Genomic DNA, 133,745 nt, shown 5'->3' with positions numbered 1-133,745 from the left:
TGTCCGCGGATAATACACTGTCTGGCCCTGCCAGCCGCGCCATGACCAGAACAGAAAGCATTGCCTCCTTCGTTATCTGGGACATTCCCAGTATTCCATACTGAGAGAAGAAAAGCCCTCCGCAGCCGCCCTCAGTGCGCTGCGGCGGATTTCGCTTCCTCCTCCCTGAAACGGGGGTTGCTTCCGAATCTCTTCTTCTGTACCTGGATCTCAACACGTCTAGTCACGGAAACCCCACATGGCGATTGCTTTCCACAGGGGAGCGGCGTCAATACAGCGCTGCAGAAGGCCCCGAGCAAAACGTGACGGTCATTTCGATCTTGAAATCTCCGAAATGAGCCCGAGAATGCTTTGATGGTATCGCTTTGCAAGCCAAAGGTCCTCTTCGTGTACCGTCTCACGTCGTAGGTATAATGCGGAGAGGCTTCCTCCAGTTGATCATAATATGTTGTGTAGAACCAAGACATCTCAAGCCCTTTCTGTTTTTTGCCCAAGTATCAGCACCACACCGAAAGTAGATCCCGTAGTCCGCGAAAATCAATCAGGTTCGATGGAAGCTTCCCTTCTTGAATTGTCCAACCTTGGGATCTCTATATTGTCTTCCCAAGGACTAGATCCAGGGACGGCTGTGCCAGCATAAATGTGCGCCCGCCCACCTCAGCGGTAGTTGGAGTTATCCGAGGCGCTCCTGGATGGGATCGAGGCAACCCAGCCTCGCAATTGGAACCAGCGGTGCCCACAATGGCCAGAACGGCTTGTTTGCAAACAATATCCATGTTGGCGATCGATGCGTTTAGTTCGCCAATGTCGTCTTATATGATGCGTCAGGAATCCAACCCCCGATACCGCAGGCCAAAACGTTTTGCCACGTCAACTGCATCCATTACAGGCCTTGGATACGGGTTGAGCCCTTTATACCAATACCTTGGACTGGTTCTTGCTCGTCGAAAGGCGCAAAATGATGCTTTTGTCGTAGTAAGAACTCACCAGGGCATCGAACATCCGGCAGTAATGACGCTGCCGTAGCTTTCAAAGAATTCAATATTCCTCCAGACGTAAGAGAGGGCACAAGAGCGATCATAGAGAGATCCAACAACCACTTCGAGGATTTCCACATCAATCAGACGGAGCTTAAAGGACGATGTCGCGTCATCCAAGATATCTGGCGGCAGCGTACCCTCACACTGTCCTCCAAGCTCGGAGTGGCACATCTCCAGCCTACCCTCGAACAAGTCAGGCCGTGCTCCTTTGTCGGAAACCAGTCGCCCACCTTTAGATTTCAACTCTTTGGGGAGATGCTCGTCAAGGCACGTCAGCTCCAGCAGCTGTTCAAAGTCGTAACACATCTCATAAACGCGGAACCTCCCATGGTAGCGATCAAAAATATTGGCTCGCGCAGGAAGGCAGCACCGGCTTTGTCCCTTCCGTCGAGCTTGTACATATGCCGCAGGGGGAAAGTCTCGATTCCCCACTCCGACGTTGTCCCTTTCAAGATATGCGGCCACTCGATGCTGGAACAGTTGTCACGGAATGACGTTGTATCGAAATTGAACTCATCATCCGAAGATTCTACGTGCGGATTGCTGGAAGTAGGTGACACAGCTTTGCGTCGCCTGGTGATTTTCCTCGACTGGTGTCGCGCGATTTTGTTCGTCGCTGTGGACAACAAAACAGGCGCGGGAAGCGATATGATGGAGCGGTGTTGTTCCCTGAAGAATAAAATAGTTGGGAACTTTGGGGCGGGAGGCAGAAACATATCCCGAGCTGTATATTGAATAGGAGGTTCGGATATGCAAGCGAAGGCAACCGTATCTTTTGTCACCTCTTCCTCACAACTTCAATCGAAGGTCTCATCTCGGGTCGCAGTCGTTGTGGGAGTTCTGGGTGCTTTGAAAGTCCTTCATGGTGTACGAGAGAAATGGTAAATCGGGCATTTTACAACCTCCACATGACATTTACTGTTGGGTTTGCAGGTGAATGGCTGCTATCCATGATCAGCAGAGTTCGAAGCCTGAGTTCTTTTGATATCGGATTGCAAGCCGTTCGCCATGAACGCCGGTGCTATGCGATGCGGCCTTGAATTTCCTGACTTTCCTCTGACTTGTAGAAACGTACAGACTCCGGCAGCCCCGAGGTTTTTCCCACCCAAGAAGACATGTCAACCAGCATCTCATCTTTCCACGGCCTGGGTTTGCCGCTCACCTCCGTCTGATACTGGCTGCGTATGTGGCACCAGCCAGCACCTAACCGGTCTCAGGTTCCTCTTCCTTAGCCAGACCGTGTTCTTTAAGAAGGGTCATGATTTCGTCACCGGACCAGAGATGGTGGTATATCTTGCCATCTTTGGTCTTTCCCACGGTAGCAAACTCGACTGCACAAGCACAGGTCAGCAGTTCTTCTTTTGTTTAGAAGAGGAAGTGGCACCAAAAACTCACTTTTCTCACTGCTCAATTTCGTCGAGTCCATCGTCTTGCTCAACACCTTCACCGCCATGCCACATGCCTCCTTCAAGTCGCACTCCTCCTTGTAATCTTGCTTCAACAGACTCTGCGCACTGGCATTGTTTGCACCCACACTCGTAGCCTTCCATCCACCATAGTTGCCTGAAGGATTGCTTTGGTAGAGCTGAAACTGCCGTTGAGGATCCCAGCCGGCGTAGATGAATGAAACACCAAAAGGTCGTAGACCGCCATGTTGTGTGTATCCCTGTTTCAAGTCGCACAGGCGACGCACCAGTTGTTCGCATGGGATGTCTTCGTTATAGGTGAGTAGGTACCGCTGAGCGGCTTGTCGAGCGAAGTTGATGAGGATGTTGGCGTCAGCAGTCATTCCTGCTACGGCACAGATCATATTGCTACACGAGAAAAACAAGATCAGCATGCGGCTGCGCCTTCCAGAACTCGGTGTCCTAGGTCAAGAGACATACTCGTTCAAGATATACAGCTTCTCCGCCGAAGTGTCTTGCTCCAGCAGTTTGCTTGTGACTTTCCGCTCTGCGGCCAGGACTATGCCATCTTGTGCTAATATACCCAAAGCTGTGCCGGCATGCGAGATGGCTTCGAGAGCGTATTCGACCTGGTATAATCGGCCTTCGGGGGAGAAGATGGTCGTCTGGGAAATGAGTTAGCAGCTGCATCGATCGAACAACGGGTTGTGTGTCCTCAACGCATGAAAACTTACCCTCGAATCATATCGGCGAGACATTTTGAGTGACTCGTTGCGAGCGAAATCTGGAAAGATAGCAAATGCGAGCTCAAACTGAGTAGATGCAGAGGTCGGTAGAGAGAAATAGTTCAGAGGATTGAAGCAGCGAGCAGGCACGGCTCTCACGCGTCGCCCGCCTTTCAGCCAATCACATCCCTGCAATTTTTCTCCAAAAACTGGCGGCCAGAGATGTGTAAATCTGCTCGGAGCTCACGTGCGACTCGTCCTCCCCGTCACCTTTCGCACTGAATACCGCACTTATCTCGCCTCGTGCTCACCCCTTATCCTGCACTACTTTACTCGTATAGCGCCGACGAGCATCGAAAATCAGCGGCGTCCTAATGAGTCCCTCTGTTACGCCCTTTCGACTTTTAACTACCCCGTATTTTCTACCGGTCAAGGTATCCCCTGCGCAGCCAACTTTGCTGAGTAATTTCCAAGTATCCCCGAATATAACTATTCATGGCGTCTTGGGCAGTACTGTACTCTGTTGATAGGGTCAAAAGCTGTGATTTCTATAGGGATTGACATATTAGAGCCTATAGCACTGCTTGTTTGTACACAGATAGACGTTACAGCCAACTCAGAACGTGTTAACCTACCTAGGGCCCCGGTTGTGCCGTGTAAGCCCTCCAGAACCTAGGTTAACTCAAGATGCCCGTGAAAAAGCCGTTCTGGGTTCATAATTGCAAATATTAAAATAGCTACCAAGGACAGCGAACAAGGCAAAATATAGATGCCAAGAAATTGGTCAGCAAACGTTGGTGGTGCAGGGGAGAGACGAAAACCTCGTTGAAATCGGTTTGGCATAGAAGAAGTTCACTGTTCAACAATGACTACTTTTGCTGTAAAATAGATTTCTTAAATGCCCAATCGGCACCAGTAAGCGCCAAGACCCCTCTTTTCCTTGTATTGGTGAAAAAGGTCGAACCTTTTTGAATTGGCTGACGCATTTATGCCCCAAGTAGTGCTCACACCGCATACAGTCTGATACATCTGAGACAATGATTCTTGACTTGTTGCGTATTCAACCCAGATTCTGGACCGCCTTCCAATTTGCTCCGCCACTGCAACATTCTACATGTCCGGAATTAACACCATTCGGCTCTCCACCCGTCCATCGTGCAGATCTTCCACAAGACGCGGGAATTCGCTCAACGGCGCTGTTTTTATTTGAGGTTTAACCACGCCTTCTGCAATCAGCTTCAACCCTTTCTTGACGTCGCCTGCACTTCCGCCGAAGCTGTACAGAATGTTGAGCTGCTTCTGAAGGCTAGTGGCGTTATCAAGGCTTAGGCGCATTGCCTGGATTCCCACTACAACAATCGTGCCTCCACGTCGTACTGGATCAACGTCAGGATATGCTTGTTGCCTTCACGTGTAATTCCTCTAGGAAGATGGATTGTAACTCACCAATGCTCTGGGACGTGATGAACAACTCTTCATTGCCAACAAAATCCACCACCGTATCAATGAGGATGTTCTTGGAGGCAATCAACTCCGAAAGCGTTGCCATGCTAGTAAAGGTATTCTCGCGTTGTACGCCGAAGATGATTGCTCGTTCCAATACCTCCTGCCTCTTGTCCAGGACGTAAACATTTGCCCCGAGCCAAAGCGACAGCTGAAGGGCATTAAATCCCAGCCCACCAATTCCCAAAATTAAAACAGTCTCGCCTTTCTTCAACTTTGCCCTGTTGACGATTGCATTGAACGGGGTCATCAACGCATCTGTGGAAGAAGTGGCCAGAGTAGCCGCCACCCCTGTAAATCATGGTTGGTAACCTTGTTGGGTTGAAAGTTCGAATTAAATGGGATCGAGTGCCTCTCACCTTGCGGGATAGGAACGGCAGCGTGGGCTTTGATTGCAACGTAAGCCGCAAATGACCCATCGTCCTTTAGCCCATACTGTTGGCCACGAGTACATAGTTGTGCAAGATCACGGGAGCAATCCGCACAGTCCGGGGCCGCACAACCGGGAACAGACAGAACCGCGACCATGTCTCCCTGAGGAAGCCTCACAGTTACAAACAGAACCCTAATCAACGCTCAAGATGCTCACTTACAATTTTCAGATCGGAGGTAACTTTTTCGCCAATCTGGACGATCTCGCCAGCGCCCTCGTGGCCCTGTTCGGGTACATGGATCAGCCGGCTAGGACCTTTATCTTGACTTATACACCAACATCCTTACCAGTGTATAACGATCGGGGAATCCTGGCCGTTTCAGAGTAGAAGCCAGCAGAGTGTAGTCGCTGTGACAAACTAAAAAGAAATGTCAACACCCTCTCCAGAAACCTGCACTCCTCAGAACTCGGTTGAGTCGGGGCAATTTACTTCCTGCAGCGTGGACCTTGATCAAAAACCCATCCTCCGGAGCGGATGGCACAGGTACTTGGGCTTTGACCTTGCGCCAAAAGTAGTCGTTAGCAGGCTTGTTATACTCTAGAAAAACATGGTCAAATACTCCCGCATTCATACAGGCTTGGTTTCTCCTGCCACCTTCTGCCATACAAACATCGTTTTTGGAATTTCAGCCATATTGTAAAGGTCCAGAAATCGCTAAATTTTCAGTGGTAGAAGTAAAGGGGTATGTGTTCAGGCGTATTGAGGGTTTGGATAGAATTCACTGGTAATGGGTTGATTCAAGTTAGCGAGGCGCCTGGTGCTGAATGAGCAATTCCATAGAGTGAATGTGCAATATATGGGGCAAGAATATTCGCCTTCCCAAAGTGTGCAGTTTTGGTAAGCAGCATCATAGTGGGCCGGGCACCTCAGGACCAATCCTCCTCACTCGAGTCAGTATTTCTGCGAAACTGAAGCATCTCCGTGGTATGCTCTCGTTCAAGGATTTTCATGCAACTGGACCAGCGCTAGAAAACCGCCGAGTGGGCCCGTAAAATAAAACTCAACGTATGTTCTATCTCCGAATAAGATGTCATCCGAAACTAAACTACAAGTAGTCACAGTAGCAGAAAAAGGTAAAGGGTATTTTAGCTCCAAAAACTGGGAGTCTATATACCTCGGATCTAATATCTATTTCCTGTCTCCATAGACCTTGACATGAGCCGGGTCGGGCCGGGTATTGAGTCTTGACCCGGCCCAGCTCAACGGGTTTAAGCCGGCCCATGTCATCAGCCTAGTTATGAAGAATTGTGTTGATCGACCATCGTGATTTTCTGAATGCATTGCTGTTTAAAACCACAGTTAGGGTAGCCCCGGAGAATCTTTATGCAATCGATATGTCTGCCCGCACTAAACCCGGATGTGAATCGGAATAAGTCGTGGCCAGAATCGTACTTGTCCTCCTTGAGCGAAATGGGTAAAGGATAGCTAGACTGATACAAGTGAACGAACTTGTTCAGTCCACCGTCGGAGAACTCGTACGGAGGTTATCGAGCAAGGCGAGCTCCCTTTTGACTCTAACTTCCATTTTCTTGCTGTCCTTCAACGTGCCCACATAGCGATGTAAGAACCGGATCGAACACTGTTAGTTATTCACGAGGACGGAGTGAGGGTGTGGAACTCGAAGCACGTCCCGTACACGACGAGCTAGTGGGGAATTCGATAGTGGTGTTGACAGGTGTAGAGACTCCAGGTGGACCACTCTCTCATAGTTGAAGTTCTGATGCTGCCAACTAAATGGGGGTGATCAGACCAAGCGGCTTGAAGAACTTATCTCGCATTGATCTAAGAGTCTATGTTATTGACTGGAACAGTGTTGCTGTTGAAGACGAGAGGCGTAAATCCAGGAAAGGCTACCCCGTTCTGTATCTTTTCCTGTTATGCCTCAAGCGGGATCACTGGGATCTCAGCTTGTCGGACTTCTCTAAAGAAAAGAGTGGTAGAAACGTTTCACCGAGATTCACAGTAGTGAAGGGTGCGAACCCAATGCACCTACCAAGAGGAACCAGCGGACGAACGCCTCGAACGTCGCCTTTTGGAGTTCCCCATTTTCGGCTTCGAGAAGGTCAGGTCGCTCCTCGGGTGCAGTCTCTTCTTCGGCTTCTGGTCCGACAGCCAGATCAAAAGGGGCGTCGTTCACCACCATCTCGACTGCAGCAGCCATCTGATTCTCCCTGGATTGCTTCGTCCCGGCTTACAGTGAGTTGAATATTGTTGTACAAAATGTTGAGTTGTGGACCTGTCTGGTTGATTGTGTCCCGTCCCCCCGGCTATTCAGAGAGACTCTGCCTGTTTATATATACATTGGCCTGTAACCACAAGAACATTCCTGAAACCTCCTATTCCGTCGCCATCCTGTCACAGAACTGCAGGAACAACGAGGTTGAGGCAGTTTGCGCAGTTGGTGAAGCGTCCAGCGTCTCAGGTGGTTTACCACAGTGGCTATCTTGCAACCCAGTCAACAAATATCTTCACTTGCTTCAGAATCCTGTACGCTGCAATTTGTCTCATTTGAGTGTTTTTAAATAAAGCCATGTGAGAAATCGCTCTCAAGGATTTGTGTCGGTCCATTCAATGCATCTGTCTACTGAATTCCTCCAACCTAGGTCCATTATTTATTGGGAGGGAATGCCCTGATGTCAACCTAAGAAGTGGTAGGCACATTTTACATGGGTTTCTCTTCTCTCTTCTTCCAGTTCTTTCATAATAATCATATGGATTATTTAATCTGACCACACTAGTTTCTGAAGCGGTGGCGAGCTAGATTTCGACAAAGCCGCCTTATGAGCTGCAAAGGGTTTGACTGCTGTCTCCTGTTGTAACAAGGCAAAGTGGCTATGCTGTAATGGGCTGTGCTGGGCTGGTAGGGCGGTAGCAGGGAGGAAAAGTTGTCTAGTCACATGTCAAACCAAAATGGGCTGGCAGAAAGGGGGTGCGGATCAGTTTACAGTGCTGGAGTGTGCATTCTTTACGTTTGAGAGTATCACGAATTCCACGGTTTTTGGTGTCGTCTACCTAATTCCTGAGTGTTTTATCAGTTCTGTCCTGTTCGTCGATGCTGCCGCTGTGCTAGGTGTTCGTAGCTCTAGCCGCTGCCCCTCTAGGTGGTGTTGATGGTGGTGGTGTTGTCTTGTCAGTATCAACCAGAAACGCTTTCTCGATTCCCGATCTGCTGGACAGGCCTCTGTGCGTTGTGCACGTGCACGCCGAACCCTGAAGTGCTCTGTTACACTGTAAGGATCACAACGCACCTGCTTCGCACAATGAGTTTACGAGGAAACATTAATGAGCGGTTTGAATGCTGTTCATACGGGAGACAAACATAGAGACTGGCTAATGGTGGTCCTCGTGGAAGTCCTGTCTTGTTTGACACTGGTTGATATATATATGTGATCATATCGTGCACCACGCGGAATCGGCAGATATGATGGCACCACTAATTTCTGAACTCAAGTCAGAAGCGAGGAAGACTATGATATTTGCTATGCTCTCAGGAGTGGCTCGGTTACGCCCTGGAATAACGCTGAGGTCGTGGGCTCCCTTTAACACGGCCAGAGATGCCTGATCCACTTTGGACATGTCAATAGAGTCGGTAATCGCCGTCATAACGCCTGTCCTAAGAATCAGAATAGAATTTGCTATCACTTTTGAAGAATTCTCGAACGACTCTTGCATGAAATGGGATCGAGACAAAAGGTTTCTGTACTCACCTCCAGGGCAAACAGCGTTGCAGCGGATGTGGTCGTTGCGAAATCTGAAAGCAACTTGTTTAGTGGCACCGACCTGTCACAACGGCGATCAATACTGTATACATCCGGAAGATGAGGTTCCGCAAAGCGAAAAGATTGTCAATAGGAATAACATACCAACCCGTGCTTTGCTGCCGTATACGCCACACCAGTAACCGCTCCACTCAGCCCAGCTTTACTGGAAACGTTGACAATGCTGCCGCCACCACTCTCTTTCATGATGGGTACAATCGCCCTCATCAGCTTCACTGGAGCAGTGAGATTGATGGCAATGTTATGATCCCACGCGGTGTCCTCCAGTGTATCGACACTGTTATAGCTGTCCATAATCCCAGCGATGTTCAGTAGCCCATCGATTCGTTTGCCAAATGCCTGAACACATTTCTCGGCAACCTTCGCAGGTGTGTTGGGCTCGGTGAGGTCGCATTGAAAGAAACTGAAGTTCTCAAGCGAGGATAGTGTCTCAGGCTCGGGCGAAATATCACAACCAAAGACTTTTGCCCTACTGTCGAGGAGGATTTTTGCAGTTGATAGACCGATACCTGACGAAGCACCCGTAACAACGAAGATCTAAACGTCTAGATAAGTCAACGCACCAAAGATGCGACGGAAAACGCAACGCTTCGGGCCTTTGGTGGAGTTGTACTACCTTGTTCGCTAACCCTTCCATTGTCCCTTGATCTGTCCTTCGAAATTAGCTAGAGTGAGGGCAATCAACAGATGCGGTCATATCAAAGACGTTGAAGTTTTTATGTGTCCTGGAGCGAAATGGTCATGAAGAACTAATATTAGGATAGAGTTGAGGAACACGGAACATGACCTATCCCTCGCATACTGGGTACGGACAGCATTACGAGGCTTCTTGTAGGGAAAATGACCAATTGCAAAAAGAACTTCTCCTGTGCCGTGTAGTACGATTTACGATGTGCACATGAATTTGAATTATGCTGTTGGAGCTTCCTAGTGTTCGCTATTCTAATGAAGCCGACTCGAGTTCCCCCATTCCGAGTACTTTAGCTTACAACGTGTGTATACTTGACTCTCGAGACTAAGGGTTGAATATTTGACACGACTGTTCGAGTCAGTTTGGGGCCAACACAGCTTACTCGATAAGATGCGTCAGAGCTACATATACTCGTCAGCGATGCTAGTCATCTCAAAGAGCCAACCGGCACCTCAGTGTCTCGGCGCCAAGGTAGCGCTAACTCCGCCCACATTTACCCTTTTCTGAGTTTATACCTGTCTCGAAAGGGTTAATTTGAACACTCAAGTCCATACCGAATCTTCGGGACCCCGAGATACCACCATCCAATATGAGGCGCCGTATCAGAAATGAAGCCTTCCCAAAGGATCTTGAAGACCATCAAGTAAGCATCCTACATCCGCGTATCAACGTCGACAGAAAAAGAAAAAGGAGGGTGAACCTAGGACTGTTTGATCAACATGTTGGAATCCAAATTCTGGTTGCCAGATCGTTCCTATATCCATGGAAAATGGATAGAATCATCTAAGAGAGAAACCTTGACGCTTTACTCTGCCCACGATGACTCTGTTGTTCTCGAAGGTTGGCCCACACGGATCAGATTTCGTTTTCCAAGCGATGGTGATTGATAGCTATACCCAGGTCTTCAATGTGCAAACGCTGCAGACGTGGATGTAGCAGTTGACTCGGCTGAAAAAGCCCTTCCGGTATGGAAGGCTATGAACACGGTAGGAGGACGCTCCCCCCGCCGATGGTGCTGTCAGAAACTAAGCAGGTCAATAGAATCAGAAAAGAGCGGCATTTCTTCGATTTGCCGACCTGGTGGTCGAAAGCGCAGGGAGATGTGGATATCTAGAAGCTATCGTTGTGGGCAAGCCAGCACATTTCGCTGCTCGTGAAGCCTACATGGTAGCAGAGTGGTTCAGATGTGGGAAATTCCTTCCTTTCAATGGTTTCATCCGCATAACCGTCGTTCTAACCATCACGACCTTAGTTTATGCTGGGTTTATCGACAAGTTCGGTGGTGAATGCCACCCCGCCGATGATGAAGGTTATCTGCGAGTAAGATCAAAGTCTATTCACTATGGACTGAAGACGCGCAACTAAGCATAGAGCCTCTAGCTGGTACGTCGAGAGCCTTACGGAATCTGTGCGTCGATCAATCCATTCAATGCTCCACTTTCCACGTTTGCCTTTAAGGTCGCTCCTGCTCTCGCCGCAGGAAACGTGATGATTGCCAAAGTCAGCGAGTATAACCCACTGAGCACATTGATAATGGGTGAATTGGCTACCAAGGCAGGATTCCCTCCAGGGGTCCTGAATATGATAGTAGGTACAGCTGAGGCAGGGATTGCTTTGAGCCATCATATGAGGATCCGGAACATCAGTTTCACCGGAAGTGTGGCGGTCGGAAAGCAAGTGCAGCTGGCGGCAGCGAATTCTAACTTGAAGACAGTAACTCTAGAGCTCGGAGGGAAGTCACCATTCTTGGTTTTTGAAGACGCTGATCTCGAGAAAGCGATTGCGAGCTCGGCCTCAAACATTCTGACGCTGAATGGACAAGGTTGCATTCTCGGCACGAGAGTCTACGTCCATGAATCTTTGGCAGAGGATTTTGTTGCAGGCATGAAAGCTAAGATGGATAAATATTGTGAGACCCTCGGAAACAACCCACTTGACACAACCACAACTTCTATGCCACTGGCACACCAAGCGCAGCTGCAACGAGTCCTTGGTTTCCTTGAGACTGGGAAGAAGGAGGCGAGTTGCGTACGAGGTGGGGCCCGCTTCAGCACCAAGGGTTGTTATGTAGAACCCACGATCTTCTTCAAGCCTCCACCAGATGCAGAGATTGTGCGAAAAGAGATATTTGGCCCGGTGTTGTGCATCCTCACCTTTTCTACCGAAGAGGAGGCCATTGCTGCAGCTAATGATACCGAATTTGGCTTGGGTGCATACATCTTCACCAAAAGCATAGACCGCGCATTGCGTGTCTCTGCTCAGCTGGAGGCAGGAACAGTCTGCATCAACAACACTGCTGTTGTTCATCCAAGTGTCCCATTTGGCGGATACAAAAGTAAGCGTTAACGCCTTGAGAAATTTGGTCTTTATTTTCCCTCTTTCCGTTGCTAACTCGTGTCGACAGGCAGCGGAGTCGGCCGTGAGAATGGCATATCTGCACTCCATCACTTCACACAGGAGAAATCTGTTATCATCAAATATGACTAGTTCAGGAGCACCTAAAACAACCAAGGGAGCCAACTCGCTAGGGCGGATAGAAGCTAACCCGTGTTCGATGGCCACATTTCAGATTGGCGACGATACAACTGAATCCTTGAGTAGCTGCCAACAACTATGCTCTTAAGGTGCTAGTGTCTATCAAATTGAAGTATGGTGAACTGATTAACTATTTTGTATTGTTGTCGAAGGCTTTTCACTATTGTTACGGAACAATGCCGGGAAGTTTTCTTTAGTCGAGCAAAAGCGTGTCCTATTCAACCAAGGCCAACAGGCACCTTTCTGTAGGAAGAGATATTTCATCTGAGCTTCAAGGAGAAACCAACTGCAGCAATAACATGTCGAGGATCCCAAAAAAAAACACGAATCATGAGCCCAATGGCTGAGATTTACACCTCGGCCGGTACAAGACTGAAGTCGTCTTCGCGCACGAGGCGCAAGACGAATAAATTCCGAGTGTACAGTAAATAGCCCTAACTCCTAATCACCCAGAGAGAGATCCATATCGCACCGGATCGGGAACCCTGCTCATAAGTGGAGAGCCACAAAGTCATGAATGTTAAAGCATTACCTTTTTCGAACCCTCATTGAGGGTCCGCGGAGTGTTCATTGAACCTCTATCGTCTTCTGCATAGAAGGCAATTTGATATCTAATTGTGTGCTACCTACTTTCCCCGATGCGCCGATCTATATAGAGTAAAGTAGGCTCGATTGCAACTTTCTGAACCATCCAAAGGCATCAAGGGGATTGCCCCGGCAGAACCAATTACACGTCAATAAGACCTGAAATGGTGTCTCTGCTACGGAGTGAAATGAGATGTCAGCCGGAACATCAACATGCCGAGTCTAACAGTGTTCTAGACGCAAAAGCGCTTTGTCGTTAACGCGAGTCAGTGTATACTTGCGTCTCGGCCACATCGGAAATAAGTATTAGCTCCTGCATTAACAAGCACAATTACGTTATAATGGCCTTTGCGTCTACTGGCTAAGATGATATTTATGGAACGATTTACAATGGCTGGAAACCGAGATTCCCAGAAGTCTCCGGAGAACGGTCCGTTAAAACTACCTTGCCCAGAGGCCTTCCCAAAGGCATTCGGACTGTCACGTGTGCGATCTCATAAGAGCGATTATACTCTCGGAGGAAGGGGTGATGCTCATCGACTACGCTGATCGGCACCACAAGTCCAACTGACTACCTACGTTCTTTGACCGACGATCTTTCATTTGGTCATTGTTCCTTCCTATTTGTACTCACCTACGACCGAGACATGGGTGAATCGAAAGACGCAATACCTTCGAGCAATGCAGAGAAAATCGGACCAATATGCTCAACCGAAGCCTTTCTCGTGGACTGGGAGGGGGATGACGATGCAACGAACCCGCTCAACTGGTCACGAAAAGCTAAGGCCATCAGCACAATTTTGGTTTCTTGTCTCAGCTTGCTCACGTATGTTGAGACGGTCTTTTCTATCCCTCCTTCTCGCGGCCTGGGTGCTGACGGATGTCTAACCCAAAAGGCCGCTCGCATCATCCATGTTGGCTCCAGGTGTACAGCAACTCGTGGCCGATTTCGATATCCATTCGGAGTTCTTGATCACTCTTGTCATCTCAATCTACCTCATCGGATATGCTGTGGGTCCTCTCGTCTGCGCCCCAATGTCTGAACTCTACGGTCGCCAAGTCGTTTACCACATTACGAACGTGCTCTTCACGATTTTCACTATTGTGTGTGCATTAGCACCCAACCTAAACATTCTGATCGGTTTTCGTTTCCTGGCAGGCGCGGCGGGAAGCGCACCGTTGGTTTTAGGTAGCGGAGTTATTACAGACATCTACCCGAGGGAAAGGAGAGGATCGAAATTGTCCACTTTCGCCATGGGTCCATTGTTGGGCCCAGTGATTGGTAGGTCCCAGCAACGCCGAGGCTGCACGATGAACAAGGCTAACTATCGCAGGTCCCATCGCAGGCGCATTTCTGTGTCAGAAAATGAGATGGCGCTGGGTTTTCTGGGTCCTTACCATTGCCGTACGCTATTGTGCTGAATCTGTACAGCGCCGATTTTATGCTGATCTGTATCAGGCCGGTGTCATGACCATGTTGTGTTTCGCCTTCCTCAAAGAGACGTACGCGCCCGTACTGCTCGAACGCAAAGCGGCTAGACTTAGGAAAACTACTGGGGATAGTCGATATGTTCCAATAGCGGGCCTTAAGGGCAATTCTCGACAAGCTCTCTGGTCCGCGCTGATCCGGCCCACGAAGATGTTTTTTCTATCTCCCATCGTACCTCTCTTTTGCGTAGGAAAAAAAATCTAGATCCTGGTGTACTTTCTGGGCTGAGCTGACAAGTTTAGATATATATCGGTATCGTCTACGGCTACATGTATATCCTTTTCACCACATTCACCGAGGTGTATGAATACGTGTACAACTTCAGCGCTGGCATCGCTGGCCTTTCGTTCATAGGCATTGGCCTCGGAATGTTCGGTGGTCTCTGGGTATTCAGCGCGACCAGCGACAGACTTATCAGGAGAGAGATGGGCAAAGGTAACGTTCCTCAGCCTGAATTACGGTTACAGGGTATGCTTCCGTCCGCCGTTTGCATTCCAATAGGGCTCTTTTGGTATGGTTGGAGCGCAGAAAAAAGAATTCATTGGATTATGCCGATCCTTGGGACGGTGTGGATCGGGTATGGGAACATTGGAATTTTCGTAAGTGAAGAAAAGAACCCTCGGCTTGGTCACCCTGGGCAAGGAAATGCTGATAGAAGAGTCCAGATCGCTGCTCAGGCCTACCTCATCGATTGCTACCCTCGATACGCTGCCTCGGTCACTGGAGTGATCACTGTGGTGAGGTCGGCTCTAGGCGCGTTCTTACCACTAGCAGGTCGACCGCTTTATGCACAGTTGGGCCTTGGATGGGGAAACTCGGTGCTTGGGTTTATCGCGTTGGCCATGGTTCCATTACCACTCGCACTTGTCCATATCGGTGAGCGACTGCGAACCAGTCCCAGATTTCAAATCAGCCTTTGAGTCACGGAGAAATCGTCTAGAATGCTTACACCATCTAAGCGTTTAAGCCCCTCGAGACCACAAGTGGAGAATTTTTACGTCTCCAATGAATCTTCGGCCAACAGTCTGGCTTGTGAAGCCGTGGTATCGCTTCGTAGAGATTCGCAATAATTGATAGATGGGCGAATGTCATTACCACTTGGGGTAGACTTCTTCAATCTTCAGTCCTCTGTCAAGTCAACGCTCATCGGGGCATCTACGTGAATAACTGTAAACCCTGTCGTGGATGTGTTCTCAGATTGCGCTGCGGCGCTTTCAGGGGGTTGACCAGACTGGTAGGCGGTCTCGAGTGTTATGTTCTCCTCAACCAACATAAACATTTCCGCCACCGCAGACGTGGGACTAATTAGCAGACCTCCACCGCTGTGAGGTATTGTCATCTTCTTCTGCTGATAGGATTAATGTGAAGTTTCGCCTATACCTGTTTCTCCCCAGGAACATTGCCTCCTTCTGAGCTTCATTAATGAGGATCTCTGGCTGAATGGCACTGTGGCTTCACAATAATCTACTGCGCAATGATCGCGGGCAAGATGAGACCATATCTCAAATTAATTTCTTCGGCTGATTCTGGCAACTATTCGATGTTGTAAGGGGCATCCTCATCATTTCTGATGTAATCGACAGGAATGTTACCCGTCTCCATGTTCTCCCACTCATTGACAGTCCAGCCGTTTCCCATGAACTGGAACACATTCCCGGGATCTTTGTACACGACATCATAGTGTTCGAGCCTCGGACGCTTCAGGAATTTCATCAGACTCTGCATACTGCCAGACCAAATATACACTCTTCCATCCCGCTTGTTATCCTGGCGTGGTCGTTAGTGTGATCGTCTCTCGAGCAATCCCTGTAGTGAAACATACCTTGTACCAGCTCTTGCAGTCCTCGGCCCAGACGGAGTGTTTCCTGTGCCACGCATCCATGTATTCATTGAGCTGGAAGGTCAAATCCTCTCGGGGTTGGACGAACTTGATGCCGTCTTCTTGGATCTTCTTCACCATCTGAATGATATACTCCACTTGAACCTCATGAGTAGGAAGCGAGCATCCTTGACCCCAGTTACCGCGCGGACCGTTGACGATGAAGTAGTTCGGGAAATGTGGGACGGATATCGAGCCATAGACATTGGGTTCATAGTCTTGCATGACCCGTCCCCCCAGGCCAACAACGTTGAACCATGGGAGGAACTGGACTTCGAATCCAGTAGCGCAGATCAAAATATCCACGTTGTGCGTCGCTCCGTCGGCAGTCACAATTCCCTCCGGAATGACTTTGACAATGGGGCTGTACACCGGCGAAACGTTCTTCTGTAAGAGGGCTTGTAGGTATCCCTCTCCGGGTGTGATCCTACGACAGCCAGGGCTCCACTGCGGAATGATCCTTCGTTTCAACTCCTCGTTGTCGCCGAGAAGATGCTCCATATACATCTTCATGCCTGCTTTGGCCTGTAGGTTTTGTTCACTGCCGCGAAAGAACAAGCGAAAACCAGCGGCCATGTGGCGTTCAATCTTGCGTCTGTACTGGAGGAGATACTCGGGATCATCTCGAAATTTCTCCTTTTCCTTCTCGGTGTAACGGTGCGCTGAAGGACCACCGGGCTCCATGGCTTCAGGATCCGCCTCCTTGTTGGAGAGAGTGATCCCCGTCGGTGCAACGTAGTATTGGTTCCGAATAAACACGGTCACATGCTCAGCGCCGGGTTGGACTTCGGGCAAGATTTGGATCGAGCTTGATCCGGTGCCAATCAGAGCGACTCTTTTGCCCTTCCAATCTATGTTTGGATCCCAGTCGGCGGAGTGAGACAGCGTCCCCTTGAAGTCGTGTAGGCCGTCGATATCGGGCCATTTCCACCTGTTGACGACGCCAGCACCGTTCACCAGAACGTTGCAGCTGTCGGTGAACAAAGTGCCATCGGCTTTCTGCAGATTGACAAGCCATTTGCCTTGCTCCTCGCTCCAAGTGACCTGCTTGACTTCGGTGTTGAACACTACGTAACTTTCAACATCGTACTTCTTGGCGAAGCGGACGAAATAGTCTTGGATCTCGCTGGCATAGCTGTAGAACCCACTCCATTCTGTGTTGGGTTCGAAAGGATAGGTATAGTTGTGTGCCGGCACATCGCACGCGCAGCCGGGATATCGATTCTCATACCACGTGCCTCCGATGACGCTGTTTTTCTCGTAGCAGATGAGTTCGTAGTTCTTCAAAAACTTCCGGGCTTTGTGAGCGAACAACAAGCCAGAGGCACCCGCACCAATGTGAATGATCTTTACTGGTTCAGGAGCCCCGTGGGGATGGTCTGGGACCTGCTCGGCTGTGTATTTGGGTGCAGTCAGGAGAGGCATATTGGAAGCGATGAATAGTTGTTGAAACGATGGGAGATGTTGCGATGTATTCAGCGCGTTCTTGCGAACTTTATGTATTTTCACCTTGTTCGCTAGAATAGAGCCTTGTATTTCTAGACTGCCGACGCAATGTTTCTCTAATGCAATATTCTAGAGTGCATTATTTTCCATTGCATCCTTTTCCTGTAATGTACCGTTTTCCGGTGCATTCTTCTCCGGTGCACAATGCTATTGCAGTCAACACAAGCACGAAAGGCACATTTCTAGACCTGTGGGGCTGCCCATAGTGGAGTGCACTATTCCGAAAGGCCATAAGTATACGAAAAATACGAAAATACGAAAAATACGAAAATGGTGGAGATTCTCCCTCTCCAGATTTATGGGGCTCCAAGTCCCGTTCGTCACATGTTCCCAAACTAAGCATCAGTTTCGGCCCCGAGTCCTCGCCGAGCTAGACCAAGATTCCAGGCCATCTTCTTATTAACCTCTCCAGCGCCGTAAGCATGGCGAGTCAGTTGAGTGTCGGCAAACTGCCCGTGTGATCAGAGGGCCATTTGACAAAGTTTCGAAAGATCATCTAACTGTCCTCGTATGTCAAAGCACGCCATGGTACGCTCTCCGGTCCGTGCACAGTGGCTGGCAATGAAGTACCAAAAGCTGACGAGGCCGTGCCACCATGCTCCCGTGGGTCTCGTGCAAGGAAGGGAACCACAACCTCCGCGGACATTATTATCGTGTGCTATGTACTTGGTACTTACGCTCATGCTAGTTTTCTCTGCCAAGGTTCCTTGGGAAGAAAGCTGAGCAGTTTGCAAGTGAACCGCATGTTTCAACGAAGAAATTTTGGTGACCCTTCTCTGCTCTATAGATAGAGCCCGCAAAATACGGCGTACTAGTGACGCGTTCACATGCCCGACAAGCCATTCGTCAGCCACGGTGTCCAGCTCACAGATCAACGAGTCGTATGGTTGGAACGATTCACAACCCCGAGCAGCAGTTAAGGGTCCTATCGATAATCCAACAATATATTCGACCTAGCAAGCTCCCACGCCAGCATCGAACAGTGAGCGGTCGTAAGAATGACCTCTTTACAAAATGTTGCCTTCGTTCTCGTTCCCGGGGGGTTTTCGGGGCCCGAATGCTATGGAAGGGTGGTGGACATATTGCAAGCAACTGGAGGGGAGGTCCACGCTTTGCGTAACCCTTCTGTGCCTGTCGAGAAGACAGGTTCATCTAAGCTGCACACTATGCATGACGATGCACAGCAGGTAGCCAGAACAATCGAGGCGGCGACCGGTCGCGGCAAAGATGTCGTGGTGGTGATGCATTCATATGGCGGATTCCCTGGGACTGAAGCAGTCAAAGGTCAGGACAAGACAAGCAGGGCGGCACAAGGTCTAGAAGGAGGAGTGGTCGCATTGGTCTACATTGCCAGCGTGATCCCGAGTAAGGGAATGAGTATGCACAGCTTCACGATGGCGGAAAGGCTGCCGACGATTCTGGGCAATTTAGTCAGATCCAACCTAGCTGTTGGCTATGTCTCCAACGCGTTCTTGTCAGGCTTGACAACGACGGCACTATACCTCACCGGACAGGCAAGTGATGAATCCTCCCCTCATACTCTTAGAACCATATTCTTATGTTGACAGGGTGGCTGGATCGCTCCAGCTGCAGCTGGTTCGCCGACCAAAATCTTCTCTGACCTCCCGGCGGACGAAGCATCGAAGTATTTCGACACGTTGCGGCCACAGGCTGCCGTAACATTTGCGGGACGAGTCACTTTTCCTGCATGGAAGACTGTCCCGGTGACCTATATATGTGCTGCAAAGGACGAAATCATTCCACCACATGCGCAACGGACAATGGTGGATCGTTTACGGAGACAGGGAATTCGGATAAATGAGGTTGAGCTTCAAACAGGACATTTACCGACCCTGAGCATGCCGGAAGCTGTTGCAAAGGCTATTGTCGATGCGGCAGGGGAAGCAAACAGCTCCTAGATTTGTGATGGTACTAGAATCTATAGTCATGACCAGCAACAAGACCGCTCGAGAAAGCCAGCCCGTACTGGACCTGGACACGGCGCTATCGAACTAGCTCAAATGGATTAAAAATCGACCGTAGAGAGCCGAAGTCCACGAAAGTGGGTTCGTCAGAAGGGCCAACTTGCGATCGAGGCGTTCTGGAACGCGAATGGTGAGAGATTAGTCTTCCCACTGTCTCGGTGGTAAGATCTCCAACAGGTGGCTAGATTCAGGAGAACTTTTCAGTTCACCGAGGGATCTGTATTTGAACGGCTAGAAACGCCCTCAGGAGGAGCGCAGATAGACAGGAGTAGACATGCAATTCACGGCAAGTCGCTAGTTCAACAAGGTTCGGATGAAAAGGCAATTGAATGCCATTGCGCACTTGATTACACTCAACCTATTTGGGAAGCACAACGGGCGCATTGTTGTCCTCCTGCCATTCTGCCTCGGAGTATTCACACATTAGCAGAACTAAGCACGCCGGGATCTAGGACGAGCAATACCAAAAAGGAACCGGCGACTTCTCTCAGGCATTTTGCCTGATTCCCCAATTTGAATTTGTCGACTAGGAGAGCGCTATCATGGCTGCAGGGTCGGCAAGCGACCGATTGTTGTGGAACGTAGGACTCCATGTAAGTGCATCTATTGCCTAGATTCCTGCGTATTGCTTGTCTTACTTCTCTCGCACTTGTGCGAGTTCCTTCTCCTCCATATACCCTTTTGCCTACCGAGTACACTCAGGAGCATTCCTCTAAAGTCCAAGAGGTGGCCGGTAGAGTAGAGAGATGGCTGGTAAAGGCGGTTGGTAATCTCTTGTCATTACTGGTAGCGTTCGCCCTATGGAACTTTCCTACCCTAGTTGCGGCACCTCCATGGATGCAGTTTGGGATTCTTTCCTGCTTCGACCAACGCCGTCGACCCTCTCCGGACGAAAATTACACTGATCGCAAGCTCATATCTGGAGAGAGGACGGCCGGTAGGCCTCCTCAACAGTAAGCGGCAAGTGACTCCAAATATGCCTTTTCCCACTGAGGATACGTTTCGAAAAACAGGGCTTTCAGCCTCCACCTCCTCATATTGCGAACAGCTTCGCCGAACGTTTCCCGTTTCCTATTATCTGCCACGTTTGGAGGCTGAAAGTCAAGTTCCAAACAGGTTCCAATAGCGAAAGCTACCTCATGCAATCGCTGCGGGTGCATTTGCCAAAACGCAATGAATTCGTCACGGAGCCGTGGCCTGGATAGTGATAAGTGAGCTCGAAGCGTTACAGCTGGCTGCGGCCACCAATACATACCATGCTATGAAATCTATGATGATAGGGTGTGGGACGCCCTTCTGCATCGCCGTTGGGCGGTACCAAACAGGGAGCTTCTGGAGTGCCTCCGCCGTTTGCAGCACGTGCCACTGGAGTGCAAGGTGCATCATGTAGAAGACGCCGGCGGATGTTACATCACGTCGACATCGAAGCCAAGTCCTCATGATCCGTTTCAAGCCAGTTGCCAGGAGATTTGACAAATGCTCTGAAACAGCGTTTCGAGGTACAGAGCTGGCGTTGAAAAGATCCTCTTTTACCCCCATCAACATGTTGTACAGTGGCGCATCTTGTGGCAATGGAGGGTTTGGTGAGCAGGATTGAATCGTTTGAGCCCTTTTGTCTTGCTTGCAGTTTGAATGCGACACACCAGCGTCGGATGCGATTGGTGCTCTGCCCAGCATGTGGACTTCCTCGTGGATATTGTCAAACGAGTATGGCAAGGCCGTTTCGGGCACGAACCGATCAGTTTCATAGATACCAGGCTGGGTCGCAACCGCAAGTTCCGATGATTCATTGTCATTGGCGAAAGGAACACATTCCTGAGATTGTACGCCACTTGGGACACTTCCGCTCGGATTTCCGGCCGGATAATTTTGCAATTGAGAAGAATAGTCTCCGAACAGGATATCTGCGGGTAGATCCCAAGTGGATGGTCCGAAGCCACGTACGTCTTCCGTGGCTGAGGCTCGCATGCTGTAAGGATTCATATATGGGGCTGAAGCAAAACCGAGGTTGTGTAAATCCTGTGTAGATCCAGCGGAACGCGAAGCCACCTGTGTGGTAACTTTGGCTGAGTTGGAGCTGGGCGAATCACCGACCAGGTCCACTGAGACGCAGAACTCATCATCGATGGCTTGCTCGTTTCGGATATCATCGTGATGGGTGTCATTGGTAGCGCATGAATCGGGTTTTGCTGGAATGATGGTACTCTTCGTCGGACTGAGCGACGAGGGAGAGGCTCGAACCCATCGAATTGAGCCTTCTCGGCTGTTGTCGCAGCTGTTGCGGGCCAGAACAAGCGACTCTACACTGGAGGCGAAGGAGCGAAGTGATTCGAGCTGGCACTGTAAGTAATGGTGTGGACGGAGAGGGATTCGATTCTCAACAAACCTCGCGGCGCAGTGCTTCATTTTCTTGCAAAAGGATTTGGACCTGTTTTGAGGTGTGTGTTGTCTTTAGAAACTCGACTTCCGCCCGCAACTCCTCTAGTTGTAATTTTTGACGCTTACGATGGGCTTGTTGTGCGACACGGTCCGTCGCTCGTTTCTTATCTCTTCTGTTGTCCGGGATGCTTGTCCCTGATTCATTGCCCGCCGTCTTGGGCATGGCGAGAACTAAATGTTGGGTGTCTTGTTGTCTTCTGGCTGTGCAGTTTCTGCCTCTCCAGGAACATTGGCAGGAGTCGCGCGCAGATCTGGACTTGTTACAGGAGCAGATTGTCGTCCGCTGGCAGCGGTGGCGGCGGCAGCGAAGGGGTGAGGTGGTCGAGGAAACCCCAGAAATTGGCGTTGCGGGCGCGTATCAGCTGTGGTGGTATCGATGGGGAGTACAAAACTTAACTGACAATGAAGTAAGGCGCAGCTTGGCCGACCATAGCCGTGGGCGGGGTCACCATCCAACCACAGACATTCTCACAATCTCGCCTGCATAATTGCATATGTGCTTGGCACACGGGAAGTGTCGAGGCTCCCTTGGCCCAAACGCCCATACTGGGTATGCCGAGGCCCAGGACGGGCCGTCAAACTCGTGAATGTCGACGCCACACACTTGAGCCCCTTGAAAGTTCACCACGGCGCCGAAACGACTACTGATTAGCATTGGCGGTGGTGGGAACAAATGAAGTATTGATACGAATTACTGCGATTAGGGAAACTGAACTAAGCATCTCAATGAAAGATACAGCCTTTTGGTATGTCGAGTTCGAGGCTCTTGATCACCACGGTCTGTCTCGGTAAAAGTAGTCTTGTATATCTTCCGTTCGAGAACGTGGGTTGGCCAGGCACACCCGGTTTGTGTCGATGCTAAGGATACGAGCTTCGCATGACTGTCCTGAAAATGTGGCAATCTAAAGCCCCGGCATTGAGATCTCCATACAGCCCTCCATCGTCTCAAGCATGGACAGGAGGCAACGTCCTCCAGTGCTTTGCTGATAAACTGAGGATTTTGTCCGCTCACTCCATGTTCGCACCATCCTTGGTGCTCTCATTTGGGCCTCGTTCTTTCACGGCACTGACGACCTCTATCGTCATTTGCTTCCTCGTTGATTTGAGAAAGCATGCAAGCACGATTGAGACGACTCCGAATGGAAGGTTCGCCCACCATACATAGCGGAAGCTGTCCGCATATGCCTGATGGATGGCTCGGGTTGCCGCACTGATAGTCGCCAACGTAACGCCCGGAACCTGCAAAATGACTGATTCTTCTCCAGTCAGCATCGCTTTTAGTAGGGGCACGACACTGGTAGGCGGCAATTGCGCCTCCAACACGGCCTTCGTGAACATTGGGACAAGACGTTCTTTAACCTTGGACTGAAGCACTTGTGCAAACATGACGAGACCAACTGCCCCACCAAGTGATCGGATCGAGGTGGCCAAGGCGACCGCGTGGCCGATGTATCTGTTGGGTGCAGCCAAGGTCACAATCAAGACGACACAAGTGCCCAAAGCTCCTACTCCCATGGCAATCGCTACTTCTGGGACAAAGAAAGCCGCTTGATTCATGCCTGGCTGAATTACCGACAGCAGTGCTTGAGCGGCGACCATGACGGACATTGAAAAAATAGTGAGCCATTTTGCTTCCCTTGTCTTGTACAGATAGTACCCTCCCGCACAAGCCGCGGTCATGGCGCCGGCAGAGAAGGGCAATTGGTACAGAGTTGCTGTCCAAATAGTTTGCACAAAGCCTTCATTGATGAGCAGCTGAAGGAAAAAGGTATTGGCAGTGAACATTGAGGCGCCCTCAATGAAGTGCATAGTAAGTGCCAGCGCATAGTTGCGGTGCTGGAAGAGCTCTCGACGGAACAGGCCCAAGCTCTCGGGGACGAATTTCCATTCCCACACCGCAAAAGCGGCCAGAAGGAAGAGGCCAACAATGAGAAGGACCAGAACTTTAGCAGAATTCCAAGGGGCGGTGTTGCCACCCATTGCGAGACCCAGAAGCGTCATGACAAGACCAGATGCACCGAGGACTAAACCGGGCCAATCGATGTGTTTGATTTTCTGCAGGGTTGTGTAGCCTTCCGGATTAGGTCGCTCGCCTGGATGGTAGAAGAAAAAGACCAACACCAGACTGAGAAACCAAAGCCCAGCGTTCATGTATAAGGCAGGTCTCCAACCTTCATGAATTCCGCCAACATTTTCTTTCTGCATAGCTGCACTCCCCACGCCACCAGCGCTGGAGATTATGCCGCTCATGGCGCCGGCAATAGCAATTATGGGTCCACGATTGACTTTGGGTACCATTTCGGCAAGCATGGGGACGGCCAAATAACTGAGCCCCAAAGCCACACCACTGATTGCATTGCCTCCGATAGCCATTGCCGTGCTCGTAGCTCTGGAAGCAACGAGGCAGCCTGCAATGCCTATGCTATTCGCAGCAATCATGAAGTATCGTCGACCGAGAAGATCGGAGAAGTTTCCGACGAAGAGAGTAAGCACACAAGCGGCCACCGAGGCTGACGTGACGACCCAAGTCGCAAGACCTGCTTGGTCAGGCCAAAGTCTTTGGAGGTCTATGACTGAGAATGCTGGAACAATTTGTGCCCATGCCCCGGCCGTGTAGGTGAAATAGAGAGCAGCCAAGTTGGCATATACTGTGAAGGTCCATTTGAATTTGGGCTGTGGCTCTGCGTCTGCCTCGTCGACATGACGGTATTCAACTTCCTCGAGTTTGATAATTTCGTTCTTTTCAACCCCTGGTTGGATTTCGATGCTGTCCCTGGTAACGTCTGCACTCATGGTGTGAGCTGAGCTGTAGGGTATCGTTGTGAGCGTACGCTCTCAAAAGGTATATCGTGGTGTGACTGAAGAGTTTTAAACTCCACTCGAGCATGATAAATGAAGCACAAATACAATGTGTCTTTGGAGACATCTTATGGGTCACCATGTCTTGTGCACGCAGTGTCGAGATTTTACACCAGCTGTCGGATAGTGGCTAGCCAAAGTTCAAGCATTTGAGTAGCCTTCTCCAGGCTTCCTCCACGCCAATTAACGTGCCCCTTCCCCGTAACTTTTCAGAAACAGACCCACCAGTCCCCATGGGGTCCAGACGCTCCCACTTTGTTGACTCGCATAGCTGACAGCCTGCATGCTCCGCAATATGCCCATCTACGCTAGCTAGGAACTAGATCGTGTGCCGAGTGGGCACGGACACGCACGGGTCCTTTGGGAGGCGAGCATTTTGGTCTCCAGGGGACAATTCCTACAAGTACAAGTAGTGCACTGAAGCGGCTAGTTGCCGCCCCCGCCCCCGCCTGGTTGCCGTGCTCGCCTAGTTGCCGCCCCCACCTATGCATGGATGCGTTATTTCTGTATCGCTGACTCGAGGTATTTAGTCAACAGTTCTAGAACTAAAAGACACGCAAACACTCACACGTCTTGAAGTGGTCTAAGCCTTCTTTGAGCCTTCATTGCAATCCGTGAATCTACGTCCTCGCCATCGGTTTGAACTATCCCAGATGCAACCACTGCGTGGCCTGGCTTTTGCGACACTCCAGGTCTTCCAACCCCCTTTGTGAAGATGTTGTGCATGGCACGAAACTGGGTCGAGTTCTGGTTTACAATGATTTGGCCTTGACCAGACTTGCCTATCGTTCGGGCCCGAATGTCACTCTAGGCCTCAATGGTTTAATTTTCGCGTGCAAGTCGGTCAACAAGCAAGAACACTAATCAGTCTTACACTCGATGGTCCAAAACCATGCGTCGATACGGCTCAGTATCGAATACTTACTCGCCCAATTTTGGCGGGCGTCACAGCCGGGGATTGTACAAAAGCCTCTAAATCCACGCGTCGACGGAGCTGTGCTATAGCACCTCATTCGTATAACGATGTCTGCAACCTCGCTGGAAAAGTTCCTCATCGTGCCCGGGCTCATTCAAGTAATCGTAAAGACTCTTTTCGCGTTTATCACGAGCCCTTTTCGAGGATCAAATGGAGCACCCACCGTCCTCGAACATGTTTGGAACACCGCATTGCGTACCTTGTTCAACACCCTGACTGTGTCTCAGTTACAGTAAGCCTCGAAAAACTCCCCAAGCCAGTCCAAAGCAACTGTTTATTCTTGGTAGATTGATTCTTCCTACATTCTCCAAAACATATCACGCGTGGAGCAAAGCACACAATGTACCAGTTGACATTGTACCCATTCCGAACACCAACATCACAGGCTTCTGGATTGGCAGCAAAGAGTCGGCCAGATATGTCACCATTTACTTCCACGGTGGTGGCTTCGTGATCGATGGTGGTCGTCCACATTTGGATTTACTACTTCGGATGAATACTTGGTCTGATGGCAACCACGCGGCGTTTTGTCCTTGTTACACCTTGGCTCCTGAGGGTCTGTACCCTCTACAGATTGCAGAGTGTGTCGAGGCGTTGCGGTATGTCTTGTCTATGCCTGGACGTCGGCCTTCAAATGTGTTACTTGGCGGTGACTCGGCTGGTGGCAATCTAGTCCTCGCAGTGCTCAGCCACGTATCAAGACATCCCCATCCGAACCAAAACGTGGTCAAACCTCTGCATGTCGAGGAGCCTTTGCATGGGGCGTTCGTGATTGCACCGTGGGTGTCAAGTGACGCGACCAGGTTTCAGTCCATGACGGCGTTTGCGAATCGAGATATCGTGAACCCGAAGTGCGCGAATCTTTGGATGGAGACCTACACCGGTCGCGGTCAGGGCATCGTCGTCAAGGACGATGAATACATCGCTCCAGAGCTGGCCACGGCTGATTGGTGGAAGGACACGAAAGTATCAAATATGCTCGTCCTCGCAGGAGAACATGAGTTTCTGAGAGACGCCATCCTTGCTTGGGCAAAGAAGTTCCAGGCAGGACCTGGCGCAACCGTATTCAAGATCGCCATCGGGAAACGAGAGGTGCATATCGCGCCGTTAACAGCGAAACCGGAAGATGTACTAGATAAATTGGGAGGTGACTGTCAGGAAGCTGTGCTGCGCGATTGGGCAAAAGCGAATCTGAAACCAAAATAAGGTTGCCAGGACTGTAGTCAAAAAGACAAAGACTATATTCAGAAGCTTAGCAGCCTTGACAGCCACTAAGTACAATTCATTCCTTACCAAAGAGACTACATTAATACTAGTTTATATGTAGAGATGACGGATAAAATTGAATCGCCCTCGTCGTCGATAGTCACCTTTCGGTCGTCGATAACGCCGACTCCTACACGGAGAAGCGAGAATAGATAGATTAGGGGGACAGAATAGTAAATATTTAGCTATAGGGTCTCTATTAAGCGGAACGTACAATCCTCTCGTATTGTACGGGGCGATGGCAGGGATTGGTATACACGTGCCGAGAACGCACAGAGGCCGATCCAACAGGGCGGTATTCGAGATAGAGTTTTTAGCCGTGGCGTAGAATAACAATCACATCACTAATATCGTAACAAGACAAGGTGGCTGTGCTGGGCTGGCATGGGGAGTAGCGGGGAGGCGATTTGGCTGGTCACCTGTCAGGACAAAAAGGACTGGCATTCTGGCTGTGGCTGGGAGGGTGGAAGGCAGCGAGAAGTAGCTGAGCATTCAACAACAAGGATAGAGAGCATAACAGACAGTCACGGACAAGGTATGCTAGTAGGCAATCGTTGCCGGCGTGGTTGACAGTTCACAGTGCTGGCCGTGTGCCGTTCTTTACAGTTTGATGAGAGTATTCCACGGTTGTTTGATACCGTCTACCTATTCCTGAGCATCCTCTGTGTCCTTTTCAACTCCTCAACGCCGCCGCCGTGCTAGCCGCTCGCTGCCCTAGCCGTTGTCTCTCTGTGGGTGGTGTTGGTGGTGATGGTGTTGTTTTGCCAGCGCTGACCAGAATTGGCATTCCGATTAGCGACCTGCCGGACAGGTCCCTGTGCGTTGTTGCACGAGCATGTCGATCCCTGAAGTGCTCCGTTACAATATATTAGGGATTTCTTAGTAGAGTAGGTAGAGTATAGCGATAAGTAATAGTAGATACCCCTGTAGTATACAGTCGATACTATACACGACTCTCAATATAAGAGAAAGAAAAGAGGAGATACTCCTCTGCTACCGGGATCGTCCCCCAAAAAATATGATACTTGAGGAACACAGGAGATGCGATCGCTATATAAACTAAGTTAACTACGATACAGTCTCTCGAAGGAACCCACTACTATATAGACTATATGATTTCTCACTATAGTAATAAATATAATAGTGCTTTGTCGCATTATTGTTTGACCCCCTCAATGCGCCAATGTCATGTGGCAATAGGCATTATTCTCTCTTTTATTAATCACGTGACTTATGTCAGCCTTGTCATCGAGGCTGTTTCGCTTGGTGGATCTTTCTCTTGGCACCAAACTTGCTCTGAGGTTGTCTTCTGTTCCCTCTTTTCACCATTTAGAGCGAAGACTCCTGCTGCATTCCGCGAAATGAGTGCCACGTTGAAATCTACATACCGTCCGGCACCTGCAGATTCCCCTCTACCACCAGGTTGGACAGAGCACAAAGCGCCCACCGGCCATACATACTACTACAATGCTGAGACGAAGCAATCTACCTACACCAGACCCAGTCGTCCCTCTGATGAACCACTCCGCATTGACTATGGCGCCACCGAACCCGACCATGTTATGCGCGCTTCGATGCAAGCTATGGAAGAATTCAACAGAAACAATGTCATGGCGCAACCGGGCCATTTCACCGGGGGAAGAAGTTACCAAGAACACTCTCGTCGGAGAGGCAACCAAGGGGACCGACCCAAGTCGAAAGCCCCTATCCCGAATTGCGCGCCGTGGGTGCTGGTGAAGACGAAACTAGGCAGGAGGTTTGTGCATAATACCGAGACGAAGCAGAGTTTTTGGAAGTTTCCGCAGGATGTCATGATGGCGGTGATCGAGATGGACAGGCTGGAATGGGAGGCCAAGAAAAAGGCAGAGACAGAGCAGCAAGAGACCGCTAAGGAACGTGAAAAATCACAACTGAGGGACGATGCAGAGAGATCAGAGACTCCCACAAGGGAAAGGCCTCTAGCATCTACTGGCCCACAAGAGTATGACAGCGATGAGTACGAGGAAGTCGAAGTGACAGATGAAGAGGCCGAAGGAATTAATGAGCCGTCAAAACGGCCTCGTCTCTCCGACGAGACTGGAGGTGAAATCCCTCCGCCCACTGGACCCGTGGAATTCAATGAGGACGACATAGCTTGGCAACTTGCACAGATGGAGGGTGATGACGGCTATGACGAGGACCGAGATCACATGCATGGTGATGGAGAAGGAGAGAACCCGGAAGAAGAAGACGAAGACGAAGGCCTCCCTCTAACCGCGCAGGACAATATCGCACTTTTCCGCTCGCTCCTCGACGACTCCGGCATCTCACCCTACTCCACATTCGAAAAACTGATCGAAGACACCGCTCTAGTAGAAGATCCCCGTTACGTCGCGTTACCAAACACCTCGTCACGCAAAGAGGCTTTCGGGGCATGGTCTAAGGACCGAATCGCAGAATTGCAAGCCTTCAAGGCCTCAATGTCCGCGAAAGAGAGCAAGAAGGACGCAAAGGTCGAGTACCTGCGGTTTCTGCAAAAACACGCCACGCCGAAACTATACTGGCCGGAATTCCGGCGCAAATTCAAAAAGAGTCCCGAGATGCAGGACCGGGAGTTACAGGACAAGGACCGCGAGAAGCTCTACCGCGACTTCGTGGCCAAGTTGAGACTAGGCGACGCGGGGAGGAGGAAGGAATTCGTGAGCCTGATCAAGAGCGTCGATCGGGCTAAATTTGACAAGGGTAGGGACAAGGATAGTTCAGTTGCCCTGGACGCTTTGCCGGACGCTGTCCTGAGGGATGTCAGGTTCCACATCTTGGAACCTACCAGGAGGGACGAGCTCTTGAGGACCTTCTTGGAAACGCTCTGACCGAGGGAGTATACAGCCTGTACCGTCTGTGTGATTTTAGAGAAGTGGGAAGGCAGGCAGGAGGCCCACTGGCCTTTTCTTAGCCGAACACAGGGCACTCCTGGATCTCAGCGCCAGGTCTCAAGTCTCAGTCTCGATCTCGGGCCTTAGGGGCCCATCTCAGTCAATCTCAATCAGTCTTGTTCCCTGACGGTCTCTACGTGCAGTACCTCCGTAATCGCTCAGCCCGACTCCATCTTATTGCCCTCTTGCGCCCTTACACACCCAAGTATATACTCTAAATGGCGAGTACATGCTGCAAGCGCCACAGCTCCGGCGGGAGACAAAAACCCTAGGTATGCGGAGATCGGAGTACTATTCATCAAAAACCAAGAATCAAGGATCAAGGATCGGTTTACATACAATACGTAGGGCATTGTGCAAAACTACCATTCTGCATTTTTCATTCTATTCTACACGGGCTACGACGGAAGTGGATGAATAACTCATCAAAAAACAACACCTGCCTGACCCCCTGGCGCCTTGAAATCCTAGTACTCCGTAATATTGTACGTGTCTGTCAAGTCCTTGGGTAAACGTCGGATGCCTGGCAATGGGCCTTCCTTCACCAACGCCTTGAGCCCTGGCTACATTGATTCCGGAGACTCGAGCAAGACTAGCTGTGCCCGTGAGGACGTTCCATCACTTGGACGCCTGGTGCATTTACAATTGCATCGCGTCTTTCCCACTGCTCGCTTCATATGGGGTATCAATCCTCTCGTCGCTCTGCTATCCTTACGTCAAACAGCCATGGTCTCTCTTCTTCTAGTCTCCTACACCCTATCCAAACTCTTCAGCTCGTCCAATACAGACCTTCTGTCACCCTTTTCCTTTTGCCGCTTAGCCATCTGTCCTTATGCATCCGCCGTACCACCACTGTCACCTCCACGTGTTTGTGCCATAACATCCTGCAACATCCCCGTCAACACCCCTAAGCTGCTCTGTGCTTCAGGGTTCTGCTCGAGACATTTCTTGACCACTAAAAACTCGCCTTCCGCGGCCGTGGGTACTTGCTCGCATAACTGCACGACTGAAGGAGAAGACGCTAATTGAGGACCAAGAACTTTCTGGGCGATGACCATGGCAGGGTTCGGGGGAGGTGGGAGCTGCAGTGTTTGTTGGGATGGCTGTTGATGAGGTTGTGGTAATGAGGATGAAGGAGTTGGTGTGGTAAAGGCTGGTGTCACACCAAGGCCCTGTTGAGGTTGAGGCGTACCATTCACTCCATGTTGATTCGGCATCGGAGACTGACTGTAAGGGAAGCTCCCTTCGTGAGGTGTGATGGGAGTCTGAGCTATTGGCCCCCCTCCTACCGCTGGACTAGCAGCCGTAGCAGATGTCCCATCAATCAAGGTCGCCTGGGTGTTATGCGATAACTCACTGTTCTTGATGACGATCGGGACCAGCAGCATTTTCTCCTGGGCGGGATCTGGAAAATCCGTCTCGAGTTTTTTGACGAACGTAGGCATTTCTTGACCCTTGTCCAGTGGGATCAAGTAGATGTCTTTGATTGCTGGATTTGTGTGTTGGATCCCTACGCCAAAGCGATTTTTGTTCTTGAAGTATTGGAAGAACCTGTCAAATTGCTCCTGATCATGCGAGTTTGTGGGTTGTGGCATGCACACAATGACCAGATCAGACGTACTGCTGTACTCCAAGCCACAAAGGTATTCTTCCGCTCGACTGGGCTGGATTCGACCTCCTAGGTCGATCTCAGGCGGGATGATCTGGTCGTAGGTCATGCGCAGCGTGTCGGCCTCTGGAGTGGCCCCAGCTGCATATCTTGCTACGGCGTGGAACCGGCCTAGGTTGTTGCCGTTGACGATGCCTCGCCAAACAACACCATCGGCTTCAGCAGATTCCTTGGGTGAATAGGGGGGTGACTCGGCCTCTTCGTCTTTAAGCAGTTCGTCAATATCTGCGTCTGCCTTGGTCCCTGGAGCAATGGGTTCACGGACAGCGACGGTTGGCGACGTCGTTTGTGGTAGTTCGCCAAATCGCTGACCGTCGCCATCAGGCGAACCTTGGACGTTTGACCAGACTTTGTCAATATCGAAATTAGCCGACGATTGTCGTCGGGTGGTATCGACGGATGGTCTCGGTTTGATTCCTTTGCCGGGAGCGGCTGGGGCCTCGCATGGGCTTCTCACACCTGGGCTCTTTGCATCCCCGTCTTGTTCTGCGACACTAGCTTTACGTACGGGAGCATTTGAAGTCGCAGACTCTGCCGCGACCTGCCTTGACTCGTCCACGTACTCCTCACCCTTGTGTGTTCGTCTGATTCTCGGGCCCTGCTCTTCCACGATGGTATGTTGTTTCTCCAACTCTTTCATGACAGCTGCGTCTTTTTTCTTCTGCTCCTCGCTTGCCATATCCTTCGCATCCATCGACGCGAGGGTGTGAGGGAGAAGATCCCCATTCAGTAACCGCACACCTAATGCGCGGTTCTTCTTAACGTTGAAGGTTATCGCCCGCAGTTGGTTCTTGTAGGACTCGTTGGGGTCGCCGTTCCCGCCGACCTGGACGTGATACAGGGCATGTTCCGTACGGAGACCAATCTGATTTGCAACTTCTGTGGCGGACGTGCCGGGGGGAACAGTGTAGTCGCCTTGCTTTACGGCTTCTTTGATTTGCTGTTCTATGAGCTTGATCAACGTGGACGCAGCCTGACTCCTCGATTTATTTGTAAGTTCCTTTACGTCCACTGCAACCGCCGAAACAGGTTCTGATCTGGACGCCTGCCTGGAAGGAGTCTCAACCTTGACTGCTTTGGTGCCATTGGTGTCAGCAGCCGGTGTGCCTCGCGCTTTCTTGTTCTAGTGACATGTTAGCAGGTCCTTGTTGACTTGCGAGATATATCGTACCTTTACTTCTGGAACAGACGGCGACTCTTCTAGTTTGCGCTTCTGTCCTGCCGCGGGAGTGTGCGCTGGAGTCTCATCAACATCTTGAGATGTGCGAGACACGACCTCGCTCGTCCGAGCAGCACCCGATTTCCGTCCCTTTCGGCCTCCTTTCTTCTTCCCTTTCCCGGCCTCAGCAGCCTCTTTCTGTCGGGCTGCTTCTTCCCACGGTTTCTCTCCACGCGCGATGGCTGCTACCAATTCCTGGTGATCCTCGGGGCGACACTGTTCGCAGAAGTACTGTGGAGGTTCATAGTCTTCCGGGAGACCCATGCAGCTGTTATGCTGCCACGCCGAGCAGTTGTCGCAGCAGATCATAGCCCGAGGGACATCTTCCTCCTCTTCGTAGGTGCCGCAGACACAGCGGATGATTTCTTCACTCTCATCTTGCTCTGCTGCCTTGGCCTTGGTGGCCTTTCCTTTGTCCTTTTTCTTCGTAGGGACGCCCTCAGCGATGTCGCGATCTTTGGAGTATTGGCCTTTGGTTGCGCGACCTGACCGTCGAGGTTCTTCTGTGACTGCGTCAGTAAAGCGCAACAGATGGGGCACACAGCGAGTGCGGCTAAGATAACGGCAATGCTTACCAGCCATGGCGACGACAACGACGTGTCGCTAGCTGCTACAATGTACACGAGACACGCAGGACGTGGGTGCTTGTCATCAACCACGTCTAATATCGCGATCTACGACAAGTTTGGGGTAGCAGAGACAGTGTCCACGAGACCAGTGGAAGTGCCTTCAGATTCGAGTAGACTAGAGAACTGTGCCAACGTCACCCCGCCACAGTCCTATGGCAGATAGTGCGCGATGAACAACAAAGTGAACGAGTATCCCAAGTTGAAGTTGTGAGGAGAATATGGAGATAGGAGAGAGGAGTGCGATGCCGTGCGGGCGGCCGATCGTGAAAGTGGCAACTCCTCGAAGTCTGCGCTGCGACACCACCAACACCACTGCCAAGGGAAGCGGAGGCGCAGTGAAGTACGAGGTAGCGGTACTAGCCACTATTCGATGTAAAAGCGGCGACAACTCTGGTTGACGTAACCGAACTAGGTGCCCCAAGATCCACCAGTTCTTGAATCTCGTGGTTTGATCGCCTCGGTGACAAGTCTGAGGCCTTGAAACCTTTTCTCCCGAAGCACGCAGGTCGTCTCCTTCACCTCCTCCAGCATCTTTCATTGAGGGACTGAATAGAAGTCCGGGGGTGCTCTGTACAACTATGGCCGACGTCCGAGCCCTCCTCGCCGCAGAGCGGCAGGCTCGTAGAATCTCTCACCCTCACCTCTCCTACTCTAAATCCGGTATGCTAATCTGTACGGTCTGCAACCTGAACGTCAAGTCCGAGGCCCTCTGGGAAGGGCACCTCAAGAGCGCAAATCACAGGAGAAACGCCGCCCAAGCTGCTGCACAAGAGAACGCCACTGCAAACGTCGTCACTAATGCAGGCAAGGGAGTTAAGAGGAAGATTGAAGATGTTGACGATGATGCATCGGAAGAGCGTGACGAAGCGGACCTCGATGCGCGGAAGAAGCCCAAGTCGCGGCCAGAGAGTGTTGCTGTCGTGGAGGGAGGAGAACTAGGAGAACCAGGCAGTATACAGACAAGAGCGCTGCCTGCACAAGGCGAGGGTGCTGGATGGAAAGTAGAGCAGCCGACACCACCTGCGCCAGCAGCAGACAATGCTCCACCGCCATCGAATGGCTCGTCCCAACCACCTACAGTAGACGAAGACGAATGGGCCGCCTTCGAGCGCGAGGTTGCACCATTAGCCGCGGCCACACCGAACTACTCCTCGGCGACAATCACTGCAGCACCGCTCACAACCGCTCAGCTCAAAACCCAAAAAGACGAAGACAGGCGGAGGAAGCTAGAGACTGAGGCAGAAGACGAAAAGGAGGACGAAGAGAGAAGGATAGAAGAAGAATTCGATCTCATGGAGGAAATGGAAGAGCGGATTCGAAGACTTCGAGAGAAGAGGGATGCGCTCAGAAGCGGTGTTACGACTGGAAGGGATACGGGCAAGGGTGTGAATGCGATAGCTGCTGACACTGCTGGACAGGATGCAGCTGAAAGTCGCGTGGACAGACCAGACGACGAGGGTGAAGAAGATGAAGAGGAAGAAGATGAGTGGTATTCGTGAAACCCATAATGTTGCCTGACTAGGAGCATACGACATTGGCATTCAAATCAATCACTTGCTGGCCACCCTTGTGCAAGAGTTCTATAATATCCGGTCATGATTTCCCTCAAATGAAAAGCTGGGAAGCGTGCAAAAATTAAGTAAAGTCTTCGCCCATGACATCCTCTATCTCGACAACACCCGTCACCTCGTTATGCTCGACAATCCCGAGCAAAGTGCCTCGCTTGAGGAATTCTTTGCCACGACCAGATCCCTCGTCCCGCATCTGGTGAATCCATCTTTTGCACTCTTCGACTGTGGTTGAGCTCAAAACAGATATCCAGTCTGTCTTCTCGACTTCCACTCTGCCGCACCCATCCGACACAGCTGAAATAGATGCAGAGGGATCTCGTAGGTTCTGAATTCTCCTTGGGCCTATCATATGAGTCTGAGAGGTCCGGACGAAACCGCGGGGTGACCTTACGGCAGCTACAAGCACATCCAAGCACAAGAGCGGACGACTTGGTTGTGCCACCGCAATTGGGACTTGCGACACTGCAGTCGCCAGGTCAGACATTCTGGGCGTGTTAGGAGCGGAGGTCTTCAAGGCAGCGCCAATTGCACCACCAGGGTGATTTGCTGCAAAAATGGCCGGTGTCTGGAGGCCAGCAGCGGCATGAAGTTCATCAGCGACGGCAAGGGCCAGGCTGTCGCCCAGTGCCAGGGTGATGGTTGTCGAGGTCGTTGGAGCTGACACCCCGAACGACGAGATCTCAGACTCATGAATGGTAGTCGGTAGAAGTATATTCGTCGAGCCCTGTCTTACCGCATGCGACAACAAAGGACAAGTGGTTGGAGTCAGGTGTGCCGTCATGACGATTAGTGGGACACAGAATTCTATATGTGGAAGGAGGGCTAAGAGTTCGGGCGTCCTTCCAGAAAATGTAATCATGATAACCGTGTCATTGGGCCGAACGATTCCCAGGTCCCCGTGGAGAGCCTCAACCGGGTGAAGGAATATTGCATGGATTCCCAGCGATACAAAAGTGGCGACAAGTTTCTTTGCAATATGGCCAGACTTGCCAACGCCCGTGAAGATGGTCTTTCCATGCCTAGTCTCTGAAAGAATGATTTGTCGGATGGTCCGAAGAAGGGAATCCTGGACCTCCGCAGAATTGGTGTATAGTTCCTCGAGATGGGAGAGTGCCTGTCGCTCGGTGGCGAGCACGTGCAAAGCCTTCTTTATTGTTCGGCTGTCTGGTTTGAACGTCTTCTCATCAAAGCTCGCCGGAATCTCCGGAGGTGTAATTGGTAAGGCCTCGATTTGCTCAGAAAGCGGACCATATAGTGGCATAGAAGGCGTGAGTGGCGTCGGAAGAGAGGCCTGCAGAGTGTAGGCCATTTTCAAGTGCAGGGCTTAGCCTTTCGTGTCGTGGAAAACAAAAGGAAAATGCCGAGGGCCAAATCTGCCACAACCCAGTCTCGATAGAATTGAGGACAATTCTTTGGTTCGGTTCGATAGTTGATTCAAGATATAATCTGTTCTGATGATGGTTCTGGAATGCGAGTGTCCAATCTCACCATCACCAGGGTCGTGGATCAGCGATCGATAAAGCGTAAATCAGACGGCCACTCCGGATCGCGATCAGAGTATGTTAATGACATGACGCCATAGACTTTGCGAAAGAGGCAGTAGAAAGGGTGGAGGTGTGCACGACCAAGGTGGACTTCCAGTCTGGGTGGGAAATAATGGACAAGTGACAGAGAGGAGGATATCAATTGTATTTTCCCGATCGACTTATCGCTGTCATTGCGACAATGGAGGAGAAATGCCGGCAACGGAGTGGAGGAAGAAGACCAGGATACGGAAGGTTGGTGGGCCAGACTTTGGGCTTTTTTGGCCTCCCGACTCAGGAGTTTGGACAGGCGTACCAATGCTGCAGTGCCCGTTTTGTGCCTATCAGCGAAGGAGGTCAATGGAAAGGAAGCCTGGCTGATGATCGGCGAGAAAAGAAGTGGGTTTCGGCCAGAGTCGATTTGCTAGCCTGCAGAGAGAAAGAAAAAGAAACGGTCCAAGTGAGATAAGGTTTTGCGGTGGTGTTGAGAGATTGAGAGAGCGCAGACAAGAAGGATTGGCCAGTTTCAAGAACAGACCGCTAGAGAAAGTCAGTACTCGGTAGAACTCTACGAGATACACAAGAACATTGGGGAGGGGGAGGAAGGATTGATGACTCGTACAATACTCGGTACCTGGTCTGGAGACTCGAGGTCGATGGCGCAATTGGAGAGTAGAAGGACGCAAGAAAGAAAGCTTTCAACTAGACGAGGCGCGCCACCACAACCAACCTGCCGCTTGCGGGCGGAAAACATTCTCTCGACATTCTTTTTAGTGGGGGCTGTTTGCGTACTTCCCCCCTAGGTACCTACGAGTCCGCACCTAAGTTTAGTTGCCTGGCAGTTACGTAGCGCCTACAATATTATGTATTACTACCTATTACCAGCACCTACCTAGTCTGTGCCTAGGTGGGGGCGCTGCCGCGTTGATCCATCGTCCATTCTCCACCAACTTGCTCACTTGTTTATTATCCTCGTACTCAGTTACCAACATCCCAACTGAGTTCTTACCAAGCTATCTCTGCACTTATGTACTTCAATCCATCATTCCTCAGGTGCTTGCCTTGCCTTTGCTCCATGCAGCCTGACACCAGATGGCCATTTCACCCCCCAAGCATCTTCCTGCGTCCGGATTCAGCGCCTTGCTGACGAGGATACGGTATCGAACCCAATCACTTCGGCTACTCGCGCCATGTGCTTGATATGCCAGCAACCTTTAGCAGCTGCGAAATTAGGCGCTGATGACAAACCGGTGCTGGACCTTCTCCCTCACACCTACACAGAAGGTTTAGATGAGACCCTCTGACCGCTCGACTTTGTGAGCGACCGAGAAGCATGCAATCATTGGACGGGCGGCGGCAGCGGCTGCTGTTGAAGTTCAAGACCCCTGGTTGACGATGCATTCGCTTAGCCTCCCAACTAGATACACACAATGTCTGCGGTACCTGATCTGCGCTTTGTGCCACAACGCTAAAACGCTGAGCTGGCAATAGAGGCCGTGGGAATGAGTGGGAATTAAGTGACCACAATCTTTTAACAAGGCTACACAGAACGAGGTATACCCAGTATGAGAACTCGTCCCACGCTTACCTAGAACTGCCAGTTACTGCCGTCAATAACCCGGGTTGCCCGAGCCAGCCTTTCACCTGTCATTTTCGCCGCGTTACCAGACGGGTGCGTAGCAAATTGCAGGCATGCCGCTGCTGTGCTCGCGATCGACTGCACGACTTAGCGATGGCGTCCGATAAGACACACGGCGATAATTGGATGGAGAAGTCCCCCATCATGACTCAATCTGGGGGTGGACACAGGAGGCAGATTGCGGTCTACAATGTATTTCGCCAGATACATCTATAGCGCATAACATACATGCTGCAGAGCCTTGACAACACAATCTGATGACTATTTTACTGGCCCGATGATGAAGACCTTCCCATATCGATTGGCAACCTTGAAGATTCAATTAAGGTCCTCTGCGAGGCAGAATACTATCGACAGTAGCACAGGCGATCCTGTGCAAAGCAAACGGATTCGGCGCCACCTCAGACATCTCATTGATTTCGCAGTCCTTCGAATGGAACTCGGCAAAGCTAAGTTTCATTGCTGAATACCTGTGCCATATTCTTATCGACGAATATGTATTTTTCTATGTAAGATTGTTCTGTGATCCTTCTCTTTTTCTCCCTCTTTCCTGTCAGCTCAAGAGCCACTATTTCATATGCTGAACTACAGAATTTCTAAAATGCGTTCGTCCTTGATATTCACCCATAGTACAGCTCGACCGCTCAATCCGACCGTTGGCCATGGTGGGTAGTATTCCTGTGACTTGGCTGCCCCCCGCCCCAACCCAAAAGGCTTGCAGACTTCTCTTTCTAAAATATCGTTCCCCCGGCCACTCAACCTCAAGGCAATATAGCCTAGAGACTTAGGGTGTGATTTGTCGAACCGATAATCCGCCTCTAGGGTGTCAGGACTTGCGAATGTGAATCCAACCATACCACGGATCCGATATAGAAAGAAAACGTATTTCAACTGGAAATATTTGCCAAGTGCATAGCCGACCCAATTCCGTCTTGAGTCAGGGAAAGTCATCCAGAATCAAAGCCCCCTTATGAGGAACCGCTTTCATAGGTTCCAGCGCCTTGACTTCTCTTCTCTTCGCAAATTCCAATATAGGCTCGAAGTTTCGACATTTGTGTTCACGAAAAAAGTCGGGGAATTGTTTCGGTGGGTTGCCCACCCAGACGAAGGGGAGGAGGCCTGTGTCAGAGCTGCACATGAGAGCCTGGCGAAGTGTGTCGAGACAGTGCCCTAATACAGACGCACGAGAGATGGTCAGTTGATTTGTTTTCCGGTCTCAATAGAAAACCAACAGATAAAGGGGTCCATCGAAGTGAGAATAAAGAAAGTATTCCCCACATACCAATATGGAGTTTGACTATGCGATCACCGTCAGCGAATTCCCCTATGTTGTGGGACTGGTAGTACTCGTAATTGAACCAGAGGCCTCGGCGTAGAAGGTTCTGGGTCTAGGTCAGCGATAGTTCCAGTGTTGAGGCGCTGGAATCTTGTCCGAGCGCGGAACGTTGGCTTCCTTACCAAGCAGTGTATTTGATGCGTTACTTCCACAAATGCCACATATCCGGGGCCTCCATAGTCCTCTCCTACCATGACACGATCCAATTCTAACCCGGACTTTTTGGCTTCGTCGACAGTTAGGACAACGCCTTTGACTAGAGGCAGGAGAAGGGTTAGAAACGATATCCAACCACATTCCGTGTCTGCGACCACTTCGAAGTGCAGACTCGAAGTGCGATATCGGGGCATGGCTGTGCTCACGTTCAGTACCCAGTTCCTCCCAGGCTGCGTCGACTTCCGGACTCGCTGCTTGTCGATAAATGGATTCCTTGTAGAATGACGCGTTGAATCGCGTGCTAATGTAATGGATGTCTACATCTTGCTCAACAGGGCCTGACACATTCTGTCAGTGTACAACACGGTTTGGAAAAGTGCAGGTCGGAAAGCTCACTCCAACCCTGTGAGGTGTGAGCGGTGCACACCCTGTCTAATTGACTGTGCCGATAGACTCGAGCACCGTAAAAGGTGAATACATTGGATACGACAAGAACAAAGGCGCAAAAGGTCCACCACAAGAGCCTCTTGGAGTTCGAGGCTAGCTTTTCACGAGTAATGAATCGTTCGGTTGAATCATCCTTGATATCTAGCAAAAAGGGTACACTGGATTCTTCGTATGAGTTCATGATTGGTCGTCAAGTAGATAGTACCTTGCTTGCGATATTGTAGTCAGTGCTTTGTCCGTTCAGACAACTTTGACAACGAAGTTCTCTGCAGAAGATGTCCAGGAGACAACCGAGTTCATAGTCTAGGGGATCTACTCGGCTTCCCCCCGGTCGATGATACATGGCGAGGGTTTGATCTTTTTTTGGAACCGGCAAACGGCCATTCGATTAAAAGGGAAGAGAGATTCCCAGTAAGGTGTGGCGGTCGTCCTAGTCGTGATCTGGAGAATGGCCGGTGCCCGGCCCACAAACATGTCGGATATGGGTTAGAATGCAGGCCGTTGTGGTTGGATCGTACACGTGTTGGTATGTACGTAGTCCTCTGCATTTCTGAGATCGAATTAATCTGCGTATGGACATAGATAATTCCCAGAAGCGCCGATGCCGACCACGACTGTGTCGGTGTACAGTCGTGTCGAGCACATGAAGAATGTAGTAAAAGGCGATTGCTCTGCTGCAAAGCCTTTTCAGACTCCATCAAAACAATACATTCCCTTCTCATCAAGATGTGGCCATCTTGACGATATGCCGTGGATCGAGAGTCTGGATCATGGGAGAAACTCGCATTGTAACCCTTTCGGTATAAGTCCATTCACTGCGACATCCTAGAGGCATTGTTCGGATCTGGATTTTGACTCATTCACTAGATAACTAGTCGAATGTAGAAGATGCATCGAGACACAGTCTTCTGGCATAAAGACTTGCCTGGAGATTCATGAGGACACAATCAAAAATGAGAATAAGAGAAAAGGAGTACCCAGTATATGAGGAGCACGGGGTGACACGGCCCCTCTGCCAGATGGTATTAGCGGTGGTAGTGGAGCTCCTTCAAAGCGGGCATCCCGCAAAAGTCCAGAAGCAGCATCGGCAACCGCCTCGCCGCCAACATCTTTTTGACCCGATCAACGATCAACGATCTTAAACTGCGCTCGTGTTCTCCTGAACAATTACGTACCTGATCGCAGCTTTCATCTAGCACACCCATTTCCAGAGAATAATCTTACTCGGTATCAAGAGCTCTGACCGCTTTCCGCACCTCTCGATCGATGGGCTCAACACAATGCCTTCCGCTTCCCCCTCTCCCATCAAACGGCCCTCGCTAAACGAGCGCACGTCCTCGACCCATTCTCTGAGTTCTTCGAGCAGGCAAACAACCACCCATAAAGCCCACCGTCCCCACGTCGTCAATCGCCATTCAAGAAATGTCTCGCACGGAAAGGGACTCAGTAAACTAGGCAAGGTCCAATCCACCGCCAGCATCACTTCCGACTATCAAAACCATCACCAGCGGAAAAAGTCAGGAGGCACCTCACCTCCCCACAGCCCGAGAACGCCGCTAGTAAAACGCAACAGCTCCCATGTCACCTTGGTCAAGAATACCTCCTTCGGAAACCTGCGCAAGAATCAATCCGCCAACGCTCTGCCACGAAACGTCTCCCACGGAGCCCTGAAGAAGGTCGGATTGACGCCGGCAGTTAGACGGAAGAGCAAGGGAGAGAAAGATGGCATGTTTCAACTTGGTGACCGATCTTCAGACGATGAAGAAGAGGGTGAATGGGAGGACTCAACCACGCAGTCTCCCGAACTCACACGCAATAATTCCAAGACATCTACGCCAGCGAGGGCACATACGCCCAATGGTGAGGCAGCACCTCGACGCCCTACAGACCCGGACATTAGCCATCCCGAAATGACGTCCTCGCCTCCCCAAGCATCCTTAAAGACCAAGAATCGATCTGCGCCGAACCTCAAGAATGAGTCGGCTATATTGCAGTCGCAGAACCCTGCTGATCCTGCGCTGCTTCAACAATATCCCCGGTCCTCTCGTGCCCCTCCAGCAATGTCGACTGTTTCTGCGCACGTTGGACCTAGCCAGTTGGTGCGGAACGACTCGTCCAGATCCTTCACCCACATCTCCCACGCCGACGCCACTTCGTCAACAACGAACACGGGTCACACTGCCCTTACCCCTGCCTCCGGGAAACTTACTCCTTCATCATTCGGCCCCGTGTCTGGGCCCGTTTTGGTGTCCTCGTCTGTAGAAGGTGGTGTCTCACATTTCCTACCGACAGACACTCCAGCCGGCTCCGTCCGCCATATTGTAGACGACTCTGATGAAGACTCCCCATCAAACTTTCTTTCCAACTACAAACCCCAACCGTCGGAATCCCCGGAGAAGGCCAGGACTCTTCACAAGGCAAGGATATCCCAGAATCCATCCCGAACGCAGCAGAAGCTTGAGCTGCAGAGAAGGGAGATCATGAGAGCAGGCGTGGCGACACCTACAACCCCTCCCCCGGCTGGCATGGGACTCCAACTAGGGTCTGGGACGGCGATGCACGGCCGCGCAGGATCCAGAAATAGAAATCGATCGCTGGCCGGGGAAATCAAAGCTGCGAAGCAGGATTATGAGAGTGCCGTCAAACAGCTGATGGTGGTTAGGAGGTTCCGCAGTCCAGTCGTTGAAAGCATGAACCGACTCAAGGACAGCAATTCACTGCCTCAAGACGTTGGCTCCGTCGCCTCTAGTGGAGCATACTCCAAGAGCAGACCGCAGAGTCGGCGTGGACCCAGTGTGATGAATGTGAACGGACACACGAAGACTGGCGTCAGCCGGAGTTTGGAGGACCCAAAGCCATCCCCTTTGTTGTCACGCTCCAACAGTAGAGGCCATGGGGGTAGAGTCCATTTTCAGCGCCAGAGCAGCCATGATGATATCGAGGTGACACCGTCGCAGGGCAATCTTGATGGTGCCCAGGACGATGAGCATTTTGGACTTTCATCGGAGGAGGCGCTGATACGGCGGATTTGGGACAGCCGGGAAGTGTATGATGCTGGCGAACCTGGATCGGCGTGAGGGTTCGTTGCTGGTTATTCCCGCCCTGGAAAAATAGGCGATGCGTTGCTTGTCTATCTTAGTGCTTCATGTTGATGTTTCTATTCTTCTGCGTTTGAGCGCATTATGACTTAGTAGTTACCAGTTCTGCCGTCCGAAGTCGGACCTGATGGGGCAGTGTCCTGTAAAGGGAAGTGCTGCGATGGGATCACGGTTTGGGGTTTATTGGGCACTCGAATTCGTTGTCAAAGACCTTCTACGTTCTTGATCATCGAGAGTCTTTCATCCAACCTCCAAACAATTCGATTAACCCTAGCCCTTGGTTTATCTGGCCTGTGTCTCCTCCGATTCCCTTGAAATGGCCTAGACTTGATCGGGCGAGTAACATCGGCCTTGCCGTTTCCCAATGTACTTTTGCTCCCGTCTTTCCGAGAGTTTCTCCCTTTGATTCGTCACACTTGGCCAACTCCTTCAAAGCAATGTCGGGCTACAAGCTTGGAAAATTCACCTGCTTGCCCCTCTTGTTTCTATTGTCGAGACATGATTGGGGACATTTCGCTGATAGAGGGTCATGCTTTGCAGGGAGCCATGCGACACTTGGGCAGTTAGAAGCTTTGCGAGATTGATGCTGGGCCGCTTCGCCACTGTAAGGTCACCTTTCATGCTTTTCTCTCTCACACTTCCGCTGTCTCCATCACGCAGGGCACGGCCCCTCCATGTCCTTCAGAAGCTCATGGCACTCTGGTGGGTTGGGCTATACGAGGCTCTTGCGGTACTTTCACACATTGGCCCTTGCAGGGTCCTGGTAAAGCTGTTACAGGCGCCCGCTCATCCTGTCCTCATCTGTTCCGACAGACACCGCTACCTTCAGCACGAGCTCAATTTCCACGCTGAAAGTTTGGTGCCGTGCGACGACCATCATCACCTTTTTCATATCCGTACAGGTTCAAGTCCAGGTTCCGGCCCCCACCATGGCAGCTCCATCGTCTTCATCCAGCTCTCAATCGTCCTCTGATGCGAGTCACTACGACGCCAGTTCACCCAATCTCCCGTACGATCCTCCCCTCACATTCTCCACCGTCATCGACCATGATCACAACACCATCAACAAAGTCTCTGGGCGCCTTCTCAGGGCTAAGGCACCCCAGGACCGTGCCCGCCTCCTGAGGGAAGTCACCTGGCGACTCGTCCGGCATGACGTGTCGGAAGACATCGTCATGCGGCCCGCTTTCATCGAGCACCTTGGCGATGAGGGCGTGCAAATGGCCGAACACGACCGGACAGACCATGAGAGAGCCCGCTCCGAACTGCTCTCACTGTTCCACGTTCCACTCGAAGGGGACCAGTTCCTCGACGCCCTGCGTGCACTCTTCGCGGAGCTGTTGGAGCACATGAAGATCGAGTCCGGACAGCAGATCCCGCATTTGGAACACATACTAGACCCCGAGGAGAGCCAACGGCTGGGCAGGGAGTATTTGAAGACCCAGCGCCTCACGCCGGACCTGGAGGTCGTCAACAAGCGCACAGGCACGAGGAGGCGGGTGTGGAGCGACGTCGAGGACTTCGCCAGGACGGAGCTGCAGAGATTCAAGGAGATCTGGGACGAGTTGAAACTGAGCGACGACCAGGTCGACACCAAGGTTGAAGCGTTCCACAGGAGGAGGCTTGGTCGCGGAAAGTTGTAATGGAAGCCTCGTCGGGTTCGTTTTGATGTCGAATGGCGTGCTACGAGGCTGCGTTTTATCGGGCTCAGCGTTGACGAACGGCGTCTGATCTAGGCACAACTGTTGGTGCCGTCCAGGGAGAGATTTGCTATATCATTACTACATACCATACAGTACCCACTTCGCAGGTCAAGGCTAGAGTTTAACGAATCAACGACTCTCTCTCTCTCTCTTTCTTCACCTTAGAACTACATCAGATCCCACGTCGACAGATGATTGATTAAGTCGCCTTCCTAGGGACTAAATTTAAAAAGCTTCCTTCAACAGTTGATCCATCACCAATCTAGAATCAACTCATTGCTCTCCGAACTGTCCTCGTCCAGGACCTTCCTCGCGGCTTCCCTTCCCCAAACAGGTAGCCTCTCGACCTCCTCCTCCCTCCCTTCCTCGGCGGTCCTGAATGTCTTCGGAATGTACTTTGGATCCAGCAGTCCCACTTGCACGAGCACGGTCGCCTGATCCCAGTGGATGTGCTCGTGGAACAACTTGCCTCCACGCAGGCACACCACGCTGACCAGCACGACTTCCACCTTTTTGTTCGTTGGCGGCACGCCCGGCAGCATCCAGGGTATGTCGGTGGTGTGTGTGAATGAGACAAACATCTCGTCGACCACCCTGTCCACGCCAACCGTTCGGCTCAGGAGCCGTATCCGCATGTCGGGGGGGTTGTTGGGGATGAAAAAGTCGGCGTAGAATCGGCGAAGCTGGTCGTGACCGATTCCACCCGTCATGGTGGGGACGTGGTTCACGTATGGCTGAGGCACCATGGTCGCCATGGTCTTATCGACGTCCTTTTCCCCAAACTCGAGTCGCGTATGAGCCTCCCAGATTGTTTCAAGGTCGGGCCCCTCGATATCAAAGGCTAAGCGAAGCAGGCCTAGCGTTCGCGACCAGGCTAACGAGGTGCCAATCTTGTCGAATTCCTCGAGGTCGTGCTCGGCGAAGCCTGGTCGGGTGTTCTCGTAGCGATATGACGGGAAGCGTGTGCCCCATCTCTGCGAGGCGGCCAGGTGGATCAACACGTTCAAGGTCGGAGGGAAACTGGTTGTGGTCTTTGGGACATGTCCTGGATAGTATGCGACAACAGCAACAAGCTTGGGCATGGGCTTCATACAAGCTTCCAGAACCAGAGTTGCAGCATCGCCGTAGGCTGGAAAGAAAAAGACAGTCAGATCCTTGAAATTGAGTGGGCGTTGAAATCCTAGGGGGTCGGTTGTCGATAGAGGGTGCACACAAAATAGAAATCGACGACATGTCTCGAGCATAGTATGTACCTGTTCTTCACTTACCTACGATAGCATAGCGCTCCCCCAGCTCCAGGGGGTCTTGTAAGTGCTGGAGCTGTGCCATATAGGCCGCCTTGTCTCCTTCATATTGAAGATAGCTCAGCTGAAATCCTTCCTCTTGGAAATGAGATATTATTGTCGGGTCAAAGTCTTCAGTGTCACTCGTCAACACGAGTCGAGGCGTGGTCGTTGTCCAGCTCAGATGTACAGTTCGGCCACCTCGCATCCTACGCCGGATTTGCTGTTTGAGTCGCCCAACATCGCCTGGGCGGGTGTCAACATCAATGATGGGCCTGCCGCCGATTTCTACGCGGACCATGTTGTTCGAGGGTACACGGTGTGAAATTAACTACTTGTCCAAGAGAGCAGACTGGAAGTAAATCGAAAGATTGAGTTAGAAATGCGGTGATTGGCCTTCTTAAACTTGGTCAGTGCATCCCATTGTGGTCACTCCGCGTCGAATATTATGACGTATAGCATCGGCAACTTCCAGTCAGCCTTATGCACAACCGGGTGCCAATCACAGCAGGCAAGGCTGAATATGCGGATTGGGTTGACTTTGGCCGCAAATTTCTTTGTCGATCTGTCAAGCCATCGTCGTGCCGTGTCCGAGTAATGGCTTTGTGCAGGAGATCGTTGTTTTTACGCTCCGCGTACCCCAAACCCCTGCGATTCGGCTGCCAAAGACGCAAGAACTCCTCTGGTCGAGATAAATTCTTCCGCATATCAGAAGAAGTTCAGGATGCCCTGGTAACTGGTAAACCAGTCGTTGCACTGGAGACTACGATTTACACGCATGGTACACTGTCCAGCCCAGTACAGGGTGTTCAAGGCTCACAGGTCATCAGGGTTCCCCTACCCTGAAAACGTTGCTCTATCCTCCCACCTGGAATCCCTAGTACGTGTCAACGGCGGCGTGCCCGCAACCATCGGCATCCTCGAAGGCAAGGCCTGTGTTGGCATGGCTACTGAAGAACTCATACAACTTGTGTCCACTGCCGGCAGTGAGAATACGTGGAAGATATCAAGACGAGATCTGGGTTTCATCGGAGGTCTTGGTCTTCGAGGTCAAAAGCTAAATGGGGGCACAACCATTGCTGGGACAATGGTCCTTGCGCACTTGGCGGGCATCAAGGTCTTCGCAACAGGTGGCCTCGGCGGTGTTCATCGTGGAGGGGAGAACTCCATGGACATTTCCGCAGACTTGACGGAACTTGGACGAACACCAGTGGCGGTGATTGCAAGCGGTTGTAAGAGTTTCTTGGATATCCCGCGCACATTGGAATATCTTGAGACGCAGGGGGTGGGCGTAGCCACCTTTGCGGACGGCAGACAAGGAGATGTCGACTTCCCCGCCTTCTTCTCCCGCGATAGCGGTGTCAAAAGCCCCAAGACAATTCAGGATGAAGCTGATGCCGCGGCTATTATGTATGCACAATACGGTTTTCCCGTTCATTCTGGACTGCTTTTTGCCAATCCGGTCCCAGAACACTCAGCAATGGTAAAGGAAGAGATCGATTCAATTATTACTCAAGCAGTCGCCGAAGCCGAGCAGAAACGCATTGGTGGGAGTGCCAACACTCCTTACATCTTAAAGCGGATTCGGGAACTAAGCAAAGGAGGGAGTGTGCGGGCAAATGAGGCCTTGATTGAAGCGAATGTCGTCCGCGGGACTAAAGTCGCCGTCGAGCTGGCGAAGCTTGAGAGACGGCGTGGAGCTGGGCCTCAGCGGTGAGCTATGTTAGGCTTTTCACAGGGTAGACAAGGCACTTGCTGACACGATCTAGAGAGAATGCCAGCAAGGTCATCCGGGGTGGGAACTTTGCCAAACCTACAATGAGCACTCAAAGTGCTCCGAATAGCCAATCAGATCCAGTAAACGGGGCAGTTGAACAGTCCTTTCAGCCAGTGGAAATACTTGTCGCTGGATCGCTCGCAAGTGATACAATGTGTGACCATCGGCCGTTCAAAATCACACCAGACTCAACCACTCCAACGCTTCACACTTCGAATCCGTCCACAATTTCTCAGTCACCCGGCGGGGTCGGCCGTAATGTTGCCATGGCCGCCCATCTGGCAGGTGCAAGAGTCACACTGGCGAGTGTGGTGGCGGATGATCTGGCTGGGGAATCTCTTCTCGATCATGTTGAGAAAAGCGGTCTTGGGACGACGGCCATACGACGGCTTTCCACCAATGACGGTGCGCGAACAGCACAGTATGTCGCTGTCAATGACACAAACAAAGATCTCATGGTTGCGATGGCAGATATGTCGATATTTGCTCGCCCGGAACTCGAATCGCCAGACTATTGGATGACAAAGATGGATGAAAGCAAGCCGAAGTGGGTGGTCATCGACGCAAACTGGTCTCCGGCCATTCTCTCGTCTATCTTGACCGCTGCGAAAGCCCACCAGGCCTTTGTTGCGTTCGAACCTGTTTCTGTTGCAAAGGCTGCTCGTCTTTTCCACAAGGACAACTCTGCCATCGTCAGTGCTAATGTAGTGCCAAATCATGTTGTTAGCCTTGCGTCTCCGAACAGGCTCGAGTTAACAGCAATCTACAACTCGGCCAGAAACGCGCTGATGTTTGAATCAGAGCAGTGGTGGAACACAATCGACAGCCTCGGTCTCTCCGGCACGGGTTCTCGGGATCGATTGATCTCTGTCGCGGGTTATGATTTAGTCGAACATGGGATCCCGCAACAGTGTATCCAGCTTCTTCCATTTATCCCAAATCTGGTGACAAAGCTCGGACATCGAGGGTGTCTCTTGGCTTGCCTGCTGCGGCGTGGAGATCCGAGACTCACACAGCCAGAGAACGCCCCATATGTGCTGTCGAGAAATTTGTCCCATGAGTCTGAAATAGATGGTTTGTATATGCGGTTGATTCCACCATTCGTTGAAGTCGAACAGAACGAAATAGTGTCTGTCAACGGCATTGGTGACACAATGTTGGGTGTTATCGTCGCAGGCCTTGCTAAGGGTCGCACGCTTGAGGAGGTGCTGCCTATTGCACAACAAGCAGCGGTACTCACTCTGAAGTCTGCGGAGGCTGTATCACCCTACGTCCGGAATTTGCAGGCAAGGCTCAGGTGAGGCGTGAGGCTTTACAAGGTCACCCCAAGGTCACCCTGGCCATGTGCGCACGCCCGATCAAGCCTGAGGCATTGACGAGCCAATCCCGTCGCTTCCCTGCCACACCAAGCGAGGCTTGATGCCTTAGTCAGCAGCCGCTCTCCGATATCTCTCGATCTCTCCCAGCCGCTGACTTCCAGGCTATTTCTCCCATCAGCCCATCCAATCCGTTGAAATACATGGTCAAAGGCATTCTAGATTGCGCGCCATCATCGAAAGCATCGCAACGGCGTCGCAATGATTGGATTTCTCTCTACACTCCATATAGCACTTCTCCTGTTCCCATGGGCAGTGTGGACAAACCCGATTGTCCACAACCTTAAGACAGATCCGGTGGACTCCGCAGCTTTAATTCAGCATCTCAACATCTCGGAGTCGATATCTCAGATGGATATTCTCGGCATGGGAAGCCAGATAGGCGCCATCGCCTCGCGACAAGCCTCCTGTCCCAACCCATCCACAAACTCACTTTGCCCGCAAAACTTCTGCTTCATCCTGCAGCAGAACAGCGACAACACGGCGTGGGCAACGTGCTGCCCTACTGGCTGGGTCCTAAGGTTGAATTCGGCCGACTGGACAACGCAGAAATGCGTATTTAATGGCATATCGGAACCGCCGCTGCGACCGCTGAGTTGCGGCGGCAATGGGGGGATTTTCTCCGGATGGGCGTGCGTCTACTCGAATCAGAATGTCAACGCAGGTGAGAGGACGAAGTGGTCGACAGCCCTTGTTCTGGCAATCGTTCTTTTTTGGTTCGGGCTGAGTTGGTGCTTGTAACCGGGGGCACTCAGTTCCCGGTTCGGTCAACAAGCACGACTTTGAGGGCACAGCAGGGGACAGCAGCGTACAGCAACGACAATGGCGGACATGGTTACCTGGCCACGACCACCTAAAAGCCACGACGACGGACTCCAACAGGTATCCCGACGATGTGCGAGCGTCCGGGAGGATCTGCATGTTCTGAGCGCATTATGATTGCTGTTTACGATACCCATGACTCCATGACTCCACGACTCGAGGCTCCTAATGCACCACGAGTCTCCGACTCGCTTATGTAGAAGTATATCCAGACTAATGTTTCCCATTTTCCTTGCGACCTTCTCTCTTTCTGATAGTTGCAGAATGGTCTTGCGAGTCTTCGCGCACTGACCCACCCACGAGTCCACGACCACCCACCCTCGGCGACCTCGGGGTCTACCCAGATTTTCCAACCATCTCGCCGGTTTCCCCTTAGCGGGGTCCAGTCTCTGGCAGTCCAGCAGGGGCCAAGAGGTTTCAAAGAATGTCACCAACTCGAACAGGCAATGGTGACGTGACGAATCAAGCGGCTTTCGGCCTCGTCGAATTTACCAAGTGATGGATCCGATGGAGGGCGATTTCATTTCTAATGCAAGGGGGATGCAAAGGGGGGGGGGGGGGGGGGGGCAAAAAAAGACCAAGCACTGCCTTACTTGTAGCAAATACGTTTAATAATGATACTGAATAACGTGCCTCCTCGTGCTTGCTCCCCCCCAATGGAAGGCAGTCCCCGATGCTAGAATAGCCCAGAAATAGAGGGGCAAAAAATGTCACGATGTACTTGGTATGAAGAATGATCCGCGTTTAGTTTAGCTGGTCTTGTGCTTGGTGATTTCCCGGATATTACGGTGGAAAAGATATCCTGACCCTTTTGGTAGACGTAGATATATTCATATATAATCTGTCACTTCACGGCCGCACGGCGTCTTGACATCAAGTGCAGAATTCAAACCAAACCAGGCTCACAAACGATCAGGCCAAAAGTCAAAACAGGGGCAAGAAAGGACCAGTTAGCTAAAACCTTACGGAAAACGAACACACGACGACAACATATATACCGAGATGTGCATGAAGAGAACGTGTCCTACTTGTCGTAAGTCTCCCTGCCCATCCCCTTTTTCCTAGACTCCTTTGATTCTCGAGAGCTGAGGGGAAACATGTCCTCCTCTCCTCTCGCCTTCTGTTCCTTCACTTCCTTCTTCCCATCCCAAGTAAAGTATCTTTCCTTCACATCAGCCAATCGGCCCCATTCCCCCTTGGGGAACCATCCCCTGCGCGCTCTTTTCGCCTTGAATTTCTTGGCACGACGACGCCTTGGAAATGAAAGAAAACATGCACTAACTCGGGGTCCGAGCAGAGAAGACGACGTGGTGGGGTTGCGGGAGACACATCCCCAGCGTCATGGACTCGATACCCAAGGACGCCTGGTGCACCTGCAAGCCCACGGTCGAGGTCAATGGGAACGTGTACCCGCCCAAGCAGGGCGCAGGCCATCCTGAGTAGGCAGGCTGTGCATGCGCGGATTAAAGAAAGTAAAATGAAAAGAAGGGACGGGTGGAAATTGAAGGAACAAGCAGGCAGACGGACGGACAGATGTCGGATCAGGGGGGCAATAGGGTCGCTGAGGGAGGTCCATTTCATCTCGTTGTCTGGAATCTTTGTCTTTTTGGAAACGCCCACGAGGGACACGCAAGGACATACGGGATACCATTCAGCATGTGTTCTCCATGCCTGCTTCGTTCCTCTCCATCTTCACATCTTCAAGTGAAGACGATGCCACCGTCAATGACCATCGTCTGGCCCGTGACAAACTCCGCGTCTTTTGAGCACATGAACCCGCCAACAACGTTGCCGACGTCCTCTGGCACACTCACGCGTCCCAACGCCGTCAAATCCGAGCTATACTTTTTGACCGACTCGCCCTTCTTCCTTCCTTCGATCTCGCCCAACTTCTCATCAATGAGATCCCACATCGCTGTCCCAACAATCCCCGGAGCGTAGGCGTTCACGTTGATCTTGTGCTTGGCCATCTCCATTGCAAACACTTGTGTGAGTCCCCTGACTGCCCATTTCGACGCGCTGTAGTGCGACAGGAGCGGAAACGGCTTGAAGGCAACGATGCTTGCTGCACCAAGGATCTTGTATCCACTGCTCCCTTCGGGCACGGGTCCCTGAGATATCATCTGTCTCGCCGCGTGCGTATAACATAGCCACACTCCCATGAAGTTCACGTCGAACATTCTGCGGACGTCTGCGTCGGAAATGTCCAGTGCCGGAGCGACCTGCGCGATGCCGGCGTTCGCGACCATCACCGTCAGGGGACCAAGCTTTTCTACCGACTCTTTTATCATGGACTGCACTTCTTCTGAGGAAGTTACGTCGGCGACTACGCCGATGGCGGCGCCGGAGCCATGTTTGGAGTTGAGCTCGGAGACAAGTTTGTCGATGCCGGGTTTATTGGCCGAGACGTCGTTGATGCAGACGGCGTAGCCTTCTGCTGCAAGGCGCCGAGCGATGGCTTCGCCGCTGGGAGGAAAGGAAGGGTTAGGGAGTGCTGATTGATACACCAGCATGTAGAAGTATACTTACATCCCGCGAGATGAGCCTGTCACGATTGCGGTCCGCCTGGCCATTTGTTCTGTACGATAGATCTCGAGATTCGACGGATGAAGGGTCGAGGTGCTGTTCGATATCCTAGGCGAGGTGATCCTTGAATGGCTTCGAGTTTTTTGCAGGTCGGGAGCGCCTGGGCCTCACTCGGACAACGAAAGATATATGTTTACATTGTGCAACGTTGCCAATCTCGCTGCTGTCATCCCGAGGTCTTCTCCTCTCCGGACACGCGGAGTGTTGTGGTAAACCTACCAGCGTGAGTTATCCATTGATTGTCCTCGAACCACTTGAAGGTGGAGTAGCGACATGCGTGAGCAACAGTAGGGCGAGCTTGGGCGAGGAGGAGAAAGATGGAGTGAGAGAAAGTGCGGGGCAATGAGGACCGAACGCAGCTCGGGCGGGATGATTTCCGAGATATGTACGTCCTCCCAAGGTCCTCGATACGCCTCACTGGATGGTTTCACGGTGGACGAGTGGCACGCTCCTGGTTGGTTCTGAATAGTTGATGTTGTTGAATTTGTGGAGGGTCATCATAGGAGTGTACGGTAATCAGGGGGGTGGCACAAGAAGATGTCCTTATGCTGCCCTGGGAACTTTGTCTTGTTCGACAGCGCTGCTTCCTCTGCCGGCTCGGGGCAATGGCACCGAACTGGTTTTGCGTTCGCGGATTGGGCTGTCGAGGTCAGGCTCCCTAGGCCTCATCCTGGTCTTCTCCTCATTCACCAAACCAGGACTGCGAGGCATCCCAATGCGTTGCTCGTCCAAACTCAATGAGGTTGTCGATGGGTCCGCTGACACTCCGTTGATTCGTACTGACTGAGGAATCCCTAGAGCAAATGGTGACCGGACGAGGAGGAAATATGTCCGAGACACAGCTTGGTGGTACAAAGGCACAGAAGTACCATCATGTTAGTCATTTTGAGTAACAGGAACTGGGTTCAGAACGTGAGGAACGGGACCTGAACTGCCCACAAATCAATCCATGAATTTGCAAATTGGCAATCGATAGCGGTCGATGTTCCAGTATTTTCGGCGGACGCCCTGCCATTCCCGCGTCAAATCGGGGAGCTCAACGGTCTCCCATTCCACGTCGAAATCGGACTCAAACAAGTCAAACTCGACAACCTTCTGATACACGTCGTAGGTGATCTGTCTATCGGCACCCATGCCGTTGAAGAAGGACCACCGGCCGTTCTGGTTCAGGAGGCTGATCACTTGCTCCGAAAAAAAGCCGCGAAATGTGCTATATGACTCTGCGAAGATGTCGAAGTAGATGGCGTCAAAGGTCTCGCCTTCTGCGATGAGTTGCGGAAGTACAGTTTGCCATTTTCCTCTGTGAGCGACCACGTCGGACTTCTCCATCCATCCATTTCTTTCCATGTTACTGAGAACATCGGGGTGAGCTTCCACAATATGGTGACTAGCTGGTTTGTTGGCATGGTTTTGAATGTGCGTATCGATGATGCCCATGCCGAAGCCGATGTTCAAGATCTTGAGTCCCGGTTCTGAGAGTAGAGCATGAGCAGACCGAAGCATAACGTCGCTTTCCCATGACATCATGACACCGTTTTGTTGTTCATCTAGAAGTCTGTTGTCGCCGACTGATAGGGCTGAGGAGAGGTAGACAGAGCTTGTGACATGTTCCTGCAGACCGTTGGCTTCCAAATTGTCCCGACCATGCGACCCTTCTGCCCCGTTGACATCCTCGCCGTCTTCGCCGCCGTGGAGTCTTTCGTACTCTTCCAGGCGATTGAGAACCATCTCGGCGCGGACTCCAGCATCAACCATAATTTGGTAGAGACCATGCAGACCCAGACGGTAGGCAATGCAGCCGGGGGTCTCATCATTCTTGTCTAGCTGGTTCCAGATCGCGCCATTCTCGAGCAAGAACTTGAGAAATCGAACACCACTCTCTTCACTATGCACAGGATGAGCAGCATCTCCGTTGACCTGTCTTGCACAGGTAGATATTGCGGCATGCAGCGGTGTGAAGCCTGTGACTGAATCTTGGACATCGACAGCTTTGCAGTCCGGGAATGAATAATGATCGATACACCTTTCTAGTGCCCGTATGTCGTGGTTGGCGGAGGCGCGGATGATTTCCTGGACGTTATCCACAAGGACGCTACCGTTGTTGCCCGTCACTAAGGGTGTAGCCATCTTGACATGGGCCAGCTCAGCAGCTCTCTGACCGGCAACCCATCTGATGCCCATCGAGCCATCGAGATAATGGTGGCATGGCAAATTTGATATAGGCTGGCGGAAGAATAGAAAATCCGAGGCCGGGCCAAGACCGGCTAAAGGCCTGCAGAAATCGCCATCGACTTGCCCTGGCAAACCAACTTCAAACTAACCTCAGCTTGGTTTGTCTTGCTTTCTAAGACTCTCGCAGCCTCCATCCCATCGCGAGATGGCCATCCTGTCCATCTGGTGCCTTTTCGAGACTTAATAGGAAAGTGGCCTTGCTGTCGAGGCTGTCCTTGATTCTACACTAAGGGCTTGATTTCTCCGTCCATCCAGCCTTGGTCGTAAGACGTCTTCCACCAACGCCACGCGAGCGCAATACGACGGACTCTGCCAAAATTCCAAGACTGGGGGCTGCAGTCTACTTTCCCTGGAAACATGAGGGCGTCTCTAACCAAACCATGTTTTTCCGTATCATCAAATCGTGATGCAGAGTTCCATGATATAGTAAAGGTCCTCTTTGAGCCTTTAGCCGGTTGGGGTCGCAGCTGTCGAGAGTTTTCACGCCGAATATCCACCATTAAGACCGTCAATATCATTGTACGGTGAAAAACCGCTAGCCTGGTGATAGTGAAGCCGCGCTGGCCTTTTGGACGACATTTCCGTTGCCGACGCCATCACATTTGAAGCAGCAAAGCTGCCCCACCTAGAAACACAGCAAAGTCCGGCAGCCCGGCATTCAACCACACCATCGATTGTCCGACCGCTTAGCTACTTCTCAGCGGCCAATTCCCTTTATATCCCACTTTCTTCGTAAGGAGGATGGGCAAGCCGAAAGGTAAAAGCCTCAAATCGGCGACGAGTGACACTCCGCAAGAGTTATATTCCGAATCGGTTTCTCTTCCCAGGCCGACGAGCCCTCTGAAAGCGGCCGACGGCCATAATGTGGCAGGGTGGGCGGACGAGGACATCCGAACCTACAACGAATTGCTCAGCGAAAGAGCTAAACTGGAAAAGGAGAAAAACGAGCTGGAACAGAGATCCTCCAGGCATCAAACGCAGAGAGCCCTCCTCGATGAGAACGCGACGGCTCTAGACAAGCTCTTCAAATCTCAATTAGGAGGTGACTTCAAATTTACTGGCCCGGGAACCTGCTGCTTGGACTTTGACGTGACAGGAGCGGAGAGGGCCGAGGGCGCTGATGCCTCTTGTAACCACGAAATCTGTTTGCGGGCAAAGACGGGCATCTCTTGGATGGAGATGGACACGATCAAATACTACCATGCGAGAATCATGGCAGAGAAATCGCAGAGAATGCAAAACGCACTGCGCAAGCAGAGGGATGTGGAATTAGTGCGGGTTAAGAAAGACGACGAGGAGGAAGCCGCCACAAGAGCCCGCAGAAACGCTCTTTTAGAAAAAGCTCGCAACAGCCTTCATTTCCTACCCACACCGAAGGATGACAAAGGCAGCGCTGCCGGTGCTTTGGAGACATCGGCGTTAGATTTGCTCCCCATGGCTTCCAAAGACTTTCTTCTCGATCCCAAAAACAGCGCCATTTTGGAGGCCGCCAAGGAGAACGAGCATATCGTGCGCAGAATACGGGGCAGGCTGGATAAAATTCGACACGACGTAAATGCTGGAAGGGTCTCTCCTGCGGACGCCCGTGTGAAGCTGGATCAAGCTAATTCTGAGATGGCGGAAGCCGAGAGAAAAAACAATGAATTCCGGCAGATGATCCTGGATGCCGAACCCGCTATTTCACAACTTCAGCCTCCCCCTGCTGCGACAGGGACGCGCACAACTGCCAGCACCTCAGCAAGCTTGACAACAGTTCTTCAAAACACCTTGGCATCATCTAATGCCGATGCCTTTTCTCAAGCCCTCAGTGTGATGAAGGGTTTCTTCAGTGCCTCAGATCCGCACGATGTCCAAACTGCCATCACCGACTTGCGCAGCGTACTGGAACTCAACGGTCCAATGTCCCCAGTCCTACAAAAATCCTTCAAGGCTCTTGAAGAGATGCTTGCTAAACCAAATGCCAAAGGCTTCACGGTCGACGTCACCACCGGTGACGGAAAGACGCGAACCTGCAATAACGTGGTCGAAGTCATGATGAACCTTCGATTAAAGATGCAAGCCTCTGACAATCCCTCCGCCGCTGCCGATCCCGACCTGAATCTGGATGAAGACACGATCAAAGCCAACCTGGAATGTATCAAGGTCGAAGATGCCGCAAAGAAGGAAATGCAGAAGATGGTGGAGAAGATGGGTGGAGACACCGCCCTGAATGTGACAACGGCGCTCAAGAAGATCAAGGCAAAGGCTATTCTGAAATCGCCCATTCCACCGCTCTCCGATATCGTCCTCGACGATGTGATTACCGATATCCTCTTTCAGCGATCAGTCAATGCTCTGGTTATTGAAGCCTCAAAGGGTGCGAGCCTGGCGCAACTTTCTGGAAAGGTGACCTCACTTGTCATTTCGACTTCCCGAAACAGCCCGGGGAAATATTTGGCAACGCTGAGCATGACCAAAGATGCTATAACCAAGGGAAAGAAACCCCCACCTGAAGTACTTCTCGAGGCGGTGTCAAAGGTGGAAGTCTCCATGACACAGTTTGTCAAAGCGTACGGGGAGAAAATAAAACAGATCGACGCTGAGGAAAAGGCGAATCCTAACCCCCCGCCCAAGCCTGATCTCCCTACCAAACATATCCTGGAAGGCACACATGTGGATAAAAAGGCCTTTGAGCTTTTCAAGAAGTTCTTCCGCACCCCAGCGGCGAATGACACCGCGGCATTGCGAGCCCGTTTCTGCGAATACCATCACCTGCATATTGAAGAGGGCATATGGGACATGCTTCACGTTGTGCTGAATCATCAAACTTCGGGTAGATTCTGGTGGGCAAACTGGGAGGCCGAAAAGAAATATTGCATTGAAAACATGCAAGTCGCCGCGGCTACACCTACAGCAAAGATTGCTGATACTGTCTTGCAACTGCAAGAGCTTGGCATTTGTCCTGCGAGAGCTGCTATTATACTTACACAGCGCATCGCATTACAGATGAGACAGGACTCCGAAGCTGCAAAAATCAACATTATGGCGCTAAGGGACATTTACGCAGATTGTGAATCTCTCAAGAACAAAGAATGGGCCCGTTCTTTCAATTTCATTGGACAAGCCATGGCAGATACCTTCGCGATGTTGATGTTTGAGTTAGTCGGCCAGATCAATTTCGAGATCGCGATCATGGCCGCAGACTTCCTGGCTTTCATATGCACATTCGTGCTGGGATCTATGGACGCTATACGAGCCGAACTTAATCTGCGTTACCTCGAGCAGTTCATCCTCAGTACTTTGATGGAAAGCCGGACCCCAATCAACAAGTGTCGAGATATCTTCTCCCGATACGTACACATATGCCAAGATTCCTCGAGGTTCAGATGCTCGCCGGAGCATAGATGTCAAGCGACATATTCCCGTTATGTCACCGAGAAATTCGCGTCACTCGTCCCCGCGCCACTGAAAGTAACCAAGAAAGGAAAGGAGAACCCAGAAAAGGCTGCTTCGTCTTCAGCTAAACTCGGGACTGGGGCCGGGCCTCCGCGACATATCCACGTTCGAGTGACAGTCAATGCTTATTGGGACGTTGCAAAAAGTCTCACGCCGCATTTGAAATGCATCGAGGGTAACAAGAAGAAAAAGAAGAAGTGTTTTTGCAGTCAACCAGACCAGGAATTTGCTGAGCAGATCCAAGTTCTCAAGCACTCTCTCGACATCAATCTTGCTGAACTCGAGACCATGATCAAGAAAGGCTTGAAACCTCCGAAGGACTTGTGGGACGTGCTGGAGAAAAATGCTCTGGCCCTGCATGAACGCCCTGTAACCTATGAAGGAAACCAAAGAAGAATAGCAGAACTGAGGGCGAAAGTGGGAACCGGTCGATTTGCGGAGATTCCTCCTCCCAAGGAACCAGCGGCCAAGGAATCAATTGACACGCAACGGCAGCTTAGTCTCAAACAAGTTCCGGTCAATATTCCCAGCATCCAGAACAACCTATCGAACAACAACCCCGAGAAAGGGAACCTCGAGAAGGGTGCGACAGAGAGTTCTTCGGGACATCGAAATGATCTATCGAACTCAAGCGAACCAACAGCAGCGTCGGCTGAGACTAAATCCGCTTCCACAGCCGATCAAGACGACGAATCCGATTGGGTGATGACGGAGCGAGAACTTGAGATCAGAGACCAGCTGCTCACGTTCTCCGACAGCGTAGATATGATGCACTCATTTGCTTCAGTCATGCATCATGGCGTGAGTGATCTCGCCCTTGATGGCGTGGCGTGGCAAATCGAAGACATGCTCATCGGCCATGTCGAAATGGCTTGGATTATTGCAAAAGCTCAGGGCTACACCGGATTGCAAACTTGGATGGAGTACTATTACGCACAAACCATGCCCACTCCCTTGGGGGAGAACTTCAAAGTCAATGGTAGCGGCGATTATGGCAATGATGGAAGTCTAGTTGATGCAAGCGCAAGAAAGAAGACTATCGCCTTCGACATTATCAGCAAGATGGGCGGCGCGAAAGGGAAGCCGCAGTCTCAAATTATTGGCTCTACGCAGACAGCTGCAGGGAACTCGGCGGCCGTCAGTGCAGCTCCGGCTCATTCTGCCGTGCAGCAAGCCGAACAAGCAGTTGCCGACATGGAGCGCCTCGGTCGAAATTTTCTCTCGCAGATGGAGATCGTCTCGAATCGCCGCAAGCGCATGCCAAAGCGCAAGTGGTAGCACGAAATCACGGCCTGCCTTAGTCCCATACAGACGGCGGAATCATGTCAGCGCAGCAAAACGCGGCTCGACTCTTTCACACTTGGTTTGATTCGAAGTTTCAAGGGCGTGCGGCGTTATGGGGTAAGGGGGAAAAGCGAAACAGCATGAGAAGATCTCATTGCTCTCCCAAGGAAATGCATTACGCGATGATTGAATTTCACAAGGGGTAACGGAAATGAATTCGAACAAATACGCAATCAATGCAGTGGCCATGCTTGTTAGAACGCCCATCTCAAAAACCAGAAAGAAGAAAAAGCACAAAAAAAATTTTATGCTGCGAACCACTAAATACTACTCTAATGCTCGATACGAAATACTCGGGTCTTGTATTTTTCGGGGCTCTACATAGGCCCTGCTGGACAAGTATGCATGCATGGATCGAAGGTGGCGTGTCATCGCTTGGTCAATGAGTGCTTCATTTTCGGTATTGATTGCTCATCATGTATGTATGTGTTCGAGTGGAAAGTGGGGATTCTCGTCTTTTTTTCTCTCTTGGTCGCATTTCGGGACAACGCTGTGTTCGGAGATGCCATCAGACGGTGCAGAAGCAGGGGCGGATTGAAAGGTGAAGGGAGGAAGAGAGAAGGGGTTGGGTAACGAGCTGGTGGCGGAACAGCATGTATGGCAAGGCTGTATCCGTGTGTAAGGCGTGTCTGTTACACAGGAGAGAAGAGCAGGCTGGAGGTTGATACGGCTGGGAACTGCCAGCACCGGTTACAGCAGATCGGTCAATAGGTCAGTCGTAGTTGGGTCCGAAATGGCAGACGTGTGCAAATTATGAGCAGTTTCTCCTTTTCGGTCTTTGTATCTCGTCGATTCCTCCCACTCTTTTTCTGCACCAGGCGAGCGCGCAAGAAACCTCTTCAACTTAATGCTTCCAATGTATTTGTTCGCAAAAGGTATCCATCCCACGTTTAGGACCTCGCGCGTGCATAGATCCATTACATACCATGATGCCGACTCTAAAACGCCAGTTGTCATTCCCCCTTCCCCGAACGACTGTCTTCAGACCTCGCCCGAGAGATGTCGACAGCATCCTCAAAAAGCTTTTAGCTCGGAGAAACCACCACGCAAAAAGTGTCAGTCGTCGACTCCAGTCTCCCCATGGCTGAGAGCCACCAGAATAGGCCATCTCCATTTCTCCTTCCATTTTTTCCCAGCGGCCCAGCCATCACCTATCTCTCCAGTCTTCAAACCCCCGCCGCGCCTGGCGCATCCTTGTCTGCCTTTAGACTCAGTAGCAACTCACGCATTCTCTTCTTGGAACTTCCGTCGCCACCACCCGACTGCCCCTTCCCGCTAAGGTCAACCAACTTGGCAATTCTCTCCCAAGCCGTGCCTCCCGCAGTAGTATCTTCTCTCTTTGCTAGAAATTCCTCTGCCTCTTTCGCAGTCTGTGCCTTTTGCTTGTCGACTTTTCGGTTGTAGGATTCGTAGAAGGAGTCGATGTCCTTCTGTGCGGTGGAGATTGTCTCTTCCTTTTTGCGCTGGCTGGCTTCGTCGCGGCGGGCAATTTCGGCGTCCCGCTTGGCTCGCCATTCACGGATGGGTTCAGTGTCTTCATCTTGTACTGGAGCAGTGTAGTTTGTGTAGCCGCTAAAGGGGGTCGAATCAGTTATGGTGCCGCCCGGTGCGACATTCTGTTCATTTTCTCTTGTGTCAGTCAACTAGCCACCCTTCTCCAAAAGCAATGTTAGAGGTGCATACCTCGTTTCGTGTGTCAATGGCAGGGAAGGAGCTTTCAAAGTCGTCTAGGTCATGTTGCCCGTCACCACCTGATGGCAGTACTGGAGCAGATGTGAACTCGCCGTCACCACCTAATAGATCGTCGTCGCCGTCTTCGACGGTAGCAGCACCAGGTCTATCGTTGGCATTGAATAGTTCGGCGTCCTCTCCCAGCAACGCCCGTTCGCGCTCGAGAAAGCTGCCTTGGGCAGCCGGATCGGGGCGGATATCTGTTTCACCTGTCTCAGTTGTTAGGGATTTGTGGTACACGAAGTCTATGATGTTGCGCGAATCAGATCTAAGCCTTACCTGCATCGATGTCTTCAATCGAAGGGAACCGGTCTGCCATGATGGAAGAGAGACGCAGGGGCGGAGGCAGCGCGCGAGTGGGACGGAAGGCTGCCGCTAAGCAAGACACAGATAATAAGTCACTGAGTGTCTGAGAGTGATTACAGAGCCAAGGAGCCGTAGGAAATGGCAGTGCAGTTGGGTGGTCAAGTTGGCACTTTTTGTAAGATGCTTGGTTTGCAATGGAAAGTCGCAGGGGGAGACAATTGGTGTGGTGGGAAATCCGCCTGTCTGACAAGGCCGGCGCAGTGGAAGAGTAGCCAAAAGACTGGGGCAAAATAAGAGCTATTGGCTTGTCTGACAGAATATGGCCAAGCTGGGACTTGCTGGGACTCTCCTTCCGCAACTACAAACCAACGGCAGTATGTACGTCGATGTATTCGGGAATGACACCCTTTCCACGAGATCGGGATTGTTGTCTCCCTTGTTCCCCGGAGTCGTGCCTCGTCTCTTCATCTCCCTGCAGTTGGGAACGAACCCAAGGCGAGCATGTCTTTGAATTCATAGCTTAATTGGTGCCTTGTCGCCCTTACTTCAAGCCCATACGAGCATGCGACATTGACATTGTGTCTGCTTACTCTCCGACATGTCGAGCCGCCATCGCTAATTGGACTGTCATCAGGGCTTGGGTTCGATACCTTTCTCTGCTTTCTGCACCTCACATATTGACCGACACAGCCACAGAAGGGGCCGTTTGGCTTTGGATGCAAGTCAGCCTAAGGCACCAATACCTTGTTCAGACACTCCTCCACCAGTCTGGTACGTCTTCGCCCCTGTTTCTGGAGTTGCTGTGAAGACGGTATCCTCCATTGGTCAGGTTTCTTGAATACTCGACTTCAGGATGATCCGGCAAGTCCATCAGGATTCGTTTACCGCAAGAACGCGACTTTCATCGCCTCGGTTCACTCCGCGGAATCGTTACCATGTCTATATTTGCTGTTGTTATTATGCAGGATCCCACTAAGCAAGACGCGCCTCGCCCGCCAAGGGGAGTTTCACCAGCAACGACATCTTTGAGTGGCCCATGATACACAGCTGCTCCAGACATTACTATACTATATAAAGATGATAGCCTCGCTGATTGTGTGTATGATAGGATAATATGCGACACCCGAGCGGCTATTCCAAAAGTCATGTTTGTCAGTTACACTCATCCTGCCCAACTGAGGGACCCGGACAAGCAACAGCAGGTTTCGTCCTTTGCAGCACGTCGACAACAAACGAAGACGCGCAAGAAAAAGCCCGAGGGCAAGACGCGGGCTTCCACAACCCGCTCATTCGAGCCACTCGTCTGGCGTGCTCTCAGTTATACGCAACGGCGCAAGCCCAGATTTGAACATAAAAGACCACAAACACGCACGGATCCGCAGGCGGACGCCGGCGACCTGGTTGCTCCATTATTCAACAATCTGGGGGGAGTGCGTGAGGATCCCTTCGGATCGTACCCCATCGAAGCCACCTATTTGGTGAAGTGGGCTGTCGATCAATGTACGTCGATATCGCCAAGAGCGCCCCTAAGGGCGGATTGAAGAAGAAGACTAATTTTCATAGATGTACAAGATGTTGCGGTCAAAAGCAGAGAACTCTTCACTGAAGCAAATGGAGACAACTGGTTGATGACATATCGATTTGCCGTCTCTCTCCAATCTGAACTCCTCTTTGAATGCCTTGTATTATATACTCTCTGTCAATTACCCCCTTCCTACAAGCCATTTCCTGGACTGCGCCGGATTCGTCTTCAGTATCGAGCAAGCATTTTGACGAAACTACGCCAAAGGATATCCGATCCTCGGCTGTGCGCCGATGACGTTACTTTGCATGCTATCACCACTTTGCTCGGTTCGGATGTAAGTCCTTTCTGTGCGAGGACGCTTCAAAGCTGACCTTTCTCTTCAGTTTCATATGGCTGAGGATGATTACGTGGAGATGCATCGAGCTGGCCTAAGGCAAGTCATTGCCATGCGTGGTGGATTGGAGACAGGCAATTTCGATACAATGACGAAGTTTACGGTAACGTCGTAAGGGTCCCCCCAGGCGAGGGAATGAATCCCGCTAACCCAAGCAACATGAAGAACCGAGTTTCTGTGTGATATGGCCATAAAAAGACGACAGACAACCAAACTAAAGCCCATCACTCCGGAATTGGTTCTGCAATATCCCAAACAATCTTTTCCTCGCGAGCTTTCTAACCTGACGGATAATCTGCCGGATGGCTTTCGTGAACTGGCAGTTTCCTGCAAGATTTCTATCCAGACAATTAAGCTCCTTCACCAAGTCGCTTTAAGGATGACCGGAGAGCGTCCCGAAGCGCTCCCACACGTCTGGGGCCGGAGTGAGCAATTCGAATTGATGCGCGTCGTGGCCACGGGAAGTGTACCAAAATTGGAGCGACAAGTCTGCCTTCTGGTCCTCATTTTCGAACGGTCCTGGCTTGTGACGACTCCCGACTCCGTGGCACCACGAAGAATGTATGGGCGAATAGGTCAGGTATTTCGAGACCGCTTGCGAGAAGTGACCCAGAATATGGCCGAGCTGGGGACGGACGTGGACAGCGACTTTATGATATGGGCAACAATGGTTATTGTGACGGCCACGGATGAAAGCAAGCTGAGTGAAGAAGAGAGAAAGGAGCTCATGGCGCTATTGTTTATGCTATGTCCGCAGACGAAGAGTTGGAATACGACCATGGGTTCTCTAAGGAAGTATTACTGGAGCCAGGCCTTGATGGCTCAGTGGCACTCGGAGTGGCTAGCAGCGACATCTCGCAATATATAGAAGGATTAGATAGACTGGGTCAGCGACGATAAGTAACCATACATGTCCTCTGCATCTGTAGTCTTGTAATTGCTCCTGTCATCCAGCTCCATCAAGCATTACAACTGCGTGTCACGTGTTGGGGGCCGTCATTTGAACCGCAATTTGTACAAAATAACAACAAACTCCATCGACTTTGGAGCTCAACTTTGTCCTCTCAACCCATCTAATATCATCATCAGCCACAGATAATTCCACAATTCGCGCCTTGAAGGTCTTTACCAGTAGGACTGGATCGGATTTGGGCGGCTACGACGAGATCGTTGCCACTCCGTTGCAGAGCAATCTCCCTCTCTCCTCTCTCACACAGCCTGCCATAGCTCGTAGCATAACCCATCCCGATCGTGAATCCCCCGTTCACTTCTGCCTGGGCCTTGCTTCATCCAACGCGTAGAAGACAAGGACCTCAAAGGAACGGCTGCGCGCTCTCCATCTTACATCCACGTCCCCGGGTGCCGCATGGTGTAAAAGGAGGTACCACGGACCAACATGTCGTACACCGACGAAGCTCTCAAGGCTAAGCTCTCGACCCTCAACGAGACGCAAGATAGTATCGTCTCGGTTTCACAATGGATCATGTTCCATAAGTACGTCCCTTCCCGAGCTGGCATACCTCTTGCTATGGAAAACCATTTCGCCAATATCAACCACAACTAACCCGTTGTTCTCCAGGAGACATGCGGATCGCATCGCAAACTACTGGCTCACCCGTCTCCGCGATTCACCGCCACCAAAACGCCTCAACTTCATCTACTTGGTCAACGACATTGTCCAAAATGCCCGAGCCCGGAAGCGCACCGAATTCCCGGACGCGTTTTCTCCCTTGATGGCTGAGGCCATCCAGACCGCCTATCGCTCCTCGCCACCGGAGATCCAAAGCAAAATCCGGCGAGTTGTCGAGGTATGGCGAACGCGGAATGTTTTTGAGGTTCCGATCTTGGATGCCATCGATGCGCGAATTGACGAGATCGACAAGTCGAAGGGATCGGGAGGGAAGAAGACCCTCATGGGAAACTCACTGTTCGGTTCCTCTTCATCCTCAGGCGCAATGCCAAAGGAATTGGAGACCCTAGCGCCGTTACAGATCGCCGTGACCAAGGAAACTATTTCCGCCAGACCTGCCATCGACAACGCACAGAACGAGTACGCCAAGCTCAACGATCCAGAGGCGGTGTTGCCCAGTCCGCCCGTCCACGCCGCGCGATTGTCGAGCCTGATCAAATCCCTTGCTGCGGCTGAATCGTCCGTGTCAGCCAGTATCCAGGCTAGAAAGGCGCTAATTGCGGATCTTGAGCGGATCTTGGAGATTAACAAAACAGCGCTGACGAAGGATGAAGAGACGTACTTGACGCTGGAGAGTCGGAGGGCTAGCACCGAATCAAAGAAGCGAGAGGTCGAAGATGCCATTATTCGTGGTCTGTCGTCCGCTGAGACAGCTTCCTCATCCGAACATTCCGGTGTCACTAATCCGGCGGGTGTTTCGAGCAGCGGCGGCGACATTCCAGGCAACGACATCGGCGCAAACAACCTCAGTAGTGAACCCTCAGCTAGCCATTTCCTCTCCGGACGTCCTGAGATCGAAGAACTTACCGATGACGAGGGCGACTTTGTGACCCGAGGCATGTTCGATCAACCCCAATCCAACAACGCACAGTGGGATCAATCAGCTCCCGCCCCTGTTCCCGCTGCTTCCCCGGGCCGGGCGAGCTTTCGACCCAACAACCCCGCCGTCGCAGCTGCCCTGGCGGACTTCTCCAGCATTGGTGCAACACCAACACCAGACTATACGGCATTTCTACCCAGCAGCACCTCCAGCGCGAGTGGCCATGTAAACGCACCTGCAATGCCTCGCGTCCGCTCTGCGAGTGGTGGACAAGGCGTCAATGGGTTCGGCGCCAAGAGACGGAAGATATCTCACGGTGAGGACGAGCAAGTTCCTGATCTGGGCGAGATGGGCATGGAAGGATTCGGCCAAGCACAGAGCCAAAGTCAGGATCAAGGCCAAGATCAAAGGCCCGGAGTGGCGGGAGGACACCAGGCAAATTTTCGGGGCGACGACCTCTTGAAGAATCTAGACGAGGACGTGGATGAACTGTTACGGCAAGAGGCCGCTAGGGGCGGTGAACATGAAGTGCCAGGGATTTAGAATGTTCCCCTTGAGCGTTGTCGCGAGACTCAGTACTGCGAACGGTTGAACTGGAGAGTTGTGCTGCCGCAGAGTATAGTAGTCTTGAAGAAAGCTGGCTATCGAGGTCCCGATGATAATGATGATGATGGTGGTGGTGGTGGCGTTGGTGGTGGTGATGATGGAGAGAAACACTGCGAGTGGGACACAGATATGGCTTCTGCGGTCCACTTTGTGTCCTTGAACGAGCGCGCCTTTGGGGGCGGGAGGCGGAAAAACGAATGAAACATATGTATCATTACTCCGTATCATTGTTTCTTGCTAGGAGGCGGTATTTCAATGGGATGGCAGAGCACGCACAGAGCGAGAGAGAGTGTGTGTGGGAGAGATTTATATCTCGGAGAGGGAGGAACTGAGCTTTAATTTCGAGGCACTCAGGTCAATGTGTGATATTCCTTCGCTAAGTGTGCGTATGTACAGCTTCCTTCGAGACAACCACTTCTATTGTAGGCCAAGCAGAGAGAGCGAAGAAGAGAGGAAAAAAAAGAGCGAGAAAACTGAGTGGGTATCTCTTCTATTGCTCTCTAATCATGCAGAAGAAGCCGCTCTCTCCCCCTCTGTGTATATGTGGGCGCGGAAAATGTGTTGTACCAATCAAGAGACTTTCCGATCCAGGAACGCAAGTGTGTGGAAGAAGCCTCCTGTTCTCAGCCACATTTTGCTTTTCCAGCCTAGAGTCCAGCGATCTTTCATCCACCTTGCAGCTTCACGATTGTTATGAACAAATCCTGGCCAACCGACCAAATATATGTTACCAGGAGTGAAGCTGCCTCGGCGGTCCGCTGCTTCAAGCAGTGTTCGCTGGATGTCTGGCATTCTGTCTAATACTGCGGCGGGCTATGTCCCCCAGCGACAGGCCCGTGGGTTTGATTTCATTCCGGGACAATACTCAAAGGACGTTGCCGCCCGTATGGAAAAGTAATTCGGAGCTCGAAGGTGACTAGAGAATACATGGCGAAGTCGGAATGACCGTCTCCTAGTCGCCGAAGCAGCTTGAATTGCCTAAGCGTGGACATGCGCAGACTGAGAGAGATCTTCCTGCATGTTTTCCAAAACGGGTACGTTCCATCCTCGAGATTCAAGGTCTTTCGACCACGGATCGTGCGGAGACCGACCATTGTCTTGGAGCTATCCAAGTGATCAAGCAGGCCTCACTTAGTCGGCCTCTTTAAAGGATGCGCCTCCGTATTCAGAACCCAGTCGTCCAAGCTCACCAACGTCGGCTCGCTAAACACCAAGTAAAAGTACTTCAGCGTCTCGGCAAGCCAAAAGCTTTCCATGCGGTCGCTTTGCACTGGCTCGGCAACCCTCACATCATGGATGGCGGCGTGCGCAATGGGCGTTCTCGTAGCTTTCTCGATGGATTGGAACATTTTCCACGCGATATCTTGGTATCGTATGTCTCCCGTAATGCGGTACATGATAAACACGGACTCGATGGCTTCCGGACGGAGGATGTATCTGTTATCACCATGGTCTGTGAACCCGGGAACAAGACGACGTTGCTCGGCAAGTCTCTTCCCGCGCTCAACGGAGCTCATGGATGCTGTTTCCTGGGTCGCGCCATGTTTTCTGGATATGCCTTCATACCACTTCTCTTCCGTCCAGTCGCATTTTCCTGGCGGTGGGTCAATCGTGCTAATTTGGCATGCTATCATGTGGAAGGTTTCGGGCATTAATCCCGATGGCATTGCGTTGTAAGCCCACACGCAGCCGTCGATTAGTCGACGGGCAACATCCAGTTCGTCAGGTCGAGAGAAGATTTTGGCGCCAATCCCGACCATGCCGCTGACGAAGCAAGCTAGGTGTTGGCCCTGCGGCTCAATATTGGCGATGGGAATCGTCTCCAGAGCAGTCAGGGCCGCGTTGCCGCTGAAAAGGAGATTCTCACCCCCTGGCACCAAAGGGCGGAAGAAAAGATGCCTCTTTGCTGTATCAATGGCCTCTTCATACATGTGCTTGTATTTCTGGTCTCGGCCTCCCAACATCAGATACTGCTTCGGCAGATATTCATAAGTCGAGTCGGCCATGCCGCCCATCGTGAAATGGTTGTAGTCCCACGATATCTCCTTGGCATTCACAATGGTGGGCCACAAACCGGGGATGCGGGTGGTGTTCTGGGCCCATTCCATCTCCTCTGCGATCCTTTGGACAGCATCAAAGTATCTAAAGTCGGCGGTGAGTTGGCTCAGTCGGGTGAATTCGACAGTCAAGCTGCCAATTTCTGCGAGCAGTGTGTTGGTGTCAGGCTCAATCTCGCCGCCTAGGGCCGTTTTCTTCCAGTTCCACCGCGTCATAGGCAGATGGTGGGGCGTATCAAAGGCCGAGTAGAGAATCTCGCCCAACTCCCTAGCTTTGTCGAGGAGGATCCTGTACTTTCCGTCCGTGAGGTCATAGGCGGCCAGAAGACCACCGAGGTAACGTATTGTAGTTTCAAAGACATTCAGCGTGTCGGCATCGTTGGTAGTGAAATCGATGCGTTTGACTTGCTCGACACAGAGGTCAAACTCATCCTTCAAACCCATGATGAGGAGCGTATCCATCGTGTCAACGAGAGTAGCCCCCCATCCACCAAAACTTGAGCGGGATGCACCACTGAGTGGAGCAACTTCATCTTGACCCCAGGCATGTTTCTTGTATCCATTCCAGGCATGAACAAATGCTTCTTTGACCGCCGCTCTTCTTGTTTCTCGAGTAGTCTTAGCAGCCGCGGGTTCAGGATGTGATTCGAAGTCGAACTGGATCTTGGGAATTTGCTCGAGAGGGCCTATGGGGAATTCCCGATAGCCTGCGACTGGATATCGCTCAGGGCGTTTGGTCCAGTGTAAGTTGGTTTTGTGATTTGACGGAGGAAAGGGGACTGCGGTGGGATCGCTAGGGGAGAGGTAAATATAATAGACGAGACAGGCCAGAAAGAACGCTGGCAACAGCCAGAGTCGCCGTATCAGTATCATGCTGGTGCTCGTCCTACTGAGCAGTGATTGACGATCTCCATCTGGGCAAATACGTCGTCTGTCAGATAAGGAGAGTGATTGAGATCCTCAAATAGAAACAGCCCCAAATCAAATCTGGAGTTTCAGGGGGGGGGGCCTTGTATTCCTGTACGGGGTCGCGGCAAAGGACACGGTGCATGAGACTAAGGGTTGTCGTTAAGATCGCATTAGGTTTTAAGCTTAAGCCCCTGACTATGAGGTGCCCCGCCGCTTGCCCACAGCCTGCCCGCAGGCACAGAACTCATTCCCCGGACCAAGTTCCGTCGATTTTCGGTTTGCAAAGTCCCGTCTGCTCCCAACATGGCATTGACAGGAGTGTTCATTCTCCCCATAGCTCCTGGCCAGTCTTCGCCATCTTCGGCTCTCATCTCTCACATCTCGCGCTCATTTCCCGCCGAACCTCTTCCACCCTTCCACCTTGACCACCGGCACTTCCTCGACACCTCCCATCTGCTCCCCAACTCTGACATATCCCAACGCAAGTCGACTAGTATTCTGACTCTATCACACACGCCTTCCAAGACATATGTCGCCATCTCATCCCCGAAAGAGGAATCTCAGGCAGCTGAACACTTGGCGTCCCCCTCACTTACCACCATCACTATCCCTTCCAGCTCCGCAGACCCATTCACCCAACTCATCGGAACAAAACTCCAACCGCAATGGGCGCACCGGCAGTCCCTGGTCATAGACAACGGTACCGCACTGTCCCTAGACAATGGCGAGTGGACCATCCGTATCGGAGATCTAAAGACTCCCTCTCGACCGAACCAAGCTGGCTCCAACCTTAGAGGCATGGTTGTGGAGGTCTCCTTCATCGGGTCCCCTCCTGAGACAGCGCACAATCAGAGTCCAGATGATGCTCCAAAAGGCGTTGATGGGAAGGCTGTGAGCGAAGAAGACGAGACCCTGTTACGTGGGTTGCTCGACTCGGTCACCGATGGCAGGGGAGTACCCTCGATCCACAGCCTCGAAACTACTCGGTCTTTGATTCGACGCACGAAGGCTCATGCGATAGATAACGACACCAAGGACGCCTCACCGGACTGGGATTTGGCACATTTGTATTTGGACGTCCTTCGAGGATCAAGAGGGTGAAGGGAAACAAACACCTGTGGATCTTCGAATTTCTCCGTGGCCGATCGACCACTGCAGGGCGCGGAGGAGACCCTTCATCCACACAGCACAACACAGTACAGTATAGCATGGGAACAGGTTCAATCAAACAACTCTTGGACCTGCCCAGGACTCTTCTGAGCACGGCAACGCTTTGCCGACTACAACAAACAACTCTCGGCCTCTGCGCGCCCATGCGACAACCTTTCTTCCGGCTTTTTACACCGACCCAGCAACGTCTTCCTCCAAAGAGACAACGCGTCATGAAAAAGCCTTGAGGACCCGACTTGCATGCACGTTGTCGCAAAGCACGCCCTTGCGGCTAAATGGAATCAACTCTTCTTGACAGTTGAAGAAGTCCCGTTGCAAATAGATTGGGACCTCCCACGGGCATGAAACAGAGGAGCCCGCTGAGTCCTACGTGTCTTGGACGTCCAACAAGGAAGAACTGGGAGCAAGTCCCCGACTCGAACTGCCTATGAATTATATCAACCGCAGGGAGTCAAGCCAAACGCAACAGCGCGAGTTCCGAGTGCATTTCAGAAAGAGCTACGGTACGACGTTCCCACGAACCGCAAGACGGAAAAACAAGACAAAGCATATCAAGAACTGTCAACAATCATTTATCTAACTAAAATGGGAGCCATGAAATCCAGCATCGCCATCATGTCCAGCAATGTCACGCACCACAGCCTTGGACCCCTAGGGGGTTTTCGCTAGGCTCCTCAGCATCTTCATCATCATCTGCATACTTTTTGAAACAACCTATTCCTACATTTCTGAAAGGAAGGGGGGGGAAGGAAATTTGGGGGAATGCAAGCCAAGTTACATTCGTCTGGAGTCAGTTTCGTGGACTCCGAGTACGTAGCCAGGCGACAGGAGCTAGATTACGTTACATCCTCCCTTGATCTCCCCGGCCTCGTGCAGCCCTCGTCCCTGCTCTGGCGGCTGTATTATGTCCCTAATGTACTCCGTACTCCGTAAACAGATTGGCGCCCCATCGTCTCCAGCGTGGAAATCCTCGAGCCGCTCGACACCAGCCGTCTCGATATATTTTCTCTCTTTCGGCGTCGCTTTGTTCCCTCCTGGCCTCGATCTGTTCGTCTGATCTCGATGGGGATGGCGCCCCTTGACCGCTGTGCTGAGACAACAGTGTCTACGACTTCCACGGTTCCCCGTCGTAGCGGTTTTCGGACATTTGACCTACCTCTGGTGACCATTCTTGCCCGCTTGCAGTGGTTGATTGTCCAAGGCGTGGGGCATAATGATGACACCTTCGCCTTACATACAGCGGGACTCGGTCGAGTCGGTCCGTCTCACTCAAGACTCAAGCGACGTCGACTTCCTGATCAAAAGCCCTGACACCGTGGACGTGGGCATTCTCCTCGTCTGTATACCCATGAGTCTTTTTTGCAGGTAATCTTCAGTACCCTGCGATACATCCATGGCCTGTTCAATGTGACGATATCCCAGCGGTTCGTTCCTGTATTTCGCCGCTTGAGTCGCGGTCCAGAGACCGTTGCGAATTTGCCCGCCGTTGAAGCGGCGCCGTGCCATGTCAAAAGCTTTGCGCTTGAGCTGATCGTGGAGCATCGACACTTTCTTCTCTTTTAGGGCATCGGTGGAGTTACACCGGGTCTCGTAGCGATCGTTCGCTATTGACAGATGGATTGTGTGTGGCGAGCTGGACGCGGGATGCCTACGAGGGTCGATCGGAGCATCATGCCAGAGCTCAGAGGTGGATTGACGCCTTTGCGGCCCACCTGGCTCGGTATGGGGCCGTGCTGGATATTCTCGCCACTGCGAATCCTCTGCATGCCGGGCTTGCTTGAGGAGCTATCAAATTTTGCCTTTGCCATCTATCTCTGTGCAAGGATGGGAGAAAAGTATATAATCGATTTCAGGGAGTGTGGACTCGTCCGGATTAGCAACGTTCTCCTGCGCATTTACGTAGAGTGCCAACTCTACAGCACCTCCTGGATGATAGAGGCCAGGGCCCAGTTGCATGGGCGTATCCTGCGGCTCCTCCAGAGAGCTGTCACGCAGTACAATGCGAACCGCACCACACGCGTCTTGAAGGCTGTCTTCCGACGCTCGCGCCCCTTGGAGGAAAAGAAATAGTGACGGGCAATGAACTCTAGAAATACTAAGGAACAAAACTAGTAAATACGGAAGACCTACCCTCTACCGAGGAACGAACCTTTTCAATTCGACCAACCTTATTAGATCATAGTACCGAAGTGCGAGCAAGAGCGAGCTCGGTATTTCTGGCTCGCTGGGTCCCCGCTAAGTTGCCCATCCTAACAATTCTGACCTCGATTGGTACCGCATTTAGGCTCTGGGAGTGAGCCCGGAGGATTCCAGCCTTACCATCGCCCTCGAGTCGCAGTCCCCGGTATCACAAGTAAGAAGTGTTGGGGGCCGGAGAATCGCTATGGCTTGTCGTTTCCTTGCAGACTTGGCGCCAGAAGACAGAGACTGACCATGCACCTCGCCGAGGCTCGTGATCACGTACGAGGTACTCCCGTAAGGGTGAGGCTGGGCCGATGTTGGGCATTCAAGCGGGGTGCTTCAGTATGTCAGAACCTCCAGGCGCAAAGAAGTTTCTCGTTCGCGAGGACTACACTGGGAGACACGGGATATCTTGCTCATATAGGTACCTCTATTCGTATTCGCATTGCGTATTCATACTTGGTAGTTCATCCTACGTCTCAGCGTATATATATACTCAGCATATGCATGTATCATGAACATAACTAAGGCAATATGTATATCCAGCAGAACAAAGAACACAATGCCGGTGTCGCATGCCGCTTCGGACAAAGCCAACACTCCCTCCCTCAATGACTGCGCGATTCGCATAAAGCATACGAAGAGAGCGCTGCCATAGATCTAGCCCGATGATCTTCTTTCCGCGTAGCCTTGAAAAGCCCCAATTGTCCACGTCGTCATGCCCAGATGGAAATTCGCCCTTTTGTGTGCTCCGTGCCTCACCGCAGCCAGAAAACGCCCGTCGCTATGCGCCGTGGTTCTTTATAGTTGGTTGAACAAGAAGCGAAAAACACCATGGCCAACGTCGTCATTCCTGTTGTTTCCGAAAGAGGGACGCCGAAAGTTTCCAGGACCAGGTGTCTCGTTTTTTTTGGGTCCCCCCCCCCTCGATGCTGTTGACTCGCACCCAATCGTTGGTGGACCGCATATCTCCAATGCAGATGTCCTTCGCAGACCGAGGCCTCCGGTGCCGGTCACCAGGTCTCTGCAATATACTGACCTGAACTCTTCTTCTCGTCCCAGAAGCTCTTGGCCTCCTCACGATTCAATTTGCCCTTGGCCATGGCCACATCCACCAGCGCGGCCTCCACACCTTCACCCATGCCTTTTGAGCTTCCACAGACAAAGATCCTTCCATCGACAGCATTGATAATGAACCAGACCAAGTCAGCTTGGGCGCGGACTTCTTCTTGAACGTAACGTCCATTTCCTCGTCGAGATTGAACAACTTTTTTCACTTTGTCCTCGTGCACGCCCCAGTCACCCGAGTAGAGCTCATCCACAAGACTGTCCCGCACTCCTTGCAGCACCCAGACTTTGTTCGCGCAGTTGGCCGACTTCAGTCGACGATGGACAAAACCTCGGAAGGGAGCAATACCAACCCCGGCGCCGATGAGAAGCATGGGTCCATCGGTGACGAATTCGCGGGCCAAGGGGTTGGCCATGAGACCGCGGAACATGGGAATCCTCAAATCTAGGTCTCGGGGGTTCTTCCCTTCCTGCTCCGCCTGGATGACCTGCTTTGCCAGTCTCTCCAAAAATCCCGATCCCACACCGGTTCGCTTTCCGGTGGCGTAGTCATCCGCCTCGTGGACCGTCACCGCAATTTCAATCAAACGTCGACATTTGGTACCGTCTCGCTGGCAGGAGATGGTGGGGTCCTGGGAGAGTGAGTAGAATCGGGGCATGAGTTGATTGAGGACGGAAAGGAGATGGTCGAGAGGAGGCCTGGAGGAGGGGAAAGCACTGAGAAGTTGTGGAAGGGTGATGTAGGGGCCGGTTCGGAGGTCGCAGAATGCGGCCTGACCTTGGGCGGAAGACAAGAACATCAAGATGGCCTTTTCGTTTTTGTCTTCTGCGTGCTCGGCCAAGAGTCGGAAGAGATGTTTGGTGGGCGGGTAGCTCTGAATGTCCGAGCACCATGTCAGCAGCTCTCGTCTTGTGGTGACCAATTCTCGGGCCTCCTCTTCTCCCCAGATCGTGGGCCACCTTCCGGCAGTCGTCTTCAGCAATATCGGCTTGTCTCGCACAAAACTCGGGACGCCCAACAAATCAAAGATGCGGTCGACCATGTCAGGCGGGTTGGGGACGCATACGCCGATGGCACCTCCCACGACGAAATCGACGTCTCCCCCTTCCTTGGGATAATCAGTCACGTCAATGTCGAAGTGATATGTCCTTTTCTCCGCCCCCGGTTTTGTCAGCTCGCGAGCATGAAACAGCGGTGCTGAGAATACTTCGTAAGGTGGGTGCGGGGTGACAAAAGTGGGCGGATGCTTCAGAACGTCGGGCTTCTGATGTCTTCGAGGCTCTGCGCAGGTCCGCGAAGGCGAAGTCGACAACGGCTCGAAGGAAGCCGTCTTGGGAGGCAACTCAACAATGCCTGAGAGCTCACTGTCCAAACACAGCTGGCCCAGGTTGATCCTTAAGCTTTGGTAGGCCGCGTTCTGAGGGACCTTGAGAGGGGTTTGGCCCGGGTGAGGTCTCCTTGTTTTCAACTCTTGAAGCATGCAGCAACCTCCACCACAGCAGGCCTTCTGGATCATGGCGGTTGAAGCACCCCGCTCGCCCAGAAATCGCCTCGCATCTTCCGAGTCCTGTGAGACCAACAACGTTGAAGCCCGCCTCTTCTTGCCCTGTGGACTCTGGGGTGGTTGGCCATGGAGTTCATCGAGGGAGACATCTGAGAGGTTGTCGGTTGTTGGGGTTGTGGGAGCCGTGTCTGCGCTCGAGGCGCTGTCGGAGTATGAACTGGAGGGACCGTTCGAGGTGAGAGAGTGTGAAAGTTGCGAGGCGGAGATTGAGAGTTTTCGCGTGGCCACAGGCTCTTCAGGGACAGGATCATTAGGGTGTGAATGGGCCGTGAGAGGCACTGCATGCCCCGAGGCCATGGTGGTTGACATCTTGGGACGGCAAGGAATAGTGTGAAGGAGACCTGGATAGGGCGACTGGTTAGTAAAGTTGGAGAGACTTTTCAGCATGCAGGACAAAACCACTCAGCTCCCGTATATAATAACGGGCGCGGTGAAGGGCAATGGACGAGGGTGGATTTGACAGCATTATGGCATTGCTGAGGACGGTTGAAAGCGGGTTGTGTGGGCTGGTGGGCTGAGGACTCACGGGCAGATGAGGAGATGATGTAAGGTGCGGAATGAAGCCTCGGAGCGGCGGCGCAGGCCTGGAGCAGCCCTCGACTTAGACGGCGTCCAGACAGCGTGGCTCCAGGACTTGTCGGCAGGCAAGATACGATCAATCAGCGGTCAGGACTGTTGGGGTTGGACATTGCAAGCCTGTGCATGCAACGACTGTGTCGAGGGTTGGTAGAGGAGAGAGAAGCAGCAGCAGAGGAATGCGGTGGGAGGAGTTTTGAAGGGAAAATGAAGGTGGTGTGGGATAGAAATCGGAGGATCTTTTTCGATGAGAGGCAGGATGGTGGTTTCGTGCCTTTTACTTGCTTCTGGCCGTCAAGCACGTCTCCAGTCTCTCTTTACCTCGTAATGGCCAAGTCCTACGTATGTTTGTTATCCGGCTCCCTGGCCTCTTCCGCCTTGACTCTCTTTCCTTTCTTCTTTTTCCCGTCTCTGTGCAAATCATAGAGAGACCAGCTCACACCACGACTCCCCTGGACATCCTCCGTTGGGTCTGCATTGCCACCTCATTCTCTCCCGGAATTCTTTCGCCAGCAAGGGGCTGCCCGGGCGAGACTTGTCATACCACTCCGACCACTCCGACCACTCCTACCACCACCGGCTTGGTGACCATTCCCGCGGACAGGCAAAAAGACAAAGCCGATCTCGACTCGCCCCTTGAAGCGTGCATGGCCGTGCCCCGCGCCGATTCCCGGCTGCACGACCCTCGAGTCCCTCTCGCGCCGTACTTCGTACCGCCGGCCGACTGGAGACTGCTCGCCATCAGTGGACTTTCCCAACAAGGGTCCGATTTTTGATGCCGTCCCACATGCCATGCCACCTCTGACAGGAGATTGATGGATACGATATGATATGATCAATTTCCGCGTGTTTGATTGTTGGTTCCTTGGCTGTCAAGCGAGTCGAGATCCATCTTGTTCCCAGTACAGTACATCCAAGTACGTGCACGCAATCTTTTTTTCTTTCGAGACTCCTCCCTTCCACCTGCGGTTATCCCTCTCCGGTGCCCACCGAATGGCATATACGAGGTACGGGAGTGCACATGAAAAGAGCCTGGCCTTGTCATTGGAGGGTCTGCCCAGGTAAAAAGATGGACCTATCCAGGAAATCTATTGGGGTTCTAATGTATCATCCCTCCACCTTCCCTCGAGTCCTTTGGCTTGGGCGCAACTCCATCAGCTCCGATTACGGCCTCTTGATGCCCAATTTCTGATCCCATCAGCGCTAGAATGGCGATCCCCTTGCTCCCCGCCTTGGTCCACGACAACCTTTACTCTCGGCTCGGAGCACTGGCACCTCATCCACTCAATTGATGGCTCCCACATCATCTAATCTTATCTGCCTGGACTGGCCATCGGATAATTCGCGCAGTTGTTTCAGCTCCCGGCTGGGTCAAAATACTTGTTACCATCCCAATCACGGGCGGTTGACAAGGCTGCCAAGTGTTATTCATTGCAGTCTCGTATGCCGGGATCCGTGTCATGGCTGAGTCAAACATTGTTAGCGAATTGAATCCATGACGGAGGATTGGGGAGGAGTTCTGGCGATGCCCAGGTCCGCCTGTTTCCTGCTGCATACCAAGGACAGCATGTGCAAATACCGAGGACGCCCACCAGCCTTATGCCGACGATTCCCCGATCCTCATCATACGAACACGTGGGCATGAAAGCGACCCATGCATTCATTCTGCGCGACACGGGGGCAACGGGGAAGGATGCCTCTTCTTGCCTACAAGTACAGTACGTCCGCAACGCAGCGTGCCAGAGCGTAAGTGTCCCCTCAACCTTCGCCGTTAGCACTGTCCGTTGGTGCTAGTGACCGTCCGGCTTGCCGGAGACCCAACAAGAACCCCGTGCCCCCTGGATTGGCAGCCTTCTCCGAAAGCAAAGCGGTTGGGTCGGATCACTGGGACACGCCGTTCCCAGCACTGACCTCCTTTCTTGGGCAATAGACGGAGCGGCACTCACTAATAACAATACCGCTGCTGCTGTGTGTGGGCGCACATCCGCCGTTAAGCAACGTCTCAATTTCTAAAAATTCCTTTTCCTTTTCTGCGCGCCCATTGCGAGACACAAGTGTGGTGGTAGTGTACAGAGTACTCCATCCTCCATGCTCCGGACGTCTATCTATACGCAGCAAATCTAGAGCTAGCCATGCACCCTTTTTAACCTAGGGGCATCTTTCTCTGTCTTTGGACTCAATGAACGTCGCCCCGCTGGTGTTAGTCCGACATTTGCTTGTGCTAGAATTGTTGTTTGTGTTGTCGTCGTCGCTGTGCCATGTACTGCCGGCGTCATCGCGGTAACCAATCTGGCGGGACTGCTGCTGCTACGATGCCTTTTGTTTTTGGGGAAGCCTCTCCGTGGATCGCAGATGCCGCATCCAGACAGTTTTCCACCGTTTATGATCTAGAGCGCGGGTCTTTGAGACAGACGAGATAATTGCATATCAATTCCGAAAGAATCCCTTGCATACAATCAGTGATCCCGTCCCATTAATACCGCCTGCCATCCACCCGGCTCCTGCATGGGTGTCGAGTCGTTCTTCACATAGACGGGGACCGTGTCCTGCCGCTGAAAGATCACCGCACCGCAGACTACCAATAACCCTTCAAAGTTACCCGACATTCCAAAAAGACCGCTCCGACTGGGGTAGAGTGCCCGAGATGCAGAAAACGACAAAGCCATGCTTTTCAGTGCCTCAGGTGGCATCATTCCGTAGACCAATCCCAGCCACCCGTTTTCACCTTCGCATCCCACATAACTCTGACGAGTCTTAGGGCTGGCATCATCCAGTTGGAGCTAACGTCGCACCTGCTCTGACTCATATTCAGCTGTCGACGTTTGTGAGGCTCTCTCTCGAACCTGGTGCCGCAGCGCAGGGAGCTGGCGTCTTCTGGCATTAATAAACCAGTTGCTGATCTACACAGAAGGTAAGGATTAGCCCGCGCCCCTTCACAGCAAAGGAAAGTAATACCTGGGCAAGGGTGAGACCAGTCGTCTGAGCAAATTGTTGCTTATCCTCCTCCGTCGGGTACGGATGGTCCAGGTGCGCCAGGAACCACTGCCGCAAATAGTCCGTAATAGGTTTGGGCAAATTGCCCCTCCTCCTCCTCCCGGGAAGACCGCATCCCTCACTTGACACGGTTGGGGAGACGGGATGATGTGAGCCCGTCGGCGACGGGAGATAATCGCCCGCATAGGGTGATGGGTAGGTAACACCGCCACGGTACTCGTAGAGCGAGGGCGGATACCTTGAATAGTCCATCTGTGGAGCATTCGGCCTGTTTGTCTGTGGATAACTCTGTCCATATCGGTGGGGTGGGTCATAATAAGAAGACGTCTCCGTCTTGAAAGAGTAGCTCTCGTGCCCGTTTGCGGGCCCACCTGAAGCGCCGTATACATATGAGGCCGTTGAGGGGAACGAAGGGTTGTATGTATTCAAGCGGTCGAAATCTCGAATAGAGGGCAAACACGGGCTCACCCTGGACGGCGGGAATTGGGTTTGAATTGTGCACGGCGGACGTTGTTGAGAGCCATATGGACTAACGAGCTCGGTATATTGGGAAGTCGAGTTCCAGGACGGGTTCTGCCTATGGTGACGTTGGGCAGTATATGCCGAGTCACCGCTTTGAGCAGACACATTGTCGAAAGATTCAATCCCGTTTCCATTCTGCGCTCGTTCAGGCGATGGTGGCTCGATTTTTAACGGCGGTTGAAATGTTCTCCTTGTCATATTGTTCGCTTGAGCAACTGCCGTAGACTCACTCGCTGTTATAGGGTCAACTGTCGGTTGAATATTGGGCCCTAGGAGCTAATAGGCGTCAGCTTGATCTTCTTTAGGTATTTCTCCAAGAGCTTACCTCCCGAAACGGTGGCAACTGTTGTTGTTGCTGCTGCTGCTGTGAAAGAAGAAGCTTTGATTCCTCAATGGGAGGATTCGAGCGCTGTAGTCTGGTGGCCCCAAAGTCAGAAGGACAGACATAAGAAGCGTATGGATCCATGAAAGCAAGAGAGAAAGGGAGAAATAAAAAGTCCCTGGAGATAGAAGCGACGCTGGTGTCGAATAATAAAAATATGTGGCAGCCAACGCTGTCAGACCAGGATATCCTGCTTTGCATCCACGGGCTCATGTGCCACCAGCGCCCCATCAAAGGAGGACAGCGAACGGGCAGAGGTGGTGCATGACCGAAATGCCAATGCTGCAGAGCTCAGAAGAGCAGTGTCAAATATATCCATGACAACGATGACACGGGCTTGTTGGGAAGCCCAAGTGGCATCACTGCGCAACGTAGGGAAATGACCTTCAAAGAACAGTGGGGATTGGGAACGGTACTTACCAGACGAGGAGGTTCAAGAGAAGAGGTCACCAGTCGGAGTGACAGCAGTTCTCGGGTCTATTGGAATGAAGTTTAGCTTGCAAGGCGGTTCACTTCATGGCGCCCCCGGGAGAGTCGCAGTCGGAGCGAATGGAGAGAAAATCGAGGTTGAATTTGCAAAACCGATGGACCCTCTCCGAAATATAGCAACAGCGTTTTCGTCCTGGGGGCATTTGGGGCCTCTTGAGCGAGCGGGTGTAGTGGCGGCGTGGTGGAGCAGACAAGGCCGCTCTGAGAAAGGTCGTCTGGAGGCAGACAATGTGAAGGGGGTGTACAGTTCCCAGGCAGGGTCCGTGGTGGAACAGTGAGGAGGGCAGCACGAAATGACCAGGGCCAGGGAGAGTGGAAATTTCCATCATGGATGTCCCTGATCCCGGTCCGCAGCCTGATTGTTGTCGATCTGGCAGGGCCCGGAAGGGGGGTCTCTGATTGAGATGCAGACGGACTCGTTGCGGACAGTGTGATATGCACATGGCACACAAGGACGAATCAAATTTCCGCCCTCACCGAGAGGCAACGCGTAGGTGATATCTGGGTGGTGGTCTCGGAAGTCGAGCTTACCGTATTGGCCGGAATGGTTCGGTGGCAGGGATGGAGCGAGAACACGTAGAGGACGACCTCTGGTTTGAGGAGATAGGGCTGGCCCCAAGGACGGAAGTAAGTGACGCACTGGAGGAGAAACGGCGACGCAAGGGGGCTGCAGTGTCTCGAAGGACGCACATGGTAGGGTGTGGTGGATTGAAAACAGTATCGTGTCGGGAAGCATTGAGCTGAACAGGGAACCCAACATGACCAGTTCGAAGGCAAAGAAGTCTTATTGGCCGTATTCTTGCATCAGGCAAGGGAGGAGTAGTCTCCAACAGCAAAAGAGACGGGGCAGCAGATGGGTGACAGGATGAGGCCGTTCAGGTTAGATGGATGATGGGACTTGGAGTTAAGGGAAGAGTGAGCAAGGGGGGAGAGGTATCGGACCGCACGCGTCCGGGAGGATCTGCTTGGTAGAAGAGAAGCGACCGACATTTCGAGACTCGGTCTGATTGCAGTGTGAGTTCATGTCCTATGCGGCTCAATCGTGGTGTACAGAACGATGGGTCAATTGAGTTGAACGTTACCTCTTCCAAGCCAGTGCTTGTGTGGTTCAATCTGTAGCAGAAGTGGTATTGTCGTCTCCGAGCATAATGGCGACGATATGGCTGTGACTGACTGGAGAACTGAAGCTCTTTCGCCGTGGCAGCTCAATGTCAACAGAGCTGCTGTTGCATTCACTCACCGATAGTGCAAGCCGTGTAAGCCGTACCAGGCAAGGGACACGAGAGAAGTGAGTGCAAAGCGAATAGTTGGTAGTAAGTGGTGAGGTCAGAAGTCGGACACGGTGCAGGGTTCCGGGGTTAGGGCAGGCTTGGGCAAGCTTGGGCAGATGTGGGCAGGGCAGGTTTAACTCTGGCAAGCTGGCGACTGGCGGGCTGGCGACATAGGCGAGGTCCCTAATCCCATTCCATCCATGGACCATCTCCAGACTGCGCCACCTCACATCTCGCATCTCGCATCTCGCATCTCGCATCTCGCACCACACCATCTTGCCGTCTCCCATTTCTCACCATTCCCGACTACCATGAACTAGGGCCTTTCCACCTTTCGCTTCCTCCTGCTTCGTACATACCACCTACCGTGTCCTCCGCCATTCATGCTGCTGATGTATTTGGCTCGCTAGGCACATTACTCTGTTTACATGCGAGCCCACGTTATTGCCATTACGTACATGATCTGGTCTACCCCTTCCCCCCCTCTCGCGTCTGTCTGCGCCCTACAAAAGGACCAAACCTACAGAGCCCATGCAGGCCCATCGCTGCTACGCCCGAGTCGCCTGCTCTCCCAATGGGAGGATGCAGGTCGCAGGTCCTTTCGCTTTCGCCTTCCTCGCTTCCAGGCCGCCAAACGGTGATGTGAACTATGTTGAAACGCCTTCCACCATCCTTTCCCTGTCTCGCCCCCATCATCAACCCTCCCTGTTGTCCAAACTCCGTTGATGGCTGACGGGTTGCATGCAGTCCCCAGTCGCGGTAAATCTATGTCGCTTCCCGCTTCTGACCACATTCCCGGGTCCCCCCTCACTCTGCCAGGGCTGCTATTGTCTTCCACCACTCAGGAACAGCAGTTTTCCCGTCTGCGGGTGTGACCTTGCCGGCGCTTTGTGTTACCCTGTCTGCCTTTTCCTGAGATTTTAGTCAGTGTTACTTCTCGATCTGCACCGAGATTTGGGTCATGCCTCGTTGTACAGAGTGGGTGCTGTGCGACTCGTTCATCTGCGCTTTGGCCTTCCCCCAGCTCGTTCGGAACCCTCTACTGTGGAAGACACCAACGTCAAGCCATTCGAGCCTCCGGGGCCAGTGGGCTGCCTGCTGCTCTCGGACAGAATATGACTCGTCAACCGTTCGAACCAGGATCCTTTTGACCGCCTTGCACCTCCTCACTGCCAGCCGCCCTGGTCGAATCATGCACAAACGCTAAAAAAGGACCACTTTCCATGCGGGATACACGTCAAAGCCGCAATCGCCAATAGTGTCCCAGCAGATGGGCCTCTACTTTTCCCTCGCGGAGCTTGGAGCATGACAATGCCCGGTAGATCACCGGGGATAACTTGCCCCAGCTTGTTCAAGCATGTTTCGGAATAGCCTCCTTGGAAATTTCAAAGTGGTGGATATCTGCTGCTTTGATCCAACCACATCGGTCAGGGCACTTGAGGTCTGGAGGTTGAAGTCGCTGCCATACGCAGCGAAAGCAGACGTCGAACACGTGGCATCGGTCAGGTATGCATTGATCACTCGGCAACACTACATATCAGTTGGCCAGATCTTCTACAGGGGCTCTCTGTATCTATTTCGGCGGTCGACAGTTTAAATGGCCGGCATGCCATCAACAGTTTTAGAGCAGCTCGTCTCGCCTCTAGTTTGTCGATCCTCTTAGAGATGCCTTGAGGCCATTGCTCCCCTCGATCTTGAATATATGGTGAAGGAGAACCCAGAGGTACTCCGTTGTCGGGTATTGGACAAACTCTGTTTTGCCTCGCTTTGACACCTCTCAAGGGGAGGTTATTGGGAAGAGCCAGAGCGGAGGGTCCTTAGCAGGCCATGCTGATTTGCTCACTCTGCATCGCCACCTTTCCTGGCTAACCCCCCCAAAACCATGTCTCCAATTCCTTGCAGTATGCTACAAACTTTCCGATGATGGGTCAAAAATGGCAAGGCAAGGTTCTCTCATTCGAGCTGATCGGTGAGTCTGGGCCCGCCGGGTGTCGAAATGGTGCCCGGGGCACCTTTCTAAAAGCATAGCTCCTACTGGTGGGTAGGGATTCTATTTCTCAAACTACCATGTGCCGTTCATGCTTTTCATGGAATCATGACCGATGGGAAATATCCCAGCTGGAACAGGCATACAGCTAGCTATGGACTAGCAAAGTCCTACTTGGCGAGCACCTGGTCCTGCGTATGACACTCGTGGAGTCAGACCAGGATCGACCGCATGCCTCAAAAGTGAGGCTTAACATTTGGTGATCTCTGTTACATGCAGCGAACGTGTCATTTTTTGGTCTCACCAATAGCGAGAGATGCTGTGCAACGCAAGTCGCGCCACAAATCAATGTCAACAAGCACAGGCCAGGATCGCGGTTCGTACCTCTTGTCAGGGTCGAGGCATGACCTTCGTGTTTGGAGCGCAGAGGTATCCACTCGGAGCAAGGTGGTAGATCCGCCTGTTCTCTAGGATGCCAAAAAAAAAGAAACTGGATTTAACTGGCCATGCAGGCCCCTGCTTTTCAAGGTAGGTGGGAGCAAGCATTGCACCTATCCTGTTACTTTCCTTGCTTATGCTATCTTGCAAAGATGGAAAACGGCCAAGTTCACCGAATGTATCGGATCGTTGTGTAGCATTCTCACAGCACTGTCCCATGCGCATGTCCAGTCGCCGTACCACGCGAGTTTGACTGACTGCTTCTGCATCCTGCTTTCGAACTTGTCAGTCAGTCATGCTATTGATCCACGATTCAGGGACATTGTCGTTGCCGTTGCCGCCTTCCTTCGGATGACAGGTGATTGATATCTCCGCGATCTTTTTGCTGTTGGGGCTTTTGGGGTTTGCAGGGAACCCCCAAAACAGAACAGAATCATGCAGAGGGCATCAATGTAGCCATATCAGTGGTTCATGGACGATTTGTCGTTGCTTAGAACGTCGCCAATGTTTGTGTTTTGCTCTCTGCCGTACGTCCGCGACTAGCTTCGGTTTCGAAGGATGGGGACCGACAGTTCATATCAGTTATATATCGAGCCACAAAACACGTATGGTGTACAGTAGCCATCTACCCAGGTGCATAGGTGCGCTGTGTATGTGGGCGTCATTAGTCCGTCCCGTTCCAGGTGGCCAGGGATCTTCGCGCCGCGTGCTCTTCCTTCCTTTCCTACAGTAACACGCATACGTGCCTAATACTGCTGCAAGCCGGTTTGGATTTTTGCCCATGAAGCGTGCACCATGCATGACGACTCCGTGACAAGGCTTGAGCCTCGCACACAGCATAGCATCTCTGGGGAAGCGGACTGGGTAATCCCCTAGTTCACGCACGACAAACCACTGTCAGAAAAGGGGGAGAGAGACCAGGAAGAAGGTACCGGCGGAAGAGGGCGCGTTTTGACCGTATCTGTTCATAATTGATATCGTGTGTGCTTATATATAGTCGTCAGCTCTGGAACATTCATCCGTGTCGCCCGTCCTATAGTTCCTGCATGTCCCGTATCAATCTCGAAACAATAAATTCGCTACTTTGCGTGCTTCGGCCGCCTTGCGCTGTAATATCTCCTGCTGCTGCTTCTTCTCCTCTGTCGTCGAGCATCCCTCAGAATTGGGTTTCCTTTGTGCCCTTGGCAACCAAACCGGCTTGTCCGGCGGCTCGGACTTGAGGAATATGATTTTCTTCAGCAATTCTGGGTCTGTAGCTTCCTCGCTGTTGAAGAGGTCGTTGTCTGAAGACCCAGACGCGGCAGACATGAACACCGCCTGCTCCTCCTCGTCCTCTTTGTTGTTTGCGGCACCAGCTTCTAAATCGGCAAGCAATCTCTTTTCCTCATCTTCGTCGATTTTGGTCCAAGCGGCTATCTGCTCTTGCCGCATCTGACGAAATGTCTCATTCCAGAGCAATAGGCTTGCCACCGCCTCGCCTTCTGCCCGGCTCACTTGCAATAGAATCCACTTGAAAAGTGTCGCAGATGTACCTTGATCCCCGTATCGTGTGACGCCGACATGCCATAGCGCTCGAGTAATGGCAGGTGGGACAGGTACTCCATAGCGTCGCAGGAAGAGATAGCACCAGTAAACCCTACGAAGTGCAGCGCGAGGAGTAGCAACAGTCGATGACGCAAATGAGAGTGCGAGATGACTGATCAGATCGATTACTTCGTCTCTGCTTGGCAAGCTCGAGTTGTTCAGCGCACGTTCCGATCTAGAAGACATAGCCGTCTCAATCTCACCACCAGGAGTACTAAGGTCGGCAAATATACCGGTGCCCACTCGCCACGTCCCCTTGTCAACATCGCCCGGCCGTTGAGAGAAAACATGAGGTGTTCTTAAAGCCAACTTGAAAAGCGGGTTGGTCTCTAAAAGATGGCAAACAAAACCGAATGAAGCCGTACTTTTCTGGATCATCCTCCGTGACAAAATCTTGAAGGCGGAGAGATCGTTGTTGGAACTCTCTATCAGCTCCGCTAACGCCTCGTTACCCTCAAAATGGGCGTTCTGAGTGCGCTCATCGATCAAGCTAGGAGATATTCCCGGCTCCAATATTGACTTGGCAGCAGATCTGGCGTCCAACGCAGGAAGCAGTGCCCCAGCTTTGACAGAAAGCCTCGCAAGATTTCGAAGGAGAATATGTTTGTTCGGCAATGTCATGTCACTAAGCGCAATGACGGCATGATCCAGGAAATCCTCAGTAAACTCCGGTATTGACCTAAGCAATTTTTCGAAGTGATCAAGGAATTGCAGTCGATCCAATGCGTCTGCGGACGTTCGCCAGTCTTGACAGAGATGCATAGTAGTCCAGGCAAATGCCAATAAACGTTGATCTTGTGCTAGAGAGCTTTTGGCGGATTGCGCAGAAGTCCATGCTCGCTGTGTCAGACTGACATTGAAAGCTGGAGATCCCAGAACGGCCAATGTGCCACACCAGTGGTACCAGAGGTACTTGTACAGCATTGTGCCGGATTCCATTGACATGCTCAGCAATTTCTCCGTTATATCAATCAGGGTCACTTCTAGAATTTCCGGGTCGACCACTGCGAGCCTTTTTGCGAGCATTTGCCCGACTTTCTCGTGAGGATTATGTCGACAGATATGCTGGAGCTGATTTAGTGTAATCCGGCGGATGACAGCAACATGAGACTTCGGAGCCCAAGGCAGGAGACGCCACAATAGTTTTCGGCACCAGCCGCGGTAGTATCGAAGTGTCGCAAAATTTGAGAAGAGTCCGGACAGAAAGGAGCTCCCAAGGTCGGTGAGTCGTAAGACTGTGGAGCGATCTAGAGATTCTAGCATCCCGTAGATCAGGTACATTTTGGCGTTATCCTTCACCCTCTTTCGCCTCCCGTTGGCGTCCGTCAGCTGCACTTCAGCCAGATTAACCAATTCGGTAATAACCTCTTTAAGATCATTGACGTTGAGGAGCCCAAGTTCAGTAGCGGAACAAAGTGCATCGTGCAAGACGCCCCAAGAGGCGGCGTCCCAAGTACGGCCGAGCAAGCCGTGTGCTAATTGCAAGATAAATGACGTCCCCGGCGGATGAAACATTGGGTCACGAATGTAGGACGCGATCTCGTGTGTCTCGAAATCCATTTGTAGCATGTGTCTTGGTATTGCCGCCCCGACATGAGCATTTTCACGCAAGTTGAAGCCCTCTTCTTGAATCCAGTCCTTTATCTCGGTTAGAGTTTCGCATCGGCACAGCCGCATCGTTTCCTGTTCAGATATTTTTCTCGGCTCTAACTGAGTCCTATTTGTCTCGATTGCGACGGAGCTGGGCTTCGAGTCGGCGACTGAGCTCGCAAAGGGGAAAAGCCATGGCGGCAGGACTCGAGAAGAAACTAAAGCCGACGAGGTGAGCAGGAGCCTTCTAGAGCGTTTATCGCTATGTGGCGCATACCTGAGTCTGCTTCTGCGTCCTTGAGAGACTGCCACCAAGCTAGCTTGTTCGCAGAGCTCCCAAGGACTATCGAGGGATCGGTGGAGATGCCTCCAAGACTGGCATGGGCCAAACTCGTATTCTTGCGTTTCGCAGCACGGCGTTGTGCCTCCAAGGGGCCTGGCACGCTGCTGCCATACCGCTTGTGGTGACAAAAGCGATTGAACGTGTCCGTCAACAGAGCGTCCGGTATCCACGCAAATCTTGAACCTTGATGTGAAATGCAGCTGGCTGCAGAGAGGCCTTTAGTCATAACATCGGGGCAATGTGAAAGATACTGCAGCACGCGGCATGGGAGAAGGGGTGTGCGAAAGATTATGTCTGAACATCGATCGGAGCTGCGATGGCTTGACAACCGAAAGAGGGAAAGAATTACTGCCACTACGAATCGTGTGCTGCGCCGTAGGTGAAGGTCACCTGAGCTCACTTGCTCGCAAGGCTTGCAAGGCTCGGCAACTTATTGACAGGGGCACTCTCGGAAGGAACTTAGAAGCCTCCAAATTACTGGGTACTGGCACAAGGCGTATTGAAACTGATGGCACCTTGCATTTGCTTCTGACAATGCTCATGTTTAACTCCTTAGATTGCTTTCCCTTCCAATCCCTCCCTTTACAAAAGTGTCTGGCGTCACGGTGGCGTCTTCCTGATAAATCCTCAATAATACTCCGGCCCGAACTGTACACGTCCAAGATCAAAAATTTTGCCCTCTGGGTATCTCTCATTGTACCGTAGCACCGTACTCCTGAATAATCTGTCCTGGTGATGATGCGTCCCTAGATATCAGTATGCTCGATCTCTGTCGCTAATTAGTGTTAATGTCCACATAATACTTTCCTGCTAACAAGGTCCTCCCTATCTTCCTGTCAAGAACACTTCGCGGCCTCGAATTCTAAAGGGTGTTGTAACTGGCGCCGAGGGGGTTGCTGCGGTGGAAATCGTGGTTGATGAAGTAGTTACAGGAGGCGGACATCCCTCGATCGTGAAAACTGCGTAAAGAGAACACAGGAAAGCGTCGCTGGGATCCAGGGTTGAAGAGACAATGATGCTGCTGCTACCGCTTACATTCGTAGGAGTGGTAGTCGCGATTGTCGTGAAAGTGGTGGTCGGAGAGAACAGGGGCTCAGTTCCCGCCACGCCTGCAGTTCCGGATGAAGATGAAGTGTTTTCAGATGACGCTGACGTCGTCTGTATGCTTGATGCCGTGGCAGCAGGTGCGGATGTGGCACCTGGAGTGCTGCCTATAGCGACGAAACTTGCTGGAAGAACATTGGGGCCTCTCAATATCGAGGTAATCCACCCGGTAATGGTGTTCGTCAATAGCCCACTTCCTGGCACTGCATCAACAGAAACGGTAGGAGTGAGGAAGGCCAATAACGGAGTGTCCGTTACGGAGGGACCAGTCGAGATAGAATCGCTCCCAGCCATCGATACTGAGTCGCTAGTGCTCGTTGCTATTGGTGCGAATATGCCCCCGTCCGTTTCAGTAGCGAAGAAGCCTGCCGAAAAGGTTGACTGAACCACGGCGCTCGAGTCTGTGAACACGAATGTATTTTCAGGACTAAACGGGGCGCTGAAGATACTACTTCCTGATTCGGTGGTTGGAGTCAACTCATCGGAGAGTGTCACGGTAAGTGGTCGCAGAGGCGGGTCAAAGGATGATGACTCTGTAGCGGTAGAAGACGCACTCGGACTCGTCGAGGTGATGGGAGTTGAGCTCGAAGTAGTGAATACATCGGTCGTGGCTGACAGGCTGGAATCAGTTACTGTGGTGATCGCCGCAACATCCGAAGAAGAGGTAGCTGTAGTAGATGTGGCGCTGGAGATTGACGTTTGGATCGCTGCGTTGAGTGTATGAGAGTTGAGAGGACACACGACCTGTGGAGCCATATCAGGACCACTCGTGATAGGATTGCAACCTGGCAAAGCATCAAGCATGCCGTGCACAGGCTCGTCAAAGACAGATGGCTGTTCTAAGCAATCGCGTGGAAAATTGATATCGTCACTTGGAGAGAGGTAAGAGCATGCGCTCACCACCCCGCCGTTGTCTGTGTAGAGGCAATCTTGAACAGCACCAGTTTGTACGTCCATGTCCCAACCGTTGAGGAAATCGCCGTGGAAGCCATATCCAGTAGTATCACCGTTGGAGAAGACAAATTGGCCACCAGCTGATTGATCTATCGAGTTTGTCCAGTAAAGGACTCTGATTGAAGTAAGCTTGTGCCCGTTCCAGTAAAGGGAGAATGCTCACTCAAAGAACAGGCCAGGAATGTGGACTGGATGCGAAGGGGGGCATTCGCCGTAGTCGATGCCCGACAAATAATCGACGTGGGCGTTGTTGTCGAGATAAAGGTTAACTCCGTCCCAGCAGGACTGAAAGTTGACCTGAGCTCTCATGCCATTGACACAGTCGGTACGAAACATGTAATGTTGTTCTGGAATATCGTTAGCCTCGTCTATGCAATGGAAACTTACCCTAGCAAAGAGATTAGCAGTTGAGTCTGTGCAGTCATCGAGGAAAGACACACCTATCGGCCACAGGCCTGGTATTCAAATATGTTAAAGTCGTGTTGTCGTAAGATCGCAGTCGGCTGTCTCCCGTGATCATCTTGAATCCAGGCGGAAATGGTACCGTGTTAGAAGGATCTCCCCCGCGGCCTCATTGAATAGTCAGCCATCGAACGAGGCAGAAACCACTGTCACATACCAACGTAATACACCGTCATTCCATAGTTTGGTACTTCTTCGAACGAGCCGTTTGCGTGAGCATAGTACAGTTGGGGGGTCCAGTAGGCCGATTTGTCCTTTTGAACTTCGCACGACGAACAGTTTGAGGATTGTAGGGAATTGAAGTCGGAATTTTGGTTGACATCTAAGAAATCAGCAAGAGGATCGAATCCTGGAGTTGGGAGAACTGACTGCTTCCGCCTGCAAACTTGTGTACGTGTCCAGACACGTCGCCTGGGTTGAGTATGAGGTCGATTCGTGCAGTCTGAGAAACACTGCATGCCATACGCCAGTAGGCATGTGAGAGGCTCGGCAGCAGCATGAGTGCCCACAGGGACGAAGACAGATCCAAGGACTTCATATTGAAAGGAGAGTGGTGGGATAGATGAAGACTCAGAGGCTTGTTCCAACGGACACAAGAATAGGAACCCATGTCCCAGTAGCAGAAGCAGCAGTGTCCATATAACATGAGAGAAGGGGCTTCGATATCTCCGTAAACAAGTGTGACGATATCCATAGTATGCTTCACCTCGTATGCACTGGGGTCGGCAACAAACCTACCTAGTTAGCGGGGACAACACTGCCAGGATGTTCATGATGGCCCTCGCCCTCAAACTTTAATCCCAAACAACCTAACCAACACAAGACAATGCAGCAATTGCGCCGTAGTTAGAGTCCCAGATCCCTCAGGTCGTCATGAACGAACTGATTGGTTAGTGGCACAGTCAAACAGTAAGCAGGAACGGTTCCTGGCACTCCTCGGGATCTGAGGTCTATGCTCGTCCTATCGTTGACAGCAAGTAGCCCAGGAGCTTTGTTTAGACAAAGAAGAGATGACAACAGGGCCGGAAGTGACGGATCGAGCCGGAAAAGCGCCAGGTCAGAGTTTCCAAAACACGCCTTGCAAGTATTCCTTCATCAACATCGCCAGACTTTGACTTGGCTATTCGGGTGGATGAGCTTGTCACACACTCCCCTCTGGAGCTCGCGCCAGTTGTCCTTGAAGACGGGCAACCATGTGAATACACGCAAACTTGTTTGAACGGCCGAAGGAGCGAGGATGGGCAACTAGCGCTGCTTCTACCTAGATTGGAGAATTTCAGCTCGTGCTCGCGTGCAGCTTGCAATGTGGAGAGCTGATATCGGCACGAGATCGTCTCGATAGGAAGGAGAACTTCGAACTGCTCAGTCGCTGGGGCAATAATCGTCGGGCATCTCTGCTTTGGAAGACAGGTACTTGGTAAGTGTTTGTTGACAGTTCTGAAGGAAAGGCTTCGAGTGGCGTTGAACTAAGGCTGGCGACCATTAGATGAACCATGTTGAAGCTAAACTTTGCTGTAACATCAGCTCCATGATTGGCTGGGCACGGGTCGACCAATTTCCCCAGATCTCGCTTAATGGCTCGGTTGTCTTGAAGAAACGCGCCACTTTGGCGAGCTGTCGCAATTGAGATCGACTTGTGGGTAGCGGAGGGATCCATCCTCGGCAATCATGTCCACTGGGACTCCTTACAGAGGCAGCGGAGTAATAGTGCATGCAGCTGTGGATGTGGTAAAGAATTGAAGGTGGGGAAGCTGTGAGTATTTCTCTCGTACATAATACCCAGGATTACCCAAAACTTCGCAAGCTGACGTGGAAAGAGTCTCCCTGTTTCCGAGGGAGAGCGATTCCTAGAACCGGCTCTATCGCTTTCGCAACTGCAGGGTTTCCCCTCAAACTCACAGAGTCTTCCTTCGCTGGCCAGCCAAAAAGGCCAGTGAAGGCAAGCGTCTTGCACTCCGGGACGTGTTCGTCTGGAAGTGTCTCGAGGACTGGTGCTCGAGTCAGTCACAATGCAGCTACTCCGTACTGTTGAGCACAATCCTTACCCCAACCGCAAGCATATCCACTACATGGAGTCTCCGCCATACAGAATTCCGCGAGGCTAAGGAACGAATCCTCCAATGCTGATTGCTGCTCTTCGCTCGCACCCTCGGGTAACTTGAATGTTTTTACCGCAGTGACGGATGCTTGACAAGCACTCGCGGCGTCGGAGGTAAAGTTCGTGTGTGCTGATCAGTCGTTTAGTCCCCTGGTGGGCTGCGTCAACGTAAGATCATCGACTTTACTCACTAACAAGAGGCGGTCCGTTCTCAAAGGTCACTAGATTGACCAGGTTTCCGGTCATAGCTGTGAAGTCGTCGCTGTTGATCAGATCTTGGTGATGTCTGATATCTTCCCAATCTGTCAGACGTCAGCTCCTGTGAGCAGAGAGTGGCCCAATCGAAGCGGAAATTTGATTCCGAGCCTTACCAACAAACACAACAAGGATTCTTGGATTTTCATCCTGGACGCCCTTCCTGGTGTCAAGGAAAAGGCATTGGTCGCGGTCCAAGAACTGTACTCACCCAATAGCCACGAATAAACCCTTCCCGTTGCTTCACTATGTCAAAGACCCTCTGTAAGAACCGGGCAGCCGACGAGTCGGGTTCCCTGGGGTCATGCCCAGGAATGAGATGGAACTGCGCGATTTCCGTTGCAATTGGCATGGTGTCTAATAGCTATGTAAATGTACGGTCGATACTCGGAGCAACCAATACCGCCTTGATAGGGTGGTCAAGGCTAGGAAGTATGACTTTTATTTGTCGGTTTGCCAAGTCACCCCAAGCGTAGCAGAGTTTTCGAGCGTATAATATACACGAATATGGGCATGGGGAAAAATCAAATCCAGGTTGAAAATAACGTTCAACCCGGGCGGTCTCCGCTGGGCTTGCTTACCTTTTGCATGGCCTGGGGCCAAGCGACTGTAATCCTCTGGGAATGTCGCAAAGCGGGCCTTGACAGGTCGGTTGATGAAATAAGACCTGGAACTGCAACAGCGTCTCTGCCTCGTGCTATATCCCAGTTCGCCTACTCAGGTCCGTAGTCCTCGTCATCCCCCAAAGGTGCTTGCTCTAGCATTCGGCCAAGTCCAGACGGCTCGTCAATGCGTGTTGGTATGATCCCACCGACTTGATGTTTCTCGGCAAAGATTTAGCCGGACAAGGCCGTAGCAGTGATTCGTGTCTTGATCGTTTCTGACCCAGCAATGTCGCTGAGTCAGCCCTCCTGTGCCTTGCATGTCGTGGATGCCCACAACAATAGAATAGAGTCACATCAGTCAATGCCTGGGTCAGGGGCGAGTCAGCATTGCCGCGTATACGACGCTTGATGTCGGTGAGAAGCGAGAACTGGTTCGATGGTGATTGTGATGGTAGGAGAAAGGGATGAATTCCGCGCGGCGTTGTGTCTGCTGAGCAAAGACTAGCCAAGTTGCACGTGCCACGCCGCGGCTCTCGAGTCTTGTCAAATCCATCGACCTCCCGACATCTTACGCTTTGCGATCCGAAATTCGTCGCAATCCGCCTCAACCACACAGCCACCACTCTCTCAGAGTGCCCTTCCATCAGCGCCACTGGCTCTTCGAATCTAACCGCCTCAAAACGAGCGCGAGAAAGATCTTCCCCTGTGTGAGCTATCCTCCGTCTTACCCCGCCCATCCCTTGGCAGATCTCGGGGAATCAGGACATTTTATATATCTTTGTGACGGATTCCGCCGACCCCTTTTCTGCCTTCAACTATAAACACTGGGCGATATGGATAGTTCCAATTCGCCCTCATTCGAGAGTCGCGGTGCGATCGACGAAAAGCAAAAGTCCACGACTCAGAATAGAGTGCGCCGACGCAATCGCATGATTACATCGTGTCTAGAATGTCGCCGGAGAAAGCTCAAATGCGATAAGCTTCATCCTTGCACTAATTGCAGCAAATTCTCGCGTGACTGTCTCTTCCTGGCTCCGGCTCTGGATTCGGTGTCACAGCAACGTCTCAATGAGATCAAGGAGAAAATGGGGTCTCTCGAACGAGTGCTTGAGCAGGACGTCGCACGCAAGGAAGGAAGGGCCGCCACAGCTTCGCCTCAGAAATCGCAACGGAGAACATCAGCGGACCTTCCTGGAGGAGAGGACAGTAGCTCTGACAACGAAGCTGCCGTCCCGGAAGACGAAAAAGGTCTTGAGCCGACCCCATTAGCGGTCATTGATGCTTCTTACGAGGACGATGCGAATGATGATGTCCTAGACCTGGGGATTAAGATTGGCAAAATGCGGTAAAATTCCACCCACTGCCTGATTATCGAGACATTGGATGGACTGACCAGCGTTAAGTTTGACGGAGCGACTCGGTGGCTTTTTCCGACCCAGGCTCCACGAAGAGGTAGGTCCGACAATATGTATAACCCGCTGAGATTAACAAACTCTTCAGATGGACATCACACTCTCGGAACCCATCAATGATCGTCGCACCCCCGACGAGAAACTCTCAGCAATGCCGCAACTCCCAGATCACCACAGTGACTTCCTGGCGCCCGGACCTTCGTACATTGCCCCTGGCTCTGGATTCTTGTTTGGAGACGTCGGCAGCAAGAGGTCCCTTATCAACTTCTTGCCAGCAAAATCTGCGGCCGATCTTTTGGTGCGCAATTATTTTGAGAACGTCCACTTTATTGCCCGTGTGGTTCATTGGCCAAGCTTTCAGCTACAATATGATAATTTTTGGACTTCTGTTCTCGCTGGTCTTGAACCTCCTGCATGGCAACAATCCATTGTCCTCTCGGTCCTGTTCTCAGCCGTGGCAAGTATGCCGGAATCAGATGTCACGGCTACTTTCGCGAGACCCAAAAGCACTATACTCGCTAACTTCCAGACGGGCACCGAGGTGGCCCTGAGTAAAGCACAAATTCTGAGGGCGACTAAAATCGAAACATTACAGGCTCTCGTGGTCTACCTGATCCCTATGTGTCGAGACCAGATCTCGCGAGCTCACTCGGTGATAGTCGGTATGGCGGTTCGCCTAGCGGAATGTATGGGCCTCCATCGCGACCCGGAGGCAGTGTATGGCCTATCCCCTGTCGAGTGTCACGTCCGCCGCATCGTCTGGTTTCAACTTTGCTTTCTGGATTTCCGCACCTGTGAGTCTCAAGGGCCGCGACCGGGCATTAAGCGTGAGGATTATGATACGAAATTCCCACTCAACATCAACGATGCCGATCTCCTCTTAGCGAAGCCTCAAGAGGCGAAGACTAAGTGGACAGATATGACCATGTCACGGATACACTTTGAATGCACAGAAATGCAACGAGTTATCTGGTACGATCGCATTCGTATCGAGAAGAAAAGGGCCTCATTGACGCATGTCCTGAGCAAAGTGGAATCTTTTCGCAAAGCCATGGAAGCCAAATACAGTCCAATCTTGGATATCGAAGTGCCCATTCAGAAATACGCACAATTACTAATGAATCTTATGGTTCAGCGCATGTATGTCATGGTGTTGCATCGGTACTTGAACAATTCAAGCAACAAAGTGCCCGAGAGGCTTGCAAATCTCACGATCCAGAGCGGTTTGCTGGCCATGGAGAATGCTGTTGCAATGGAACGAATCCCAGAACTAAGGAGATGGAAATGGTATAACGGAGCTTACCAGCAGTGGCACATTGCCTTTTTGCTGCTATCAGTCATCTATCAAGAGCCGACGCTTCGGGACGCGGAGCGAATATGGAATGTGATCGATTTTGTGTTTGAGCCAGATCTGTCTCTGTCGCGGACCCAACGAGCCAGGGCGATTATTGCGGCAGTCAGGGATCGAACGGCGATTTATCGAGACCTGCGGAGGATTCGAATCCCCGTTAGCATGAAGGATGGTCTGGACAAAGTTCACCGTAAGAGCTCCGAACCAACGCAGGAGAAAGGCCAAATCGATGCATCCGGCTCGCTGCACCCATCAGCCATCAGGGCTACGTCCCCACCGAATGCGGCCAGAGGAGACATGAGGTTCTCGGCCGACCAGCCCTGGAGCTTTGATACCCCGGCAACAATGTATATTGACGCGAAATACCTGCCAGCCGGAGATGCGGCCCATCTCACACGCTTCGCAACGTCACAGTTTTCATCACCTCCGTCTGCACGGCAACACTCGCCCCTGCTATCACAGTCACAATCAAAGTCACAACCGCCGCCGCAGCAAACACCGCCGCCCTGGGCAGACACAAATCAGCCTTCGCCAGGTCAGCAGATTGACTTTAACAGCCCCAGCGACTCGGGGACCAACGAATCTTGGCCGCCACTGATCACGACAGATCAAGTGAGCTGGCGAACGGTGGTGGGACCAGGTCCACAGGCTTCGCCGCCCCCACAAGCCATTCAAGCACTCCCTGGTGTTGTACCAAGGCAGCCCTCATCCGCGGGTGGCAGCCCCTTTGGGATTAACTCGGGCTTTCCGAGTGATCAGATCAACATCCCTCAGTTTCAGAATAATAACCGAAATGATTCTGTCATGCTTGACATTGACTGGGTGAGTGCACGATCTGTTCGTAGCTTGACATGTGTGATTGCAGCGCTGACATGAGAGGTTTCTTCTGCAGGCCGAATGGGATCAACTATTCCCGCCCGAGAGCAATAGTGGCGTCCTTGGGCCGTCGCACCATTTTGGAATGGGACTGCCCTCATAGATATGGATCTGGGGGAAGGGCTGCAGGACTTCATTTTATATATATCCCTATGTATATGCACATGCGGGACACCCGACGCACCAGGCAAAAGGTATGGTCGAGTCTATCCTCAAAGAGGAACAATGTCTAGGCTGCTGGTTGGCTGAGTGAGATGTTGAAGCTGGATGAATAAGCATCCGCTAGCTCCAGTTAAGCTTTTGATGCGCATGATGTCACTGGCCCATTTCCGGATTTCCCGGCTGTGTCGAACCCGATTCGGAATGGATTGGCCCGGGCGCCATGGCGGCATCAGCGGTGATGATGTATGCCGCAGCCCTCAAGGCACCACGCATCAAGCTCCAGGAGATCTTGCATTCTTCGAGCTCCCGGATCTGCGCAGCAAGGGCAAGCTATCACGGCTGCTGCGGCAGGCGCGGCTACCATGAGCCATATCTGGAGGTGCTTTCCTCATTTGCACATGGGCAGCTTCTTAAGGCCCTTCATGCTCTTTTTCTTTTCCCAACTTGCAACCTTTTCCTTTCTGCATTGACTTGCAACTTACAGAAACACGTTGTGCGACAAAGCTCTAATCTCCTCTCATCGTGCACTTCTTTCCTATTATACCTTCTAATCTCGCGTTGAAATCTTGCTTTGTCCTATCACTGACTCTGGCGCACGTGCTCCGTGGTAGAACTGGGAACTCGCTTGGAGGAAGAACAGCGGCCGTCTCAACAAGATCATTGTCTATAGCTGAAGGATTGTCTGCCTCAGTCTACTGTCTTTGCCCACAGAAAGTCTGTTTAAGTGACCAGCATGGCAACACAAACCACCCTCAAGCCACCCTCTGCCGAGGTGCTGAAAAAATACCCGCTGGGAAAGATTGAGCCGTATTCGGTACGTGTTCACACTCGAATGGCTTTTACCAGGGCCTCGATCCGCAACCTGAAGTATCCGTTGAGCTCACAATATCGTGGTTATTGGTGGTCCCAGAACCTCACGTCCCAACTTCCGAGACCGCCGGCCATTCCAAACCTCTTCTTTTTGCGTACACTAGGACGGAATAGAGACTAACAGTGTTTTCACCAGACGAAATACTTCGCTGCATGCATGCTGGGCGGTGTTGTAGCATGTGGTCCTACACATACCCTTGTCACGCCTCTCGATCTCGTCAAAACCCGCCGTCAAGTCGACCCCAAGATCTATAAATCAAACCTTCAAGGTTGGAGTTCCATCTATGCAAAAGAAGGCGTGCGTGGTGTGTTCTTTGGCTGGACCCCGACGTTCGTCGGCTACTCCTTCCAAGGCCTCGGAAAATACGGCTTCTACGAAATCTTCAAGCACCAGTATGGCGACAACATGTTCCCCCACAGCAACCGCACGCTAGTTTACTTGGGCGCCAGCGCCACGGCAGAGTTCATTGCAGACGTGCTCCTGTGTCCATGGGAAGCCATCAAAGTCCGCATGCAGACGACACTGCCTCCATACGCGAACAACTTGCGTGAGGGATGGACCAAGATTGTCGACAAGGAGGGCATTGCTGGGCTGTACAAGGGTCTTTACCCTCTCTGGGGCCGTCAAATCCCGTACACGATGTGCAAGTTCGCAACCTTTGAAGAGACTGTCAAGCTCATCTATCGACAACTCGGCAAGCCCAAGGAGAGCTACAACAGTCTGCAGCAGACCGGTGTGAGTTTCCTGGCTGGTTATATTGCTGGTATTGCTTGCGCCATTGTCAGCCATCCTGCCGATGTCATGGTCAGCAAGTTGAACTCTGACCGCCAAGGTATGTCATGCCAGCTCCCCGTCGTAACCTGGATATGGGCTTACTCGTTGTTAGCTGGCGAATCCGCAGGAAAAGCCATGAGTCGAATCTACGGCAACATTGGATTCACAGGTCTGTGGAACGGTCTACCAGTCAGAATCGTCATGATTGGTACATTGACGGGATTCCAATGGCTGATGTATGTCTTGATCTCGCCCTACTCCGAAAACCCCTCGGAACCGTGAGAACTAGTTGATCAAAACAGACATGCTAACCGTGGTACAGCTATGATTCCTTCAAGGTCTGGCTCGGTTTGCCGACAACTGGTGGTCACTAGATCGTCATCTGCACGGAAGTTTCCCAGGACTCCATCCAAGGATCCAGGAAAGAAAACCACGCTATTAGCCTCGATTCAAAGATCTGGAGTGTTACGCCTGCCTCCGAACAGTTTCAATAATGAAAAGACGAACCTGAACATTCCACGAAACGATACGATCACATACAGACATTTCCTGCCTCCGAGCATATATCTACCTCTCTTGAGGAGTTTGTTTCACTTACCTACCTACCTGGCTTGCACGAGCCATTCACAAAATCCTCTTCATAAGAATTTGGCAACAAACACGACCTTCCACAAAATCAAATCAGATCATCAGATCAGATCATCATCTACCGGCCATAGACCAAGATGCATCCCCTCCTCGACATGGCTATCCTGCGCGGTCTTCCCTCATGCGCTTTCGAATCTTCCTGTGCACTCTCTCGGCCTGAGAAAAATACCCGGATATCTACCAAATTGCAGCAGAGCGGCGGGCAAATTAAGCTGCTGCTCTGACACCGGGTTATTTTAGTATGGAACAGGAAGTGTACGATTCGGATCCATGAAGATTGGGCCGGGTGTGCTCGAGGGCCTCTGGGTACTAGCAGAGAAAGACTCGAGCAGGGCAAAGCAGAAGAGTCCAAACACCCATGAACCTTTTCCCCTGAACTCCCAACCTATCCCCGTTTCCCCGGCTCAACGTGGCGTGGAGCGGGGAGTAGGGAGGTAGGCAGACAAGGGCCTCTTCTCTTCTCTCCCTTTGTCGTCTAATATCATCGTTGATTCCAATGCCCCCCGGGGGCGGGGGGGGGAGGCAAGTCCATATGTACTCGATAGATCTACAGCAGGACTTGAAGCTACTTTTTTTGGGCTCTCGGTATTTCTTTACCCCAGGAATGAGGGTAAACCAGGTACGGAGTAACTATTTACTATATAAGTCCCTGGTTACATACACACTTACATACTACATGGACAGGGGGGAATAGACGCGCTTTGATAGGACCCCATCAACATATTAATTATATACCTGCACCGTTCGACATTTTGCACCAACGTGAGTACAAGTGCCTGCAGGCCTCCCCGTCAGTTGATTTCATGTCACGCATCTGCGTCGTTTTCCTTTCCGGCCGTTTCACTAGAGGTTGGCTCTTGGTCGAGGTAGTCTTCGCGCGGCCGTCCGCATTGACCGCGAACCAAGGAGAAGGAACGGGACAATCATGAAACTATACCATTGAATCTGCTCAGAACTCAGGGGGGGGGAATAATGTATATCATTTCAAACTTTGCCATTTAATGCCATGTGGGCGCTCGAGACCCATGCTGCTTAGAAACCCTGCTTCCGTTTTAAGCATACCAGCGTACCCATGCTCTTCTCGTTCAACATCAATATGAGTAATATCCATAAAGATAGATTCATGCCGGCTATCCCTTGGGCTTTCCTGCACCAATCGCTATGCTTTCGAGAAAAAAGACCGTTCAAGGGGGAGTCTCCATACTGCCATATTGATGTGCAAATATTAAACTCCCAAACACGACTCCCACAGAGTATTGTCAGCACGGGTTTTCGATCATTGGATTTCGTTTGTTCTGTCCTCTATATTTCTGGGATCCCAAATTTGAGACATGGCTGGCAACAGGATGTTGGTAAGGTCCCGCTACTGGCTTTGCCTTCGCACGGTTTCCTTCATGCACAGATTATCCGCTGAGGTTTTCTTTTTGTGGTTAAGGTCATCCTCTGTCGTCCAGAGTCGTTCGTCCCATTGGTCGTTCCAGGGCCGTTCGTCTCATGTTTCGTTCCGAACGCCTCGGTTGGTTCGATGTGGCGTGGCGTCTCCGGTTGGCGGTCGATCCCTAAACGTCGCTCATGGTCGCGTCAACATCACCGATTTCGTGGTGGAATTGAGTCGGCTCGTCTTCATCATCGGCCGGTGGTACTTGTTCAGGCATGCTCAGAGGGCTCTCCGACCGTCGATCCACTGGGTCATCTGGCGGTGAAAAAGACCACACCTGCAAAGAAGATTAGCAGCGTGAACGATTTAGAAACGCTCTTGACGCATACCTCCATAACAGTCCGGTTTGATCGGCTCGCCATAATGACGGCCTTTTCCTCTTCGAAAGCCACTCTCCATACAGCCTCAGCGGGTTGACTAAGCTCGCGAACAAGTTGACCAGTTTCGACACTCCAGACTTTGACACGTCCGTCGCTGCCACCGCTCAAAATTCGGTTGTCATCAAACTGCAAACTCGTAACACTATTATCGTGTGCAGCCAGACGATGGATAGGCGAGTTAGTTTTTAACGACCAAACACGAACGGATCCATCGGAGCCACCTGTGTTCCAATTAGTGAACCGGTTTTAGCATGATTTAGCAGGGTCAAAGTTGATGACTTTACCTGTAACAAGAGTGTCACCGCGAAGCTGCAGCTGCCCCACCAGGGAGGTGTGGCCCTGCAAAATGGCGGTGCACATACCGGTCTTCGGATCCCATATCCTCACGCTGGTATCAAGCGAGCCAGTGGCGCAGCGGTTACCATCGAAAGCGATGGCGTAAATTTGGCTGAAATGACCCGTAAGTGTTCGAAGACAGCGGCCTTCAGATATGCTCCAAACTCGAGCCGTGGTGTCGTATGACCCAGAAATGACAAGGTCGCCATGGATGGCCAAGCAACGGACGCTGGCTTGGTGGCCTACCAGCACATTCTTGCAGACCCCAGACTGTAGATCCCATATTCGCAATGTCGTGTCTCTGGAACCGGAAATGGCCGTGTTGGCATCGGACATTTTTAGACACCTGACCGTCGAAGTGTGGCCTCTCAATACGTGAATGCTTCTGCCTGTCTTCATATCCCATACCCTCACATCACGATCGCAGCCCCCAGATACTAGAATATCGTCCCAAGGTACCATCGCCCAGACGCCCATGACGTGACCTTTCAGTGTTTTCTGATGTTCACCCATTGTATTGAAGACATGAATTTTGGCATTGTCCATAGCCACCACGATATATTTGTCCGTCAGATGTAGGCTGGTGACCACTCCTTGATCTGGAGTTATATGCTTGATGACGCTTTCACCACCTTTCCTCCAAGCAGCCTCAATCATGTATTTGTGCCGGAAATGAGAATAATGCGACTGTGACACTCGCTTCCTAGCACGAGGGCTGGTCGACAGGGCATCTTGTTTAGGTAGCGTCAGGTTCGGTGCACTGCTTGAAGGGCCGATTAGAGAACCGTCGAGGCTCCGTTTGGGAGATCGGCTATTGAACGCATACGGGCCTTGGCTTGCTTGAGAGGGGGATGGCGAGTCCAGGTCATCACTCGGGCCTACGGACGACGTTCTTCGCCAGGCGTGCTTATCGCACATTATCTTCCAGAGCATATCGTCGTTCAAGAGTTTGTGCCATCGGTGTGAAACCTGGGAGGCTCGCGCCAGGCTAAGAGGATCATCGATATATGATAATACCTGTGTCTGGGTCAGTTGATCCGGATCTCGCAAACAGACGTGACACATACCCTTAAGCAGAGCTCGTCTGGAAGATGCTCAAACGGGTCTTTCTTCAGTCTGGGAGACACAAAATTGTGAACAAAGGAAAGCAGGTGGCTGTCGCACATGTTGAGCAACTCAGCCAGATATCTCTCTCGTTCTGCAGCGTTCAGATTGGAAAAATGGCCCCTGGCGTCCCGGAGAAAGGAGTCTTCATTTTCGCCTGCAGAGGTCCAACTAGGAGCTCGTTGATAAGGCGTGGGCGAGGGAGCGGGTGTAGGAGGAGAGGCGGGAGCAGACGGTAATATGCTCAAGGGCATGCCTGACTTATTCGAGGTGGACAAACGCTTTGGACGCGGATGCGACACACTATGCCGGGGAGGTCTGGCAGACCGAAGGGGGTCTATCTGAGGGATGTTACCGTGGGGCGCCGTGAAAGGAAAGTCATGTTCTTGATCCAGGGATTCTGGTCTTGTGTTACTGTAGACGGCTCGACTGGCAAGTTGATTTGGGTCTATCGTGACAGATCTGGACGGTCTCGGCGATAGAGGTCTGTCCATAGACATGGAGCGACGGTCGTCATCCAGTTCCATCTCTTTCAATACAAGGCAAGTCGGTTCGGGGGTGGGTGACGTCTCCTCGACAGGACCTGCACTGTCTGGCCACGAAGTCGTAAGCCTCGGAAAAGGACCGTGAAGGAAGCAGCGAGAGGGCTTTCGGATAGACAACGAGAGGACTCCTGTTCGAGGCTATATTATAAATCTCTCCTGATCATGCCATGTCAGCGTCAGGGTAGAGGGCAACGGAAGAGGACGACTCGAGCTGCAGGTGTATCGTTGGCAGAAAAGCGCTTATGACATGAGAGCCAAGGTCTAGCCCAGGAGAGGAATGAACCGGAGGATATGGAGATCCGAGGGAGAGGGAGGGAGGTGGCGGCGAGATCGGTCGCAGGCGTGCGAGGTTGGGTCTTGGTTTTTGTAAGCAGTGTGGCTTTACGGTATGTCTGGCGTTGGGGGAGGGAGCTTTAGAAAACGAAAGCTTGTGGGTGGTGTCACCAGTGTTAATATCGAAAGGTATGGATGGTTAGCGGGTTTAACGGTCGTAGGCAAGAGGGGGAATTCGGGAATGAATGGTTATGTTGGTACGGGGGACAGGGCACCAAGGGTCGGCTGGTCATGTGCAGAAAGGGTCAACTACTCATCAGACCGAGGGGGAGCATCCATGAGCATCCCCAGCGAGACGAGAGGCTGAAATGATGGCAGGAGGGAGCCACCAGCGCAACCCGCAGCAAGGAAACAAGGAGTGCAGAAGTAGCCCAGGCGCCCATTGCTAGCCTGCTCAAGACTGCTGCAGGTCGGGGTTAATTGGCCTCTCGGGGCGGGGTCCGCGCAGTGGTGGTGCCTGAACTATGCACCATTCTGACCATTTTTCCCAAAAGTGCATGCCTAACATGTCCATAGCTGCCCAGTCGTGTCTCGACTCTGGCCACTGACCGCCGTCCGCCACTCTTCCCATCTGTTCGCCGAGAGATCGTCAAGTCTAGATCCTGTCCAAATGGCCACACCCCGACATCCTGAGGTGCTAGACGAAGATTCCACACGCCATGCTGCATACATATCATATAGTCTCCCCTACAATACGCGTTATCCAGGTTGAGCATGAAAGAACGGTGCCCTTTCCGATGTTGAACCCATGGTTGAGTTGACAATCGTCCACAACGATGCCCGACCAGTGCACGACAGGCAGGAGATGATACGCCGACAAGTATTAACACATCCCGCAAAGGCCAGACATGATCTCCCGAGGCTTAGACGTCCACTTCTGGTGGCACCTTTAGTGGTATCCCACGTTTCAACGGCCACACCTCAAAAATCCCAGATTCAACTTGGCTCCGAATATTTCTCATGGTCTTGGTTCAGTAGACTAGTTTCATGGAGTGGCTTCTCGGTGACATAAACTGATAAAGCCCAATGCATTGATCATGTCGTTTCCATCGCCTTGAACTCATCAGCGCCCTGGACACTCGCCGTACTCTTGAACTTGGACCCCAAGACAAACCGAGGGTGCCGGCAACAAACCCTAGAGAAGAAAGGCGATCCGATCAATGAGCATGTCCAACCTGTAAAAACAATGGGAGAATCATTCCAAAGCAAGCTGCTCCTAGATCCTTCCAAGACGGCCGGGGCTCACTTTGGGTGCCTTCGCGCCCGTCAATGTAGCCATTGGCATGCCCATTCATCCCCTCGTGGAGAGCGCCGGAGGTCTCCTGCATCGCATGCATAGCCACGTAGAGGAAAGTCCCTGCAGAGAACAGCAACAGCATCCCCGTCCACCACCTGGTTGTCTGTGCGCTCTGGTTTCGACCACCGCCAAGAAGGTGAGCAAGCAACCATGTAAAGATAGCTCCCGTAGGCGCAGCCAGACTAAAGAGGATAAGATGCCCTCTAGCTGCTCTTTTAGAGAGCCCTTGCTTGACTAGCACCGACGTCAGCCCAAAGGCTGCCGGTGCCTTGTGAATCATGATGGCAAAGAATATCACAAAGCTCAGTCCAGATGTTGTTGCGGTCGAAGACGCTCCCAATGCTATCCCATCGGCTGCTGCATGAATGACCAGACCTATGGTGGTTGCAAAGCTCCTTTGGTGGACATGGCGCCCTTCGGTCGAGTCGATGAACGAGTCGGCTTCATCGTCGCGATCCAAAGATGTAGTGAAGTTGAACCTGCGACCCAAGTTGTTCAGCGCAATATGATGCGTCCTGGCCTTCTGCTTTGCTGGCTGGCTATACTGCGGCACTTTGTCAATCAGGTACATGAGCATAAATCCTGCCAACAAGGCAACTCCAATCCACGCATGGTGGGATTCCTTGTGGACCTCCTCTTCATCCTCCTCCTCGCCATCGTGCTCTGCTTCCGCCTTCTTGTCATCTTTGCTCTCGCCACCCAATGCACCGACCACACCAGGCTTTGTAGGAGTACGTGGTGGCGGTCCCAGTTCCGATGGAATGACAGGGCCGGGGACATCAAAAGGATTTAGATTGTCCACCGATTCGCGCGTCAGGATCTTGTGAAGCGGCTCTGCTGCAAAAGGCTGACTCCATCGAATGTCTATCTCGCGTACAGAGACATGTCTTTTGAGCTGTGGATGTGCATGTCCAACTTCAGAGGCGCTGTAGAGAGTCTCGACACCTTCAGGGATAATGACAACCAAAGACGTACCCACAAGAACGCCCATGCCAATTGTTGATATGAACCGTAATTGTGGCTGTGAGAGGGTTAAGGACAGTGGAAGGATTCCTGCAAGAAAGGATGCCACGGCCATAACAATGCTCAGACTGAGCAGGGTGAACAATCCGTCCATTGTCGCAAGCGGCGCCGTCGCAGACCAAGGCTCGTGTTCTGGTTATGGGTTGAGCTTAGCAAGGAGCACACTTCCAGGCGGCCGAGGTGAACATGTTGCTTGCTTTCAAGGTCGATCTCAGAGCCGCAACTGTCAAGAGCTGATGGGGTGAGGGCGACTGTGATTATTATGCAGGCATTGAAGCCGGTGATCAAGTGTCTCGTCTCCTGAATGCGCATGTAGGAAGGGGAGGACGGCGTATTAATACTATCCCCTTTCGCGGCATCCTCGATAAGGGGATAACCGCCTTATCGCCACGTGCCAGGGACAAGGCTGCTTGATGGCTCAGGATGGCTGAAGAATGTCGAGATAATTATCACAGTCGAGTTGCACAAAGCGTTCTGCTGCGTCGACTGTGAGAAACTCGACAGGGAGCGGCTGATCGAGGATCCATCACATGGATTCTGGAACGATGTCTCTTAGCTAACGGTTTTCTTGTGAACACACAAACTGTTCACCTTTATTGTCTCTAATGCAATAGTGTGCCTTTGAGGAGTAGATACTAGAACCTGAGCTATACTTGAAAGTGAAGGTCCACTTCCACAAAAGTCCAGCTGGTATTATGTAGGACTGAGCGCTCGGCTGGCAGTCGCGTTTGATTCTAATGTCAGAACATGTCTATCTCGCTTCGACTTGGCGTTCTTTGACTTTGTTTTTGTACAAGACTTTGGGAGCTTCTCATCTCGCCCAATCCCACCGCACTCATCACGTTCAAGTCCATTTCGAGGATTCGGGTAGAAACTTTGCGCTGCTCCTATGTGGTCTCCGATGAAACTTCTTCCGGTCTCGACCATACTCATCATCTTCAGCACTATGCCATCTTCCCATCCATGCCCTTCAGGCTCAGCTTCAAACACAGCGCTTTGGCCTTATAAAGGCTGTCCGACAGAGAAATGTTGCATCAACGTTGGCGACACAGTGAGTATCTGTCTGCTGCCCTCGAGACCAGATACCCGGGTGAGTTTTCCATCCAACAATGTTAGATAGACTTGTTGCTGACTCAGATTCGGGTTGGTAGCTCTGCTTCTAGTCACTTCTGTGCGCCAGACATGCCCAGCGGGCATTGGTATGAGATTGCTTGCAGGTGACAGGCAGCGAGAACCAAGAGAGTGTGGAGAGACGGACAGAACGGTGGCTAAGTGCAGCAATGGTGTTGCCTGGCCCCTAAAGATGATGTCTATAATTGTGCCGGACTGAGACCAACCATGACAAACTGTTGGGCATTTATGGATCTGAGACTGGCGACCCGACGTTTGCAGAGGGTGGAGGACAGACGCTCAGTATAGGGCCGCACGATGCTCCTCAATGTCGGAGCAAGGTTCAGTTATCCACATTAGGAGATATAGACCTGGGAGGAGCTGGGCGCTCCTCACTAGGCAATCCTCTAACGTTGCCCTCACATATCGACCGGCCAGGAAAATCTTCCAAAGGACTCAGAACTCAATAGAACTGGCCTTCTGCTTTCCCCGTCTACACAACCCATAGTAGACGCCTATCGAACATCCCTGTTATCAGGCCCCCATTTTATCACATTTAGCGTTTGGTAGCGGGACCCGTGCCTGCAGGTCTTTTGCACATTTGGCTGCCTTCTTGCTCGTTCGAGCTTGTCAGGGTTTGTGGCCGATTGAGGCTTGAAGATTTCATCCACTTGAGCTTCTCAGCGAACGCTCTCCGTTTGGCTGGGATTAAATTGCCCGGTTAGAGGCACATGCAATGCCTCTTCAAAGAACGCCTATGTGTCAAGCATGACAAGCTGGCGCGGTCGTTGGAATATCCAAATACGGGAATTGTCGCTATCCGTGGAAAGGCGTTATGGGATCAAGCGTGACCACTTCTTCTCTGAGTTGTTTGACAAACCGGTTTCTCGCATAGAGACCGGAACATTGGTGGAGGTATTACTCTCGTTGGTGACCTGAAGTTGCAGCCAAATTTCCGGCCGACTCCCCCTTCTCTGCATTTGGTGCGATTTGCGCCTTCTGATCATCCTGACACAGCCATAGATCGTGGGCACGTTGGCCACAAAGCAGGAAGCAGCTATTTGAACAGAAGCGAAGAAGCTGCGCACCGGCTGATACGACTGCTCGGCGTAAATGTACCCGATGCGGACCAGTGTGATAACGATGCAAAACACCCCGAGACAACACAATGTCCCGACTCTGAGCTGCTCCGAAAGGCTTCGTTGGCGCACCGCAGCAAGAAGCGGGTAAGAAATTGCCAACAAGAGTAAATCCAGAACAATGTTTGAAATTCCTTGGAGAAGCAGCTGGATGTAGGCTCTGATACATCTTCCCGGACTCGGTTTGACCTGCCAATACAGATGAAATGGCTGACATTCGAGAAAAGTCGCCAGTACCACACCAACATACGTCACAGGGATCGCAATCCAGCAAATGCGAATGAGTCTGGTGGTCCATTTCGCCCTGATTTCGAAGATGCGAGAGTAGAAGAGCAACAACAAGCAATTCTGAAGCCAACAAATCGTGGTGATCAGAAGTCGCGCGATCAGGGATAAAATGCTTCCAATCTTGAGATTTTCGAGATCCTTGGAGTCGAAGTATGTTGATTTGCCATTGAGCGCGTCGTTCGACGTTCCATAGGTAAGGACGAATTGATTCACGATAAGGCGAATCACCACGGCGACGACAGCAGCGACACAGATAGCAGTGCTGACATCGAAAGATCCATGGTGTATTCTCGCTGCAATGATCCGAACAATTAATATCACCAAGGATAAACCGGCGCAGACCCAACCTCCAAGTTTGGCTTCTTCAGAAGAAACGAGCATTATACCGGCGCATACCCAACCCCGGAACAATCGATGATCGCGTTAACCTGTCGTTTCGAGGAATTATCTTAGGCGGTGCCAGAATAGCTAACATCTTGAAGTTGTAATTCGAGGAGTTTCTGTTGCATTGTCAAAATGTGCATTTTGTCCGCATATAACTTGTCGACTGCTGTGTGTGTCGGGAGCTCGCAGGTGAGTGAGTGAAGGAAAGTTGAGCAGGATGGAGCATGAGATGGATCACCAGTCCCCACGAAGGCAGGGGCGGGTCAATGGGAGACCCAGAAAATCCAAGCTGCTGACCCTTGGACTCGGGACGCAGGAAGAGTGGATTTTCGAAGGGGGAGACGACTCGCCCGGACTCCCACTTACGGGTCTCAAGTTTCTTGACACCGCTCAAACCACCATCCCTAATGATCTTTTCCGGCATCTGGGGCAGGCTAGCCCCCAGACTAGCGAGTCATCACGTCTGGAGCCCTGGGAACGGGCCACCAAACCCAACCGAGGGCTCCACGGCTTAAGAGCATACCCCTTCTTCCAACACTTCCTCATGGGGAGTCCTCTTATGGGGGTGCTCGAACAGGACTGTTGCGTCGGTTCGAAGCCTCAGCATCGCACTATTGAATGTTCTCAAAGTAGATGGTGTGACCTGCAAGACGCTGAAAAGACAAAGAGCTCGTCTGATTTCCGGATCCATCGGGCTCGCAACCTTTTGCACACGATACCGAGCCACAAGAAAGACACAAACGGACATCCAACGTCGGGAATATCGGGAAATAAGGTAACGAACCCTGGCTTTCATTGGGACGTTAGTTCGTGATTGCATCTTAGGATTGGGCAACCAGCCAGCTCACATAATCGCGAGGACCACCAGAATTCGCTGCGCTTAAGATCTCCCGTCACATACTCGGCACTCTCGCTTTGCTCTCCGATCCAATACTATTTTTGAGCATTGTGTAGTTTGCAGAAGCGAGAAGCTTCAGCAGCTCGGGTGAGGGAGGGTTCGCACGTCCTAGTATGCGATCCAGGGAATACTTTCTCCAATCTGGTTGGAAAGCCAAGGATTTTGAGAGTATCTGAATGCGCGAAGCCTTATTATTCTCAACAATGTAGGCCGAATTTCAAGGGTGGAAATGAAGTTAGGTCGAAGAGATGCACGACACAGGGGGGAAGCGTGGTCAGCGCAACCTGAACACGAGGCTGGTAACGGAAAGCGTCTCTCGCATGAGAAGTCTTGGAAGCCAAATTGGAAGAGCGCCAGTAACTGCTACAATAATACCAGGGTTTTCCTCGCTCGTGTCCTTGGCCATCTTCGGACCGAGAATGAGGAGAAAGAGGACTCATCTCAGACGGAATGAGGTCCTTAAACGAGGCTATGTGCATAACCACGGCGGACAGGGCGTGAGAATCGCGAGGTCTCAGTTGCGATATTTGACTGTGAAAAGCAATCAGGCATAGTGGAAGCTCGCAACGGTGAATGCAACAGCACCAACACTGGTGGGCGACCCGAGGTTACGGTTGAAATGACTGTCAGACATTGTCAGACGGCTTTAAATTTTCCACGACGCGTTGCTCGAAAGCGTGTTCGCGGCGACCCCAAATTGAAGATCAACGTGCTCCCATCGTCACGAGAGACAAGTCACCTGCGGTTCCTTCTACGATCACATCTCTGGAGTGTCATTTGTGTTCGTGCCTCTCAAACAGCACTTTCTAGTCTCAGCGCCGCTTGAAGATTGCTTGCTACAACTCCGCGCCTGACATGCAATAGAGACAATCTTGCCGGATATCTCCAGCATGGCTGCGTCATCCGAAGAATGTCAGTGTTGCGCTTCGCATGAGGAAGATTTCTGCTGATCAGTTAAAGTCTCGGTCAACGCGAATGATGCCATCCGGATCTCTCTCGTCCAGCCCGGCCCAAACAGTAGACTCATCACCAAGCATGAATTCCATCCCAAATTCACCTATCCCATCGTTGGAGAAGCAGAGCAGATCTTTGGCTACAAAGGACTAGAACTCGAAATCTTATTTGCCGCTCACGACTTGCGACCACACCTGCAGTGCTCATATGTGAAGAAGTTCGACACCGTTGGCACCACAAGCGCTCTCGATCTGAACAAGACCTTCGGCAACTTCCTACCCCCAACAGCCTTTCAACAGGGATTCGAGTCAGAAGTGCTGAACGACTCCAAAGCAGCGGAATGGACACCTCCAGGCGTGTGCGTAAAGAAGTACACAAGAGGCGGAGAGAATTTTGAAGTGTGGGCTGGTTCGCTCCTAGACATGCCAATGAGAACCTTGATTGACAACATTCAAATATTTATTGTCTTCTTTATCGAAGGCGGACAGTTCATCAATTTAGAGGAGGTTGACTGGACGCTGGATCGATGGAGGGTCTATCTCACGTACCAAAAGGCATCAACAACCCCGGCACCCAATGCATCTCCGTACTCGTTCGTTGGTTATGCAACGACCTATCGCTTCTACAAGTTTCAGAAACCCCCGAAGGACCATATTCCTGTTTCATTTCCGCCGACAGAGACCATTACGCCCAACACACTCCCATCACGAGTCCGAATATCGCAATTCCTTATTACACCACCTTATCAAAGCTCTGGCCATGGTTCCGCTCTTTATCAGGCAATATACCATCAGGTTATGGCCGACCCGACAGTTTTGGAACTGACAGTGGAGGACCCGAGCGAGGAGTTCGACAAATTACGCGACATGAATGACTTTGACAATCTAGAACCACAGTTCAAAGCAATCAACCTCAAGATAGATACGTCGCCTTTTGCCAGCATGGACCGAGGACGTTTGAAACGCGTACCAACTGCCAAATTGCTTCCTCTTGACGAGCTGCAAGCCATCCGATCCAAGAACAAGATTGCAGGTCGCCAGTTCGCCCGCATGGTCGAAATGTATCTTCTGGCTCAGATCCCGTATTCGCGTCGTGCTGCTGGTGGAGCTTCCCTTACTGGCCTCGTGGTTAAGGGTGCCAGAAATTCTAACCTGGACGACCGCGCGTACTATTGGTGGCGACTGTTGCTGAAACAGCGCATAATCAAGAAGAACAAGGATGTGCTCCATCAGATTCCGTTCGAGGAACGACTGCCCCAGATCGAGGATAGTGCTCGTGGGCAAGAGGACGAATATGAACGTCTCATCCTCTCATATGCCCTGCGAAAAGAGAAAGAATCTGATCACGAGGGAAATGGAGAGTCAGCCGCCATCGTGCGCAAGAGAAGGGTCGTTGAGGATGATGAAGATGACGAGGAGTCGAACGCCGAAGCTTCCAGGTCGAAGAAACCAAAGGTTTAAGACCACTCTGTCGCCCTTCTTCGTGCTTGTTGACTGAGGCGGATTCGAGCAGTTCGCACCGCTCATGTTTCCCACTCCCAGAAGCTGCCCCATACTCCAAAAGCACTGTTTGTTCTGAATTCGGTGGCGGCGCATGACCCCAGAGTTTTGAGATTGGGAGGAGGCATGAGGAAATCCGTCTCGGCGTCGCAGAGCGCCTCGCCCGAATGGGCGAATTTTCAGGATCCGAGTGTAGCTCGATGATAACAGATGAACTGAAGACGTTCTTCAGCTTCTTCTTCAGCGATGACATGTTCGTCTTCACCCAGAAAAGCACCTTCTTCCCACATCTTGTCTAATTCTTGATCGTCGTCGCCCGTCACCGCCCAGACGCTTTCCCGTAGTCGTTTATTCCGCTCTCTGTCCTCTTCTATTCTCTGCTCGATCGCCCGTTTATCCATCTTCGACACGCCATTTGGCTTTCCCGAACGCTCAGCTCCAGTCCGTGGCGTCGGTCTTTGAGCACCATCCGCTGCGCCGCCCTCCGGAGCTGTAATATCCATGACGTCCTTGTCACCTCCTCCTTCTGGCTCCCCATCCTCGTCTCCCAGCAGTTTCCCAAACTTCTCCTCTTTATCCTTCAATCCGCTCTCGATCGCACTGATCACCTCCGGCGTGAGGACGCCTTTCTCGCCCAGTCCGGTGACAACCCGCCTCACGACTTTGACATTCGCACCGCTCTGCGCAACCGCATCCACGATCCTCATCATGTCCCTTTTGACCATCTCCACATACGCTTCATGGCCCCCTTCCTTCATATTGATGTCTGCGTGGTGTTCCAAGAAGTACATGATGTTGGCACGGCTGTTCATGTTTGTGTTTCCCCTCTCCAGGTTTTCAAGAATGCATGAGTGGAGGTCTTCATCCATGTCCCGGTGTTTGAGGGCATACTGGGCGGTTTTTATCGAGGCCGTGGCAGAGGCAGAGAGATGGGTGAGGAGGTTGGTGAAGCGCATGCGGACTTCGAAGGGATCGGCCATGGCGATGGCGAGGAATTCGTGACTGCGATCGATAGCAGGAGGTGGGGGTTTGTGATGAGAGGGTTATGGGAAGCGAGCGGCGTTGTTCACATCATCTGGTCTGTCAGGTAGGCGATATCCTTCTCGGGAGCGCCACTTCGATTCAGTTTATCAACTGCAGGAAACAGCAGCGACAGACTTCGCACAGCAAAGATCAAGGCGACTCAAGGATCTCCGTCATTGGTGTGCCTTGCAGGCGGATTTTGCCGTTGATCTTGAGGTCCTCCGCTTCTGCCCTTCAAAAATATTTCAACTCGTTCCCCGCACTTTTTGTCTTTCAGCACGACAGTATACATGATTGGAACAGGGCAGCGAAGACTTTTCTCTCTATATATTGCTTCCCTACTGTCAGGTTGAAGAGCGCGTGCAAAATGGCGGCCATGCTGCGTGTGCCCAACGGGATCAATGGGCTCAACACCTCTAGTGGCATGACTCTCACCATTCTCGGATGCGGTGAGTGTCCTCCTAGATTCACTCCTTCACCCCCTTCCCTTCTATTAGAGCCGTCCATTGACTAAATTTCGAAAACAGGGACCCTCGGCATCGCCATCCTCAGCGGCATCCTCTCCTCCCTCTCCGAATCCTCCGCTTCCCACGCTCCTTCGCCAGCCTACCCCGACTCCGGCACCGCAACACCCACCACCGAATCCCCCCCGCAACGAACGCCATCAAACTTCATCGCCTGTGTGCGCCGCCCTGAATCCGCGAAACGGATCAAAGTTGCCGTTCAATCCTACCGCCCAAATGTCACGATTTTGCAAAACGAAAACGTGAAGGGCACGCACAATGCCGACGTGGTTATACTGGGATGTAAACCATATATGGTCAGTGAGCTTCTGCGTGAGGAGGGGATGAAAGAAGCTCTCGCGGGGAAACTTTTGATATCGATCTGCGCCGGCGTCCCCGTCGAACAAATTGGTCGGGTTCTCTACGGCGAGTCGTATCCAGAAAATATTCCAGAAAATGCATGCCGGATAGTACGAGTCATGCCCAACACCGCCGCGATTGTGCGCGAATCCATGACCGTCATCGCCAACACCACTCCCCCTTTACCTGCCGAACTATCAGCAATAGTTGAATGGATATTCACGCGGATAGGCCGGGTCGTGCACCTCCCTCCCGCAATGATGGACGTCTCGACAGCCTTGTGCGGCTCCGGCCCCGCTTTCCTGGCACTGATGCTCGAATCTCTCGCTGACGGGGCCGTCGCGATGGGCCTTCCTCGCGCAGAAGCTCAACTTATGGCTGCCCAGACGATGCGAGGCACGGCAGGGATGGTCTTATCCGGGGAACATCCTGCGCTGGTGAGGGAGAAGGTGTCTACCCCAGGAGGGTGCACGATTGGTGGGTTGTTGGTGTTGGAAGAGGGCAGAGTTAGAGGAACAGTAGCGAGGAGTGTAAGGGAAGCGACGGTCGTGGCAGCGCAGTTGGGTAAGGGAGTCAGTGGCGTGAATGGGACGAGATTTGAGAGGCAGTAAGAGGGGGAAAGGGTGATTTATCGGACCCGTTAGGGATATGGATTCGAGGTCAAAAAGAAAATCAGGATCGCCCTGCAAGGCAAAGTGGTGGTCTTCATGGATGACAACATCGCAGGTGGACTACTCTTTCACGTCTATCCATATCCATGATGTTCGCGGTCGAAAAGTTTGGCACATCTTTCTGGAGATTCTGAGCACATGTTCCTCGCCAGGGGATATACCGCACTACTTGATGATGCACACGCAAAAGATTTGTCTTCTGGAGCGGTATACCAATCTTGAATTGTACAATTTTGTTTTGGATCTTCTCCAAATCTTCCTGCAAGCCCGTGGTATAGTTACAACGTCCCCTGGTAAAGATGATTCCACCGAGACAACGAACTCGGTAGAGGAGGATGATTGACTGGTTCCAGCAATGCACCGAGTGAGTAACCTCACCTTTCAGTCCCACAGGACATCTCTAGGCCTCTGACGAGTGTTTGATGCACCCATTTCATCTCTGAAAATGGTCCTGGACAAACTTTTCGCCAAACCGATCTGGAGAGTTTCCCAAGGGCCGTCCGTCTCTTCACCGGCAATCTCATCTGTCTTTCCTTATGACATTGAAACAACAGCTCCCAGTGCCTTCATGGCCGCGACAATCTTCTCCGCCTCCTCCTTCGGCACACCCTCCTTCATGACCTTTGGCGCGCTCTCGACAAACTTCTTGGAATCCACCAGACTCAGGCCTAGCAATCCTTTCACTTCCTTGATGACCTTGGGTTTGGCAGCCGCATCGAAGGAATCGAGTTTCAGAGTGAACATTGTCTTCTCAGCGGGGGCGGGCGCCGCTTCTTCCGCCGCTTCTGCTTCAGCAGCTGGAGCTGCAGCGCCGCCGGCAGCAGGGGCAGCGGCTGGCGCAGCGAAAGCCATGTCGGGAATGTTGAGGCGTGACTATATTCGTCCATATCAGCTGGAGTCTAACAGGACGCACGAAAAAGGACATTGCGAAATTAGACGCGTGGTCCGCTGCAGGAAGATGATGCTCGAGTATACCTTTAAGCTGGCAACCAAATCGGCCGTCTCCAACAGTGTTAATTGTGATATTTGATCGACAATCCCGGCTATCTTAGGGTTTTGAGGTGTAGCAGCCGCCTCCGTAGACTGCCATCTTCTTGAACGCCCACAGAACGTTAAGCTATTCCTTCGTCTATGCTGGTTTGCGGAGCTTGTGGAGGAGAGTCGGAGGCATTGGGAGGAAAGACTGCGTTTTTGCGTCCGAGCTGCAAGGTGACAGCAAAGATACGTTGCTGATGGTAATTTCGACGACATTGCGTATCAATGAGAAGTAGGGAGGGAAAAGAAAGGAGCCAGTTGAAAGTGTGAATGGGACAGAGACGATCGTAGCAAATGTCTGAGAAATTACTCCGTAGAATCTCGCGACCATTGCATTGACAGCCAAATAGTGCCAAGCTGCACGTGACATTAACTTCGAGGCTTGAATAAACCGTCAAGCTCAGACATCATTTTGATCATTCCAGACGTTCTCTCCGGTCGACGACAAGTGGTTCACCTCAGTCTATATCTTCAGGAACAGTTCCATTATCTTCCGAAGGGATTCTGTGGTGATAGTCCATTTCGCGGTCAAGCTATCCACAATCTCGAGCAGCTCGCCACCAGTATCGATACATAATCCATCCCATCCATTCCATCTATCATTTTCGTCTTTCCCTTTTATAGAAAATCATGGAAGAAATCCCAATATTCAGAGCTGCGAAGCGGAGGAAGTTTATACGCTTCCAGCAAGAACCATTTGAAGAATCCGCCACCACCACCACTCCGACAGACGATGCCCCCTCTGCAGGCGGAGATGGGACTCGAGACGATGATGGGGACGAAGGCGCAATTTCAAATCTGATACGTGCACGAAAGCACGTTCGAAAGGTTGTCTCGGGGGTCCAATTCTCAAATGCGAAGGTCATGCAACGAGCGGATGACACCACTTCCACAGAGGCTGCCAGGTCTGATCAGATCGTCGACAAACCTATAGACATTGTCAACCGTTTTGTCGGAAGTACTGGGCAGGTCGTTAATGTTGATAAACATATGTTCGTGGCTCCCCCAGAATTCCCCAGATCTGGAGACATAGTTGGCTGACAAGATAAGGGTTGCATTTATAGACTCCGAAATGGCTAAGAGACGCAGCCATCTCCTTACTTCTTCAAATGCTTCGCAGGAGAACTCGGAAGAGGAACCAAATCACAGCTCTTCATCATCCGATAGGCCAGTTTTACCAGTCCAAAAACCATCAACAACCAATCCAGCCTCCACCCGTCAGTTGGCCGAAGTCGACCTTGGTAATTCTGTGCACGATAGCAATCTAGCCCGCACGCAAGCTGCGCTTGAACGGGTCAAGGCCGGTCAAGCTCCGGTCGAAGAAGTGGACAAACCACGGAGGCCTCGAAAACCACGTCTAGGACGGGACGGCAAACCAATGAAGCCACGGCCCAGGAAGCGAAGGAACAGCGAAGACATTGCGCGGGACGCACTTGTGGAGCAATTTCTGCATGAGAATAGGATTGATCTGTACGATACGAACTCTCCAGGACCGACAAGTGGTCGGCCTCTGGTTGGCGAGGTCGCAGAAGAGGGTGACACTGACGAGCGCTTTGCCGAGCAATTCCGGCAAGATTTCATGGATGCAATGGCTGAGAGGAGGAACAAGAATAAATATTCCAGTCAGTCAAAGGGAACAAGTACCGCGGAGCCGAGAGGGCCGAAGCTAGGAGGGAGCCGAAATGCAAGAGCAAAGATGATGCAACAGCAACAACAAGGTCAAGCGGGAACGAAGAAGTGAGAGCAATGGCCGACGGTGCGGTGCAGGGTAGTGATGATGATCCTCTGTGTCCCTTAGGCTTCTAGCCACACGCCGCGCAATCGAGAGCATGGTCCACGATGTCGTAACGAAGGTTTCAACTTCCACTGTTTGAGTCCATCTGGTTTCGCTGCCCTTCGCCGCCCTCCGTATCTATCACCATCATCGTGGGAGAAGTCCTGATAGACACCTTTCAAACCGCGTTGAACCGAAACAATTTGCGTCGTGGTCATCTGGGTTATGGAGCGTCAAGAACAGGTTGAATGAACCTCCCGGAGCTAGAAGCACAGCGAGAGCTCAGTGTAATGTGCCCGGCCCTCTGTCGTGCCAGTTGTTGTGTTAGGTCTTCTTCTCCGCTTCTTGGCACAAGGCGCAAGTCGAAACGATGAAAAAGAAAAGGGTTGTCTAGAGGACAGACTGGAAAGGTTTCAAAAATTGTTGTACTCATCCAAGAGGACAAGACTGAAAAGGTTTCAAAAAATTGTCATGCTTGCCCAAAGGACAAGACTAAAGATGTTCTGAAGTGGTTGGCAGGAGTCAGAGTTTCCAAATATTAATGTACTTGTCCCAGACAAGACTGAAAAGGTTCCAGAAATGGATGTAGACACCCCTGTTGTTCGATGGGTCTACACCATAAAACGCCAGCTGAAGAAGCATGCCTTACTGTAAGAGAAGCTTCTAGGCAAGGAAGTGCTTGTGGTGGAACATTCCTGGACTGCCATCATCGAAACAACCTCATGAGCTATTGGCGTCTCTGGCCTTCTGAAAGTCGAAAACTGCCACGAAAATGTCCGTGTTGGGATCCTGGTTCGAAATAGAGGCCGATCGAGAACTCATTCCCAGTCATGCAAGGAAAGCTGACACTGAGAACCACAGGCGGCTGTCCAGACCAATGGACCCCCTTGTCGGCAGGGATAAGAGATGGAGTATCTCTCCGACACCCATATGAAGAAGGTGGCCGTGTCCCCTTGTCGGCGTCCAGGGAAACTCCAAACGACCAGCTCATGACGAGAGAAGATCGCGCGGCGGTTGTTTGAAGCTCAATCAAGAAACAACATCTGCAGGTGGCAAGGAAGCCACCTCAAAGAATCATCAGGCGCCTAATGTTTCTCACAAGGGCATATGTGAACCAAAACACATCTTGGCAGAACGCTCAAGAACGTGTGCACAACAGCCTGTTGAGTTTGTGTGACTGGAGGAAGGAAGAAGGAAGAATGAAAGAGGTCCGCAAGAGGAAAAGAGGTGATACTTTATACCGTGAGCAACTCCTTGGCGGCCAGGGATCGACTAAAGTCAGGCTAGTCGCACCAATTCTGCTATTGATCAATCATCTGGATATGATTGACGCTGGCAGTGAATACCAGATCAGAAGAGAGGCTAGGATCTTGAATGGCGTGCGGCAGAAGCGTTCTGGTGATTGTTGTTGATGAAAATAACAACCATGTGTCTTGGAGGTGGTCTATACAGTTGGTGTCACGTGATAAAGCAGAGACCCGTATACACCGCGAGACAGACCCGACTCGCCGAGTGTGTGGAAGGAGAAGATGGCACTCAATATCACACTCCTCCTCAAGCCTCCTTACTTACTCACAAATACGCCGGTATGTGTGTATTGGCGGCGGGTGCGAATTAGGGATTGACTTGACGAGGGAAAGTGACAAAGCAGGTCAAGATCTTGCTACGGAGCGCCCGTTTCGCAGTTCACATCAAGATCCCAAACGAGCTCGCAAGTGGCATGCGGCTGGCACCTGCCGGGATCACCCGCATTGAGGATGAGGAGGAAGGAAGCGCTCAAAGCAGGGAAGAAACACCGGAGCGGCTCTCTGACGAGACCACACTTTGTTTTGAGCAGTTGTACATGGCACGGAGGCTGGATGGATACGGCAGCGGAACCTCGACGCCATGCGTGCCTATACTAAGCCATGGAGCATCAGTCTCAGAGATCAATGCAGGGACCTGGCATTGCGCGGGCGCACACATGGGAACTGGAAAGCTCGGTGCCGGAGGATATGGGGACGGACGTTCGTGGGCAAGAATCAAGACGTCTAGATGGACAGGTGGCGGGGGTCTGGGTGGCGGGACGGGATACCACGCTCATTGTTCAGATGAGTCCAGACCAGGACGGCGGAAACATGAACTGCAAATGAACGCGGGATTGGGGGTGGGAGCATGAGCCCACGCCCGTCAGTCACCAAGGGCAAGCTCGAGTGATGCTCAATGGGAGGGAGTAGATAGACAGCGTCTCTCGGCTTCGTGGACGCACGACAGCTTGAGTAATGAAACGCTACATTTCCAACCATGTCTCGTCCAAGCAGAGGTCTCGCGTTCTTGTTGCCATATGGAGCCCGACAGACATGATGCACGGACTTGGACAAACGTCATTGTTCAATATCGAAAGGTATGGACTGTGCGCAGTCCCTCGATGCCTGTTCCCATTCTTGACTTTCTCTTCCATTGTGCCCCTCCCTTGCCAGTAGTTCAAGAACCGCAACACATGCTACCCGGTACAAATTAAACGACATGTGTGAAATATACAGAAAGAATCAAAGCATACATGCGACTGCGGAGGCTGGGACATCTGAGAACCCATATGGACGGGGATTTTCAACTCCTCCAACGCCTACGCTGGCTAAGACATTTGCATTTTCGGTGTGGTTTCGACGGCGAGTGTATGTCGTGGTGGTGGTATGGAAGTCTGCAGAAGTCTGGTTGCGCTCACTCGGTTCGAACAAGTTGCCCATAGCACTTCCACCGGTCTCTTGTGGACATCGGAAAGCGGAGAAGAAAGTAGAGTCTATGTAGTTGAAGTTTGAGGTTGAGAAACAAGATATGGGGGAGGGGACCGGGGGCGAATAAGGACGTCTCAATCAACGCCAGCGTAGAGATCGACGACGATGTTGATGGCTCTGCGAGGAACACGTTAGCTATCCTGCTCCGGTGGATGCCTCTGAGAAGGAGGAGGAGCACATACGCAACCAAGATTTCAGCAGCGATGAGAATGATAACTATAGCCCGTCAGCGGGACACCCATTCACTAGGTCGGACTAGACTCACCGATCCATTCTAGGACTTCTCCGTGTCGTCTGCTGCCTTGTTCTCTCAGCACCGCAAGTAAATCTGGGCAGTATCAGCAATCCATACTCCGATACCGCATCATCAACCATTGCACAAGGTCAACGCTCACCGGCAATGACATCCAACCGCTCTGTCAACAACCCAACGCGCTGCTCAATTTCCAAGTAACTCCTGACAGCCGCATACACGGGTTCCAGATGCGGTTCCGACCACATCAACTCGGGAGAATCCAGGACGGAGCCCTGCAAGTGGATATTAATCCGCAGGATAAACAGCTCTCCAATTTGCATATTCAGCTGGCGTCTAGTCAAGTTGACACTGCCGGTCTGGGCGATCAGCGCCGGTAATGGTGCTGTTGTTTCGATGGTCTCGCTAACGAGGTCCTCAAATAGACTCGTCTTGACAGATTGGGACAGTGCGTGTGAAATGGCCAGTTTGATCATATGATTCCGTGGCTCCCGTAGAGAGATGAAGTCGTTGTATATCCGGGCTTGGTATTCCTTCGTGTAGTAGAAGTTGAAGTTCTCGGTTTGGACAGATTCGGTAGGTAAAGGCGCATCACTAAACTTGGACATATCGTTGAGAAACCTTTGCTCTTGTTGAACCGTCATGCCCCAGATGACGACGGTGCCGTAGTCAAATATGAAGATTTCGGGTATGTGGACCGTCGTGGAGAATTCTGAGTCCGACCGTTGACGCATCGCATCGCTTTCGGTGTGGCGGAGGTCGGTCGAAGAATGGCTGGCAATGGCAGTCAGGTCTGTCGTTGTGTTTTCTGTTGTTGCCGCGGTACCTGTGGGCGTGCCCAGCTCTTCTTGCAGGTCGATGAGGTGATCTCTTCTGGTTTTGTTGTCTTCCACTTCCACCGCGCTATCCGAGAACCGCCTTTCTCGGGGCGCTATTCTCGGGGAAGCCATGACTCTTGCAATCCTCTCCTCGACCGGACTTGAACTTCTGTCTCCTCCTTTGTTCTTCTTCACATAGTCGTAGTCGTAGGGGCTATAGAGACATTCGTCGAATAGCTTGGGGTTGGCACCTCTCGTCCTCGATCTCGACTTCATGAATTTCATAATCCCATCAAGTCGGTACCCCTGTGCCATACAGTATGCGGTCACTCGAGGCAGCCGATCCCTGTCGGCCTTCCCCAACCTAGCGGCATCCCGCCTGGCTGTGGGGTCTTTTATCCTCGTGAACTGGGAATACACATCTCTTCCACTTTCCTCATCTCGTTCTTCGTCACCAATGTCCGGGTTGGGTAATATCTTTAATTTCTCCGTGGTTTTGGTCGTCCTCTGGGCGCCTGCTCTTGGAGCTGCAGTGAATGGCTGTGTGGTCGGTAACGGGGCTCCGTGGCTATTTCTTCTGCGCAATTTCGAGTTGAATGCACTCAGCATGGGCGGCTGTTCTCGAACTGCTTGGTTGGAACCGGTCAAGGCGGCCGAAGGACTTTGTACGGGTCTGAGAGCTGCAGAGGATGTGGCCCCGGACTGTGTGCTCACAGACGTCAAAGGGTTGAAGGTGACCGTCCTTTGAATGCGTAATCCAGGGCGAGATGGGGACTCGCTAGGAGACGCATGCTGGGGAAGCAGGGGAGACGACTCGCTCGCTGTGGTCGCCATGATTCCGGCCGGCTCTTGACAGCGGAGCTCGTGACACAGAGACAGGGAAAGAGAATAGATTAGAAGAGGTTGTGAGATCCGTCGCAAAATGCGGAGTAGGAAATGGGTGGACGAAGCTGAGGAGCCAGCGGTGGTGTGCTTTCGAAGTTCGAACTGGACCTCCATATGGGTGAGGACGGGTGCCTCTCTGGCTTAGGGTTTGCATCATCGTTCACTGCTGCAACACCAACCGGTTAACTAGATGAGCTTCCCCGTGCAGCCTAGGGACCCGTGGTACCGTCAACTCCACCCTGCGTTTGCTTATTAACTTTAGGTAGTTTTCTTCCGCAAGCCGAGCGAGAGCGAGCCTGCAGACGCACGTGCAAAACAACCATTGAAGCATTTCCGCCCTCGATAAGTGCAACACCAATTACTCAGGTAACTAGCAAGCAGCAGCAGCAGCAGCAACAACAACAAGAAGTCCCTCGATCCAAAGCAGAACGGTACCCTCATCCTCGACCACTGATGCTAACCGTCCTCGCAAGGATAAACTACGATTTGGCTAAATATACACAGCTGCTTCAGAAACCCGCTGTTTTCCCCCAACCGTTCCCTCCAAAACAAATGTATCGAATAGGTCAGCCCCGGGTCAGTCAATAGTAGTATGTCTCATCGGGTGTACGGCCCCGAATGTAGGCTGGCTCGCTCCCACGGACGTAGATATCCTCGAAGAGGATCTTTTCCGTCGGGTCCGGAGGGGCCATCTTCTCTGCCTCGGCCACCTCTCCATCCACGTCCTCTCGTGCCTTCTTGTCGATCTGTTTGAGCTCATCCTCGGTGCACACGCCCCAGTCCAGAATCTTCTGCTTGAGCCCTGCAATGGGATCGTTGGTAGATCGCATCCGTTGAATTTCTTCTCTGGTTCGGTACGTCGTTCCTGGGTCCGACATGGAGTGGCCACCATAGCGGTATGTGACATATTCAAACACCAAGGGCCCCTTATCGCTGGCTGTGTATTCCTTGCCGTACTGGACCGCCGCTTTGACAGCGAGCACGTCCATCGCATTAATCTTGAGACCCGGAATGTATTGACCTCGCTTGTAGTACTCGGTAAGAGCTGACGATCGAGCCGCCGAAGTACCCATACCGTACTTGTTATTCTCGCAGCCGAACAAGACGGGGAGGTTCCACAATTTGGCCATGTTGAAGGCCTCGAACACCTGGCCCTGATTGGAAGCGCCATCTCCATACAGAGTAACCGTAGCAGTCTTACTGCCAGTGTACTGGTGCGCAAAAGCAATACCAGCGCCCACGGGCACTTGGGCTCCAACAATACCATTACCGCCATAAAAATTTGGAGCGAACATGTGCATCGAGCCTCCTTTTCCGTACGCAATACCCTCTCGTCGCCCTAGGAGTTCCCCAATGATGGACTTGACAGTGCCGCCACGCATGAGCGCGAAACCGTGGCATCGGTAGGCAGTGATAATGGCATCATCTCTGGTGATGGCGTGTTCAATACCCACAGCGACGGCTTCTTGACCGGTTGACAAGTGGCAGAATCCTCGGATCTTCTTTTCCTTGTACAATCTATCGGCGGCCATTTCCATGCGACTGTTATTGCGAGAGTCAGAAATCCCCTTTGCAGTTGCTTGTCGTTTTGGTTGGCTTACCGTATTGCCACCATGTCATAGTACATCTGCTTCAACTCTTTCTTCGTCGTCTCGAGCGTGTAAGAGGGAGGATCGAGGTTGTAGGTTTCGAAACTCTCGTCAGAGAGCTTGACTGGGAAGGGCTTATCATCTTCCTGGAGAGCATTGTCAGCTCCTCTTCAAGTACAATCAAGGGCCGAGAAAGAGAGGGTGCGCCTTGCCTCGGGCACATCGTCCTTTTCTGCATGAGAGCTAGCGGCATCCGTGGTGACAGTCCGTCGAGCAAGCTGATACACTTGTCTCTTTGGCAGCGACTGCAGGCCGAAGCCTCTTAAACAGGCTCTTGAAAGCATCTCTGAAGGGGACAAGGAAGGAGAAGAGATGCAACGGATTCAATGGGGGCGCCGATGAAGAGAAAGTGGATGGGAGTTCCGTCAAGCTGCTGCTCGTATGTTGGGAGGCCGAAAGGAGCGCTAGCGTTCTTCAGCGGAGCTCAAAAAGCGTAAAAATGGGAAACCGTCGAAGACACCAGTTCCGGTGCCTGCTGCCTCCCCTCCCCCCAACGAGTTACCCCCAAAGCCACCACGTCAACACTCTACAGCAAACGCGGTACGGAGTATATACGCAGATAGCTTTCAGGAGCCGTCAACTCATATTATCATTTGCTTGCCCGAAGATGAAATGCCTGCCGCTGTTGCACCTATCCCGATGCCTCAATCCTCAATGCCGTATCTGCACTATGCTACCTCAAAGAGACGAGGGTATCACAATCGCAAACCTGATGGCTCAAATCATTTCCACTCCTCCCTCCAATGTTGGCCAACTCTCTCAGATGGCAAGGCTTGTGAAGGCCTTGTCGCTTTTCTCAATTCGCTCATCCACAGACGGATAAGTCTCTGATCAACAACTTGGTTAATATGCCCCCGGCCCTACCAACCCAGGTTGTGCGCCGTACGCTCCTCCGACTCCGCCCTGATGCCCTAACTGTCCCGGTTGCTGCATCGTCGAGCTAACATGAGCTCTCCCATGTCCAGCGTAGTTTGGCAGATCCGAGAACCACGGGTGTCTCAGAGCATCCTGTGCACTGATTCTGTTCTCTGGTCTCAGTTGCAACAACTTGCCAAGCAGATCGAGTCCCAACTGATCGATCTGCGGCAAGAGAATCGCCAACGACTGCGTAGCATAAGATGGAAAGTTGCTCTTGTACTCGGGCAACTGAGAGATGCCAGGCCATGTCCGCTCCGATGGCGTACCCATCAGTCTGAAAATCTTTTGTAACTGGTCCTCGTTGGTCGTCCCGGGAAACAAGGGCCGGCCGGTATACATCTCTGCCATGATGCAGCCCGCTGACCAAATATCGATGCTTGTGTTGTATGTCCTGGACCCCAGAAGCACATCTGGCGCTCTGTACCACAGTGTGACCACCTCGTTAGAAAAGGTATTGACGGGAATGCCAAACGCTCTTGCCAGGCCGAAATCTGCCAGCTTCAGTTGCCCTTTGGTATTGATCAACAGATTTTGCGGCTTCAGGTCGCGATGTAGGACTCGATTCTCGTGACAGAATGCTGTCCCTCGGAGCAGATCTTGCATAAATCTCTTGATGGTGACATGATCGAGTTGGCCCCTATCCCCCCGCGCGTCCATATACTTTTTCAAGTCCTTGTCCATATATTCGAAGACCAGCATGAGCTTGTTCTCGGTGTGGATGACATCGTGTAATGTGACAATGTTTTCATGTTTGAGCTCCTTCATCAAACTTATTTCTCGAATCGCCGTCGACGGCGTGCCTTCTTCGGAGTCGAGGTGAATTTCTTTCAGAGCCACGAGTTCGCCCGTCTGTCGGTTCCGGCCCTTGTAGACGGTGGCGTAGGTCCCCTCACCCAGCTGGGGGTTGAGTCAGTACGGACGACTTCTAGCACGGGGAAGTTCAGAACATACCTTCTCCAGCTGCTGGAACGAACTGGGATGCCTCCGATCCATGTCCGTGTGCAATGTTCGCTCTTGTTGACTTTCTCTTCTGAAAGGCGGGGTACCTCCAGGGAACAGCAGTGAGGCTGGCGAGATGACCCGCTCAGCAAGTTGTTGCGCAGTAAGCCTCTGAGGCTGCGGGCGAGATCTTTGCTGAGTCGGAGCCTGGGACTGCGACTGGGACTGGGGGTGCTGTGTCGATGTAGTTGAGGAGACTGAAGTGCGATGAGGAATAGATGTGGAACGAGAAGACATGACAAGGGAAACGGGGGAACCCAGGCCCAGAAAAATGAGAGGCAGCGCTTTAGGATTTTACTAGTATTGGTTGTCGCCGGCGACGATCGTCAGGCTCGCCTCTACGCATCAGGCCAAACTCCAGTAAAACGCGTATCATTTGCCACGAGCGGTTAGAAGGAGCATGCCAGGGATATCGGTTGCCTGGCTATGGGCAACTTGGGACAACTATGGGTTACACATGGGTGACAACCTGTCTTCTGCAAATCTGTGTTTGGGCCGGGCGCCTGCCTTGCCCCGCCATTCGCTTGTTGCTCGTTGATTCCAGTGTCTGCAACTTGGCCAGGATCCAGAACCTGCGTCGCCGTTTCTCGCTCTGTCCGGTGGCACTGGCGGCACTGGTGGCTGGCTAGACGGCGCACGAGGATCAAAAATATTAGTTACCTCGGCGCTTGTGCCTTGCTATGAATAGGCATCCAAACACCCGCCCCTGCTTCAGCCTCATCCACCTTGGCCTATGTAGAGGCTGTGGCGCACTTCAGTGCAGCCCAAACAAATTGGAATCACTGTTTGTTTGCCCATGCTAATGTATTTAAAATTAAAACATAGGTATTACGTCTATATTATGACTTAGTCTCCAGCAAGGCCGACCTGCAGCCTTGCCCAAGAGGTTCATCAATCCTAGCTGGCTTGCGCCAATCCGGACCCTCGGTCGGCTCTGTAGCCGTCGTCATTTCTTGCGCCGTGGACTTTTATGGTACAACGATATTTCAAGCCTCGGCTTTTAGGAAAGTACTGGGTCGCTCCAAATATAACAAGCAGTCGTAGTTGCCGGCGGTACGTGAGAGAGGGGTATCTTCGAAACAAATCATTCATATGCAACTTTCTTTCAGTGTCGTGTCGTGGCAAGTCATCTCATGTACGTCGTCCGTAAGGCCGCCGGGGCAACTTTGGTGTGGAATAAATCAACGTGATACCTTAGATAGGTCAAGATCAAGCTGTGCGTGGATTGCTGGGTGATGGCTGAGGCGGTTTCCTCCCTCCTGCTGTAGCCAGCGTCGGAACAACTGGCTCACTCATTGTTCGCCGACGTGTTTCGACAACTGGTCGTTGTGCGTATGCGATAAGCATCTTGAAACTCGATCCTCGACCCTTGCATTCTCCCAGAACCTTTTTGTCGGCAAAGATGCTTCTGCCGAGATTGCCATCGTTTATAACGCTGGCCTCAAAACAATGCTGCCACCACGTCCGCGCCGTCCTTGACACAATCTTTCCAATGCGGAGATCCGCATTATCTGACCGATCGGAAAGGAGGTCATTCAAAGATAGGTTGGTGGCTCCTCTGCGACCTTGACCAAATGTCATCCGTGGAGACGCATCTCCTGGCCGTGCGTCACCGGACCCTCGCCTTGGGAAGCCATCCGATCCTCGACTCGAGCGTGATGACGATGACGAGTCAGAAGAGCCTGAGGGGCGACCTGCGACGGGTACTCCTACCACGCAGCGGCTGATGTTGGTGAACCCCCGTGAGCCTAATACGCTCTGGACGTTGTCGATAATCGGCCGGAGGCTGATCTGCCTGTCTGCTGTCGTCATTCTGAACTTGAGCTCTCGGACAGCCCTCCGAGTCTGCACACCCATATTGACGATGTCGAGATCCAGGAGCATCAGTTCCAAATACCCGCCTGGTTGTAACACTCGCCTGCATTCGGATATAATATTCTTCATCTTTGCCTCTGCCATTGCCGGGGGAAACCGAAAGACGACAACGGAGAAGAAATCCGGTGGGAAAGGGAACTTTTCGTAGAAACTTGATACTTCCGCTCGTCGATGGTTGTCTGGGGCATGCTGAGAGGGTCTCGACGTCTTCGTCCCTTTCGAGGTGGCCTTCTCCTTGAGATCATGGACATACGCTTTTTGTGCCTCATAAGTCACCGCACAGTATATTGACCAATCCTCGTTCCCTAATCCGTCGATGACGAGGATGTGGCGCTCAGCGTACTTATCGATCCCATCATGAGCGGGCGAGAAGAGAACTCGCCCAAATGACAACCATTTGGCAACCATGAGCGAGGCATAGTGCAGCTCTGACTGAGCGACCGGGTCCTTGCCTCGTTCGACAACGTCAAGCAGAGCGACATTCTCTTGATGAGATGGTTCCGGAGGCACCTCAGGCGCACTTGTAGTCGTGGTCAGGCGCTCGAAGGAGCGACCTGCCGTAGATGTGCTTAAGCGTTCAGAGAGTTTAGTACTATGTCTTGGATGATTTTCGTATTCGCTAAGTAAATCGCGAATTGAGAAAGGCGATGCAGGGTCGATTGAAGAATGCAAGGCCGAGACGATTCGTGATCGGCGTAATCGAATGTCCTCCCCTACGGTTCGCTCAGGCATTGTAGGCGGAGGAAAGACAACAGGAGGCGTAGCTGATGTCGCCAGGCCTTGTGCGAAGACAGGTTTCTTCATACCAGGAATAGGAAATTCCGACAAGATGGGATCTGTTTGTTCTTCCTCTGGGGTTTGGTCCGACCGCGCCAACTGGGGAAGAGACTCTAGACGCATTGGTCTTGATTTACCTTGCTGTGCCAGGGCTTTCACACTCTTCCTGCTTCGGGAAGGCGACATGACATGGTCAATGAAATCGTCGTATTCATTCCAGACCTCGTCGATGCTAGGATTACCTGGTAGGTAGACATCTTGCTGCAGAGCAGGTCCCCCAGAGACGGGACCACCCGGTAGACCTGGAACTAACGGTGGTCCAAGCATGCTCAAGAATTCCTCCGAGCTGCTAGAAGCGGAGACTTCCGATGGCTGCCTCGACGGGAATCGTAAGAACTCTGTCTCTCCCCAGACCGGAGCATTGGCGGATTTGTCACTATTCACAACAGCGAATGGTCTGCTAGGTAGCTCATCGGTACTGATTTGGAGTGGCATAGACGTCAAGGCTTCAGCGGCGCCCGACACCGCATATAGATTCTCGGAGGTAGGGTTCCTGCTGAATGGTTGAGAAAATGACGTCCGGCTAGGTTTATGCTGTCTCTCGCTCCGTGGTACAACTGGCGGGATCCTTCCAACTCGGATAAGACGCGGTGGTCTCTGTGGTGGCTCCTCCGCCTGCACCGAAACTGACTCGATCGGACTCCGTAACGGCACTGCTGGCGGAGACCTTGCAAATGATTGTGGTGGCGATATTGGTGCAGTTGGGAGAAAGACGCTATCCTCATGTATGGAGGGTTCCGGCCCATCCTCAGCAAAGTCTCCTTCGTATCCACCAAGTAATGGACTGACTGCGGGCGAATCAACCACCTGTGAGAGGTAATCCCCAACATGCTCTGGTGGATTAACTTCACTCTCAGAGTCCATAACAGCATAGTACGGCATGGGTCGAGGGACAGGAATCGAGGAAACGCTGACTGGCATCTCCTCGGGCGAAGACGAGGATGCGCCAATGGGTCTCTGGGGTTCTGGCTCTGGTCCCTTCCTTCGAAATATATTCCATCTAAGCCTCCTAGACTTCTTATCCTTTGGTTTCTGCAGAGCAGTATCGCCGCGGGTAGGATCAGTTGTTGTGCTAGTTGTAGAGGTCGGAAATGCGGAAGAACGGCTGTCGTCTTGGCTGTTAATATATAAAGGCGCTGAAAGCCCTTCCGTCCGAATCGGGGTCGGGAGATTGAAACTCTCTGTATCGTTGCCAAAGCGTTGAGATCGACGTACTGCCAGCGTAGGGACACCGCCCTGACTCGATACTTGACCCCTGGCGACATGCGGGCTGTCTTGGAACGAATGTTGACCGATGGACACTTGAGACTGCGAAGCGGCTCCCCACATATCTAATACGGGAGCCGGTGGAACGGAAGAGCTCTCATATAAGTCAAGTCGAGTCCCAGAATTGCTCTTCATGCTACTGCCAGAGCCGCCGATGATAGGTATAGGCTTCATTCGACTAGCTGCAAACTCATCGAGATCGGATTGACTGCTTCGATTGTGGCGACTGCTGCTGCGGCTCTCCTTACTCTTGGATGAAAACAGAGGTACCCTTCTGGTGCTGCTCACAGACCTTTCGCTCTCGCTTCCTCGGGCTGAACCGCTCTCTTCAGATGTCTTGCGGCCTCTTCTTCCATATTTGCCATATCCCTCGTGGCCTGTCCCAGCCACTGGCCCTTTCCGTTGCAGCTTCCGAGGTGACTTTTCGACTTCAACTGCTGGAGACTTGGTTCTGCGACCAAACAGTCCGAAGCGAGAAAGTTTCCCTGTGCGGCCTGGGGAGCTTTGTGTTGCGATTTCTGCATCCCGAGGGGTCTTCGGACGAGCTTCCATAGGCGCAGTCCTCTCTTGGGCCTGCGTGAATTCAGTCGGTTGACGTCGATTCTCGACATCCCGACGTAATAAATCGGGAGGGTGACGCGTAGAACCCCGCCGATAACTGTCAATCGCGCCAGTTCTCTGATCGCTCAAGGTCTTTGCGACTTGTCGGGCTGCTCCGGGCGGTACATCGCGCAACGACTGCTGGAGATTGGCATGAGCACGTACAAGAGTGCGATGCTGCAACGACTCTCCGACGCTTCCCAGATCTGGCTGACCTCGCGCTGCCAATGGGCTGCGTTCTAAGTCCGATGAGGAAGGTGTAGCTTCCTGCTGCGGCCTCACGCGTTGCCTGTCGCTCTTGCTGCTGCTCCTGCTCAGGGAATGTTTCGCAGACGAAGTCCTGGGGGGCGGCGTAGGAGCAGGCGTATTCGAGGGTGTTTTCCTCCTGCCAGACGATTTCACAGACTCTTTCGAGCTTGCAGGCCATTCGCTCGCAACAGATGGAGGGAGAGCCTCTGGGAGAGCTGGCATCTTAGGGAGTTTTTCGCGTTTGCCTGCAGGTAGCGGGACAGTTTGTGACCGAATGGCAGAACCTGTCACCGGGACCGGCTGCACGATACCAGGGGATGCCGAAGACCAGGAAGTCGGAGTTGTCGTTGTGGTGGATATACTCCACGGACTCGGAGAACTGGAGAAACGAGTTGATGGACTGCTGATCGAGCTCGCAGATTTATTGAATGCTTGTGGTTGTTTCGTCGAGGAAGCCGCAAGAGCTTGCAATTCTGGGATTAATCGAGGCGGTAGTTCGCCTGTGCGAATCGATGTATTTGCTCTCGGCATCACTATGCCAAAGATGGCATCTTGATCAACATCCAAGGAAGATTGTTCGTTACTCAAGGGGCCTAGAGGGCGAGCTGGTCTCCTGCTACTGGAGGCTTCGTCTCTCCGTCTCGATCCCCGATACGATTCCATAAGTAAAGGAACCTCCTGCGACATTGAATCCGAACGTGCGTTTGACTTGCTCACTCCGGCAGAGGCGGGAGCGTTCTTCGGAGTGGTAACAGAACGGTGGGAGGGGTTTCTTGTTGCCGGCCGTGGAATGGCTGTTGGTCTTTGACTGGGCTTTTCACCGGGACTCGCTGGAGCCTCCCTCATAGGGGGTGGTGAGCGTGAAGCCGGACGTGTGCTTGTGGTGGGTCGGGTCGAGTCGAGCTGACGGGCATCATGACGGGAAGCTGGTAATCTGGTTGTTCGTGGTACGGTAGCATCTCTGGTTCTGGAAACACCATGTTGGGTGTCATACGTCGGATTTCTGTGCGACATATCCTGTGTCGGTTGGGATCCCCCTTGCCGGCCTCCCAGGATTCGCGCGATGATAGTAAACACGTTCGACTCATTCCGCTGTCCTCGTATCAAGACCAGACATTGAACTGGCACACCTTCAAGCCGTAGCGGTAAGTCGGATATTTTGCTGAAGAGTTGCAGACGATGTTGAACGGTCTCCAAGTTTGGATTTTGTCAATTATTCTTCTTCAAAATGACTCAGGCCGTATGTCGCACAACTCATTCATATCCGAGACAGAGTCTGGTAAAATGCTAAATGTCTTGTCGGGCAGCCGCGCGGGATAGTATCGAGGTGGGAATATTGATCGACAGAATGCGCCACATAAGCCTGTATAATAGCCTGTTCGGCCACACCGAGGCAAAAAATAGCAGCCACGAATCCGGCACGTGACACGACAGACGACGACCTGGATACTGACGATGTCCAGACCAGAGGGACGCGTGTACAGTGTGAAAGGTTAAGAGAAAGGAAAATAAGATGCGAGGCAAAGTCCTTTTCTGGGATGATAAAAGGCCCGGAGGGATACGGTTGCATGAGACCGAGCGGATCTTGCAGGCATCTAGTAACGAGAGAGACTGGCATAGGCGAGTTGGGTAAGATGGGGCACAAGCATGCTGGCCCAGCAGAACGGGAACCCCCATTTCCTTCACGGGCTGATGGTGATGGCTTGCATCACGATCAGAGGGATTTTCCACCATGCATGACCCTTCAACCTTTCAACGGGCCGGGGGGGCCACTAACTGGGCCGCGCATAACTCGTATTCATCATCTGGAGTCGAATGGCTTCTGCTGCAAGGCGTCAAGACAACCTTGGGACTCCTCAAGTCCCAGGCCATCTTTTGTTCCTGATAGGTCTTGCATCTGGGATGGGTCTCCATCATGGCTCCTCCCGCTCGCAGCTTGGAGAAGTCGGACCAGGGTTGCGGCTGACATGCCTGGACAAATACGATCAAAGGCATTCTGGGCTTCGTGGGGGGACTGTCCCTTAGTCAAACACTGCAGACAACTGGGGATGTGTACGTACCGATCAAGTGGACGGAGGGGCATTCGCAAGCGTGACTCGCTAGATGTCGTGCGTAGGAATCGTGCTTTGACGAGGTCATGTGCGATGATATGATGACCAATGTGGGCAGCATTTGCGAGGATAGCCGCATCATAGGCAGAATTGACGGTGCCAAAGGCGAGGCCGACGCCAGGCTGGGTGTCACCAACGTCGCGGCATCAAGGAGGAGGAGGCCGCGAGGCCATCATGTGGCGACACTTGGATCTGCACCGGTTGGAAACTGACGCTGGGGAGGCACTGGGGGACCAAGAGCAGCTCTCAACTGACTGGCGCCCTCGTATCGTCACAATGGAGTACCCTGTGTTAGGGAGGGGGACCTTTGCTAAACCTAGGAAAGAGGCCGGTGGACAAAAGTTGTGAAAAAGACGAGAGCCAGTGGCCAGGGTTGGAGTTGAGGAGCGGCCGCCGAAGTGGGGACTCGGGGCACCGATGGGAGGCGTTGAGGAGTCAGGGACCAAGCCTAGCCTAATAATTGGGGGCTTCCACGGGGCTTCCTACGGGCGGTGGCGAACACTCCGGGCTGAAAGTGCTAGGTGCCAACTAGCCTACAACACAGCCCGCTAGCCCTAAAGTCATGTCTCTGCCGGTGCCCTGGATAGGTGCCTCCTCCCCCCACTGTACCGAGGCTCGGGCCACTGCCAGTGTCCCCGTCCGCTCTGGGGACCGCACCGTCTTTTTCTATTTTTTTTCCTCCTTACAGCACACTGATGAACGGCTTGCTCATGCCACGACGAGCATCTGATTGAGGCAACTGTTCGCAAAAAATATCGTCCATACAGATCCAGCGAGCCACTGTTGATACAAG

General features: G+C 52.0%; 46 protein-coding genes across 46 annotated transcripts; 18 read left to right on the top strand and 28 right to left on the bottom strand.

Moving 5' to 3' along the window:
* Positions 1-590: 590 nt before the first annotated feature.
* Positions 591-776, bottom strand: Z519_03038 (uncharacterized protein; the record flags this gene model as incomplete). The annotated part of the gene is made up of 1 exon (XM_016760791.1): positions 591-776. The coding sequence occupies one exon, from the start codon at positions 774-776 to the stop codon at positions 591-593; it is 186 nt and encodes a 61-aa protein (XP_016622641.1).
* Positions 777-2,243: 1,467 nt separating this feature from the next.
* Z519_03037 (uncharacterized protein) lies at positions 2,244-3,204 on the bottom strand (the record flags this gene model as incomplete). The annotated part of the gene is made up of 4 exons (XM_016760790.1): positions 2,244-2,371; positions 2,436-2,854; positions 2,927-3,111; positions 3,181-3,204. The coding sequence occupies 4 exons, from the start codon at positions 3,202-3,204 to the stop codon at positions 2,244-2,246; spliced, it is 756 nt and encodes a 251-aa protein (XP_016622640.1).
* Positions 3,205-4,281: 1,077 nt separating this feature from the next.
* On the bottom strand, positions 4,282-7,269 carry Z519_03036 (uncharacterized protein; the record flags this gene model as incomplete). The annotated part of the gene is made up of 9 exons (XM_016760789.1): positions 4,282-4,547; positions 4,618-4,965; positions 5,034-5,208; positions 5,268-5,330; positions 5,395-5,465; positions 5,538-5,645; positions 6,501-6,533; positions 6,588-6,687; positions 7,102-7,269. 9 exons carry the CDS (start codon positions 7,267-7,269, stop codon positions 4,282-4,284), a joined length of 1,332 nt encoding a protein of 443 aa, XP_016622639.1.
* A 1,229-nt stretch (positions 7,270-8,498) lies between these two features.
* On the bottom strand, positions 8,499-9,524 carry Z519_03035 (uncharacterized protein; the record flags this gene model as incomplete). The annotated part of the gene is made up of 4 exons (XM_016760788.1): positions 8,499-8,716; positions 8,816-8,888; positions 8,972-9,424; positions 9,504-9,524. 4 exons carry the CDS (start codon positions 9,522-9,524, stop codon positions 8,499-8,501), a joined length of 765 nt encoding a protein of 254 aa, XP_016622638.1.
* Positions 9,525-10,297: 773 nt separating this feature from the next.
* On the top strand, positions 10,298-12,065 carry Z519_03034 (uncharacterized protein; the record flags this gene model as incomplete). The annotated part of the gene is made up of 6 exons (XM_016760787.1): positions 10,298-10,418; positions 10,479-10,564; positions 10,620-10,764; positions 10,831-10,898; positions 10,959-11,913; positions 11,983-12,065. 6 exons carry the CDS (start codon positions 10,298-10,300, stop codon positions 12,063-12,065), a joined length of 1,458 nt encoding a protein of 485 aa, XP_016622637.1.
* A 1,280-nt stretch (positions 12,066-13,345) lies between these two features.
* On the top strand, positions 13,346-15,107 carry Z519_03033 (uncharacterized protein; the record flags this gene model as incomplete). The annotated part of the gene is made up of 6 exons (XM_016760786.1): positions 13,346-13,524; positions 13,595-13,980; positions 14,033-14,103; positions 14,158-14,373; positions 14,430-14,786; positions 14,853-15,107. 6 exons carry the CDS (start codon positions 13,346-13,348, stop codon positions 15,105-15,107), a joined length of 1,464 nt encoding a protein of 487 aa, XP_016622636.1.
* A 613-nt stretch (positions 15,108-15,720) lies between these two features.
* Positions 15,721-17,491, bottom strand: Z519_03032 (uncharacterized protein; the record flags this gene model as incomplete). Its single annotated transcript, XM_016760785.1, has 2 exons — positions 15,721-15,954; positions 16,010-17,491. The coding sequence occupies 2 exons, from the start codon at positions 17,489-17,491 to the stop codon at positions 15,721-15,723; spliced, it is 1,716 nt and encodes a 571-aa protein (XP_016622635.1).
* Positions 17,492-18,570: 1,079 nt separating this feature from the next.
* On the top strand, positions 18,571-19,491 carry Z519_03031 (uncharacterized protein; the record flags this gene model as incomplete). The annotated part of the gene is made up of 2 exons (XM_016760784.1): positions 18,571-19,002; positions 19,141-19,491. The coding sequence occupies 2 exons, from the start codon at positions 18,571-18,573 to the stop codon at positions 19,489-19,491; spliced, it is 783 nt and encodes a 260-aa protein (XP_016622634.1).
* Positions 19,492-20,504: 1,013 nt separating this feature from the next.
* On the bottom strand, positions 20,505-22,159 carry Z519_03030 (uncharacterized protein; the record flags this gene model as incomplete). The annotated part of the gene is made up of 3 exons (XM_016760783.1): positions 20,505-20,754; positions 20,813-21,891; positions 21,944-22,159. The coding sequence occupies 3 exons, from the start codon at positions 22,157-22,159 to the stop codon at positions 20,505-20,507; spliced, it is 1,545 nt and encodes a 514-aa protein (XP_016622633.1).
* An 845-nt stretch (positions 22,160-23,004) lies between these two features.
* Z519_03029 (uncharacterized protein) lies at positions 23,005-24,789 on the bottom strand (the record flags this gene model as incomplete). Its single annotated transcript, XM_016760782.1, has 1 exon — positions 23,005-24,789. One exon carries the CDS (start codon positions 24,787-24,789, stop codon positions 23,005-23,007), a length of 1,785 nt encoding a protein of 594 aa, XP_016622632.1.
* A 1,089-nt stretch (positions 24,790-25,878) lies between these two features.
* Positions 25,879-27,037, top strand: Z519_03028 (uncharacterized protein; the record flags this gene model as incomplete). The annotated part of the gene is made up of 2 exons (XM_016760781.1): positions 25,879-26,063; positions 26,119-27,037. 2 exons carry the CDS (start codon positions 25,879-25,881, stop codon positions 27,035-27,037), a joined length of 1,104 nt encoding a protein of 367 aa, XP_016622631.1.
* Positions 27,038-28,458: 1,421 nt separating this feature from the next.
* Positions 28,459-29,946, top strand: Z519_03027 (uncharacterized protein; the record flags this gene model as incomplete). Its single annotated transcript, XM_016760780.1, has 1 exon — positions 28,459-29,946. The coding sequence occupies one exon, from the start codon at positions 28,459-28,461 to the stop codon at positions 29,944-29,946; it is 1,488 nt and encodes a 495-aa protein (XP_016622630.1).
* An 893-nt stretch (positions 29,947-30,839) lies between these two features.
* On the bottom strand, positions 30,840-33,479 carry Z519_03026 (uncharacterized protein; the record flags this gene model as incomplete). Its single annotated transcript, XM_016760779.1, has 2 exons — positions 30,840-32,801; positions 32,850-33,479. 2 exons carry the CDS (start codon positions 33,477-33,479, stop codon positions 30,840-30,842), a joined length of 2,592 nt encoding a protein of 863 aa, XP_016622629.1.
* A 625-nt stretch (positions 33,480-34,104) lies between these two features.
* Z519_03025 (uncharacterized protein) lies at positions 34,105-35,025 on the top strand (the record flags this gene model as incomplete). Its single annotated transcript, XM_016760778.1, has 1 exon — positions 34,105-35,025. One exon carries the CDS (start codon positions 34,105-34,107, stop codon positions 35,023-35,025), a length of 921 nt encoding a protein of 306 aa, XP_016622628.1.
* A 136-nt stretch (positions 35,026-35,161) lies between these two features.
* Positions 35,162-36,406, bottom strand: Z519_03024 (uncharacterized protein; the record flags this gene model as incomplete). The annotated part of the gene is made up of 1 exon (XM_016760777.1): positions 35,162-36,406. One exon carries the CDS (start codon positions 36,404-36,406, stop codon positions 35,162-35,164), a length of 1,245 nt encoding a protein of 414 aa, XP_016622627.1.
* Positions 36,407-39,196: 2,790 nt separating this feature from the next.
* Z519_03023 (uncharacterized protein) lies at positions 39,197-40,379 on the bottom strand (the record flags this gene model as incomplete). Its single annotated transcript, XM_016760776.1, has 5 exons — positions 39,197-39,429; positions 39,542-39,641; positions 39,718-39,851; positions 39,958-40,089; positions 40,148-40,379. The coding sequence occupies 5 exons, from the start codon at positions 40,377-40,379 to the stop codon at positions 39,197-39,199; spliced, it is 831 nt and encodes a 276-aa protein (XP_016622626.1).
* Positions 40,380-41,478: 1,099 nt separating this feature from the next.
* On the top strand, positions 41,479-43,275 carry Z519_03022 (uncharacterized protein; the record flags this gene model as incomplete). The annotated part of the gene is made up of 1 exon (XM_016760775.1): positions 41,479-43,275. One exon carries the CDS (start codon positions 41,479-41,481, stop codon positions 43,273-43,275), a length of 1,797 nt encoding a protein of 598 aa, XP_016622625.1.
* Positions 43,276-44,225: 950 nt separating this feature from the next.
* Positions 44,226-44,939, top strand: Z519_03021 (uncharacterized protein; the record flags this gene model as incomplete). Its single annotated transcript, XM_016760774.1, has 1 exon — positions 44,226-44,939. The coding sequence occupies one exon, from the start codon at positions 44,226-44,228 to the stop codon at positions 44,937-44,939; it is 714 nt and encodes a 237-aa protein (XP_016622624.1).
* Positions 44,940-45,253: 314 nt separating this feature from the next.
* Z519_03020 (uncharacterized protein) lies at positions 45,254-46,583 on the bottom strand (the record flags this gene model as incomplete). The annotated part of the gene is made up of 2 exons (XM_016760773.1): positions 45,254-46,128; positions 46,268-46,583. 2 exons carry the CDS (start codon positions 46,581-46,583, stop codon positions 45,254-45,256), a joined length of 1,191 nt encoding a protein of 396 aa, XP_016622623.1.
* A 296-nt stretch (positions 46,584-46,879) lies between these two features.
* Positions 46,880-49,360, top strand: Z519_03019 (uncharacterized protein; the record flags this gene model as incomplete). The annotated part of the gene is made up of 3 exons (XM_016760772.1): positions 46,880-47,063; positions 47,113-47,995; positions 48,052-49,360. 3 exons carry the CDS (start codon positions 46,880-46,882, stop codon positions 49,358-49,360), a joined length of 2,376 nt encoding a protein of 791 aa, XP_016622622.1.
* A 2,597-nt stretch (positions 49,361-51,957) lies between these two features.
* Z519_03018 (uncharacterized protein) lies at positions 51,958-52,830 on the bottom strand (the record flags this gene model as incomplete). Its single annotated transcript, XM_016760771.1, has 2 exons — positions 51,958-52,723; positions 52,787-52,830. The coding sequence occupies 2 exons, from the start codon at positions 52,828-52,830 to the stop codon at positions 51,958-51,960; spliced, it is 810 nt and encodes a 269-aa protein (XP_016622621.1).
* A 955-nt stretch (positions 52,831-53,785) lies between these two features.
* On the bottom strand, positions 53,786-54,970 carry Z519_03017 (uncharacterized protein; the record flags this gene model as incomplete). Its single annotated transcript, XM_016760770.1, has 1 exon — positions 53,786-54,970. One exon carries the CDS (start codon positions 54,968-54,970, stop codon positions 53,786-53,788), a length of 1,185 nt encoding a protein of 394 aa, XP_016622620.1.
* Positions 54,971-55,816: 846 nt separating this feature from the next.
* On the top strand, positions 55,817-59,788 carry Z519_03016 (uncharacterized protein; the record flags this gene model as incomplete). The annotated part of the gene is made up of 1 exon (XM_016760769.1): positions 55,817-59,788. The coding sequence occupies one exon, from the start codon at positions 55,817-55,819 to the stop codon at positions 59,786-59,788; it is 3,972 nt and encodes a 1,323-aa protein (XP_016622619.1).
* A 1,232-nt stretch (positions 59,789-61,020) lies between these two features.
* On the bottom strand, positions 61,021-61,904 carry Z519_03015 (uncharacterized protein; the record flags this gene model as incomplete). The annotated part of the gene is made up of 3 exons (XM_016760768.1): positions 61,021-61,470; positions 61,538-61,794; positions 61,865-61,904. 3 exons carry the CDS (start codon positions 61,902-61,904, stop codon positions 61,021-61,023), a joined length of 747 nt encoding a protein of 248 aa, XP_016622618.1.
* A 1,132-nt stretch (positions 61,905-63,036) lies between these two features.
* Z519_03014 (uncharacterized protein) lies at positions 63,037-64,678 on the top strand (the record flags this gene model as incomplete). The annotated part of the gene is made up of 4 exons (XM_016760767.1): positions 63,037-63,391; positions 63,455-63,750; positions 63,800-63,921; positions 63,976-64,678. The coding sequence occupies 4 exons, from the start codon at positions 63,037-63,039 to the stop codon at positions 64,676-64,678; spliced, it is 1,476 nt and encodes a 491-aa protein (XP_016622617.1).
* Positions 64,679-65,206: 528 nt separating this feature from the next.
* Z519_03013 (uncharacterized protein) lies at positions 65,207-66,863 on the top strand (the record flags this gene model as incomplete). The annotated part of the gene is made up of 2 exons (XM_016760766.1): positions 65,207-65,304; positions 65,390-66,863. The coding sequence occupies 2 exons, from the start codon at positions 65,207-65,209 to the stop codon at positions 66,861-66,863; spliced, it is 1,572 nt and encodes a 523-aa protein (XP_016622616.1).
* A 1,190-nt stretch (positions 66,864-68,053) lies between these two features.
* Positions 68,054-69,856, bottom strand: Z519_03012 (uncharacterized protein; the record flags this gene model as incomplete). The annotated part of the gene is made up of 1 exon (XM_016760765.1): positions 68,054-69,856. The coding sequence occupies one exon, from the start codon at positions 69,854-69,856 to the stop codon at positions 68,054-68,056; it is 1,803 nt and encodes a 600-aa protein (XP_016622615.1).
* A 339-nt stretch (positions 69,857-70,195) lies between these two features.
* Positions 70,196-70,993, top strand: Z519_03011 (uncharacterized protein; the record flags this gene model as incomplete). The annotated part of the gene is made up of 1 exon (XM_016760764.1): positions 70,196-70,993. One exon carries the CDS (start codon positions 70,196-70,198, stop codon positions 70,991-70,993), a length of 798 nt encoding a protein of 265 aa, XP_016622614.1.
* A 3,263-nt stretch (positions 70,994-74,256) lies between these two features.
* Positions 74,257-76,173, bottom strand: Z519_03010 (uncharacterized protein; the record flags this gene model as incomplete). The annotated part of the gene is made up of 1 exon (XM_016760763.1): positions 74,257-76,173. The coding sequence occupies one exon, from the start codon at positions 76,171-76,173 to the stop codon at positions 74,257-74,259; it is 1,917 nt and encodes a 638-aa protein (XP_016622613.1).
* Positions 76,174-78,908: 2,735 nt separating this feature from the next.
* Z519_03009 (uncharacterized protein) lies at positions 78,909-80,434 on the bottom strand (the record flags this gene model as incomplete). The annotated part of the gene is made up of 4 exons (XM_016760762.1): positions 78,909-79,196; positions 79,245-79,352; positions 79,408-80,244; positions 80,294-80,434. The coding sequence occupies 4 exons, from the start codon at positions 80,432-80,434 to the stop codon at positions 78,909-78,911; spliced, it is 1,374 nt and encodes a 457-aa protein (XP_016622612.1).
* Positions 80,435-85,591: 5,157 nt separating this feature from the next.
* Z519_03008 (uncharacterized protein) lies at positions 85,592-88,278 on the bottom strand (the record flags this gene model as incomplete). Its single annotated transcript, XM_016760761.1, has 2 exons — positions 85,592-87,927; positions 87,987-88,278. 2 exons carry the CDS (start codon positions 88,276-88,278, stop codon positions 85,592-85,594), a joined length of 2,628 nt encoding a protein of 875 aa, XP_016622611.1.
* A 599-nt stretch (positions 88,279-88,877) lies between these two features.
* Z519_03007 (uncharacterized protein) lies at positions 88,878-91,110 on the bottom strand (the record flags this gene model as incomplete). Its single annotated transcript, XM_016760760.1, has 5 exons — positions 88,878-90,225; positions 90,274-90,498; positions 90,551-90,680; positions 90,730-90,894; positions 90,942-91,110. 5 exons carry the CDS (start codon positions 91,108-91,110, stop codon positions 88,878-88,880), a joined length of 2,037 nt encoding a protein of 678 aa, XP_016622610.1.
* A 1,247-nt stretch (positions 91,111-92,357) lies between these two features.
* Positions 92,358-93,277, bottom strand: Z519_03006 (uncharacterized protein; the record flags this gene model as incomplete). The annotated part of the gene is made up of 5 exons (XM_016760759.1): positions 92,358-92,560; positions 92,618-92,800; positions 92,862-92,972; positions 93,042-93,084; positions 93,137-93,277. The coding sequence occupies 5 exons, from the start codon at positions 93,275-93,277 to the stop codon at positions 92,358-92,360; spliced, it is 681 nt and encodes a 226-aa protein (XP_016622609.1).
* A 1,086-nt stretch (positions 93,278-94,363) lies between these two features.
* Positions 94,364-97,272, top strand: Z519_03005 (uncharacterized protein; the record flags this gene model as incomplete). Its single annotated transcript, XM_016760758.1, has 4 exons — positions 94,364-94,875; positions 94,934-94,982; positions 95,031-97,115; positions 97,186-97,272. The coding sequence occupies 4 exons, from the start codon at positions 94,364-94,366 to the stop codon at positions 97,270-97,272; spliced, it is 2,733 nt and encodes a 910-aa protein (XP_016622608.1).
* Positions 97,273-98,064: 792 nt separating this feature from the next.
* On the top strand, positions 98,065-99,350 carry Z519_03004 (uncharacterized protein; the record flags this gene model as incomplete). Its single annotated transcript, XM_016760757.1, has 4 exons — positions 98,065-98,145; positions 98,338-99,034; positions 99,089-99,212; positions 99,299-99,350. 4 exons carry the CDS (start codon positions 98,065-98,067, stop codon positions 99,348-99,350), a joined length of 954 nt encoding a protein of 317 aa, XP_016622607.1.
* A 1,833-nt stretch (positions 99,351-101,183) lies between these two features.
* Z519_03003 (uncharacterized protein) lies at positions 101,184-103,136 on the bottom strand (the record flags this gene model as incomplete). Its single annotated transcript, XM_016760756.1, has 4 exons — positions 101,184-101,339; positions 101,392-101,663; positions 101,727-102,795; positions 102,846-103,136. 4 exons carry the CDS (start codon positions 103,134-103,136, stop codon positions 101,184-101,186), a joined length of 1,788 nt encoding a protein of 595 aa, XP_016622606.1.
* Positions 103,137-104,917: 1,781 nt separating this feature from the next.
* On the bottom strand, positions 104,918-106,174 carry Z519_03002 (uncharacterized protein; the record flags this gene model as incomplete). The annotated part of the gene is made up of 1 exon (XM_016760755.1): positions 104,918-106,174. The coding sequence occupies one exon, from the start codon at positions 106,172-106,174 to the stop codon at positions 104,918-104,920; it is 1,257 nt and encodes a 418-aa protein (XP_016622605.1).
* Positions 106,175-108,023: 1,849 nt separating this feature from the next.
* On the bottom strand, positions 108,024-108,998 carry Z519_03001 (uncharacterized protein; the record flags this gene model as incomplete). Its single annotated transcript, XM_016760754.1, has 1 exon — positions 108,024-108,998. One exon carries the CDS (start codon positions 108,996-108,998, stop codon positions 108,024-108,026), a length of 975 nt encoding a protein of 324 aa, XP_016622604.1.
* A 1,791-nt stretch (positions 108,999-110,789) lies between these two features.
* Positions 110,790-112,313, top strand: Z519_03000 (uncharacterized protein; the record flags this gene model as incomplete). The annotated part of the gene is made up of 2 exons (XM_016760753.1): positions 110,790-110,811; positions 110,860-112,313. The coding sequence occupies 2 exons, from the start codon at positions 110,790-110,792 to the stop codon at positions 112,311-112,313; spliced, it is 1,476 nt and encodes a 491-aa protein (XP_016622603.1).
* A 218-nt stretch (positions 112,314-112,531) lies between these two features.
* On the bottom strand, positions 112,532-113,332 carry Z519_02999 (uncharacterized protein; the record flags this gene model as incomplete). The annotated part of the gene is made up of 1 exon (XM_016760752.1): positions 112,532-113,332. One exon carries the CDS (start codon positions 113,330-113,332, stop codon positions 112,532-112,534), a length of 801 nt encoding a protein of 266 aa, XP_016622602.1.
* Positions 113,333-113,742: 410 nt separating this feature from the next.
* Z519_02998 (pyrroline-5-carboxylate reductase) lies at positions 113,743-114,849 on the top strand (the record flags this gene model as incomplete). The annotated part of the gene is made up of 2 exons (XM_016760751.1): positions 113,743-113,824; positions 113,903-114,849. The coding sequence occupies 2 exons, from the start codon at positions 113,743-113,745 to the stop codon at positions 114,847-114,849; spliced, it is 1,029 nt and encodes a 342-aa protein (XP_016622601.1).
* A 594-nt stretch (positions 114,850-115,443) lies between these two features.
* On the bottom strand, positions 115,444-116,160 carry Z519_02997 (ribosomal protein L7/L12; the record flags this gene model as incomplete). The annotated part of the gene is made up of 2 exons (XM_016760750.1): positions 115,444-115,782; positions 115,885-116,160. 2 exons carry the CDS (start codon positions 116,158-116,160, stop codon positions 115,444-115,446), a joined length of 615 nt encoding a protein of 204 aa, XP_016622600.1.
* Positions 116,161-116,574: 414 nt separating this feature from the next.
* On the top strand, positions 116,575-117,685 carry Z519_02996 (uncharacterized protein; the record flags this gene model as incomplete). Its single annotated transcript, XM_016760749.1, has 2 exons — positions 116,575-116,936; positions 116,995-117,685. 2 exons carry the CDS (start codon positions 116,575-116,577, stop codon positions 117,683-117,685), a joined length of 1,053 nt encoding a protein of 350 aa, XP_016622599.1.
* Positions 117,686-120,737: 3,052 nt separating this feature from the next.
* On the bottom strand, positions 120,738-122,397 carry Z519_02995 (uncharacterized protein; the record flags this gene model as incomplete). The annotated part of the gene is made up of 2 exons (XM_016760748.1): positions 120,738-120,820; positions 120,888-122,397. 2 exons carry the CDS (start codon positions 122,395-122,397, stop codon positions 120,738-120,740), a joined length of 1,593 nt encoding a protein of 530 aa, XP_016622598.1.
* A 632-nt stretch (positions 122,398-123,029) lies between these two features.
* Positions 123,030-126,251, bottom strand: Z519_02994 (pyruvate dehydrogenase (acetyl-transferring) E1 component, alpha subunit; the record flags this gene model as incomplete). The annotated part of the gene is made up of 4 exons (XM_016760747.1): positions 123,030-123,990; positions 124,050-124,183; positions 124,962-125,912; positions 125,967-126,251. 4 exons carry the CDS (start codon positions 126,249-126,251, stop codon positions 123,030-123,032), a joined length of 2,331 nt encoding a protein of 776 aa, XP_016622597.1.
* Positions 126,252-127,223: 972 nt separating this feature from the next.
* Positions 127,224-131,687, bottom strand: Z519_02993 (uncharacterized protein; the record flags this gene model as incomplete). Its single annotated transcript, XM_016760746.1, has 1 exon — positions 127,224-131,687. The coding sequence occupies one exon, from the start codon at positions 131,685-131,687 to the stop codon at positions 127,224-127,226; it is 4,464 nt and encodes a 1,487-aa protein (XP_016622596.1).
* Between the last annotated feature and the right edge of the window lie 2,058 nt (positions 131,688-133,745).

The sequence above is a fragment of the Cladophialophora bantiana genome (assembly GCF_000835475.1).
Source record: "Cladophialophora bantiana CBS 173.52 unplaced genomic scaffold supercont1.4, whole genome shotgun sequence".
Taxonomy (NCBI): Eukaryota; Fungi; Ascomycota; class Eurotiomycetes; order Chaetothyriales; family Herpotrichiellaceae; genus Cladophialophora; species Cladophialophora bantiana.
The sequence above is the reverse complement of the archived record's forward strand: the minus strand, read 5'-3'. Positions and strand labels throughout refer to the sequence as shown.